This window comes from Salminus brasiliensis, chromosome 14 (genome assembly GCF_030463535.1).
Source record: "Salminus brasiliensis chromosome 14, fSalBra1.hap2, whole genome shotgun sequence".
Taxonomy (NCBI): domain Eukaryota; kingdom Metazoa; phylum Chordata; class Actinopteri; order Characiformes; family Bryconidae; genus Salminus; species Salminus brasiliensis.
The window spans coordinates 13,560,053-13,690,532 of NC_132891.1; the positions used below are offsets into that span (position 1 = coordinate 13,560,053).

General features: G+C 40.2%; 1 protein-coding gene across 1 annotated transcript; it reads right to left on the reverse strand.

Moving 5' to 3' along the window:
- Positions 1-45,735: 45,735 nt before the first annotated feature.
- cntn3a.2 (contactin 3a, tandem duplicate 2) lies at positions 45,736-120,633 on the reverse strand. Its single transcript, XM_072696038.1, has 23 exons — positions 120,159-120,633; positions 107,370-107,508; positions 101,808-101,943; positions 95,782-95,957; positions 92,124-92,216; positions 91,166-91,369; positions 89,605-89,707; positions 88,693-88,877; positions 81,868-82,004; positions 79,904-80,033; positions 75,501-75,651; positions 73,516-73,643; positions 68,073-68,242; positions 65,048-65,165; positions 63,440-63,598; positions 62,934-63,083; positions 62,421-62,491; positions 61,880-62,108; positions 60,522-60,631; positions 59,905-60,091; positions 57,546-57,658; positions 56,582-56,747; positions 45,736-48,678 (listed from the first exon to the last, which is right to left on the reverse strand). Exons 2-23 carry the CDS (start codon positions 107,422-107,424, stop codon positions 48,581-48,583), a joined length of 3,069 nt encoding a protein of 1,022 aa, XP_072552139.1. The 5' UTR covers positions 107,425-107,508; positions 120,159-120,633; the 3' UTR covers positions 45,736-48,580.
- Between the last annotated feature and the right edge of the window lie 9,847 nt (positions 120,634-130,480).

A 130,480-nucleotide genomic window follows, 5' to 3' on the forward strand; every position in this document is an offset into this window, starting at 1 on the left:
CCCGGCACTCTAACCGCTGAGCCACCACTGCCCCACCACTGTATCACTACTGTACACAATTATGCAGGTTTTGTGTTTAGGCAGTGTGTTAATTCTGCTAAATAACAAACTAGGTATTTGGTACTATAGCAATGCTTTGGAAAAACAGTAAACAACAAAGTGAAAATCCAATCTTAGGATTCAGACCAGAAATGCAATTTTAAACCCATTTTGAACCAAACCTCAGGTAAATAAACCATTACTGGCCGGCACTGTTCACACCTGGCATTATCATGAATCCTGGGTGATCAGATCATACGTGGCCAGCATAAAATACAGATGTAAATGTGATACAATCCCCGGCTGCAAAGCACCGCCCACATCAACCACACTGCCCCAGCTGAAAATTATATAATAATAACTGCATGACCACGCTGTCTCATGGCTGGAAAAGGAAAGCAGGTGCCTGATCTCGATTAATGAAGTATTAATGTACCCCTCTTCCAAAAAATGTGTGAACGGTTTTGTGTTTTGACAGTCATTTATGATCTGATCAACTCAGACACATGTAAATGCCAGATGTGAACAGTGAGTGAGTTCTGTACTTTTGGAGCTTGCAGCTTTTTGGACTTTAGCAGCCACACAGGAGCAGTTGTTCTGCTGCTTGCCTTGAGTGCTATGTCACTGGAATCATACTAAACACTCTCAAGTAACATTTTTCATTCACCAAAAATAATAGGCTTGACTGCAAGAACAGTACTCAACCTTACCAGTAATTTAGTATATCAATTTTGTTTACACATGAGCCCTCCCGGACGTTCTGCAGTGATTGTAGTAGTTCTCATGCAAGTGCATTGCCATATCAATCTTACCAGGCTTGAGTCTAACTCATGATTACACTTAATTCTTTTCAGATGTCAAAGGGGCTTCTGTTTAAATTCGATTAGTGAAAACAGGATTCCAGGTTGGTTCTCTTTTTCTCTGTTTTGGCTTAATAAAAACAATCTGGCCCAATTCCAGTTGAATAGGCAAATACATCCGATTTTCTGCCTTTGTGAACACAGCGTTGGAGTTCTGTGAACTCTGGGTTAAATGAGGGTTTAGGGGGTTGATGCCAGGTCAGACTCTGGCAAGATACGTAATGACACACACAAGCTGAGCAGCCTGACATGGACCATGATAGGCCTGTGAGTATTATGCAACCCATCATACGCTTCAGGAGGCTTGTTAAAATGCACAGATTTGCACACATGGCTCGAACTGACTCCACATAAAGGCTGGATGATGCTTTATAAACACAGCAAGGCCTAAATTCTGTTTATGTAGGACCAAAAAGCTCAAAAGTCTAGTTAAGTATAACAGTATAAAAGTGTAAAAAAGACAATGGCTCAAACCTAAAGACAAAAATAGAAGAAAGCAACATCTTTAAATGAGCCATATTGGGGATGTGGACTGAAGGCATGTGTTTCTCTAAAAGAAATAGTAACAATATTCACCAGAATGTTACAGATGAAACACTCTTTTTAATATTTTAAGCAAGATAAGTGTATTATTTCTGTGTTGTACAATTTTAAAGGGGAAAACACCATTCAGCTTTGGAGATTTGAGCAGTCAGGCAATTGATTAGCTTGTTAAGGACACAACTCCTTCACAAACATTGTTAGGAAAGGTCAGGTGATACCAGTTTCAAAGCTTTATATAAATACTCTTCGTCTTAGGCCTTAGACTCTGGGGTGCTGGTATGCTGTTCTACTGTGCAGGAACGCCTGCACAAATATCAATGAATTAGGTCAAATAAGTCATGAAATAAGTCATGAATTAGTCATCAGAAGAGAATCTTTCCTGCGTTCTCACCACTGAATTCAGCGCCAGGAACAGCTAAACAAGCCTGATGCATTTGGAAACATGTCCTGTGGACTGATGAAGTTAGAGAAAACTTTTTGGTTGCAATGAGTAACAGTGTGTTTGGAGAAACAAGGGTGCAGAATTTCATTAAAAGGACATTTCTCCAGCTGTTAAGCACAGGGGTGAATCGAATGGGCTACAGCCAGTGACACAGGAAACATTTTGGTGGTGGAGGGATAAATGGATATCTAGAATACCAGCAAATTATGGAAGCAAACACCACACTGTCTGTAAAATAAATTGCAGATGAGAAAGGAAGCTTCAACAGAAAGACTATGATCCTAAACACACCTCAAAATCAAAAATGGACTTGGTCTTGGTCTTTATAGTCACTGACTATAAAAGTCAAAGTTAAAGTAAAGAGAAGTCTTCAAAATGTTAAGACATCTGTCCATTTGAACTTTAATGCCTTTTGAAAATCAGGTCATCTTTTACTCGCTTAGCTATTCACAATAGTGTATTTTGACCCAGAGTGCTGAAACTTCTTCATGCCTCTGTATGTGCTGAGTGAAGTGCTCAAGCTAGTTCAAGCAGCTAGCAGCCTTGTCGACTCTACATGCATTGCAGTTGTCATGGGAAAAATAGCTGCAGACAGTGGATAAAAGGGCCATGTCTGGCAGATCAGCATGAAAAGCACAACGACCTAAGCTGGCTATAGCCAACACATCCGATCATTCCAAATATTGTGCTGGCCAACATTTGATGGCTCCAAATGTTGCTTTGGCTTTACAACTAGAAGTAGCAAAAGGCAATTCTGGACATAATCTCAAACAGTGAATATTTCCCCAGTGAAACCATTGAGAATATGAAAGATAAAAATGACACACTTATGGAGTGTCCTTATTGTAGCTAAGAAGATCATGCCTGCTTGTGCTTGGGTTTCTTAAGTCAAAGATGCATCATAGCAATTCACAAATTCACAATTTTCAGTAGTTCAGTACGCAGTTTAGTTTAGTACATAGTACAATACTCTCAGTAATACAGTTCCCTCAGTCTTGGTTTTAGATCAAAGCTGCTGTTATTGCGAATGAGTTGAACCACCTAAATACTGCTTAAGCTGCTTGAAAAGTAACGTAAAAACGGTTTAATTTGGGGTAACAGACACAATGTCAACAGATATGTGACGTGTCAAAGCAGCTAGCAGGTAATTGGCTTAACCAAGCAACCTGGTTTGTCAGCAACTATCTGTCCTACACTGATGACTATCTAACAGACTTGGTGCTATGCTGCAAGAAAAGACCAGGCTTTCCCTCAGAGGTAGACCTATTGTCTTCAAAGTATACAGAGGATATTTTGCTAAATACTTTTATAAGCAGATAACAGCTATGCTACAAATAAAAATGGAAACATTGATCAAAACAAGTTTAATAGTTCCAGTTTTATTTCATCGCTTCAAAGAAGTGCTGGGATTCTGTTCTGTGGAGCGCTGAAACAAAACAGAAATTTTTCGGGGCGATGAATCAGCAGTATGTCTGGAAGAGGAAGAATGTAGCATACGCAGAAAAGAACACCCTGCCTACATTGAAGCATGGTCGTGACTTGGCTCTGCCACTGGAAACCTGCAGAGTGTGGAGGGCAAGATGGATTCAATCAAGTATCAGTAAACCCTAGGAGAAAACATCATGCATCTGAAGCTTGGGCGTCATTGGGCTGTCCAACTGGACAGTGATCCCAAGCATACCTCAAAGTCCAAGACTTGGTTTCAGGAAAAGTGCTGGAATATTCTGGATTGGCCATCACAGTGGCCTGACTTGAACCCCATGGAAAATCTTTGGTGGAATTTGAAGAAGGTAGTTGATGCAGAAGCTGGTGCCTGGCTATTCATCACATCAGCAGGTTCCTACAGCAAAAAGGGTGCTCTACTAAATACAACAGACGCTTGTCATGAAGGGGTTTGAATAATTATGAGACTGTTTGTTCGTTGATTGGTTTATTGCAAACAGATTTTGCTAATAAGCTAATTTGCAAGGAAGGTTGAATAATTTCAATTGCAACTGTACATTGACATCTCTCATTGTTATCATTAGGCACTTTCGTAATGAATATGTAATAAAAATTGTGAATGATCATTAATACAGCATCATAGGACAACATGGATCTTATCAACCTATAAAGAAAACCTTCACCTTCATAGGTGGCCTCATACATTTGTTAAAGGAAGCAGTAGAACTCTATTCATCTCCAGCTAATATGTTTTCAGCTATATTCAGAAATTTCTTTAGTATGTTTTTTTTGCTTTACAATGCTTTAAGAAATCAGCACTGTACTACCAGCGTGTGTGCAAGAACAGCCAAGGGCCCTTAACCTTCAGTATTATGGGTAAAATACCCATATTCAGCAGCACAGAGATGAATAGCACATATAAAGCTGAACCTAAGCCATTCTCAGGAAGGAATGCAGAGGCACTATGTGGCTGCCACTTATCAGGCCAAGATTTACAGTATGTGAGCACGAACCTGTTCCTGCTCAGACATGGGAATCTTTATCTTGTTTCTTTTTCTCCTCTGCACAAAACATGCATTGAAGAGCACAGAGTCAGATGGTAGATTTGCTGTCGTTAGTTGGCTGAAATGAAGAGTGCACTACACTGCTTGAGACTGGAAGGCAGGGTGACAGAGTCTTCCATCACAGCTGGGCTTTTTTCCAGGGGGGCTGGAAAAGGTGATAATTAAACAGTCAATGAGGTGTAGGTTTGGCTACATAACCTCCATGAAGTTGAGAAGGCACCCACTGAAGTAAACTGTGCTATTCGAGATTCAAGGTGACGACAACTGCCTATATTGTTGGGAATGGATGGCAATCCTAAGGGCCTACAGCACTGCAGAGTCAAAGCACTTGCCCCAACTTACCAGAGGTTGAGAGTTCAGAGGTTCTAATGACTTTATTAAGAAAAGCATCTATGAAATGTAGCTTTACAATGAATTGGCAGTGATTAGTTGGAATGTGGTATTATTAAATACTCACGTTGGTATAGTAAGAAAGAGATTGGTAGACACAGATATGTATTTTATATATATGTATACACACAGTATTTTTATTACTATATTACTAGTATTACTACTAGTATTACTATATATATATATATATATATATATATATATATATATATATATATATATTAGTGGACACAGATGTGTATATACATACAGTAAATACGTATCTGTGTCCACCAATCTCTTATTAACTATACCAATGTGAGTCTTTAATAATACCACATTCCAACTAATCACTGCCAATTTATTGTAAAGCTACATTTCATAGATGCTTTTCTTTTCAACTCCTTGAATTTTCAAGTTTCTTATATCCTAAAGACCGATATTGTGCTTCTTTGCTGAGGGTGGAGGCATTTATTATGGTTTATGTAACAAAACCACACAAAACAGTTTTACATGATCTCGATATCTTCTAAAATTAAGCAAATTGTTTCTGTTACTGATTTTTCAAGACTGATATATAGTAAATGGGAATGGCAAATCCATAGTAATTATTGCTCATATTCATGTTTTTCTTTTGTTTTTTCTTTTTGCAGCTTGCCTGACGGAATCGATTCACAGAAAACAGAGATCCATCTCTGATGTGACTTAATTTGAGTGATCAAATTGTAATCTGATTACAATGCGTCCTGGGGGTGTTTACGCCTGGCTTTTCATGCGGAAGAGTAATCCGAATGTGATACGCTCACTAAATGTTAGATGTTAATACCAGGTGTAAATAGACTCTAAATTCTATGTGACAATGCTTTTTTGCAGGAAATGATGTCATTATATAAAGTGTTTTTTCATCGCAATGTATTACTTTGAGGAAAACGAGCTACTGGGTGATGGTTTTTATTTTATTATTTGTACATTGTGGAAACCATCATCAGACACATGGAAAATTGCATTACTTGGGATTTGATTATTTTGCAGCTTATTCTGGACTGTATGGACTGGGGACTAATCAGTATGTCTGGGAACTTTTACAATGTTTGAAATCAGTTTTCCTTTTAATGGGGCTTTAAGTAAAAATAACCTAATTACAACCTCATCAAAATAATTTGTGGTTAATTTCATTGTCTGTTATAATTAACAGTGACAGCACAAGTAGAAACAGGAATGTAGCTCTCAGTCTATCCTTCTCAGTAAACAACTGTGTAGCAACTAGTAATTCTCCTCCAAGTGTATTAGTTGACCTATTGTATTCCTCCAAGTGTATCAAGACACTTGGCATCGTGCTGCAATGGCTGCTGGCTCAAAAAGACATGTTCCAAAGGCACCATGTGCGACCTCTTCCCTCTCAGTCTGGTAGCAGGCTACTGTTTTGCAATGCTGGACGGAAAATGCAAGCACTTGGAATCAGAGACAGCAATGTTTGGCAAAAGCTTTTGGGATTGCGTAGATTTCATTTTTTGAACTGCATTGTTGCATAGTCTGAATAATACTTCACTCTAAACAGACACTTAAGCAAGCACAAACAAAGAAGGCCTGCATCCAGAAGTATGCCCAGATCTTGGGTTTATCACAACAAGCTGCAAGGCACCCAGTTCAGCTTTGTATTTCCAAGTCTAAAACAGCCCTACACAGCGTAAACAGCCCACACATTAAAAAGAGAGGGCAGCTTCACATTGCCTGTCAGGACTCATTGAGGGCATCTTACTGATAAGAAACAGCTGCACAGAGCATATGTACCAGGCCATGGCGAGTGCTGATGTAGAATCAGCTCCTACCCTTCCAGAAAAAAACCTAATCACAAGAAGACGAAAGGGCCAAAACTGATTGTGAACCAGCACTCGGACGCTTCACAAGAGCCACATTTGTGAAAGGCACAAAAATAAAGAAGAACTGAATGTGTTATAAGATGTTGCAGGCACTATATGAATATGCTAAATCTAGAAGGGAAAACAAGCACCAACTTTTCTTTTCTTTTTGCTACAATAGTACTATCCGAAGTCTGAGGTTTATGGTATTACACATTGCCACACAGTGATAGACAGTGGCAAATTATTCACAATATTACACTGAAATCCCATGTCTGTAAAGTTCAAAACTGACAACATATTTCACTGGAAAACAAAATTTACAAAAAAACTACATTTTGGATCTGTTTGTATATTTAACACAAAACATACACATAAGCCTCAATAACCAAAAATAAAAATGTTACCTGTAATTATTAGTGTCCTTCTTTAACTTTATTACTTCTTCCATTTGTGCTAGAAGACATGCTTTAATTTTTTTCTGTAAAAAAGTTTTTTTCCACACCTCCACAGTTCAGCCTTTCCTGCTTCTCACTGTCCAGGTGATCCCGAACACATTCAATGAAGATGACGTCTAGACTCATGCATTGTTCTGATAACGCCAGCAGATTCTTTTTTTGATTCTTCAATGTTTTTCCCTTTTCTCTCTCAGTAGGGCTTCTTGATCACCTCCCTCTACTTTTAGACCAATTGCACTGTCCCTTTTTTATTAATAACAGACTAATAACAATACTATCCAAACTACATAGAAAATACTTGCAAAAAAAACCCTATTATGATTAGTCCAAGATGACATGTCAGTCACTGGAACATTTATTTTTGACCAGGTAGAAGAAATATGAATAAAAACATATTAACACAAGCAAGTACTGCACGTTTATTTTCACATCATTTTACTTTAAAACAACACTATGTAGCATAGTAGCATTTTACTTTAATTTAACAGCTTCAAAAACACTGTGATGCTCCACTGACTTGCAGTAGAGAGAGTAACTTTGGAGAAGTGGACAGGATGACTATAATTTTACTGTACCACTTATTGCACTTTTAGCGATGGTTCTGTAGCTCTCAGCTTGTCCAGAAAACATGTCCTTTAGTGGTGGCTCAAAGTGTGAATTACACTTCCCGACTGTAGGGGGAGCCTAGGAGCAAGAAAGGCCAATTTTTCATAGTGCTGCTATGAAAAAAAAAAAAAGATGCATGTAGCCCCCCAAAGTTGATATAAAATACTGTATGAACTGGCCAATGAACAGTTTTGACCCACAGTGCCATACAAGCACCACGCTTGTTCCTACTTAGAAGTGATTTGGAAACTAGAGAGGACAATGTTTGGGGACTGTGCAGTTCATGCTGTGGGTACGGGACTACAGATCCCTTCAGAGATCAATCAAACCGACAACAGATTACAATTACGAGTTTTATTTGATTTTTGATGAATTTGTACCATAAAAATCCCTTGTTAAAAACGACATAATGCTTAAGAAAAATGACAATTGAATTAATAATTCAACTAATAATTGATTTACTTGTCTCTTTCAAGAGGACTATGCTTCCTTGGTCTCCCCTGCAATTCAAACTCTAACAATCATGATGCATGTAGCACCAAAGGTTATTTTTAACTAGCTACTTCACAATGGCCCAGAATGATTGGGATCACGTCTGAGGTTTGTTTTTCTTACTTTGTTGTGTCTTCGTCATTTATTTTGTTGTGTTTGGCTGCGTACATGGCTAGATGAAGCACAGTTTGGGTGGCTTCGCTCCTGTGACAGAGCCTGTGTGCTCTAGGGCACGTCTGAGATGTCAAGACAAGAGATGTGTTAACATGGCAGCCTGAATAAAAAAACAGTACGTTCCAAACGGGAGCATCACATCTGATTTTCACACTAGAAATATGAATACTGAGTCTGAACTGCATTGGTGTAAATGACAGCAAATAGAACCCATTAAAGTTGAGGGACGTAATACAGATTAAAAGGTGGGAAGGATCCTTTCCACAGTCAATGGTTCCTACATATGACCCCTGGCGAGGAAGTGATAAAAAGCCACAACAGCCGTCATAAGCTGGCTCAAACGGTGATGTATCTGGATGAGTCCTTTTGTATCACGGTATAATTAATACAGTGAACAAGACAGAGAGGAAAGCCAGAGCCAAACGCACAGGGAGAGGTTTAGCCACAGGCTAGTGTTTCATAACCTCTGCGATCTGAAAAAGGAAACAGCTGTTGAGGTACAGCGATCGAGGCCTGAAGATTCACATGCTGCTCATAAAACCTTCAACTGCAGCTACCGCGAGTCAAACATATCAGTGTCTTCAAAAGACCATGATTCACTCTGAACTAGTGGTTATCTCCGCCTGTAACTGGAGAGGAGAGAGTGTGTATGCGGGGAGAAAAGGAAAGTGACAGAAAGGAGAGAATGTGCAGAAATGAACTCTCACTATCTCCTCCTTGTCCCTTTCATACTTCCTCTCCGGTTATCTTAACGCCTTCTCCTTATCCAGCACATTGCTTGATTTAGGGCTTAGAGAGTGGCTCAGTACAATTAGTTCCCTAAAGGCCCATTAGAGTGAGCAAATCATGCCAGGGATTTCGACAACTCCCCAAGCACTCCCTAAATTAACGGGCTTAAATTGGAGGCGGTGGTATTTCCGTCTCTCCACTCAGCCTCTTTTAGACTATTTTTGGTGATGCAGCAATTCTGTCGCCTCAGTTATTGTGGTGTCTTTTTGAAGAACAACATAGAACTGACCTTTGAAAGCTCTTACACACAGTTTGTCAGTGATGTCCAACATAATGTGAACATCAGGCCTCATAGGACCTGTTTTTGCAGATGTTCTGATCACTTTGTTGTTTATTCACTTGATATCATAGTATCACTGCGAAACATGAGCAAACTTCCAATTCCCATGAAAACTATGCTAATTAGCTCTCCCCATGGTGCCATCTCTTGGTAATTGCAATGACAGTTCTGAAAACCTACTCTGGGTGGTGCTGTTTTGCTACAAATGAGGCCAGCTGTAATCGTGAAGTTCCACCTTATTGGGGATCTAACTGAGAGAAAAAGATTTGTCTGGGTGAGAAAGGGAAAGCTTGATGCGTTTCAGGAAACCAATCTGAAAGCCTTCTTGCTGAACTGTTCCCCAGTTTGTAGAAATGTATTTGGTTCAGTGATTGCCTAACCAAAGGTGACAGAATGTTGCTCATATCCAACGGACCGAATATGTTGCAAAAAAAGTGCAAAAATCAAACAGGATTGGATATGAATGTCATGCATCCCACTCAAGTTGCATACGATCTTTAAAAGATGCTCTTAAATAGTTTCTTCCAGTCCTGGTAGACACAAGACATGTAAAGCTTTGAACTTCTGCTAACACAATGTCATTTGCCAGCTCAATTCACTTGAAGAAGAGCACTAATTCTGCCATTTCTGCCAATTCTGTTATGGCAGCTGACAGACCTGTGTTGGCTCGTGCTGAGGAAAGAAGGAAGGTCATCCCACCCACCCTGATAGAGTGAGGACAGTTTTGCTCTCTTGGACGCTCAGCCATGGTTCCAGAGATGAAGCTCACGCCTCTCATTTTTGGCACCTTTATTTTTATGAGAGATGTTGGATTCCAGCCACTGTAAAATACTCCAGTGTCCAGTCTGATTGAGGCCCCGTCCACACTGCCTGACCATGTTTCTGACTGTTTATCTGCATGGATCTCATCATCGTTCTCATGTTTTTGTCTTTTATGGCTTGATGCCACATTTGCCATATTCTCTTGATTCACTCTTTTATTCACTGTACTGTTTTACTGTTGTTTTTATATCTGTTTTGCTTTTATTATGCTATCCTCTGTCGACCAGAGGAGGATGGGTTCCCCTTTTGAGTCTTGGTTCCTCTCAAGGTTTCTTCCTCTTGATCCGAGTGAGTTTTTTCTTGCCACTGTTTCCACTAGCTTGCTTAAAAGAGGCTCGGACCTGGGTCTCTGTTAAGCTGCTTCGTTGTGAAAGACGCTATATAAATACGCATGCCTGTTTGCTATATAGTGAACTACAAAAGTCATTAAACTATGTCTACATGCACATATCACTAGATTTCAGATTTCCACACAGGACTAAATGTAAATACTATTACAAATAATTAACGCTCTATTTAGATTTGGATTCTGTAATTTTAGGACTTGTATAGTGCACTACATAGGGAGCAGTGTATAATTTGGGATTAAACCTGTTTTCTTCCTTCTCTGTGGTGTTCTGATGTCTCTCTTTATGAGGTATTATCATGCATGCTCATACAAGTGCTTTCGTCTCTGTATGAAGTGAAAATATTTTTAAAAAACGGAGGGAGGCAAATCTTCATTTTTTAAAATATCTGGATACGTGTGGACGAGGGCTGGTTCCTAACGAGAGCTTACTCCCTGTCCCATTTAAATCTCACGTAGCCGTGTCACAAAGCATTGACTCAACATATACAGTGGCCTAAAGAGACTTTAAATGCCATGTCAAATGCACTGTGTTCCCTCATTACACAGATGCCTACTCCGTCCAAAGAGTCTGAAGTCCCAACTGCATGGCAGACAGCTAGTCTTGCATCTCATCTCTCATCCTTGCCTCATCGTCTTGGTCGCGCCCTCTGAGCCTGCCCACGACTTCAGGACATGACGGCTGACATTTGTCTGCAGATGTCTCTCTTCATGAGTAATAAATCATAAAGTTGGGGGCCGCTTCATCGCTTAAGTCAGAGCAAATTTCAGAACGGTATTGATTTTCGGCTGCGTCAAAGAACTGTCGTGCTCTTAGCTATGAAAGGCAGGCCTGAAGTGTCAGCATAAGCAGAAAGGCTTCATGGAGACACCATTTCAAAATGAGGCCTTCTGAACCTAGGCCCATCATGGCATATTACTTTCTGAGGAGGGTGATTTGATTTCTTACTGAAAATGGTTAAACGACAATTTCTACAGATTTTTTCATATGTAATCATTCATATGTAAACAAGGTAACAAAGTGCTTTGATAGGATCCAGACCTCTACAAGCTTCCAGTTTAGCCTAAAACATGTCTTTAAAAATACCTTGCATATTATAAAACCACATCATCCTCATTGAAAATATTTTTTCTATCACCAAAATAGAATCGCCATTCAAACTGTTGTGTAATCCAGGACTAGGGTTAATCCCTGTCCAGGAAATCAGCCCTTAGACATTGTGATCCCTGGTTTCTGTCACGACCACTGTTTAGGAATCTGATTGAGTAAGTTTCTCTACAATACAACATTTCACACACATATATATATATATATATATATATATATATAGGGGCAGTGGTGGCTCAGCGGTTAGAGCGCTAACCCTAACACGTGTAAGTGTATGTTCATTACCAGATGGGTTAAATGCGGAGGATGCATTTCGCTGTACAGTGTACACTGTTCAGTGACAAATACGTGCACCTTTACCTTTATATATATATAGAGAGAGAGAGAGTTGACACATATACAATGTATATATCCATTCACAGAGTGTTAAAAAACTAAAATAAAATGCAATTAAAACACATTATACATAAAAAATGAACACACTCAATAAACATGCATCTACCCACTCACTCCTCTGACAACCAAACTCAGCTGGGTATTTTAGACAAACTACACAAGCTTGCCAACGTGCCTTATTTAAAGAGCCAAAAATACAACAATGTTTAATATGCATAAACCTCTTGTAATTGGGTTGATTAATCAGCTCAGGATCAAATTGAGCTTGATTAGAAAGAACTAATCTCCTAATAAACACTTGATTACAAATAAAAAACAAACAAAAAATAATCCAGCGGATCGGAACTGGAGAGGGGGGAGCCTAAACAAAGCAGCAATAATCACAGATCAGATCAGAGAGATATTTAGGAGCTACATGTTTATTTTCAGACCTTTTGTACCTAATATGCCGCCTATTACTTGTACCCTGCTTTCTGACAAGGTGGATGCATACATGAAATTTTCATTTACAAGCATGTCATGAGGGAGCTTTTTGTAGAGTCTGAGACACCACTAGAACAACGTGACACAAGTGCCGTGGTACTAAAGACAGGACCAGGAGGACCAGGAGTGCCAACTAGAACCTCCTGTTCTAAAGTATTGTTTGTTAAAGTAAGTTGTTAAAGTTTGAAGAATCCTAGTAGGCCTAACTTTATAGGTGATGGAGAAATGTCCTGAACTAAGTATCTTTAATGCTTTTGTTTTGCACTGTTTTCTAATTTAATACAGTATTTTCCATTACAATGTCTATTGTAAGCATAACAATTTGAATGAATAGTACAATACTTAAAAGGATTGGATTGGATTTTTTTTAGCATTTGATTTGTCAAATTTATTTTGGTCAAAGGTTTAATCGGTCAATGTCAAAAGCATTGCTTTAATTTAAATATTTACCCAGAACAAAAAAGTCTAAATTCCAAACATTTGTTTCCAGGTGAAAAAAAGTCTGGGCTTCACTTTTTTGGACCCCACAATGCAATGTAATGAGGTTTTATTTCAGGTGATTTTTCAGGACTATGTCTGTTAGACCATTCTTTATGAAATGATCAAACAATTCGAATTAGAAACACTGCTTACAGCTATTCCACCAGACTACAACAAAATTCCACCTCCGCATTGAATCCAACTGTGGCAGTGAACACTCACACATACACTCACTCGCACACTCACTAATGAAAAGGGGCAGTGAGTACACACACCCAGAGCAGTGGACAGATGACAAATAGTGTTTATTGTTTGTATGACAATATCTGTTATACATTAATGGTTACAATATACATTACCTGAACGTCATCCACCACCCACCAGAGAGAGAAAATACTCCCTTGTACTTTAAGTGATTCATATTTTTTTTGGGTAAGATTTCACCTTAAAAGCGCAATTAATATTCATACTTATTTTCTCTTGTTTATTCTCTTTCTAGTTAGGATCCTGAACATTTTTGTTTAAAATCAAATTGTATCAGTCTATCAATAATTATTCATAATACAATGCAGATTCGCAAGTCTGAGTCTCAGTGTGATTAAAATGATTGTATAGAAATCACTTGCTTTCTAACATTTGAAGTGTATTCTATACTTTAAAGTAAATATTTTCTTTATATACTTTAGTATGTTTAAATTTACATATATGTTTAACCTTTTCAGTTTCCCTACATTCTCAGCCTGGTCTCAAGAGGAATTTGTACATATGTGACTAAAAGATTATTTCAAGATTCAAGATCTTGGGATGAACTTCAGTTGTACTTATACAAATTTTATGACATCTTATTGCAATTCTTTCATTTTTAATTAAGTATGATGCAGTACCCATGTTTCTACAGTCCAGTTTATCTGTACCTTTGTACACCCCTTACTACCACACTGGAATGAGTCTTCAACTTTGTCAAATTTGGGGGATCCTGGGTGGTGCAACTGTCTAAGTGTAGGCCCTACATCAATGTTTCTGTTGTCCATTCAATCAGCTCCACAGACCAGTTTGTGTTGGACATCCTCTCATCCCTTATCAGTGGTCACAGGACGGTGCTGGCTAGATATTTCTGGTTGGTGAGCTATTCTCAGTCCAGCATGAAGTCATGCTGAAGTTGGATTTATTACCAGCACAACATACACTCACACGTGCCACCACCATGTCAGTGTAACTGCAGTGCTGAGAATGACCCACCACCCAAATAATACCTGCTCAGTGGTGGTCCTGTGGGGTCCTGACCACTGAATAACAGGGTGAAAGAGGGCTAAAAGAGTATGCAGAGATGTAGAACTGATAAAATGGACAGGTGTGAATGTTACGGCTGATCGGTGCAATCCAATCTCCAGCAATGCCACAGTCATCCAAAGCTGAGATTCCAGTAAAGCGTAGCTGGCCTTGCTTTCCTTGTGGTGGTAGAACAATGCTACCCGTCAGCAAGCTGACATCAGAGCTCAGAGGTCTAGTTAGCAATCTCCTAAAGGTGTATTGAGTGCATTGTCTGAAGACGGTGCATCAAGAGCAGTTCGAAGTGATGTGTTGGTGCTTCATATGTCTCTGTGAAAGGTGCTAGGAACCACTTGAATCCACACTCGCTGAATTGGAAACCATTGCTGCAGAACTCGGTGGTGACTGTAATCAAAGCTAAAAGCTGAAAAAGGTGACATTTCTGTTAACAGATCGACTAAAATTCCAAAAGAAGATGTATAAGGGTGTAAATTAGACACCTTGACAAAGCCACACGGTTTGAACTCGTGAAGTGAAGGTATGAAGGCAGACATCCTTTACGAAAATTGCAGAACAAGAGCTGGAGCATGTCAGACAAAATCATACTTTCAGTATTGCTCAAAACATTCAGTAATGGACTCATTTTCCATAATCCTGAATGTCATGCACACCAGCCAAACGCTCTCTACTGATTATAACTCTATTATGAGGTGAAATTGACATTCTCTAGGGCTAGGGTGTGAATTCTTTTGCAAAATCTTTCCTTGTCTTTGAAAGTCAGAATTTAAAACTACAACAATTGGGCAATATTAATGCCACAGAAGCCTTCAGTGGCTTCTGAGCCAAATGGAAAATATGAAACAGGCCCAGATCATTTGAAACGAATGTTTACACCCATCGACTCGGTGCATATCATCTCTTTTACGTTTCTTACAAAGTCTCTGTCCTTCCTTTCTCCTTCACATAAAACCTTCATTTCCGCCCCAGAGCCTGCAGCACAATCAATTATTCACTCCCCATCACTGCCTTGTTGTCCAAAACTGATCATCACTATTACAGCATGTGCCGAAAAAAATCTCATTATACAGGCTCTTTCATCAGTAGGAACATCATTGTGTCAATCCTGCAGCTGCCTGGTCCGTAGGCCGCAGGAAATTTGACACATAGACACGTTATTTTTTATTTTTTTTATTTATTTTTTTTATCTCTGAACCTGTTTCTCCTCCCGTTACGAATGACAATGTGAGGGAAAATAGACGCTCTAATAAGGCAAAAGAGGTGCTGCCGCTTCGGTAAAACTTTGTTGAAGTACTGTAGAACTTTTTTATGCTGTGATGTTCCTAAGAACCGAGTTGCCAGTCTAGTAGTAGGAATGTAATATGAACCAATGCTGAGAACAACAGCCGTCCAACAGCAGTCCAACAACCGTCCAACAACCCATTGCTGTGCATCTATGTTAATATATATATATATATAAAATATGTGGCTGCCTCGACCACAGATAATGCTAATGCAACACTGGATAATGCTGATCTCAAAAAGGTCCACACACTCTTCATTGAGATTAAACTGAATAGATCTTTATTAAGATCATGACACTCTTGTGGTGTGAAGGACTGCACTCCAAACACACTGCATTTCGAAATCTGTGCATAACACATCACATACCACATTACTCGCAGCAGCTCTTTACTCTAATGTGATGAGCTTGTTGGAGAAACTTCCGTGTGAATGAGGCGTGAATCTGGTGTGAATTTGGACGCGATTTGTCTGGTTGTGGCCCATCTGTTTGCCTGCACGACATTCACCATTCTCATTTGACCCCTCTGATCCACAAGCTGTTTTTGTCCACCAAAAGACTTTTGGAAAAACACAGGAGGATGGCAGTTTAGGAGATTCTTAAACTACATTCCTAGGCAGGACAGTCAGTCATTCTTCCCATTCCAGTGTTCAACTGAGTACTAGCTGATACACACATGACTTATGACTTGTCAAAATGTAAAATGCACCTAATAAACTGATAACTCCAAATCAAGTGTATTAAGCCCTTTGAACTACTATGCATTTAATGGAGGATTGTACAAAATTGCAGAGAACTGTTGGGCAAAAAGCAGGTAGAGAGTTTGGAAATGCAATAGCACTTTCAATTTACTACAGTTTCTCTGCCTCTTAAAACCATAAATCGACAGTAAATTGTCTCAAAGTGTGTCACTGAGAGACTTTCTTTAACAAACAGCTACACAGAGACACAGCCTCATAGATGTGCCAAAATAATCCTTGCCAGCAGAATGACACTAGTTTAGCTCTCAGAACTTCTCCCTTACCTTTCTCCAGACCCCCCCCTAGGTATAAACACCAGGACTTTTCCATACTGAGCATTGCAAATTCAAATCTCGATCCATGTCGCTTTGTCACCAGTGGCCGAAGTCTGAGAGAGCACAATTGGCCATGCTCTCTCCAGTTGGGTAAGATGGCACTCCTTTCCTCCAAGCGCGTTGGCTGTCCGGCAATGCCGCATCTGTGGCAGTTTGAAAAAGAGGAGGTGGCATGACCCTCTTAGTGTGGGGAGCATTGCTAGTCTTAGGGTGAGTTACAAACAGGTGGGTTAATTGGCAATAGTATGAAAATGGGAAAAAATTCTAATAATAAAAAATATATTATTAATTAAATATTCCTAACACCTGTGCAGCTGTCAGTAGGTGCAAACATCAGATAACAACACGTCACCCCTCTTGCTTCTGAAAAAATCCAGTTTCCAAGTTTGACAATAGACTGACCACCCCAAAGTCCAGACCTCAACCTCACTAAATGTGTTTGGCATTACTTGTATGGTGAAAGGCAAATAAATTCTGTCTGAACTTTAGAGACCTTCGTTTTCTGAACTTGCATTGTGATGAAAAGAGCATTTCTTAAATGGAGTGTATGTGTTGTCATTGGATTTTTATATAACGTCAATTCGCAGCACGTTTTGTCTTTTTTACAGATGTGTTTTGTGATTTTATTCTTTTATTTGGCAAAATTTCCCTTTTTCACCCAATTTGGTACTGCCAATTAACCCACCTGTTCATAGCACCACCTAGCATTAGCAATGCCCCTCTGATACAGGAAAAGCCAGCCACTGTCTCTTTTTAAACATGCTCTGAGGAAGGCGCCGGGTGCCCAGCTCTGTTGCTAATAGACACCTGTGCTGGTCAACATTGCTTAAGAGTGATGAAGGGAGAGAGCGCCATCTACACACCTGGAGAGAGCTCTCTTGGACTGCAACACGTTGTTAATTTGCAGTGCTTCAGGCTTTTGCAGACCATTCTTGCAGACACATTTTAAATGGAACTGTAAACTCAGATTCTCTATTCTCATCTCTACCAGGCTGAGGCTACTTCTGTGGCCGTGCTTAAAGAGCATGCTTCTGTGTAAACATGGCACCTTAACTGCGGAGTTGGCTGCCGAAGATCGGACGAGCTTCTCTTGAATTAGAAGAGCAGCACTTCAAGGGCCGTCACTCTGGCGCTTATTAGAGAGGATGTGATCTGACAGGACGTGTCAAAAAACGGGTACTGGACACAAATAAAAGCTGAATGCGCTGCCTCAGCAGCTCTGGTGGTCTCGCTTCTTCTCAGACAGAACAGAGGGCTGGGTCTGAGGAAAGAGTCTACAGAGGATTAAAGGCCCTACATACATCTTCGGGGCAACGGGAAAATAAAAACCAGCAGCCATACACAACTCGCCCATTAACCACAACACGAGGATAAATGGAGTAATTAAGAAAACAGAGATACACTGGAGGCCTGGAGGCTGCCATGAGGAGCTCTGCCTGAAGGCTTTTGTTGGATTTTGGGCAGCCCAAACGGCCTGATGTTGGTTTGAAGTTCCAAATGGATGGTGAGTCAGATTTCTGAGACAGCGAAGACTCCAGTTGCACCATGCGCCCACACACTTGTTAAAAGTCTGTTCAGTTTGGAGGTCTCTGAAGACTATTATTAATTTTTTTTTTTTTTTTTGTTATCAGGAAGATTTTTTTTCTTGAAGAACTTTCTTGACATGTTGTAAGCTTTAACTGGCTGTTTCTGCAACTACCGGAACTGCAAATGAAACTTTTTATGAAAAAAATGTCTCAGTTTTTTTGAGTACAAATGAAAAATAGAATATGCCATATAGCAAAGTCTGTAACATTAGCTTTGGAAGACAACTTAATATTTCGAATTTGAGTGTACATTTTAATATACATTTTTAAACTTTATATTAGATCATTATGTCTGTGTCACAGTAAGGACAGAAATGTGGTACATTTACATTTACATTTATGGCATTTAGCAGACGCTCTTATCCAGGGCGACTTACAAAGGTTGGTCAGTGTAGTGTTAGGAGTCTTGCCCAAGGACTCTTATTCCCAGACCGGGAATCAAACATGGTGTGGTAGCTCAGTGGCAGGTAGTGGTGTTATCTGTTGCGCCACACCAACCACAGACCTATGCTCCGTTCAATGGCAGCTAATGTACTGTTAATAATTTGCACCTAACTAGCAGAGTAGTTAGTGTGCTACTGAAAGAACAATAAGTAGCACTGTTCTATTGCAAGTTAAATGTACATAGATGACAGAAGATAATAATGTGCACAAACAACCATTAACAGCAGCTGCAGGTAAAAATAAAGAACCATGTACCACGCAGTACTGAGTATGTTAAAAGGCTAAAAGGGTCATCTGTTATATAAAGTGACTTCGTGATGTTGTCCATAGCAGTGATATATAGAGTATTAATAATAAAGTGACCGAGTGCAGTGGTGTTGGTGAAAGGTTCACAGCTTATTCAGAAACCTGAACCTGGAAACTTAGGTGTAGCTTACTGATGTCGATGTATCACGCAGCAGCATTAGATTCCATGTAGCAATATTTTTTGAAAACCCCATTTATTTCTGTCAAATAAGGGCATAATGAGGACTTTAGTGATCTATTGCTGCATTCACACGCTATCAGATTTATGGTAAATACCCGAGTTCCCGACTTGGCAAGTGGCATATGCGTAATTTCTAGAGGGAAATTCAGAGATAATTTTGATACTGGAGTTCTCAAGTTGAGGTGATCTTTCCATTTTTATGCCAAATATGGGCATAACAAAATGCCGTTGTCTACAAAAGGATGACGCGACTTCAGTGATCTATATAGCAAAAACATTACATAAACAGCTTATCAACAGAAGTGTGTATTTATATTATTACATTTCAGATTTCTTTTTTCTAGTTTTGTCCCCTTTTTAGTCATTTCCGATTCCCATCAACTTGCTAAATCTTCTCCATCATACAATGCTACCATCCCTGGAAAGGTGAAGGCTAGCAAATGCTCCCTCTCATCGTTTTGACTCATCTATGAACTGCTAACTGTTTGTTTTGTTACATCAGCTAACGGATGTCTGGGCTAGCTAGCATTGCATGATCGATTGATAGGTCAGGGAAGAGTCATTCTACTCACCAAGTGAGGCCAACTGTGGTCTGAGGGAACCCTGGTCATGGATAGGGATGGCTTGGGAGGGGGCAAACAAGACTGCAGTTACTATAGCAATAATCCTAAATCACTACAGTTCCCACGGTACCATGCAAATCCAACAGCTTGCGCACGGCAAGCGCTTGTGAAATTACCGTATTTACTATAATAGCATGTACTGTGTATTCTCTGTGCAACTGGGTGCACAGAACCGTGACCCCCCACTGTGCTGGTTCAGTACGAATGCATATACTGTAACACCCCTAGAACCAACGCTTAGACAGCTGCACCACTCAGGAGCCCCTTAATATGTTTACAATGCAGTTTAAAGAGAAAAAAATAAAAAGTACATTTTAAAAATGTAATACATTTACAGTTCATTTATTTCTTTTGATGCATTTGTAGATTAAATATATTTTCTGTGCTTCATGCCACAAAAAAAATTATATCCAGGAACGGAAACACCCGACTACAGTGAAACCAGAATCGGGTAAACACATAAATCATCTTTTAATAACACCTCTTGCATTAAAATTTGGAGCCCTTGCCTTACATTTATGTACACAACGCTCCATGCTACAGCTAGAAGCCTATTTCAAGAACCCAACAAACCTCTTATAGGCTAATTGCCATGTTAGGACAGTGTTAAGAATCTACTAAGGAGGCAAAAAGACTATCATTTTAAACAGTTACATTCAGACGTCTTTAACTTTGTCAAAGTCTTCAAGTGTTCAAGTGTTTCCAGGCATGTAGCTCATTAAAAGGCAGCTCTGTCTCAAAGCCTCATCACAGCGACCAACCAGTGGCTGAACCTTTGCTGACCTGATGTTTGCTCACCTAACTGCAATAATTTCCACCTTTCAAAGATGCAAGTCAACACAGAAGCATTTCAACAGCATTCCCGAAGCAACAAATAAGGTGGGGTGGTGGGGCTTTTGGAAATGTCTCCCCCGCTGGTGTCCTACTGCTCTCTCTGAAGTGGCTGCCATCTCTGATCGCACAAATTAGCTGCGGCGGCTAAGAACGTGGAACAAACGCTCCACATGTGGTAGACAGGAAGTGATAACGTGATAAAGCGCTGGCGGAACATGGCTGCACTCCTCAGATTTAATCCAGCAGTTGACGAACAGTTGAGAGATTCACACCTCAGAAAGAAAGACAGAGAGTGAGCGAGCGCAAGAGAAAGAGAGCTAGCGCAGGCTAAAAATAGCCTCAGCGCCGTGTCGTAGCCAAACACAGGCTCAGGTGTTGATTTATTAATTTCTTTTTTAATTCAAACATCTGTTCCCTTAATCTCCATCACCAGAGCCCGAGATGAACAGCGAACAACAATCAATAACAATTCGACATGAATAAGAACCAGTTGGCTCAAGAAATCCATGAAAACTAAAAACATGCATCAATGCGCGCTTGTTGATTGCCTGCTATCAGTGGTGTAATTAGGGTCTTATGGGGTCCTGTGTGGACAAATGGTAGCCCCTACACACATTTAATTAAATCACTAATTAATAAGTCATTAAACGTAACGAATGACAATGTAATTTGCTTGTCTCCTCACTATTGTAATGTGTCATTTACGTTGATGCCCTCAAGGAATGCTATTCCACTCACTTGCATCTAATGTTAACCTAAAGTTTTTACTGGGGAACATGGTTGTATTTTTGGATGACAGTATTTATACTATATATTTTAAACACCACAGGCCAAATAAGAAGACTACACAGATTCCATACAATCTTGCTGTGTGGCATATGTACATATTTCAATAAAATACATATTGTGAGTGGAATAATTTTGATCATTCAAGACCAATAAGAAGCCATTTGAAAATAGTTACCATGACTAAGACTCGTTATCGATGATTAAAATGAAAGAAAAAGGGATTAAAATGGAGAAAAATAAACCCTAGTCTGAGATTGCCTTGTGATTGCCCTTGAGCCCTTTCCTATGTCCACAATAATTACGACACTGCTGCTGCTTCTACAAAGTGCTCAGACCAGCCCTAGCATTAGACTGCTTTGACTGTGCCCTTGTGCGCCCTTTTTATGCACTTTAGATGGAGGATGGGGGTTAGCACGGACACTCCAGCAGCCCCATATGCAGCTGGGTGACATGCACTGTGCTGCACTGTGTTGTACTGTGATCCCGTAATTGGTAGGTACCCACCACTCCTGACCAGGAGAACCGCACAAGCCACCCATTTTGGAGATGCTCTGATCACAGTGGTCTGGCCATAACAATGTCGGGCCTTGTCGAATATGCTCACGCCTGCCCATTTCTCCACCATTCCCACGTGTCCGTTATGCAAACTAGCTGTTCGCCTGGCATATAATATATCCAAACCTTGACATGTGCTGTTGTCCCTGCATCTCTGACTGGTTTGTGATTTGACTCATAGGTGTATGTGGGTGTGATTTACTTGGAAATGGATGCCATTCCACAAGAAGAAAGGCCAATACCGTACCAGTGCTTCTAGGGATCCTGGCTATATTGTGTTCCGTGGATGTCATGGCTAGCAGCTTGGTAAAACGGTGTGTTCCTAGCAGCGGGGAAGAGTTAGCGTGCAGCAAGATAACAAGTTCTAACAGTGTGATAAAGCACTGTCTTAACCTTCAAGATGAGACGAGATACATTCATTAGTGGGCGACCTGCGAAGTCCCTTTGTGTGAGCGCGTACCCATGGGCTGCACAGTCTGAATGGCACTCATAGTCTTCTGACAGGTTTTTTGAGCCTGGTCTGTCTTGAGCGCTACAAGCAGTGATGCATGTGAAATTTCATGGCTCACATAAATGACAGAAAGATCAATTTCTCGCCGCCTGCTATGACACGGGCTGGCACCGAAGGAATAATTCAATAATATTATTATGGGACGAGATAGTCACCACATTTAGTAGATGTTTGTTATTTGTCAAGTGTGCCGATTATTCTGAGCACAGGGGGAACAATGAATTTACGTTATGTGAGTTATGTGTTTTGTTCAGTAGCTGAATCAACCCTGTCTCTGAAAGTCTATATAATCTGGATTGGGTGGCAATAGATGTGAGCGTCTGCGTGATTTACAACTTCCACTGCCGCGTTTTCCTCCCCTCAATAAGTCAATAACATTGACTGATGCCACAAAAGATATATCTGATAGTCAGTATCTTGTCTTGAAATAAGGTGGCTGTATATCTTTATCTATTCCTGGTGGCAATTCGGCCTATTCTGGCTCAAAAGATATATTTGGATATTGCTTTTTATGTATCACAGGGATGACAGGGACAGCCCCCCCCCCAAATCATATTATTATTTTAGGGGAAAACACAGTAGTGAGTTATTTGTATTGCTTTCAGATTTGTGTCTGGTCTTTAAAACCCCTCTGACTGCAAACGTGATGTATGGACATCTATGACACGGAGGCTGCAGACTTACGTTTTAAGGCTGGATTCATCAGAAAAGGTCTCCTCATGAAACGAGCTCAGCACAGATGAAAAAAGCACCAATAATCGTATATGCTTTCAAGATGCATCTTCGCAACACAGACGTAATAAATTGCAGCACACAAGGGAAATTCTGAAATCTAAGTAAAACCCTGGCAAAGGAGATTTTTTTTTCCAATCAAGAGTTGAGAAGACGAAGCGCGCGGAGCAGACTTTTTAATATGTCTCTGCATTGATTGGAAAGATAAAGAGCGGCTCTTCATTATGAACACAGGCCCTGAGGGTCTGTGCACTGTTAACTTCAGACAGAGAGAGATATGGATTTCCGCAGCCCGTTCCTGGGCAGGTCACACAGCTCAGATATTTTTCAGGTTTAATGTGTTCAAGGACCTCCGTTAATGACGTGCCCCAATCCCCAACTAATTCATTTCCCTATCTTGCAGCACACCACACCGGGGAGCAGCTCACTCCCAAATAGAAATGCATTAACTGACGTCTCCATGACGGAGCGCTGAAGCTGATAAGGTAGAAAACACTGACAACAAAGCTGATACACACTCAGATCGGGGCTGCTTTGGAACGGAAACAATTTGCAGCAAGTTTTTCCTGAAAACATGACTTTTTTACATCACTTCAGGTCAGTGCTGCAATGTCGGAGCCCAAGCACCGCAAGGGTTTTCGTGCTTATTTTTAATGAGAAAAAGCAAAATTGAAGGGTGACTGAGTGGTGCAAGCACGTAAAGCAAGTAATGTTTGGGGGATTGCAAGTTTGATCCCCAGCAAAGCCACTGCCATCCATGGCTGGGAGTCCAAGCGAGCATAATTGGCCTCACTTTCTCTGGGTGGAAAGGACGGCCCACCATAATGCTAGCCAAAGCCAGTGCTGGCTGACATAGCAGAATTGGCAGTTGGCATTCTCCTCTAAGCTCTAATAGCATTGCGTTAGTGGTGGGGACAGGGGGGGTGGGCTTCACATGTCAGTGGAAGCATGTGCTAGCCTTCACCAGCCTATCATAGTTGCACTGTGTAATGGTGGGAGACCTAGCTGGCGAGTGAGAACTGACCATGACTAAATTGGAAGGAACATCTAAAGCAAAAAAAGAGCAAAGGACGACCAGCTGACAGAGTAAAAAGACGTCTAAGGAAGCCAGCTTGTTCTATGACTGCTTGTTTATCCAACTCACATAACGCAACATTAGCTTCTCGCAATCGCTCCAAGTCTGGAGGTTGTGGAGCGGAGCTTCGATATTTATTGGGGTTTGTTATTGGGAGAAGGTCCACATATGGTGCTTTGTGGTGTGTGGGACGTCGTATATGCTGCTGGAGGCTAACAGGCAGTGAGCTGTCACAACAGCTGTCAGAAAACAGAATCATGAAGACTTCCCCCGGTGCTTAAAGAGCATGGAATACAGGCCCCACTTGTTTCTGATTGAGGCCGGGCATGCATTGATTGCATCGACCCCCCTGGTTTCCACAGCACAGGATTAAGTGAAGCCCAGCATCTTCGAGAGCTGCCTGATGAAAAAATGGGAGGATTTCGACCCCCTCCACATCCTGTTTTGCTGTTTTACTGTGCTAGTCATTACTGCATTAGCAGCAAAGAGGGAGCAGCTATGAATGCATGTCATCCTTTTTTGATGACTTTCGGACCGAAGATTCTCTGCCAAGCGCTGAGCAGGAAGGTTTACAAGACCTCCGATTTATTTCTGCTTTTAGCGTTGCTCACTCTGTATTCATCAAATCATCATTGGCCAGAGACCAGAACCCCACACTGGAAAAAAATTACTACTTTAAAAGAAATGCTCTCTGCACTATATTGATGGCTATTATAGGGAATAGAATGTGGGATCCAAGTAAACACGTTTGCTCGTATCGTAGTGATGCTGGGTATCAATCCCCTGCAATTAACTAATTGATGTCATTATATTACATTATTTAGTTCATTAAAAAATACCCGGTGGTGTGAAATAAAACATTAGGAGCAGTGTTTAGGATTATCTGATTATAGTGGCACCTGTCAGAGAGTAGGATTAGACAGTTCTAGAAGTGGTTGAAGTTGTGTGTTATGTAGAAGTAGTGTGTTGTATGCGGGAATTAGCAATGGCTCGACACCTGGGTCAGAACATCTCCAAAACAGAAGGTGAAGGGTCTAACGCTGAACCAGTGACAAGATCATGGGCACCCAAAGCTCGTTGATGCAATCCTTGGAGGTCCCACCTTGCAACTTAAAGGAACTGAAGAATCTATTTCTAATGACTCGATTCCAGACACCACAGAATACCCTTAGAGGTCTTGTTGGCCCATGCCTTGATGGGCCATAGCTGTTTTGGTGGCACCTACAAGGAGGGCCTGCACAATATTAAGCAGATGGTAAAATTGTTAGGGCTGTGAGTATATTATTGATTTAGCAAGATTCTTTATTATTCTTCAGAATTTTGGTCTGTCACATTCATCCTATCATAAGCAGCATGTTCCTTTATGTAATGCAAGGTGAGTCCTATGTATGAGTAAATGCACCCTTCGGTGCAATTTTCATAACATTATTGGTATTGGTTAAGCTCATATTTAGGTCTTTTTTTTTAAGTCTGAGGTTCTCTCTTCCTGTTTCTATTAAACATTGTGAATCTTGCCAAGAACCTTGACCCTGACATCATAGTATGGAATTAGGTGGTAAAAGGGTTAGCTGTAGTGTAAAAAGGGTCATATTTAGGAAGGAAGAGAGCTCAAAGGCGAGGTAGAGGCTCTGTACTGCACTCCACATACTTGGACACCCTACTAAGTCAGTAATTAGCTACACAGCTTGCAAACACTTTTTGTAGGCAGCTGGGAATTTCCACCCTTCTCCATGTAGACTGTGTCTAGTTCTACCACAAACTTGGGCAGTCTTTAAGATCTACTTACACATTTTCAATGATGTTCAAATCAGAGCAATGCGAGCGCCATTCCACAAAACTTCAGATTGAATTTCTTGAAGTAGTTCATGCTGAATATTGAGATATGTTTCAAGAACTTTCCTGTTGTAGAAATCTTCATTTTCTCAGCTTCAGTTTCCTGACACGCTGGGTCACGTTTGAATTCAGGCTTAGCTGTTATTCTGTGGAATCTATTCTTCCATCTACCCGTGCAGTATTACCAGATGATACCTGTCTGAAGGGGAGGGAAAACATGCTGTGATAATACTGGTTAATTTTCACTTGTTCTTGGCTACATAGCCAAATGTCAAAAGCTTTGTAGAAGCAGGCAAAAGTCACCGCATTTTGACCAAAGACATAAACAACACACAGAAAACCAGAATTATGCATGTCATGACCCAATGTACGGTGTATGTTTATTAATATTAACCAAGTTCAAGAAAAGTGTTAGTTCAGATTGACTTCAAAGAGTCTTCAGCATGTACGTTTAGCTTTGATCTTCTCATATTCCCATAGAAACATCTGTGAACTTGACACCAATATTTCTTTTATTTTAACAACTGTTGTAAAGAAGTAACTGAGGAAGAATTTTAAATGTGTTACTAAATTGTGGATCCAATTAGAGCAAGCCATGCTAAAGTGCAGCCTCATTTAATGTTAACTAGTTTTGTATTGTTTGGTCAAAACCCTAATATAGCTGATTATAATTTCATAATAATACATATATTATCACATATTTTGTGACAGATGTTGCTCATACATTTAACTCATTTAAGGTAAAAAGAGCATCATATTTTGGTTATTATGACCATAACAAATATTCAGATGAAGCATATTGTGACTACTTTGCGTCAAAGTTTAGCAAGAACATTTGTTTTGAAACCATTTTTTTATAGTGGCATATATAACATTGTGTTGCTCATGAAAATTGACTGACATGATTGTATTAGTAAATAAAGGACAAAGGTTCAAAATTGCACTTTTAAAAGTTTGAAGTTCAAATTCAAAGCCATATTACAAAATTGATGTTTAAACACATTAAAGAACAACAGTAACAACTAGAAAACAGCATTTCCTGAAGTAAAGGTGGAATGATGTGCAGCTTAATGGTTCCCACTTCCAGGCAGTGGTAATAGCTATGGAGTTGATCGACATTAGCTATAGTGTCCCAGGTGGTTGCTAAGGTGTGTCAGGTGGTTGCTTAGGTGTTGCTAAGTAGTTACTGTGATACTCCATGTGTTTGGTTAAGTGTTACGGGTGTATTTGCATAATCTGCTCCACACAAAAGGCTGCACTTCGTTTATTTCTATGGGAAGAAAAACTCTGTAATCATCCCGAATTCCACTCACAATTGATCAAAATTAATTTTGTGTGTTTAGATGATGCCTGGTGTGGACAAAGTCTTGGAAGCTTGATTTAGCTAAATTTGATTAAATAAACTACATTTTACATAGAGAAATCTGTCACATTTGACCAGAACACAATGGGATAGTTATAATATAAAAAAAACCCTGAATTTGGCACACAATATATTTTTGGGTTTCTGAGAGGAATCTGGTTTAGATAATCAGGAACCACCCAAAAACCACATGGTGTAGGCCTGGCCTTAACAGGAAGCTGCTGGGACACCAGTGTCACTATCTACATTTACGGGAGGCATCATGGATGGAGAGGCTGTTGTCCAAGAAAGATTCAAAATTTACAGCATAACCCCAAAGCATCAGCTAGTAAAACTGAAACCTGGACACGATGGGGTGTTCTAACAGGAAACTGTGGTAGCTGTGGAATGAGGAAAGCAAGCCAACATTTAGCTTTTAGAATGACCTTCCAAAAATCCCAACAGTAAAAAAAAAACTCAACCCCATTGAAAGCACATGGACTGTGCTTAAAAACTGAATCTGTACCAGAAAGCCAAAAATTGTAATTAAATTTTTGTTTAATTAAAGTTTTTAAAACTTGTACCAATTCTGCCAAAAAAGAATTGTAGCAGAAGCTTCTTGACGATGACCAAAAGCATCTGGTGAAAGTGTAACTTGGTAAGGATATTTAACCAAATAATAGGTGTGTGAAATAGAACTATATATATATATATATTATAACTGAACAATATATATATAACAAAATATATACACAACTAAATATATAACATATAATATAACTAATATAACTTAATAATTATATAACTATAATATATATAACTAAAGAAAGAAGAAACTCTTATTTTACATTGACTTCCTTTCAAAGTTCAGAACATTTTTGCTTTCTATATTTTGGAGATGTTTTTTTCGGATAAATAATAGGTGTGCGAAATATAACTATATATATATATATATATATATATATACATACAACTAAATATATACACAACTAAACATATAACATATAATATAACTAAATAATTATATAACTAAAACTATAATATAACTAAAACATGCACTAAATTCTTTTTTTATTAGGATGTATGTTGTCACATCGAAGATCAGCATTTTGCTACTTTCCAATAATTTTTTTTCCATTTTTTCAGTTTTCATTTTTTTCAATGGTTTGAACCCATAGCTGCTCTGTATACTGTGAATAATTCTGGATGAATGGACCAAAAGAAAATCTCTAAATGACTTAGAACTCTTATTTTACATTGACCTTCTTTTAAAGTCAATGTAAAATATATTTTGGAGATGTTTTTTCGGAGAAAGGTTGAATTTTTTATTATTATTATTTATTCACAGATATATCAGAAACACGCTGTCACGCACTGTCATCTGAAATTGTACATAAATCAGATTTCGGTTTCATTGTGGTTTTATTGGCTGTTCTACATTGTGGTCTAAAATCACATTTGCCACATTTGATACAACCTCTTCACTAATACTGTTCATTTCCATGCTGATTTACATTTACATTTAAGCCATTAAGCACACACTCTTATCCAGAGCGACTTACAAAAGGGCTTTACTCTTTACTCAGAAAATACCTTTAGCTAATTTGTATAGATTAGGATACCTCCAAAAGATACCTCTAAGCTTATATACTACTAAACACAAAAGCCAGTAAGGAGACCACAACACTCGACACTACACTTCGTCCAAGTACTCTTGGAAGAGATGGGTCTTCATTCTGTGTTTGAAGACAACGAGCGACTCTGCCCCTCGGACACCCAGGGGAATATGGTTCTTTATGCATTTAACATGCTATTTATATTGAATAAATTATATTTTGCATTAGTGCATAGACTAAAGGGATATCTGTAATAGTCTACTACAGTTAACCCTGCTTATGGGGTGAGTTTGCACTCCTGCCACTTTCGGTTCAATGGTGCATAAAGAATGTAAATGTGCTGGAAACTATGCTTTTCTTTTCATAGCAGAGATGTGCAAGCTTGCTGTAGAAGTAATTTAATCAAAAACAAAATATATTAGGTTGTGGGTACATGTGCCCCTCCGCAGCGAGTATCGTTTTAGACCTAGCTTGTGCTGCAGAGTCAGACTATATTCAACATCTGAAAAGTCTCTTTACTCTTTAGGAAACATTCCTGCACAGTTATGCACAGTGTTTGACTGAGAATAGCTTAAAAAAAATAGGAGACCTAAAAACCAAACTTACATAGCAATATAGGCAAAGGGCTCATGCATTTTTAATATGGCTATTATACCCCTGCACATCACATATGCATCTAAGCCATTCTCTGCCTCTGGCCCCCCAACCCGGAGATCACACAGTCTCGGTTCTGCTCCACATGCTGAAAAACAAGGTGAAACTTTAGGCCTGCGGCGTCATTAACAACACATCTACGACATATCCAATTAACACGCAGCACATGCTTAGGTGTCTAATGCATCTCTTTAAAAGACACGACTGGCTCCGGTGCTCTGATAAGCCACAGTACGGTAAACAGGTCCTCTGCTAAAAAAGTAAAAAAATAAATAAAAATGGGCACGGCGGGTTCATTTGAACTGTTCCTTATATTTAACCTTCGAAAATTCCTGCCGCACATAGCAACTGTTGCTATGCAAAGCTGCAAAGCTGCAAAGCTTTTAGCAACACCAAAGGAAAAAAAAGGGAAAGAGAGAAGCCTATAGGAGCACATTTTATTCCTCTTTGCTGATGATTTATATTCAACTCATGCATGCTTGACCTTGCTTAGAGAACCACTACACAAAAACAAATATTTGACACTTTCCCCCTCCTCTTCAAACCATATCTGACATTAAAAGTGTGCATTTGTATTTGGCTCTCAGCATCTTCTCCATTCTGAGTAGGACAGCGGAGATAAAGATTGCACTTGGCTTGTGTGTTTATTCAAAGATCCCGGGTGATATGATTATTAAACCCCAACCGAAAGGCATGATATATAGTAGAAGAGAAACAGCAGGGTGAAAAGAAAAGATCACTGCGAAGCGCGGCCCAGTGTGCAGCGTTTCAGCTAGGATTTTGCCTCTGACTCATTTCGCGCTTGCAAGTCTTGAATATAGAGAAAAATGTTTTCTAATGGCCCTGTGCGCTTTGAGACTAACCCACTATTTTACACAATGATACTTCAATATGTCATAAGACTTCTGAGTGCAATAGCTGCAGTGCAATTTCACTTGAGGAAGGAGGAGGTTCAAGCTGATAAAAAGGTAATAACGATGTTCTTGAAGCAAATTCCTAAAAGATTCAGAGAAATGAAGCCTTCATCAAATGCCAAATCTGGCATAAATGTATCATGTCTGTCATTGTTCCTTCTTGGATTTATTTTCTATATTTCCTACAGATGCGGTTTAACTCCTTAAACCCTGTACATAGGCCCACACTGCAGTTTTTCACCCTCGTAACTGCAATGCTCTCATAATTAAAATCAATTTCATAGACCCTAAAATAGAACCCTGTGGGACTCCACAAAGTATACTGAACCAAATAATTAATAGTGGTTTCTGCACTAAGATGAATAACAGAATTGGGTCATTTCAAATGATGGCAATTACAATTAGAAATAAATGATTAAAAATAGAATTTACCACATTGGACACTGACCTCTTTATTTTAGATTCATCTGGTTTAACTAAGCAGAATCATATTGAATACATTGTGTTTCGCATTATTTCAAAAAGACCCATTAGTTTCATAGACCCTAAAACAGAACCATGTGGGAGTCCACAGAATGTGCTGAACCCCAAAACATCATAGTAGTTTCTGCATTACAATTAATAACAGAATTGGGTAATTGGCCTTCTGAATATTTGATAGAAATTGGGTACAATTGGAAAAACCATTATGACAAAAATAGAATTTGCCACATATGACACAACCTCTTCACTAATTATATATCTTTTGATGTTGATTTTTAAGCATTTAACTTGCCCATCTGTTCAAACTCAACAGTATAAAATTTATTAAATTGTATTTAAATCAGTGCAAAAAGACCCAGTACTTTCATTACTTAGACCCTAAAATAGAATTAATTAATATCAGTTTCTGCATTATGATTAATAACAGAATGATAAAACTAAGGTTCAAGAGGTTAAAAACTGATACTTGGTACTTATTACAATTGGATGATCTTAAATAAAAGATGGACTGCAATATTAAACTTGCAAAGATCACCAGGTGTTCTGAGGACCACAAGATAAGTGTCTGGCTAAGAAACAATGAGTTTCTAACAGCGGGGAACAGTCAGTGTGCTGCCAGATAACAAGCTCTATCAGTGTGATAAAGCACCATCTTAGCCTTCAAGATGAGACAAGATACATTCATTAATGACCGACCTGCAAAATCCCTTTGTGTCACTTTTCTCTTAGATCCAAATCAGACTTTATTGAATTCCACTTCAGAATTGAAGTGCCACCTCTGCCAGTGTGGCTGGGGTAGCTGATGCTGGTCACTTTATTAGAAACACCCACCTTCCACTTCCATTCACTGGCAACTTCATTTGAAACACCTACCTTATAGGTCACTATAAGGGTGTACAATTACACACTGTATCCTGTGTGCCCCTGCTGTTATGCACAATTTGTCATTGGCAAGATATAATTTGGGTAGTGGGCCATTCTCAACACAGCAGGGATACTGACATGGTAGTGGTATGGTAGTTGGTAAGGTTTTTTCCCCCCCCACACTTCAGGGTCACAGCGAGGTTAAGAGCGATCCACTGTTCAAAAGCAAGAGCAGTTCTGCGGTCAGAAACTGGACTAGAGGATGGCAAACACAAATCACGCAGGCTACTGTCTCTACCAACAAGCTTGTTTTACAAGGCAGATGTTTCTAGTAAAGTGTCCAGTATTGTGCAATAGTCTTAGGCTAAGTTGTTTATCTCAGCTGTAACAAACAATCCATTGTGCTTCTAGCTGAACCATTTCCAGAACTCTCTTCAAGGTAAAGCCTAGTATATACGTAGCCTAGTATATAATATATAACACCTAGCTTATCTCATCTGACCCTTATTAAAGTAAATGAGGTGTGCTGCTGGGGGTCTTGAACTGACCCATATCCGTAGTGACTGGAGTTCCCAGAAAGGAAAAGTCTATTCTGACTACTTTTATATGTATGTATATTCATTCTATAGTTATTTGGAGCCAGTTTCTCATACAGTAGATTAAACCAAGTCTTGGATGAAGCCTTGTCTCCATTGAGAGGAAAATGTAGGCCAGAACTAGGCTTAATCCACACCAGAGAAACCAATCAATAGTGTTTGACAGGCAAAAACACACTTACTGCTGAAAATACAAACAACAATTTTCTTGATTGCATTCTGTAACTGGGCATTCTGGGGAAAGGGATTGCTTTATTTCTCTTTTTAGATTTAAAGCAATATTCTATTTTTCTCCTACAGTCAGGAAGTGTAAATTGTGCTTTGAGCCACCCCTAAAGGACACACTTTTATGGATAAGCTAAGTAAAGTAATATTACCAGATTTACACAGATATGATTCGCATTATGCAGCATTACACAGTCATCTTGCCCCCTTCCTGAAAGTTACATATGACAGTTAGCAGCAGGCCAAGCCTGGTGTAGCAACGCCAGCCACAGTATTCTCCCTATTACAATGACTCCATCCCAATGACTTTGAAGCTGTTTTCTTAGAGTGAAAATGCTACATAGTGCTGTTTTATTTAGAAACTGTTCTAACATTCTAAAGTTTAGTTAATATTTCTAAGTAATATCAGCTAGAAATATCATCACACTTTGCAGAGGGACAAGGAGGTGAGGCTGGTGTAAATGCAAGTAACCATGACTTTTATTTAATCAAAACAAGCATGGAGGTGCAAGAAGGGTGAGAAGAATCCACTGAACATAAGCAGTATGCCAGCCTGTAAATAGTTAAGGTATGTTACATAAGCAATACTTACACATACATACAATCTAACAACCACACAAAAGAAAAGAGAAAGGGGAAGCAAGACAAAGTGACAATACATAACTGGAGAGAATGAGAAACCCAGGACAGGATTACAGAGGGATGAGGTTAGAAATAAGGAACAGTATTGCAGGACCAAGGCTGAGACTCAGGACCCATCCTCACATTCTTAGATATTTTTGAAGATTTTTCTCTCTGTTGAGAACACAAAAGCAGGCCTAACATCTCACAGAGTTTCATTCTTCTTGAGGAAGCAGCGTAATGACCAAAAGCGACCTAAATACAGTGCGAAGTTGAAGCACATTTTCTACAGACAAATGGTGTGTTGTTCAAGCAGCAGATCTCACACACAGAATCAGAGCCTGATTTGTGCCAGGAAAAGCTTAAACTTGGGGAAAATAATCTACTTTTACTTTTTTTTTAATTGCCATGGTGACACCCCAAACACTTCTGATATTTTGTTTATTCAAATTTGAGCTTAGTACCACCTGTCACAGTGTAATGAAAAAGAAAACTGGGCAACCACCATGCACGGGTTAACATTGTGATGTCAGCATTTTTAAAAAGCTGTGCTTTCCCCATCCACACAAAAACACTAAAAACAGAGTTCTCAAAACTTCCGCCATGAACATGGATGGCTACATCCCAATTGTCTAATACTTGTCTAATAGACACTAATACTTTAAATACTCTTAAAAGTGCACATTTGGCGGGTTAGCATACAAAATACTGTAGTACCCTGTTTTGTACTAAGAAGAAGTGATAAAGCGTTGTTATGGCAGCATAGGTCCTGCTGTCCCGCTGCATCCATTTTTTCCTGACGAGAGCAGCTCCCCCTTTTACATTTCGCATTGCATTGTGGGATACCGGTGTCCATTGTAACCACACTCAAAAAACGACCGGAGTATGCAGTGCATCGTGGATGGTGAAGTAAATACAAACAGAAAGGGAAGAAGAAAGAGAACATGACTACGTAACCAAGGAAAGGGAAGCCTGGCACACATTTGCCATTTATTTAAGTGTTTTTTCAGAAAAAAAAATATATTACTAATATATTAAAAATGAAACTTTGTATTATAGTAAATGATAGTATAAGGGCTGCAAAAAAAAAAAAAAAAAAAAAAGTCATAAACAAAAAAGGAACAGCATTTGAAATAGAAATTATCCAATGAGCTTATGTAGAAGCCTTAAATCCTAAGCTTAGCCAATTATCACTTTCTCAACCAACATTTTCTCACATTGATGTGAGCGTGCAATCAGGAGATATTGTTCCCAGTTGGCCCTCAGTCTTTAAATATCCTCTCTATTAGAAGCCTGGACGCTCAGATCGAAAGGTGAGCTGCACACACTGCTGCACAGACGGCATGGATGGATAGAAACCTGAGCGAATGACAGGAGAACGCAGTTAACCCCCATCGCACATTAAGGTGACAAACCAGCTCTGGAATGTGAAAATCTCAATCTCCATTCAAATCCCATTTTGTAGTGCCTGGATAGGTCCTATAAGATCCTATAAAAGAGCAGAATATCTCCCCTCATTGGACAGGAAGAGAGGCAGAGAACAGACGGAGGAGGGAGGTGGGGGGAGGAGAAAAGAAGGTGTAATTCTTCTCGACACCTTCGCTCATTTTCACCTTGTTGAGAGCCTGTGTTTGTAGTTCACACCAGCTAATGAGGCAAGTCCTCCAACTTTTTACATATAGACTTGTAAAGGTAATAATAATAATAGTAATAACAGTGATAATAAAAAGCGCAGTCTAGGAGAGAGTATCTGTAGAGGGAACACTCTGATTCTTCTCATTCTATCACATTCGGCTTTGACAGATGTATCATAGTGGCAGGTGGCCATCTCTCAAGGGGACGGGCACGAGCGGCGCGTACGAACTACCAGCCGTTTTCATAGATTCAGATTGGATATTGGCTGCACTAAGTGAGCCGGGGCGGCTTGTGAATGACAAAAGTCTGCTTTGACCTCGGAGAACGAGAACCGTTATAAAGGTACAGAGATATGATTATTTTCCAGCCAGACCATTTATTTGAAGCCTTCAGCAGAGGCCGTGCTGACTGAAAATGGGGCCGTTCTCCACTGAGGACGACCAAATTGACTCTCCTCTATTTTTCTTCCTTCTTTTCTTCTTTTCTTTGCTCTGGAAATTCAGAAAGGGAACTGTAATGAAAGCAAAAAAGCTTCATAATGAAGCAGAAGGGGGAAACCCCCCCCCCAAAAAACCCCAAAACAAAACAAGGAGGAAAGCCCTTGAGGTCGAACACACGTCGGTGTATACACCCACAGGCACACACCTACGTCTTCTCTAATACATAACACACACATAATTAGACCCAACCCCCCACCACACACATACACTTTTTTCTGTGATCTCAGCAGCCCTCGTTAGAGCTGATCACTGCACACTGCATCCTGATGTAGACAGAAGAACACAGCGACCATCAGGCGTTCGTCAGAGATAACGTGGAAGAAGAAGAAGGCGAAGAAAAGGCTGCATGAGGTAAAATATGCATGGCAGCGTTCATATTAAAGTTCAGGGCCATGTAGTTCAGGGCTTGGGAGACAGTTTTAATTGACAAATTCCATCTAATCGGCTCGCGCAGACGGCTTCCTTCTTTTCCTTTAAATCACCTCCACCTGTGCCAAGAGGTTGTAAAAAACTCAGAGAAGATATTGATCTACAAGATTTACTTAAATGCCAGCCGGCTCTAGCAGTCGCTGTCATTGTTTAATTTAAAGGGGCTCTTCAATAGACCCTCCAGGCAGTGTCTTTTTTATTTTTTCCTTCATCGAGCTCTTTTTTTTTTAATTAACCGGATGAAAAGCTCAGAAAAATACCCCTTTTTCAATATTCCTACTGCGAATGATGTGTCATATCTAGCATGAACTCCTACTAAGGCCTTAAAGAGCGAGTAAACTCCAAATATTGCTTTTTCTCAACTAACATTTGTACGTAAGTACGCCTTGTGGCATTTTGTGAAAACAAGGAATTTGTCCAACAATAGTCATTATATGTTGATAAACTACACTTCTGCTGTTTCCACCTTGACCGATGACGATATAGAGATGAATAATACATAGAAATGGGCGGTAACCTTCCAAATGTTGACATACAGAGAAAATGGTCTCTCATTGGTGCCGTTCTACCCTCCTTGCTCCTCCTTAAGTACGCCTCTTACAAGCACGCTTGTTATCGATCCCCTAATGTGCATTTGTCAAATGTGCTGAGAGGGCGGGAAACCTGCTGATTTGGAAGGTGGACATAGTCTTTAAGGGGGAATTCCACAGATTTCATCAAACCATTACAATGGTAAGATGTAAACAAAGCAGTGCAGTGAAAGTTACAGCATTAATAATCCACACGTGTAGCACGAGTGGCCAGTTGCAGCTGTTCACAGTATTGAACTGGGACCTGTAACTGTAGATCTCTCATTTCATTATTTCCAGCTACAGTCTGTGAGTCTGTTCAGAACTGAAGTTCATCAGGTCTGAAGCATCATTTACCAGCAAAACACACAGCGGATGCTGACGATGCCAGTAATACAGACAAAGTTAACACTGGAACAGCAACCCCTTAGCAAAACCATAGCAACCACCAAGCAACAATATAGCAACCATCTAGGAACCACTTAGCAGCACCATAGCACCCAACTGGGATACCAAAGCAACCACCTAGAAAACTGTTTCTTAACCCTGGTCCTGTGTTAAAGCAGGGAAACCACTTTCATGCACAGGGCAGGGTACCTCCAGGACCAGGGTTCAGAAATACTGACCTAGAATACCATTGTAACCAGTTATCAACATCATAGCAACCACCTGGGAAACAATAGCAACCACTTAGCAAAACTATTGCAACCACATAGGAACCACTTAGCAATCACCTGGGATACCACTTAAGCTGCACAGCCATTCAGTGCTTCCTCCAGGAAATGCTCTTTTCCTATTCTTCTTGAGAGCCTCTGTTGTAGAAAGAATCCACAAGCTGTATGAATGAGAAAGATGGGCTACAATCATGAAAAGTAGTTTTAAAAGCACAGTGTGGCGATGTGATACACTGCTGTGCCAAAACATTGTTTTGTTGGAAGTGGCGTTCATCCTAAAGTTTAACCATCATAACATATTCAGCAACCATTCTGAAAACATAACACAAGTTTTGTAGTTATGAAAGTGAGTAACTGATGTGCGAGCCCACACAGAGGGCAGGGTTGATAAATAACAAAACTCAGCAGTAACCACATTACACCACGCAAAATGCAGCACAGCAATGAAAGTGCTATTCTTATAGATGTCCCTGGTAAAAGCCAATCACAATGGACATGTTAATGAGCTAATGCTCACTGCCTGTTCAGAGGTCAGATCTTTGCTGTTAAATCTGATGATGCGTTTATGAGTCTGGCTCATGGTCTCTTGCAGCTTAAAAGGGTTAAAAGGTAGCTAATGTCGTGGTGCCAGAGAACATAGGACACCTTCAAAGGTCTTGTGGGGTCAGCTGAACACGATTTAACCTGTTTTGTCCTCACTTAGGGGCCCTGCAACAGATTAAGCAGGTGGTCCTAAAGTTTTAGCTGTGTGTATAATGTATGCTTACTAACACAACACCACGGCAACACAAAGGATCCACCAGCAACCACTTAGCAACATCATATATTCCACCTAGGATACCATAGCAAGCACTTAGCAAACCCATAGCAACCACCTAGCACCATATCAATCACCTAGGATACCCTAGCACTCACCTGGGATACCACAGCAACCACCTACAGTCCCTGGTGTTTACTCAAAATGGCTTAATAAAGAAAAAATGTCCAAAGAGTTGCAGTTCTGCTGATGGAAGTGTCTTGTTGATAAGAGAGGGTAATGGAGAATTGCTAAACTTGGTTTTAGAAATTTAGATACATTTACAGAGAATTGCTCACAGTGGTGGTGACATCATCGAAAGCTGTTGCATAAAATGGTTAGGAAGTGTGTAACGCAACAACAACTTAGCAAAACCATAGCAACCATCTAGCAACCACTTAGCAGCACTACAAGTATAGCAACCACCTGGAAAACCACATCAACCACTTATCACCATCATAGCAACCACACAGGAACCACTTAGCAACACCATATAAACCATCTGGGATATCATAGCAACCACTTAGCAACAACATAGCAACCACCTTGAAACCACTTAGCAACCACCTAGCAACACCAAAGCAACACCATATCAATCACCTAGGATGCCCAAGCAAAGCACAGAAATATGCCTTGTTGATTAGAGAGGGTAATGGAGAATGGCCAAACTTAGATTTGGATTTGCTCGCAGTGAAAGCTATTCCATAAAATAGTTAGGAAATGTGTAACGCAACATCAACTTAAGAAAACCATAGCAATCACCTAGCAACACCAAAGCCAACATCATATAAATTACCTGGGATACCATAGCAACCACCTAGAGTTTCTAGAGTTTCCTCACAATGGTTTAATAAAGATCAAATGTCCAAAGAAGTGCAGTGGTGCAGACAGAGATTTGACTTCTTGATTACAGAGGGTAGGGGAGAATTGCCAAACTTAGATTTAAACATATAGATAAGTTTACAGAGAATTGCTCACAGAGGTGGTGACATCACACAAAGCTATTTTATAAAATGGTTAGGCAGCCTCAGACAGTGTTTTACTGCAGTCATGAGAGGTCTTGGCTTTAAACATATATATGTGTGTGTGTGTAAACATATATGTATGAATTACATAGAAACCAGAAGACACTGCTGTTTTTAAATAGTAAAAATGACTATATATGTGTTGCAGACATCCCAACCCCTGCTTCCTATTAGTGTAACTGTAAAACTCACTTCAGAGTCTGTATGTTTCTCTAGAATGATCCACACAGTGGAGATCCTCTTTAAACAGCAAGCTTAAGAACAGATTGGCTGAAATGGCCAAGCATGTTTTTGGCTGACACAGTTGCTCACCACGGCTGATGTCCGTGTTTGTTTGTTTGTTTGTTTTTTGTCCTCCCATGATGCCCACGTCGGTCCGGACCATGCCGCGACAAATTTATGAGCTTGCCATGGACGGTTCATCATACACATACAGAGCACAGAGAGTAGAGAATTTATCACCCAGCCAGCCAGGCCACAGCAGAGAGAGCAATTCTGAAGCTAACAGTTCGCTAGACGCACCATGAATCACAGACATGGTCAATCTCAATCTTACGACATGAGCAAGAAAAAAAAGACTAAACAAAAATGTAGCTCACCCAGAAATACATAAACTGGCCTTTTGTAGCTCTACAGTCTGGACACTGATGAAGTGTTCTACTGGAGTACAGCACCTGGGTAACTCTGGAGCTTCTGGGTTCATCTTCACACAGGGCAAACTTTTTAGATCTGCTGTGTCTGCAAAAAACTTGTTTGCTTTGAACCCAACCTGCAGTCCAAAAGTCTGAGACCATATAATTAATCTGCTATTTTTATGAAAACTTTTAAATGAATCTATTGAAAATAAATGAAATATTCCACATTTTTTTTAAAACAAGTGTCTCATAAATTAAAATACCAATATTTATCTATCTATATTGCAATATATATAAAGATATATGGTACATAGTATACATAATTTAAACACAGCCCAATCCTGCTTCTGTATACTGGTGTAGTATGCAGTATACAGGAAATACTGGTACAGTATACACCATGCAGAAAACACTACACTATACATTATAGTATACATTATAAACTATCACAGTATATAGTACATATTATAAACTAGTACAGTATACAGTCTATATTGCACACTGATGCAGTATACAGTGCAGACCAGTGCAGTATACTGTATACAGTACACACTGGTGCAATATACAGTATACATTACACACCGGTGCAGTATACAGTATACATTATAAACTAGTGCAGAACCCAGTATATATTATAAACAAGTGCAGTGTACAGTATATATTGCACACTGATGCAGTATATAGTATATATTATAAACTAATGCAATATACAGTATACAGTACACACTGGTACAAAGTGAAGATAGCTAGCTGTCATCTAGTCTAAAAAGTTGTCTACTTATCCAGCTATTTAATGCAGTGCAGTTTTAAGCTAACGGTAGTCAGCCAGACAGTGTAAATTAGATTTTGCTAGAGTCTGTGGCCTCATTTACACCTGTTCGTTTCACGTGACCAGTATTTAAATAGTTTTCTGATAAGATTTTATCCATTTGCATTTACAAATAGTCAAATACATCTCTGGTTAGTTGTAGTAGGAGGGTTTTTTGTTGTTTTGGTTGTTGCGCCGTAACATGTGGCACAGATGCGTCATAGACCACCTAGAAGAAGAATGATCAGTGATCAGATTTGTATCTGGTGTAAATGAGTCCTGGGTGTGTTTACTCTCATTTTAGCAAAACTCATTTTAGAAAAGGCATTTTCATGCCTTGTTTAGATTTAATCCAGATACTCGAGATGCGTGAAGTGACCAGGGCTAAACAGGGTCTAAGTCAACAACAAATAGCACCTGAAATTTATTTAACAGCCCTTTCTCTCACACCTCTACATAGGGTCAGGTGCTTATGAGTTCTTTGCCAGCACAATAAACCCATACTCAAGTAACTGAGTATTCTACTACTGCTACGCAACGCTTCTTGAACTGTAATAAAAACATCAAGCACCGATCAGCTGTGTGTTTGGTGATACCTGGTGTTTTTAACCCTCTTTACACCTGGTCACTTTATGTGTACTGAGTATCAGGATTATGGATAAGGCACATAAACCACACCCAGGATGCATTTAAACCAGATACAATACAATCTAATCACTCAAACCTCTTCAAGAGGTGGTCTGAGACACATTTGAGCCACATGTGATAAAAGCATAGACGCATTTGTTATGGTTGCATTCAACAACCAAAACCCCTCTCAGTACAATTGGAACACCTCCCCGTGTGAAATTGTGAATTTCTTAGGAGCTAAGGGGGGAGGCTGAATGGATAAACAACTGAGTGCGGTGTACTGAGCAGATTTGCACATTCTGTCCCACACAGCGATCAGATTTCAGTCTGACAAACCCAAGACGCATTTGACTCCCAGGTTAAAATACATGTGGCTAGAATCTTATCAGGATACAATCAAGAAACCAATAACTTGAAGTGACCAGGTGTAAAGAGGATCTTCGATGCAGTCTTTGTTCACAATAAAATAAGCCCTCGCCTGTATAACGTTATGATATAAGAGATAGCAATATCAGTAACTTAGGTGAAAGTTTGTTTAAGGTTTTGTTAATAAACCTTATTTGCTTATTTGGGGGTTGAGTAATTTCAATTGCCACTGTATGTGTTCAACAGTGGCCATGTAGTCAGAAACTGATCAGCAATGAATATAACAGAGGGAGACTGATGAGGTACAGTGTTTACAGCTGAGAGCCATGTCAGTAATATAGCATTTACGAAATAAGTGTGCATGGACACACCACAAACTTGTATTTACCAGTGGGAAACATAGCTTGGTTTGATGAGCCTGACTTTTAGAGTCTGGGTTGTGTCAATCAAAACTGCTGATAACTGAATTATATCGGTTGTATGTTTTTTAGCAGAAACACAAACACTGTAGTCTATTATTTCAATGCTCTCTCCCACACGTGGGAAGACCAGATGTGCTGGTACTTCATACTGGATAAAAATACTTTGCTCTTTGTTTGTGTGTTTTGTTGGCAGTAATTATAAATATACCTGCTCTCCGTTAGCAACAGATGGAAACACCAAAAAAAAAAAAAAAGACATTTTTCTGAGGGTGTTTGAGTTGTTTAAGATCTAAATCTCTTAAACATGAATCACGTTGTACTTACGAGCTCCAAAGTCCTAAGTACGGACCTTCAAGATGGACATGAAGGCAGCACAAGCCTGTTTAAGTTCATATATTGCACTTCATAAAATGACACTAGTTTTTAAACAAAAATAAGAATTGAATTAGTAAGAATTAATTTTAGAATTAAAGAATTAATAAAGAATGAATAAGTCCAACAGGGATGAACAGATCAACAGCTGTTGGGCCTCAACCCATTCCTTGAATGTACAAGGAATACTGTTCAACATACATTAAACCCTAAATGTGCACATAATAAATAATCTAGATCCATGTCTTTTATAGTGAGATTGTGCTACAGGAGGCTACAGGAACCACGCTTGATCGAGATTAAACAAGTTGGCTAAGCTTGTCAGAATGATAGCATAATAAAGACCCTTTTCACTTCATTGTTTATTGGGTATGCTGGGTGGGTGTCTGGCCCTGGAAGAGTATTCACTTTGTGAGAATTCTGCCCCAGGTAAAAAACGTTTGATGGCCTCTGACCTATAAGGTAGGTGTAGCTCATAAAGTGGCCGGTGAGTAGAAGCACAGGCTAGGCGTATGTAATAAAGTGGATAGTGAGGCTGGATGGAAAGAAACCCTGGGAGCAGGGATAGTATATCTGAAATGTTTAAAGAGTAAAGTGAAACTCCTTATCCTTAATCAGTTTTGCTTTTCATGTCATATTGGTACAATTATACGCTGCTTGTAGATCAGTCTGAGATGTTTTACACCAGGCTCCTCAAAACTGAAAACCCAGAGGGCCACAGTGCTGCATAATTTAGGGTTTTCCCCTCTCTGAAATACAGGACTGATCTTAATGCAATCTTAATTGTGCAGTAGGTTACATCAGGTGCTCTAGGTTAGGGAAAACTCTAAACGCTGTATGATCTATGGATCTAAGAGCTGTTTTTTATGTTCTGTGCTTGAAAGGTTGAGCTATAAAACACATTAAAAGCCATTTTCATCAATGATGAAATCATCGTAAGGTTTTGGGCGTAGTCTTCACACACACACACACACACACACACACACACACACACACACACACAGGTCAGCTATAGCTTTACAACCACCTGGCTAATATGCTCCACTTGGCTGCCAAAACAACTTCGATTCAGAGGCATGGACTCTACAAGACATCTGAAGGTGTCCTGTGGCACCAAGATGTCAGCAGCAGATCCTTAAAAAAAGTCCTTTATCGTGAGATGGAGCTGCTGTGGACTTCTTGTTCCATTCTATAGATCAGGGGTGGGCAGTTCCGGAGCAGTTTTGCCCTTTTTCTGGTTAAGCACACCTGAGTCTGCTTACCTGTTAATTGCCAGGTTTTGTAGATCTTTCTGTATACTATGTACCAAATCAGTAGATTGAGGCCTGGAACATTTAAAGGCCCACTATCACCTTAAACACTGCCATGTTCCTCATGTCATTCCTGGACAATATGGGTTGGGAAGCAGAGCCTGTTGAAAGAGGCCACTGCCGCTGGGGAATAATATTGCTGTCTACTCGGAATGCCTGGACCCAGAGTTTCCCTGTAGACCGCTGCCCAAAGCATCACACCCCCTCCACCCACCAGCTTGTCTTCCTCCCACAGTGCATCCTGGTGCAGTCACATCACCGGGTAAAAGTTGCACACGCACCCAGTCTGCATCATTGTGTAAAAGAGAACCAGGGGTTCTTCTTCTATTACTACAAGGTCCAGTTCCAACACTCGCATGCCCAGGCAGCCCCACAGCATACACAGCAGGGCATTGCTGTTTATTCCTTCTGTAGCCTTCATTAGATATTTCTGTGACTTCTGTGCTACAGTAGGTTTTCTGTCGGTTCTGTCATGCAGGATTGCATTTATTGCCCATCCTCGGCCCACTCTCAACAGGTTCTCACCACGGACTGGGTGCATCCCCCTTGCTCCTAACCCAGTCATGTACCCTCAACAATTTTCCAGTGTCAAAGTCTCTCTGGTCTTCATGCCTGACCATTTTTCCTGTATTTAACATGTTGACTATGACAACCTACAGTTCAGTGACTATTTAGTATATCTCAGACCTTTACATGTGTAATTGTCATGAGATAATCATTGTTATGTACTTCTTCTGTGAGTCGGGCATGCCTAGACTACGCAGAAACCTGGGCTCAACCATCCACCAATGTCAACATAGTCGAATCTCCTCTGCTTGTAGTGTAACCAGCAAGATAATAGTTTTTTTTTTTTTTTTTTTTTTTGATGAAGGGCGGGACTTTATCCATAAACAGATCGGCTCTTTTTGTTAAAAACACCATGGTGAGTGTTACAAGAACTCCTATTTATATTTCAACCAGAGGCTCGTCTCCTCATTTATAACGTCTCTGAAAAGACCCGGGGTCTAGGCACGCCACTGCTGTGGTCATGATGCTCTGGCTCGTCAGTGAATTTCAGTCCTGCATCGTGACTGCTTCTGCTTTTATTGGAGGAAAAAAATGTTTCATTTTTCTCAATATTTTTATTACAGTTTATGTGCAATAACCCATAAGCCAAATTGTTGGACATAGATATGCTATCCACGGTTTTCATATGGTCCTAAAAAAAGTACTGCCTGGGGTCATATCCAAAGCTTATCTTTAGACATATTCAGTTTGAAAAGGAAGCCAGTCTACTGGGAATAGAGTGTTATTGACAATCACTCCCTGAAACACCCAAACAAATTTTATATTCATGTAAATCTAAACAGAAACTCCACCCTTGGCAGGATTAGAGATAACATCATCATCTACTCTCCGGCAGAAAATGCACAGTGCCAAGGTGCAAACGTAAACTCGTTTGTGCCAGCTTCAATAAGATATTTTAAATGGCTCTCTTTAGGGAAGTGTCAGGAATAGTATCTGTGCCCTGCAATACGTTTGGTCCATTTATCATGAATGGACCATTTCCATACAATGCAAAGAATAACAGGCAGAATCAGAGATACAAGGTTTTTGAATGACAGCGATGATATGTTGGAATATGTTGTCTATGCTGTATATGTGCCCAAGAACAATCTGGAGGACAATAAAGAATCTCCTCTTATCTGTAAACATGTACTATGTGATTAAGACCACATTTTATACCCTACACATTTAACCCATCCAATCCAGTAAACACACACACACACACACACACTCACACTAGTGATTAGGGCAGTGAGCACATACACTCCGTGTGCAGTCACCTCAGCACCCAGGGAGAACAAATCCTTCACTCCCCTTGCTTTCCTCTTCCTGTCAGTCCAGAGGATTGAAGCGACTACCTTTTGGTCCCAAGCCTGCTTCTCTAACCTTTAGGCCATGTCTGCCTGACACTGTAATTCAGCCAGACGTTTTCCAGGCTGTATTATAGAGGTATGTACAAAGACAAACACGTGAAACAATTAGAAACATGCTTTACTGTACAGGATGAAAGATTTGCTTTTCAATATGAAAACAGCTTTTTGATCAAACATCTCATCTCACAGAGATTAAAAACATTGCAGTAGTACAGCAGTATCAGAGTCAGTCAAATGTTTAGACGTATGAGGAAAGGTGCAACTATTTGACTGTAACGGACAAAAACGCACATGCTAACGTCATTTTAAAGGCAAAAAAATAAAAATAAAACAAAAATAAAACAATGGACAAAAGCATTTTAAAATTTAGAACATTCTTAAATGTCTTAATGAATGTGGTCTTGATAGTCATTTTTGCAATCTTTTAAAAATGACCTGTTTTTTTTTACTACAAACATTTGACCTTTGAAATAGCAATGGGTCTGTGAACCATACCAGACTGATATAGTCATTAAATCTCCAAAACAAGAATGAACAGAACAACACAACAGTACTTTTACAACACAAAAGAGCCATAATCCCCTCCCCGCGACTGCAGGTTTCCCATTTCCCCTACTCTAACAGACTGTTCAGTGTGTGAAAAGCTTGATCATTAGTTGGTTAATGATTACCATCAGTTGTGTCAGAGCAGGAAAAAAATAAAGATATGGGAAACACTGGTCTGATTTCAGTCCAACTGAATGTGGTCTTTAGCTCAACACTGGATTAGACTGTATTCAGTACTGGTGACTGTGCTGTGTTTGTGTGTGTCAAACACCCCAACCCATGTAATTGTACATCACAAATACAGGTCTTTTGGACTGGAAGTGCATCCAGGTACAAGATGATCTACTAAAAAAAAACAACAACAAACAAATAAAAGAAAGAAAACATCCACTAGTAAACTCAGAACTGCTAGCACAGAACAGCAGTCACTTATAATGTCAACAGGCATGATCAGAAGCAGAATCCAAACCACGCAGCTGTTCTAAATTCCAGATATGACTGTTTCTGACAGCCTTGACGGGAAACGTTGTGACATCTACATTGTACGGCAAAGTCGGTAAAAACAGCGTGTTTCTTTTCCGCTTAGGTAAAAAAAGGTTAAAGAAGAGGGCACATTCACCTGCTTTCCTTTTGTACTGATTTTCATTGGACTTTGAAATTGGAAAATCAAGGCCGAAAATGGCTGCGGCACCTTTGCGTGACCTGGAACCTTAGCAAGCGCTAAAATATTCGTTTTCTAACAAAGGCGCTGAAGAAAAGGCCATCTCTTCCCATGGTCTCGTCGAGAGGACACCTGGCATGGCAGTGGGTTGAGAGGAATAAAAAAAAAAAAAACATGGGAAAGGGTGGATGGAAAAAAAAAGCCCAAATATCTCTTTCATCAGCTCTGTCTGGACTTTTCTGATATAGCTGGGTATGCTGCTCATCTCACATCCATCTTTCCTCCACGGCCCCGATAACCATTATTCCGTCGCCCTGTTCAGTCAAAAGCTCCCGGTGGGGTGTGCTGTAATATATTAGGATGTTTTAATGGCCTCGGAATCGCGGCACGGATCAGACACCGCATTTATCACAAGATAACAGAAGAGACCTCTCGGTTTATGCGCTTCCAGGTCATCTGCTCTTTGTGTTCCGCCAGCTAAATGTTAGGCTGGATGCGTGTAATCTTTATCTCCTATTATGATGAAAGAGCTGGCGGGGTTGCAGTTTTTAAACCACAGGGATGGAACCCTCTGTTATTATGTCTACGGTTTAAACCTCAGCGGCAGTCTGGCCCTGAGACAGTCGTTTCTGAGCAAGTAAGCAGGATTTCCTTCCTCCGAAAACCTCCCAATTCCACCGGCCAAGGTGAGCAGGGTGTCTCCAGCGCAGAGGAGGTGAAAGTTTCAGAGGTAAAAATGCTCACTGATGTTCACAAACAAATGGACTTTCTCCAGAGACTTGCACAACAAGGCAAGTGCTCTTGGAAAACTAGCTTAGCAGTGAGTCGTCCCTCGTGAAGGACACCTTCTGAACAGTTTCCTCTCAGGAAGACTGAAAAACGGTAGACTAAAACTGTTCTATAACTATTTATATATATAAAAAAACCTTATTTTCAGCCCATAATGTTGCTTCAATGCGATCAAAAGAAGGGACACCCTATAAGCTAATAACAAACTGTCAGCCAGTGTAACAATGTTACACTTACATGTGTTGATGAAACCCAATGACATAGTTCACAATGCATAACCATAACCCTCACAGCTGCTAACCCAGCTGCATAATTCACACCACTGTTGCCTCTACAGATTCTCTCCGATATCAATGAAAGGCTCTGGCCAATTTGAATACTAAAGGCTTCATAATGAAAGATAAATCAAATCGATATGTAGCTACTGTATCGAAGGCACAGCGACAAATCATCTTCCATTAATGAGTACGCTGAGGCTGCCGAACATCAATGATATGTAATAATACTCTACAAAAACACTGAATAACATCAAGATTTCATATCAAAAAGGAATAAAAAGCAGACGTTTGGACAAACGGTAGCTTAGCAACAAGAAGAGAGAAGCACATAAGAAGGACATCTACTACTTTGGCATGTACATGGAAGTAAGGCATTTTCGTTCTCCTCAAGGGTCACGGGGACCTGTGGGGAAAAGTAGTGCACACAAAGTCATGACATCCCCCGTACAATATGAAAAAGGACAACCCGAACCTGTGCTGTCTCTTTGTCCCTTGCTGTGAGACAATGATACACTGTACATAACATGCACACAAAATCCAATTACTCGGAGCTTGTCGTCCTCCTGTCAGCATCGTCCAACACACTTCTCGACTGGATGGTTGGGAACAACAATCTTGCGTCAAAGAAATAAAAACCAAAAAAACGTCCCGATGCACGTCTTCCCGCGGTGTTAAAGGAAGGAAGAGCACAGACGATGAGACAAAGAGAAGCGCAGCCAGTCCTACTGAACGCTTTCACAAAGACGGCCTCATGGCGGTTAACGCGATGATAAAAAGCACGGAGAGTGGAATGGAGGCTGGTCGCCACGCTCTTGACCCACGTACGCTCATACCTGCAACACAGTGAAGGATCATGACAGCATCAGTTCTTCCAAAACCAACACAAATGCACTTCACATGGATGCCGCGAGCATTTAACACCTGATAGACACGCCACATTTTAGGCAAATCCTTGGATCTTGCTTATCTTGACAACAGAAGATGACTTTTAAGCAGCAAAGCCCTTTGCAGACATGCACAGTGAATGAGTGTTTACCAGTAATCAGAAAGGACGTAAAGTGTGAACACAAACCAGAGTCAAAAGCCTGGTAGAGGCAATTTACCTGCCAGAGAACTAGAACATTTCCTAGGATGTTACCTGGAGGCTCATGTATGAAAATAAGCTAATATGCTACCAGGAAACAGTGCTTTCTAGATAGCAGCTGGGAAGCTGATGCTTCTGTGGTGATTGTATTTAATGGTTGAGTTTCTAATAGTTTAGCTGTTTATAGTTTGGGTGGGTATTTTGCACATGATTCTAGACAGAAATACAGGGCTAGTTGGTGCTAAGAACATGCAGTGGTATACTCTAAGTACCTGATCAACCAAACACATGACTGATTTGTAACCTTCTTCTCTCTCTTTCACAGTCTGCTGTATCAAACTTTGTTTGATCGTTTACTTATTAATAAAGCTTGAGCTGTTATCCTAATAATAGACATGCATTTTTTTACAATACATGATGTTGTTTATTTATTTTGCATTCTATGCTGTACCTTAAAAAAAACAAAAAAAAAAAACATGTAATAAAACACTGTTTATCTAGTTTTTTGACTGGCACTTGGGAAATATAACAATTATTATTCTGATACATCATGATATAAACATCCAATATACAGTTGCAATCAAAATATGCGTGATATAAAATAAATAAGGATTATTGGTAAAACTTAAAAACTTTCAGCTTATCAACTAATCAAACCAGACCAATTTAAACATCTTAACACAACTAATTTAACAAGCAGTTTCTCCAAATTCAACACAAAATACCATACCACTTACGTTTTTTTACACATACTTTTACTACTGTAGTCTCAGAATCATTTAACTCCCTGAACAGAATCCCTCAAAAGATCACACATTTGCAAATCAGGTGGCAAATCAAGGGCTAAATTAGTTGAATCAGGTGTTCCTGGGATAAAACACATCAACTGGACTGGCTATGGGTTTGCTGACTGTGATGTTTCATTGCATGTTAGAAATATGGCCAAGGCAGTTGTCCTTGCAGAAGAGATACAGTTGGAAGCAGAGTTAGCAAGTTCTGAGTTAAGGGAACACTGGCTATATTACCTGGACATGTCAGAAAGAGCCACAGGTGGCCAAATGTCCTCGAGTGACTGCAAAAGACTTGCAACAAGATTTGGTGGCAGCAGGCACTGAGGTTTCGGTTTGCACAGTAAGATGCATACTAAAAGCTGAAGGTCTCGCTGCCAGAACTGTAAGATGTACTTCTCTACTGACCCACCAAGTCCATCAAGGCTTGGCTTCAGAAGAAGTCCTGGGAGATTCAGGAGTGGCCATCACAGTCGCCTGACTTGAATCTCATAGAAAATCTTTGGTGGGATTTGAAGAAGGCGGTTGCTGCAGCAAACCCAAGAATATTAGAGAACTGGAGGCCATTCCTCGGGAACGCTGCCAGAAGTTGGTGTCTTACTATGAGTCATGCTCACAGCAGGTCATAAGAGCAAAAAGGAAGCTCTACTAAGAACTAAGTACTAAAGACGAAGATAAAGATAAATTCTAGGAGTGCAGTCGTCATTAAATATGACATTTTGTGTTGATTTTGTTGAAAGCACTTGTCACATTAGTTGTGTTGAGTCTTATTTGATGTACTATTTGCCATATTGCTCACCTTTATAAACTCTAGAAGGTAATATGATGCAGATGGTGGGTGGTGTGACACATGTTGTGAAAATGGTGCTTATAGAATAAAATATATAAAAATAATAAATATAATATTTGTCAGGAATGGCTTAGATATTTACAACCTACAGTATAACCTTGCTACCTACTGACAGGGCCATGCTGAAGCAGCTGTTTAAAAGTAAAGCCTTTCTAGATGCTGACACAAAGAAGTTCATACCATAGCAACCAGAGCAAAGTCTTGCATAGCAAAGTTAACAACTTATGGTGGCTTAAAAACGAGGAAAAAAGAAAAGTCTAGCTTTCAACCTATTATGACCAGATGGGCAGAGTTAATTAGCTGGGTGATATTATAAAAAAGAAAGAATAAAGGTGTCAAGAAGAAACAAGTACAAAAGCAAGCACGACCATGATAAAAGGTACAGAAACTTTTCCACACAACAAGGTTCTCTGCTCAAATTGAGAATAAAGAAAAGACACAACAGTGCCAAAAAAAAAACCCACAACATAATGTGAGAAATGTGGAGTCGGGGCTTGGGATTTTGTGTTGTAGCGATAGTTTTCTACACTAATTAAATACCAAAAACAAAAAGGGAAGCAACAAATCATTTTTTCTGGAATGCAACAATGCTAGACAGTGATGGAATACCTTGCCAAGACAACCTAGCAGTTGGTCACAGGGAAAAAGTGAACTGTTTTGGAATGGTCAAGAAAATCTCTCATTAAAAATTAAAACAAGCAACTATTGCTGAAGTCAGGAGCCATCTCAAAACAAACTGCTAAACGTTGCTGTGGCAAATGCTTGGCAAAGCAAGGTGGTAATAAGACTGCTGTCAGAAGGACGCTCTCTCAGTGCAGTTACTGTGTCCAGTTGGCTAAACACTTCTACAGTATGCTAATTCACTCTAAAATTCGCCCCTCTAAAACAGGAGCTCATCTTTATATACATTCATTTAATAAATATACAGTTATAATACAGCATATATTATAATATACAGTGAAAATGCATTGTGTCTTATAAGGCTTGCCATATATACTGAACAAGAAAGTGGAAACACAATGAAAAGGGATTCATTTTTTGGGGTTTGATCAGGGAAGCTTCAGTCACAACGCTCACTTAACTGACTAGTGTTTCAATAACAGGGACTAGTGACATATGCATTCAGATCTGTGAGAAATACATCAGTAAACAAATAGGAAATTGTGGAAAGTGTCATTATTCATTCATTAGCCTTCATTAGTGCAAAATGTGAGGAAAAACAGAAGAACAGCTGTTCCTCAGGTGACTGAAACTCTCAGCAAGCACAGTCCGTCCCCAACTACATAGGGAGGGATATTCTAGCAGGGCTGCGGTGCATAAACCCTTCATTATAAAGACAGATGCACATTTAAGAGTCCGGCGAAAAACACAAGCACTGCTCAAAGATGTGGATAACAGTGATCTGCTCAGATCAGTCATCCTTCTTCTCCACAAGTGGGCGAGTGCATGTGCAGCAACATCACGAGAACAGTGCAGGTCTGAATGCTTCATCCCTACAGGTTGGGGGTGTAGTGGCTGTTATAGACCACTCTGTAGTTCTATTAGGAACATCTGGATTTCTGAATGGCAGAAATGAGCTGCTATCGTGTCAAACATGTTCCAAATGCCATACATTTTGTCTTGTGTACATTTGTACTCCTCTGAATTACAATATTGTTAACAAGTCGAAATGTGAATGTTGCTACATGTGAGCTTACACTACTGCCCAATGAACTGACATCAAAAGGCAACCTCACCAAAATACCTCAAACACGCAAGCAAAGCTTTGTCAAATGAGGTAAGCTGCATTTGGTAGTAGTAAAGCACAGTTTGAGTAGCTGATGTTGAAATATCACTGTCACGCATAAACCTGATGTCTCCAAAATGGCAACTTTACAGGAAAAGAAAAACAAAAAACCTTCTTAAGTTTCAGTGGAAGTAAATTTTAGGCATTTTTATTGGTCTATTTATCATGAATTGACAAAGCATAAAAAACTGCATCACAGAGTTTTTCTGTGATGCAATTTAATAGTTGACTTTAATGTGCCATCATTTCAATGCACAGGAGTGTCAGCCTGCACTGGTCATGGGACAGCACTAATCTCCACAGAGCTATGGCCGAGAAGGAAACCAATTTGACATGCATGCCTTCGAGAGAAGGGCCACTGCAAATCAATACAAAGTTACTGTAGCGGATGACCTTGGTCCTACGATTCAACATTTCTATCCTACAGGGAGTGGTCTCTTCCAGGATGACAATGTCCCCATCCACAGGGCATGAGGGGTCACTGAACAATTATAAAACAGAGTATTGAGTAGAGTATAAAAATTCTGTATAACCATGTAACCATGTAAGCTATGGTCATACGCACAATATATGGTTGGTGCTGAGAGTATAACTAAAAAAAATAGTTGTAAAAAAAAAAGGTACAAATAAAGATAGAAATAAAAGAAACCTAACAACCAAAGTATGACTAATTATTTTTTTGCATTGTTGATCTTTTGATTTCCCAATACAAATGTGTGATATTTCTCACATAGACCTTTAACTGCAGGATGTAGACGTATCCATGAAAGAAGAACAGCGTAGATCTGCTCATATCAGCTTAACTGCTTCTAGTTGAAATACAGTGTTACATCCACTAGCCTTACATCCACTCCAGCACAGCTCGACAGCCAGGAGCAGAGTTCAACTTTAAGTTAGCTTAAAATGCTAACCACCCCACCTCACCCTCAACTCCCCAACTCCCAATCCCAAAAGTACTGGAGGGAGCACCATTATTCCAGAGAATACAGTTCCTTTAACTCACAGCTCAATGCTCGGGGGGTTATATCCCTTTAGCCCATGCCTGGCATTAGGCATGGTGCCAATGGGTTCATGATAATCTACAAAGATAAAGTAAGACAGTGGTTTGTGCTACTGCTTTGCAGCATGGTTTTATAAGTCGTGGCATGTCTCCCACCCTCCCACACCTACTTGTACCCCCCACCCCTACCGGTACCTCCCACCACAAATCCACAGATCTCCTACTCAAAATACCTTCCCACGATTATAGATAAGGTGTCCCCAGTCCCCAGATCTTGAACCAACTGGAGCATTTGGGCTGATTTGTTAGCACTATCCACCACTCTCATGAAAACACTAATTGAGGAAATATATATAAATATATTACTTGCAGAATCTATACCTAGATGCATTGAAGCTTGCTGTGGCCCAATATCATACTTTATGTTGATTTCTGTCTCTAATTTATCACTCATGTGTATTTATTTAAAGTCTAACTCTTTTTTATGCATCTGCCAGCTAACCTGCCAAGCGAAATGCTTTTAGTACTGTCCAACTCCAAAACACTTTCTTGGACCTTGAACTGCTAAATGACAAAAACACAAGTATATATACACACACTGTATATTCACCTAGTTCCGCATTACCAACACGGAAGGCTTTTATAGTAATTGCTTAAGTAGAAGATAAATTTAGAGTGTCTCAGCAAAGAGCTAGCTATGAATCAATGAATTTATGAAAACATATGGTGCATAAAAGCTATGTGAATCCAACTTAACGGGATAAAAAACTGAGATGCAAAATGACATTAGTCAAGTTTTACAAGTAAGAACATTTCCATCAATTTTGGGCAATACATTAACAAATCTGGGCAATACATTTACAAACAGTGATGGCTTTTATAACCATCACTGCCAACTCTTTAATAGGGTTCACTGTTTCTCCTTCTCACACAGGAAATGAGAGCACTGCTGTCTTTTTAATTTCCCAAAAGCAATTGTACAATATTTACCCCCATACCTTACCTCGCTGCTTGTGAGATCTCATTAACACTACAGCTTTCATTACCGCATGTTCCTTTCCAGAAATGAGATTGGAATTCAGGAAATGTTCTCTTTAAGTCTGTGCCTTTTGGTTGCTGAAATTGTGTGTCACAGATTTGCTTAATCAGTACAGAGCAAAAAGTTACTGAGGTTTAACTTGTTTTAATCCTTGTTTTAATCAAGTATCAATTCTTAAGATGACCAAAACTTGATTAGCTGTTCCTCTTTACGTGAATCTCTGATCACATACATATAACTTTGAAGTACCTGAGGACACTTCCAATCTAAAAATCAGATAAATGTAGACAATTATTGATACCACAGTTTTCACACAATATAACATTCTCCTTCATGTGAGGTGTCCTTGAAAGCCTTGAGGTTCTAGCTTCTGCAGCCTACATTAGAATAATTAGCTATAAATAGCCTCAACCAACAGTGATAAACAAAAGCAACATGTTATTAGACCAGCTACAAAGAAGTACACTGTTGAAAGCAGAAGATCATTGAGGTTCTTCAGTTTGAAATTGTGAAGGAACTTTTTAAGTTACTTTGAGGAACCTTCAAGAAAATATTTTTACAAGAAAAAGGTTCCTTGAAGGTTCCCCAAAGCAAAGTTCCACAAAAAGGTTCGTCCACAGTTTCAAATTGAAGAACCTCTATCCAAAGTTCCTTAAGGATCTTATTCTTTTAACAGTGTGAGGATGTTGTGATACCAGACATTTGGTAGAATTTTGGGACCTGTACCACTGAAAGTTTACGATTCTCTGTGATTATATAAATAGTTTATCATCTATTTATACTGTACTATGACTTTTGGACTATTAATAACATCTTATTTCAAAGATACTCAACATGCTTTTGATGCATGAATATCTTTTTAATAAGCTCATTCATCACAGTCATGCAGTCATAGCTTGGCTTACACAGCTATAGAAAACCTTATTTTTAAATGTTCTAAGTTTTTTCTTCTAAATATTGTCATGCCAACCAACAGCAACGAGTAATCATTGCTGACTATTTATATTATATACAAACCTAATTACAACTATTTTTATTAGAAATGTAATCAGTTTGCTGTTGCAACTCTACAGTTAAACACAAGTCCTTTTGCTTAACTGAAAACTCAACAAAATCAGCCATAATACACATCCACAGTATAGGTCCCCCAATGAAAGGAATAAAAAATACAACAGTAAGGTCTAACTGTTTAAATCAGTTCTTCAATATGCAGCTTAACGTCGAAAAATAACCTAAAATGTTTCTGGGAGCGCTCGCTCCCATCTGAGCAGCATCTCAAATACTCCATAGCGTCTGAAACCCCCTTTTAACACTGCTGATAATATTCTTTGCCAACAGCACTGAAAAAAAAACCCCACAGATTTACTTTTTCATGAAAAGTGGACGTGGCAGTCTAAGAGGATGAAAAATGTGAATAATCCACCGTGCAGAGTCGTTCTCCCCTGCAGTTTCGTCTGCCTGTACTGCTATATTCAGGAGGGAGCTGAGATGAACAGGCAGAGATAGATGGCGAGAGCTAAGGATAGTTAATAAAGATCACACTGCTTAGCCCAGTGGAGGATACAAGGTGTACACTGCAGGCTCTGAGGAGAACATCTCAAATCGGTGAGCGCTCATTTAGAGCGCTGCATTACGTGCTGAGGGCCGCAGTTTTTCTGAGAATGGATTTGCTGGAATTTCGCACCTGCTCTTATTACTCAGGGGACAAGGAAAATCCCATTATGAGGTTAATCTGACTTTGTTTACTTTAGATGTAGCTGGTATTTATGTTTAATATTTCTTTTGGTGCCATGCATCTTTTATATTATACGCTACAGTGCAGCTGGAGAAAAAGTATAGGTGAATGTTTGCTCTTCTGAAGCATGGGCATGTTTTAAAAGATTTAAGTAACTCATAAAGGGAACAGCAGATTAGGTGTGTACTTCAGATACAGGAGATGAAAAAAACACATGCTACTTTATGGTCAGGGAGGAATTACACATGTTAACACTGCATTTCTATCCTGCTTTTTTCATCAAACTTTGTGGAAGATTTAATATAGCACTTAATTGAAATATTTTACACTGCATTCCCCTACACACATGGAGCCAGCCCTTCAAGTGCTATACAGAAGAGTTAGTCATGACTGGTGATAATCTCAGCTCATTCTAGATTAGAAAAGAGTATATTAATGAATTAGGTGATCTTACTTAGTTTATGAATGTTGATGGGCTCAGTGGGGATGCCTTCTCCACCATCACTCAGAGCACAGATCTGGATGATATAATCATCATCAGCAGGCAGGATAATCTCCACTGATGTCAGGTTAGTGGTCACGGTGTTTATCTCTCTGTGTCTGTTTCTCCTGTAAGACACCTGGACAGTGGGACAGCAGGAATGGAGGAGGTTAGCATTCTGATTGTGTTCTCTCACAGGAAGCAGTATTCCAGTGATTCAAGCATGGATAATAATTCTGAACTAGCGTATTCTAGGAGCTGTTGGGCAGAACTGTGCTAATAAAGATTTAAAATAATGACTATACTGTATAATGCAATTCTAAAATTACAACCGTTATTCTTCCAGGGCTAATGAGTAAGGCTGTTTTAAAAAGTCCTGTCTAAATTTAGAACAGATGAGCAACAGAGTAAAAAAAAATATTTTCTGGTATCCATGCATGATCAGGCAGGAAGCTGTGGAACTAGTTCGATCGCTGGAAGAATGAATTATTCAGATTTACAGCTTAATTTTAAAGAACCCACAGAACTACTCTGCAAAAATGTACTTTACATAAATGTTTACTGAATATGGATCTCAGCAAGTGCCCACAGGTTCCTATTAGAAGTGAGTTCTGAGTCTCTGTTTGTCCTCTGAGCAGAGGGAAACACAGAGAAATGAATGTCTATCGTCATCAACCATACACTAGACTTGTGGCAGACATTAGATTAAAAAACACTGGAGTATTTATGTAATCAGCCAATCAGATCTGTTGCTCTTTAATTACAACTATGATTTGGAGATGTAGATTTTTTAAACAAGTATGACATATACTCAGGAATGTCACAGAACAGAAAGGAGTCCAAGTCTAAAGGTGTACATGCTATACATACAACCCACTCCTTAAATAATCCCTGTCCTTGAGCTTGATTATGTTGTACAGACAATCCATGAACTTACCTGATACCCGGTGACCTCAGACTCCATCTCCATGGTGACGACTGGGTCCCAGTGGACAGTCAGCTTTGAGCCAATGAGGTTCCACTCCACATTCAGAGGTGGCTGTCCTGGTGCTGAGGGAGGAAGACCAAACAAATCTTCCATATATGGCTATGGACAATACCAAGGACAGTGGAAAACACCCTATCCATGTCTCAAGCCCTACTCATACAATATTATGGGCTGATAATATCCAGTAATTAACCCTTTTACCTTGTAGCTGATAGTGATACCAAAAACCAAAATCATTTACTAATTATTGAGATAAGGTGACACCTGTAAAGGAGTGGGAAACATTAGGCAGCAAGTGAACAGTCAGTTCTTGAAGGTGATGAGGTGTTAAAAGCAGGCAACCATAAGAATCTGGGCCACTTTGAGAAGAGCCAAATTGTGATGGCTAGACGACTGGGTCAGAGCATCTCTAAAACTTTAGGCAGGTCTTGTGGGGTGTTAACAGTATGCAGTGAGCAGAATCTACCAAAAGTGGTTCATGCAGGGACAACCAGTAAATCAGCAACAGGGTCTTAGGCACCCCATCTCACTGCTGCAATCCATGGAGGCCTCACCTCACAACTTACAGCAACCAAAGAAACCCGCTGCTAACGTCTTGGTGCCAGATACCAAAGGACCCGTTCAGGTCTTGTGGAGTCCATGCTTTGATGGGTCAGAGCTGTTTTAAGCAGCATGAGGGGGACATACACAATATGGGCAAGTGGTTTTAATGTTATGGCTGATCATCATTTGTCTGTCAGTGCACAAGCATACACAGAATGGCAATTGTAGTTTAATAGGTTTTTATAGTTTTTCTGTACATCAGACCTATAATAACAAGTAATTATTCACCAAAATGGTGGTTTGAGCCATACCAGAATTTGGACTGATTTGACTAACTGTAAAACCTCAATATTGACACCAAACCGATAGCTTAGGCAACAAATGAACAGCCTGACGTGACAGATAAAATCATTTGCTTCTCAAGCATTTTTATTAACGGCATAATATTTAACAATTTCCTAAAATATGACACCAGAACAGTGTGTTTCTCATGAATTTTCATGGGTTTCAACATTATGAATAAAACCTCTTTTCAGTATTCAGTACTCGTTGTTTTCCTTTTGTAGTGTATCACGGGACTGCGTTCGATCGTGACAAGTGCCAATGCTATGAAACACAGATTTTATGCTTTCCAGGGCTGTGAAGTGACAATTTTAGTATATTATATTATAGTATATTTAGTATATTATATTTAGTATATTATACTAAATATAAAGAACATTATACTTTAACAAAATACAAGTGCCCTATCATGAGAGTGTTACCATGGACTTGTTGTTAAGGACCCCACTAAGGGAGGAATGTGGCTTGCTAATGTAGCTGGCATAAACCAAAACCAAAACAATGAAAACATATTTCAGTGTTACCTTAAGCGGCTAATTTGCATATATTCACATTAACCCTCTGGAGTACTGTTTTAAGGGCATTTTCATATTAGATAATGCCCACAAGTTTTCAAACTGTTCAGAGCCATTTCAGTTCTCTCTATAATGAGACCTCATGTGACCTAGAGCACTGTAGGAAAAGATATTCTGACCTTAAACCTAAAAAATTTAAGTCAGATTTGAGAATTTTTTGATAATTCTTGTGAAAACATACCTTTACTCATGCGTCCGAATTGTTTTGGTGCTTAAAATCAGTTTATGAGTCTTAGGTTCTGAAGTAGTGGAATGTATTAGTAAAATTAAACAATTAAATTAAATAATTAGCGAGAGGTAGAAAACAAGTTTCTGAGTGTTAATAGGTCAGTTTCACACAAAACTATAGATGGATACACAAATCCACCAATTACAGATGAGAGGCAGAAGACACACGAATGCACCGGTTAGACATGGCGAGAGGCAGAGATGAGTATGTCGACCTGTCTTTATAGCCTCGTAACTCCAGATGTAAGTCATGTACAATGGAAAATGTGGGCTCTACAGATTCAGAAAATATGTGAATCGTATCTCTGCACTTGATTATTGCAAAGATATTTCTAGAAATGTTGAAAAACATTGAATTGCGCCATGCAGACTCCCGAGGGTTACTATGTCCTATTATCCACAGGGTATAGAAATGAGAAGACAGGTTCTCATCAGCATCCAACACTGCGCTGAATTATTTAGTGTCAATAACTTAGAAATGTTATCTCATTTGGTCATCGTAGGCAATCCCAGTTTTTCAGTGAATCCAGCACCCCCAGCAACCTTAATCTGATCATTTAAACAGGCAGACAAAACACAGTTACAGACTCATTTGCTTAATGTCTTTGATTTCTACTTACGAGATTTTCTGGTGGTGACGTTAATAGTGGGGGTACGTGGCCCAGTGCCTGCCGTGTTGAAAGCGCTCACTGTTAAGAAATACTGAGTGTATCCCTTCAGGCCGTTGATGTTCACTGTGTACTGATTCGCAGACACACGCACCTTCCCCATGGTCTCCGGCTTCGTATCATCCTCCCAGTACACCACCTGTATACAGACAGCGAAGCAGAGAGTGCAATCTGACTCAAAAAGCCTGTAGGAATATCCCTGCAGTGCCAATCAATGTGCTGTCCCAAGAACCTTCAGTGTAATAAGCAGCTTTTTTATTGCACTTGGAGCGAAGTGAATGGATAGTATCTGTAGTATGATCTTCATGGCTTTTACACAGCTACAGTTGTTTCCATTGCTTTGCGGAAAGCATTCCATGCGTACCTTAAAACATGAGCAACCTCATTCTTATTTGTGTTTCCATGTGCAGAGAGTGAGAAAGAAAGAGAGAGAGAGAGAGAGAGAGAGTGAGAGAGAAAGAGAGAGAGAACAGGTGCAATGTGGGAGATGACAGGCACTGGCGGTACCCATGGTGCATTTCAAAACAGGAGGCCGAGTCATTTCCATTTAGTAGTGTAGACAGACGCACCTCGTAGCCCAAAACTCTTTCAGGAGAGTCAGTGAGTGTCTGCCAGCTCACTTCAAATTCAGAGGCAGAAATACTCTGAGCCCACACGCCCCCCGGCACTCCACTGGGCTCTGAGAGCAGAGGGAAGAAAAGAGAAGCAGAGGAGAGGAGAGGTGGAGAGAGTTAAAGAGAAAGGAAAGGGAGGGAAAAATAGCAGAAAGGTTGGGGAAAAAAAGAAGAGAAGACCAGAAAATAACAATCAGTGACGCAGACAGTGATTCTTACAAAAACACAATACCTTGCTGACAAGCTGGAGTGGGACCGATATAAAATCGTTTCACCCAAAACTATAAATGACTGTCCTTTAGCTTAATACGAGAGCTGATTGGCACAAAGGAATATTATCAGTACAGGAATTCAATTAATGCCGCAGCTTGGTGACAGGCCAATGTCTGCCTGTCACTTCTCACCAGAATTACTGCTATCGAACTGACTATTAACAAAATCTATCTTAAGCCACTGCACTCTCCTCAATTACTCAAGCACCTTTGCGTTAAATGCTTCATGCCTTACCTGCTCAACACATAGAAACCACCTTCTTCTAGAAATACTGACGGTAAAATGTTAATGGTAACCAGCATACCATTTGGGGGCAGCTGTGGAATTAAGGTTAGAGAAGAAGGTTTGCAGCCGGAAGGTTTTTGGTTTGATCCCAAAGACTTGCATCTACAGGTGAGGTGCCACTGAGCAAGGCACTTACACTCTTAAAAACAAAGATGCTTCAAAAGGTTCCAGGTTTGCTTGCTCTCCCTTTTAATAGATCTCAGGATGTGGCAAAACTTGCTACTAGGGTGGGCTTGTTTTTATCCCACTGGTTTTCAGAATGTGACACTACCAGCTCCCACATCGCCCCCCATCCTGTGACTCTCTTATATGCAGATGAATGAATGAACTATTTTGGCCATGTACTAGATAGACACAGAACAGAAATTTGACACTTTAGACACGTCATAATTAGATCATAATTTTAAGACTCAACATTTTGAAATACAGCGGTATAGTGTATTACTGTTATACCACCTACCTGCTTAAAACAGATGCAATTCATGCATAATTATTATCTTATGTTGTAGTTTTCCAAGGAAACCAGGCCAACAATAATGAAAAAATCAAAAGTGAACAATACACGGAAATAAAGATGCAGCTCAATCATGCAAATATGTTTCTATTTTTTCCCATTCAAATAAAGCATAGCTGGGATAAAAGTGTTCATCAAACAACTCCACAAGCAAAGCTGATTCTACCCGACTGCCAGCTTTAGTATCAGCCCACCCCCACTCCTCCTAAGTCTGTGTGAATAATGCAGCTCACGCACTCACCCTCCTCTGCAGAAAACACTGTGGTAACAGGGCTGAAGGGCCCCTGGCCTTTCGCATTATAGGCGCCCACTTTCACGTTAAATGGAGAGAAGGGCGGGATGCTCTCGTTCCGGTAGACGTAGCGACCCGGCGCCGAAGTCACAGCATGGGTCCACGTGAGCTCTCCCAGTGGGCGTAGGGCGATGATGTAGCCGAAGCCGTCTCCGTTCTGCAGTTCCTCGGGCACGGGCTGGGAGGGAAACACAAAACTATAGTGATATTAAAACGCATACACACCCGGTTCAGCGTCCGGTTCGCACCCTGCGCCAATCTAGAGCTCATTACGGCTTGCGGAGAAAACGCAGTTCCCCCGGGAACCCGAATGAACCTGTTTGTAATAAGAAGCCGCCGCAGAAATGAATGGCATTATAGGACCCAAGAGCCCAGCTGGAGAATGGGTTTGGTTTTGACTGGGGTAATAAACACTCCCATTCAATTCCATTCAATTAAGCAAAACCATTACCTCACACAGAGGGCGCAGTAATATAGACAGATGACTTACCTCCCATGTTATTACCAACTCCGATTTGGAGCCTCCCCCACCTCCTACATTAGCCGGCGCTGTATCGGGAACTGCATTTGAGAAAACAGAGGGAAGAGGGAGGGGGGGAGCTCTATTGAGTTCAACAGACTTGTAGATGCGCAACCTGCCCGTCTTTGCTGCGTGCATTACTTGTCCTAGTCTGACTTTCCTTCCTTTATTTTAGGCCTCATTATCAACTTCAAAAACAAAGCTCTGGTCCCATAGCAACTGCTTTAAAAAGCCTTGTTTTAAAGGCTTTTGTTAGCAGCCTCTGAATAAACTGATGCCAGTAAAGTTCACCAACAGCCAACATCTCCATGATAATGCACCAGCTCTTTACTCTGTAACCCAAGAAAACACAACAGCATCATGCAAATGTCGAATGTGCAGCAAAGCACATCAATACACCAAGGAACAACTGCAGAACTCGTAGACAGCTTACACCTTCGGGTTACTGCCACATACTCTTGGAACTAGAAGGTCAGTACTCACCAGCATCCTCAGTTCGGGTCTTGAGAGAGGCTGGGCTTGGCTCCCCTACGCCAACGCTGTTTCTGGCCAGCACACGGAACTCATACTCCACCCACGCGTTCAGGTCCACCACCGTGGCTGTCAACGTGTTCCCGTCAATCACCTCAGGGACTGAGAACAAACACACAAGACTTGGATTAGTCATACAAACCAGGATTACCCACCCCTGCAAAGGCAATGGCAGGCTCATATTCCTAAAGCTGGTGTTTACGGTAAGCCTGAGATGTCAAGCAATACACAATCTCTCTCTATTAATCGAATAACATTTTTTACAGGAATTTAAAAAGAACACAAGCTGGCAAACTCCAGATGAAGTCATTATGCGTTACCACTAAGAGGTCCTTATATCCACTCAATGCAAGCATAAGCCGTTTTTTAAAAGCAGATGAAACCGTCTGCGGCAATTTTCTGCCCCTTGCTGAATTGGCGCTTCGCTTGAGTAGCTGCGGCTAATCCTGCATTGTTACCCGTGTTCACCGCCTGCCAGCCCACGGTGAAAGCTGTCTTGGTCTGGATGATGTAGCTGATGATGGGGCTGCCGTTGTCCTGGCCTGGCCTCCAGGAGAGCTGCGCTGTGCTGTCCGTGATTTCCTCCACAGTTACGCCATCTGGAGCTCCGGGGGGACCTGACTCAATCCGACAATTAGCAAAGTTAGCTTCTTTCACGTCTGATCTTGCCAAACCCCGGGAGCGGGAGCATTTGCCCTATCATGGCCCTGTGGCTCTGAGAAACAACGCCAGTCTCACAGGCTATTATAACATCTTAAGCTGCTTTATGCGAGGGGAGGCTGTATCCCCTACAGAATGATAGTAAAGCTGACTTTTCTCAGGGTAGTTTGTTTGGGCCTGCTTCCAAAATAGCTAAAAGCTTCCTTTGCCTTACTCTCCGTCTCTTTCCAAAATAAATAAATAAATAGATGAATATAAAGCACCAGTTAAGCCATGTCTCAGTATTTGACGCCCTTAAACGCTTTAGTTTGTAAACATGCTAATAAATAAACCAGCAGGCCTATTTCATAATGTTTTAAAGTCACAGACTCTTCAGGTAGGCTCTGAAGAAGGCTTTACAAGCCTTCTCTAAACTACAGTCAGATATGTTTAGCATGCCCAGCTAATCTTAATTGAAAGCTATTGATCCTCTAAAACTCATTAGTGCTCTCTGATAAACAGCTTTGATATGTTACTCTAATTAACTCATACTAATGGAACATAAAATCATGGATCAATTCATTATTCAATTATTTTCCCTCAGAGCACAAGGACAAACATGCAGACCTGATCTCAAAGAAGTGAACATGGCCAATTATGCTTTCTCTCAAGATCTCCCATTCTCCACAGCGTAAGATGGACATTGTGCGCTGGTGGTAATGGATTTTTACGAAAGGGGATTACACAGCCATTAAAATAAAGTGCTAAGTGATGAGTTTGCACATTAACACATTACAGCATTAAAGTACTATTGGAAACAGCATCACACATTATTACTGGCATCTCAAAAACACAGTTCAACGCTTACACAATGAACTTTTGTCTGCTTTATCTCGATTCAGATGAATTTACTGACACCATTTTGCAAGAATGGGTTGTCTACTTAACACAGATCAATCCTCAACATCTTTTATCTTAGAAACAAACTTTAAACCAGTTTCCCAGACCCAGATTCAGTCTCAACTAAAATTTGCTAGGAATTAGTAATCAGAGCCGGTACAGTTACAGGTTCAAATCCCAGGACTGCACCAAGAGCAAGGCACCTGACCCCAAACTGCCCTAGACAGTGCTGCTGCAATGTGCTGACTGGGCATAGTTAGGCAGAACAATGACCATTTTTCTTTGTAAGTGGATCAATAAAGTATAATGTAACTGGAGTTCAGAATTAGGTCTGCCACATCCACAAAACCAGCCCTCTATGATACGTTTGGTACGGTTAGTTTCTCTTCTGAGATCCAGGTCAAGCTCTAGCACATCATACACAGATAATGGAACGTATTCTACTCTTTTTTTTTTTTACATAAAAAATGACATAAATTATAGACTTGTTTACGAATCATCCCACTGAATAAACAAAGTTTCTTTACCTTTTACAATCAAAATGGCAGCCACAGACAGACTCTCCACATCAGTGTCGACGACGCAGACATATTTCCCGGCATGCTTCAGCTGAATGTTTCGTATCATTAAATCTCCAGCTGCACTCTGCACATACACACACACACACATTGCCACCTGCTGAACCCCACAGATTTGGAACACACTCCATATCTGTTACCTCCATATGTGTAATCTAACACAGTACATTTAATGAGTAGACCTAGCAAAAACATTCGAAGACAGACATTTTGCAGAACATGTGCACACGTTTGGCTTTACAATAAAGTCTGACCACCACAAATAGCTGTAAATTCCCACAAGGGTTTGCAGGGAGAATGTAGTTGAGCCTCATGGCTAATGGATGTGTTTTGCCAAAGTCTGTTTACTACACTGTTTGAAACGTCCGTCCTGGATAAACATTCCCCGTGGCCATTTCTGCAGCTTCTTAACATTGGCATAGGCTCCAGCTAATGAACCTAGTGGCTAATGGGCTCTAATTAGAACTTAATCACATTAAAGAGGGCCTGTGATTGGATTCGGTTTGCGATACGCAACAGCGCATGGGATGAATACTAAATCAACGTGGTGCAATTAAACGCACTTGTTAATCTAATAATGACCAAAGAATGCGCTGCTTATGGAGCAGGGCTAACATTAAAAAGCCCTGCAATTAAAACACGAGCCATGTACATACACCTGACGATCATATGTGATTAGAGTCCTTAATCATTAAATCATTAATGAATGTGGCACTTGACATTAGCCTTTGCTGCTAGGTGTCTTGTGTACTGCTAGGCACAACAGCAATATCTTTAGTTGTTATTACTGTAAAACGTACAGTAATTGTAGACTACATGCAATGACTCTTAAATAAGTAGAGACACAGCGCTCTCCGGTAAGGGTGCAACAGTACATGTATTCGTACCAAATTGTCACAGTACGGACATCACGGTTGAGTGCGCGCAGTGAATACACAGTGCGCAGTAAGAGGTAAGACGAAGCATCCCCGCAGTGAATGAAGACTGACAAACGTAATGCGGAAGCACATTTCACGAGGATCTGCATGGTATTGTGGGAATTGAGTAAAGACTGTGGTCTTGTTTACTCTCCCCCTCCCCCTCTGTCTATCTGTGTTTTTTTGTTGTTTGTACTGAACTCAATCCAAACCGTAGTGACTTCTGTGTACAACTGTGACTTTTGTGTACTCTTATACCTCTATTCTCCAGAATTATTAGGACCTGTTATCTCCAAAATGGCAACTTTACAGGAAGAGGAAAAATTTACATGGATGTCAATGCAAAAAGATTTCATTTGGAGCATTTGTACTAGTTCATTTGAAACACTGTGAAGGACAACTGCTAATTCATGTCCAAAAATTAAGATACAGGGTTTTTGTGTCAGCGACGATATTGTCAAAGGTTACTAATTCACAGTTGCACCGTTGTTGCATTCCCTAACATTGTGAACACATTAACATAAACTGTAAGCTCTAAAGGGAGTCAACAGATCTTTACAAATTCAATTGAACCGTTGTCTAAAGCATTTAGCGACTAACATTAAGAGTCGAGTCTTTAGTGGATACAAAAAGACTTTATAGAGTCGAATGGCAGAGAATGAGACCAGGTCCAGCGAACAAGGAGTTAATGTGCATTTTTCTGTCCTAAGTAAGTTAGCCAGCAGATTTGGTTTCATTATGCAAATGAAGTCATCTAAGCTGTGAACTTCAGAGTGATAATCCCACTAGACGAGTGACATTACGGAATTTATGAAAAACGGAATCTCATTACAGATAAGAATCACTGTTAAAGCTTAGATTTGGCAGTGACGTGTGTGTGTGTGTGTGTGTGTGTGAGTATGTGAGTATCTGCCTAAAGGTTGAAAGATTTATCCCATTTAGTTCTGTTTGATCAGTAAATTTAATTATGCAATCGAGCAAAAAATGCTGTATTTATCATTCCCAGCCTGTTATGATTTATATCCACATTTACTTTCACAATGCATCAGGAAGCACATAATTCAACCCCTATCTAATTTCTGTATTTCATCGTTATGTAAATCGGATTTAAAACTGAGGCACTCTTTCACAGGCTCGGGAACATGACATAAATGAATCTGTTTTAAGACCAATCAAAGTAATCGCGCAGATCCAATATTGATGGGACATGTCCGTTACGAACCACTAGGGCATTTTTCCCCTCTCTTTCCTGACACTAATTAATCTTTTCAGTAAAGCGTCATTACATCATCGAAACATTTCAGATTTATCCAGTGCAGACTTCGCAGGTCAGTAAGCCTCTGTGGGCTGAGAATCCTGACGCAGATTCATACAAGGGCAAAGCACAGAGGATCTTTCAAGGTACGCTTTGTGGGCTAATTATTTTCTGATGGAAATAACACAGAACAGAAGCACCACAGGGCTGTGCAAACGAGCCAAGGCAGCAAAGGCATCGGCCAAAAGCTCGAAACAGAGAACAATCAGTGGAGACGTGCCAGTCCTTTTAGTTTAAACCAGAGATCCATCAGTAAGCAACAGATGATGGTTAAGCACTGATATAAGGTACAGTTTTCTTAAACTGAGAAACTTTGATAAAACAAGAAATAAGGCTTTCTGAGCTAACCTGGTTAGGGCATTTTCTTATTTTCCTAATAAAAAATAACTCCTAAGCTAGTGGTTCCCAACCCTGGTCTTGGAGGACCTCCCTGCCCTGTACATTTTAGTGTTTACCCTGCTCCCAACACAGCGTATTTAGCTAATCAGCTAATTTACAAGCCCTTCCTGAGCCCTTTCTTTAAAATGAGCAGAGCAGGTGGTCTTCCATGACCACGGTTTGCAACCACAATTAGAACTGTCAGTATTTACCGGTTATTAGTTTAAGCCACTCTTAGTTTGACCTCCGTCTGTGATCTTACAATGTGGTTAATGTTATAAGAAAACCTCAGTGAGTGCTTCTGTGTCAGGAACACATAATATCACAAAGAGCATAAGGTGATTCAGCCAAAGTCTTGTCTTACCCCACCAACATGCTCATAGTGTGGGTCCAGTTTGTTGAGGAGCTGGCCGTTGAATGCCCAGGAGAAGGACACATCCAGAGCTGGATCGCATGCGATCTGGCAAGGCAGCACAATGCTCTCCCCAACTATGATCTCCATGTCCACCGGGCCCTGGGTGATCCGTGTGGGATCTGCACAAAACATCACACATAAAAGCTCTTTGAAGAAATAAGCTGGGGAACAGTGATATACAAGTTTCCCCTTCCCCTAAACTCGATCCGCCATGACATGCTTGATGTCTGAAGTTCACTTCATTAGGTTTGTAATGATGCTAAAAGGCTAATGTAGCTAACACATAATGGACCTTAGCACTGCAAAAGCTATATGCCCTAAATCATCACACACCTCAAACTGCATTACCTCATTGCACCTTAGGCTCATTATACAGTTGTTAAACTTAACCCGTTTTCATTAATAATATATTATTATAATTGTTATTATACAGTGGCATGCAAACAGTTTGGGCACCCCTCGCCAAAATAGCTGTTACTGTGAATAGCAAGGCAAGTAGAAGATGAGCTGCTTTTCAAAAAAACTCAACATTTAGGATGACATGATATTTAATATTTTAAACATTACTTTTTCATTTCCATCTTTTTCCGTTTCAAAATAACATGAAAGGAAAGGGGCCTGAAGCAAAAGTTTGGGCGCTCTGCCTAGCCAGTTCTTAGTAACACCCCCACGGGTAAGTATCACAGCTTGTAAATGCTTTCTGTAGCCAGCTAGCTAGTCTTTCAGTTCCTGTCTGAAGGATTTTCGCCCATTCTTCCTCGCAAAAGGCTTCTGGGTTTGTTGGCTTCTTGGGCCGCCTTGCAGACACTGATCTTTTGAGGTCTATTCACAGATTTTCTATCATATTTAGGTAGAGGAACTGCGAGACCCATGGTAAAATCTTCAGCTTGCTTCACTTGAGGGTGTCAATTGTGTACTGTGAGTCGTGAATCATTATCCTGCTGTAGAAGTCATCCTCTTTTCATCTTCACCTTGTATTTTTTACAGACTATGTGATGTTAGCTTCCAGAATTTGCAGGTATTTCATTGAATGCATTCTTCCCTCCACAGGGAAATGTTCTCCGTGCCAATTACAGGCTGCAATAGTAGGGGAAAGCATAATCGATCCCTCGTGCTTAACACTTGTAGAAACATTCTCTTCATGGCTTCCTTTTACTCATTGCATTACTTCATCAGTTCATAAGACTTAAAAAAAATTAGGATTAGATTGTCCTTTTGATGATGGAAACTTTTGATGTTTTGAGTTTCCTGCTGAGGCAGGAAAGCTTTTCTTCTGTTGACTCTTCTGTGAATGTCCTGTTTGTGCAGCGCAGAAGAACAGTGCACCAGCACTCCAGAGTCAGCTAGAACATCTCTTGCAGTTCAATGGGAATTCTGATTTGCCTTTCTAGCAATGCTATAAGCAGTTTTCTTTAACCTTTTACTTGGTCTTTCAGACCTCAACTTGGCCTCCACTATTACTGTTAACTGCTAGTGTTATGTAGCTGCTTATAGGAGCCAATACTTGGCTTGGTTTTAGGAGTAGTTATAAAGCTACAAGCTAAGCTAATTAAACTTGATACCTTGGTAAAGGTTATCTTAGATAACTCCTGTAGATCAGTCCATCTTCTACTCACATATATTCACATTAATAGACATTTTATACACAGATGCCCCAAACTCTTGCACATTACTAATTATTCTGCAACCACTAGTAAACTTTCAAACCGTGAGTAGTTTTTATGTAGAGTTTAAGTAATCCCTAGCTTCTTTCATTTATTTGCTTATTTAGTCATATGCAATCCCTGGGCAGGCTGATGTTCTGAGTAAAAAGTAACATATTGGTTAACTCTACATATGGATAAAGAACACCAAATAACCAAAACATTAAAACCGCCTGCCTAATATCATGAGGGTCCCCCTTGTGCTGCCAAACCCATTTGACCTGTTAAGGTATAAACTCCACAGGACCTCTGAGGGTGTCCTGCAGTATCTTGCTCAATGTTGCTAGAAGTAGATCCTTTAAGTCCTAGCCAGACGCGCTAGCCTTCATTCCCCACATGCATCAGTGAGCCCTCCTCTCATGACCCTGTCGCCGGTTTACCAGTTGTCCTTCCTTAGACCACTTTTGTTCGGGTCTAACTACGGGGACACCCCACAAGACCTGTTGCTTTAGAGATGCTCTGAGCCAGTCGTCTAGCCAACACAACTTGAAGTCTTTACTTTCATTTATAGAAGAAATAGTGTTACACCGTGTGAGGCAGGTCTGATGCCTTGGCACAGACATTAAATTTGTGTTTTCCTCTTGTTTGTCAAATATTCAAATATATGCAAATTTGAAATACATAATTTTTTCCAGAAGATAACATAACTGCAGTAAACAGCATTTTTCAAAGACAGTGTTATGTGTCCTAATTCCATAAGTGGGCGCTAATAAATATTAAGCAGCACCAAAATTCACGGTGTTATCAATTTGTTCTTCTCAGCCTGGAGGCGTGATACAATTCTTTTAAAAGGCACATAGCTTTATTTCTGCATATTTTTGAGAGACACATTTACACACACCCTCCCGAGTCAGTGATATCACATTCCAGGCCAATGGAACTGCAGATGGCTGTGTGTAATGACAGCGTGTAGGCGTCAAGCCATATAAAAGCCTGTAACTAGTGCAGGTGGCTGAAGTCTATAGCTCTGCTTAGCCAAACTAGCAAACATGCTTGTCTAAACAAACTATGCAATGCAAATGTTTTGAAACACAAACGCCAGTATGGAGACCACAACACTCGACTCTACACTTCACCCAAGTACTCTAGGAAGAGGTGGGTCTTTAGACTGCGTTTGAAGACAGCGAGTCTGCTGCTGTTTGGACACCCAGGGGAAGTTCGTTCCACCGCTTCAGTGCCAGGACAGAAAGATGTGAAGTCTGAATGCTTGTCTTCTTGTGGATCTTAAAGGATGGTGGGTTAAGCCGAGCTCAAAGGGCTCTTGGTACTGATCGGGTTTTGTCCACTGTCATCGCGTACGGAGGGGCTGGTCCATTCTTGGTCCATATATATACATGTGTGTGTGTGAACTGATTCACTTCCCCCAATATCAAGCAAATCGCCAACTTCTACATCTTTTTACTGACTGCTCACAGATGTTCTGCTGTATGTATGCTGCTGGCGCTGGCTGATGACAACAGCAGTAAGTGCATGCCTATAAGCAAAAAGACTGAAATCCGATCTGACCGTTCACACTCGTCACGTTCACACTAATAGGATATGTGTCTGATATAGAACCACATGTGAAGAAAAAGACTCAAATCTGATTTAAAAACATCAGCTTTGACATTTCCACACAGCCCTGAAATCAGATCTGTGTCACATTAAGCCAAAAAAAATCTGAATCAGATTTGAGTCACTTCAGCCTGGTAATGTGAACGTAGCCTTTAGGTAAAGGGGAAATTGTGGATTTTTTTTTTTTTTTTTTTTTTTTTTTTGCTCAAATATTTCTTAAAGGCCTAATTCAAGAACGTGATTCAGACACAGAGCCATTAATATTCAACCCAGCGTACAGGATAATATAACAGCTTTTGTGCTGTTCTGTTCTGTTGCCAAAAATATGTGCTTGCTTCCACCTATACAGAGCTGACTTCAACATTCTAGTTATTATCTCCAGTTATTATGGTTTTTGACTTGTATTGACAAGTGGCTGTGCGGAGGAAATAGGTGTGCACCTTTTAATTATTTCTTTTTTTTTTTTTACAAATAAAAGCTGACACTTATTACGATACATCCAGTTAGACTCATTTCTGCATAGTTGGGGGGAAAGAAATGAACTCCTGCAATGCAATTTATTTTTAATCTGAACTGTACATACACTGCACCGCAACCACAGCGCTCTGAACCCACGCACAGAATTAAACCTTGACTGTAATCCTGGGTAATTGCGAGGCCATAAGTGAAGCGTGAAAATGAGTAATTACAACAACACACCGAAAAAAGGGCCCCTGCATCCTATCCCTGTTGAGAAGAGCTGACAAACTGAACTTGGCAGCTGGAGCAGTGCATTGTTTTAAAACTCTGCATAAGGCTGCGTTGTGTGGAAAGTCGGAAATACGACTAGAGAGCTTTCCTCTCCAAATACATGCACTGGAAAAAAAACACAAGATCTTGCAACACCTTTTGCGGTTTCTCTCCAGGGGGCGAGCGCTTGTCTGAATCTATGTTGTGCTGGCAATCCGAGGCCGCGCAGAGGTCAAGTAGCTGCACTGACCGTATCGTGATGCATAATTCACACCACTTTGCAACTTTCCTGAGAGTGAAAACTTCTCAATAGTTTTAAAACCACCTTAGAAAAGTCTCCAGCCTCAAGGTTGTCTGCGTACCCTTCATCTTTGAGCTTCTGTAGCAAATATATCAACCTGAAGCCTGAATTCTGTTTGTAGTTTAGTCCATCTTTATAGATAACAGTATGTCATACAGGGACAGAAACCACACAAACAAGTCTGTTTGAGACTTACTTTGTGGTTTTAATGCAGGAATAGTTAGGAGAAAAATCAAGTAAACATGATTTATCACTGACCCCAGATGCAGTCAATCAGCCAACACACGTTTGGCATCTGAAGTTTGCTTCTTTTGTTGAGGTGCTAGCGTAATACACACTGTACTTAGTTATCAATCTTGTGTCCATTAATACCAGCCCAAAAGCATCTCTCAACCTGGTCAAATTGCATAAACATGTCGTTGCTGTCCAAAAAAAAACATGTTTTTCCAACATGGTGACTTTACAGAAAAAGGAATGGAGATTCATGTAAAATAAAGAGAGAACATCTGTATTGGTCTATTCATTCATTAACACAGTGTACAGAGCAGCTACAGGGTTCAAATGATGGAGAAAACTAAAAACGGACAAAATTGAAGATAAATGTTTTTAATTGGACAGCAATTAAGCAGGCTGTTTTTGATACTGTGCCTTTACAGATGTCCTCAAAGAAAAGAAAATTTGAACAATTTCCATAATGGGCACCCTTTAATATATCATACAGCCTTTCTTATTCTCCATAATGTCTTTAAAATGTGACAACACTTAGCTAACTCTGACAGACTGAAAAAACTCAAAACACCTAATTAACTCTGACCTAGTTAACTGTGACAACGAAAATCTACCTAGATAACTGACGATCTGAAAACACCTAGATAACTGACAACCTGAAAACACCTATGTAACCAATAACATCTCTTTAACTTTAAAAATCCAAAAACACCTGGTTAACTCTGATAATTAGAAAATATCTAGTTAACTTTAAAAATCTAGTGAACTAAAAAAACCTTTATGTACAATTCCATGTTTGTGTGAACTCTGTAAACTCTTCTACAGTTCATGAAATCCGCAGAGCCCTTGCACTGAACTGTGCATCAGTCACGTTTACCTGTGACCAGCAGTCTTCCAGTGGTGCTCGCTGTCCCAAACTGGTTTCTGGCCAAGCAGGTGTAGATGCCCCCATCCGTCTTGGTCACATTTATGACTCGTAGTGTTCCATCAGGGAGAAGACTTACTCTGCAAGAGAGAAGCAAGGCGTCATGCAAAATCAAATCTGCATCTCACCTACATCCCAATAACGGAGTGCGATTTGGATTACAGAGAAGTTTCATCTTAGTTTTTTCGGACCGTGGAAAAAAGGGTCCGCGTAAGTGTGTTTCAGTGGAACGGGCCATAAATCATCTCTTGCGGTGGCGCAGTGCTCGCAGCTGGCTGGCGTGTCTCTGTGGCGGTGGTGCGATACGTGTTTATGACTCACAGTAAACATTCCTTCAAATGCAGAGGCTGATGAGGCCTGTAATGGAGCGCCGCATTTCCAGCCGCATCATCCTCCTATTACTCAAAGGGCCTTCTGGACTGCGGTGCCATCATAACACTCTCACCAGGCACTCTCAGCTGCAAATTCTGTAACATCTACCTAACGTCTCAGCTAAGTGGTGCCAAATGTATCAAGAAAAACTGTTCCATTTAACAGCGCTTTTTTAACATGTACTGATCTGTGATCCCACTTTTTTTACAGTCAGAATGATGTGGTAATAACTGGGGGCGAAACAACACATGGAGATCATGTGAAAGAGTACACTGTGGTCTTCTGCTCAAACATTCAACATCACACAACACACTCTCAAGTCAACCCACACCAGACCCTTCAACATCACACAACACACTTTCAACTCAACCCACACCAGACCCTTCAACATCACACAGCACACTCTCAACTCAACCCACACCAGACCCTTCAACATCACACAACACACTCTCAAGTCAACCCACACCAGACCCTTCAACATCACACAGCACACTCTCAACTCAACTCACACCAGACCCTTCAACATCACACAACACACTTTCAACTCAACCCACACCAGACCCTTCAACATCACACAGCACACTCTCAAGTCAACCCACACCAGACCCTTCAACATCACACAACACACTCTCAACTCAACCCACACCAGACCCTTCAACATCACACAACACACTCTCAACTCAACTCACACCAGCTCAGACCTCCAGCCTCATTAGCAGATTACACAAAACCACAGAGACAGCAATAGAGACAAGTATTGCGAGTCATGAGCTGAGTGTATCACAATACCTCTGTGAATAACTTACAAGTCCTTTGTTTTTCCTTTTTCCCAAGTTCCAAGTTCCCTTGTTACAATACAAAACTGTACTTCCAGGAACATGTTGGTAGTTCTACTGCTTTCACACAGACAGCTCTGTGAAATGAGATTTCTAACGCTATAAACTCTATACTGGAATGTTATTATACTGTTAGCTCCACTTTTACCCGCCTCTTCCCCAATGCGCTTACAGTTAAATTGGACTGGGGATGTCTCACTGAGTGCTCTCCAAACAAATGCGCTGTGGCATAATGCAAATCCCTTTGTTCTATCCGCAATTTCCTCGACAGAATAATCCCCAAACTACTTAATCCAACTTCATTAGAAAACTTGAAAAAAAAAAACACACACACCCGACCAAACAGTGGAGCTAAAGGCTCTGTTGTGCCTGCTCAAGTGGCCTCCTACCACGAATCATTTCATACCTCACAGACTTGGCCCAAAATGCAGCGCTACCCCCCACTAGGTCGATCTAATACGCTCCTTCATAATTCATGAGTGTTATGGTCAGTGGGCCACCACAACTGCTGGTTGCTCTGTCCCTTTTGATAGCGGTTGAAATGCAGTGAGCCCACAGTGATGTCTAACAGTGAGAGGGAAGAACAGGATGTGAAATAGAAAGAGAGGGGATGAGCCACGAGAGGTACAAGCATCTTACGTGTGTGTGTGTGTGTTTGTGTGTAAAATGAGACACAACAGGAGAACTGCATCTGAGAAAAACAGAGAAGGGAGAGGTAAACATCCGTACCTCTCGCTGCTCTGCAGCAGCTCATTGCCTTTCCTCCAGGTGCTGATGGCAGCGGGATAAGCCTGGGGTTTGCACGCCATGCTCACTGTGCTGCCCGTCTTAGCTTTAAGCAGCCCTCGCAGTGGGTTCCTGGAAAAGTCTGGTGGTGAAGCTGTGGGGGGAGAAATAGAGGGGTTCATGAAATAGTGAGGGAAAGCAGCAGTGGTCAATCATACTACATCTATGAGGTCAGCTTGCTAGCCTCCAGATGCTGGGCTGAACGACACCATGTTGCCTCACAGTGGACATAAACACAGATATGTGTGGGTCAATTTAACAGGTGTGAATGCACCACCAAGGGCCATTTGTGGCCACTCAGCAGTCATTTTACAGCTTTGCGGTACATGGTTATGGATGTCCTAGTCTCAGCCATAGACATGTAAAACAAACCATCTGATGTCTACTGGGATTTAAAAAAAAAAAAGCATCAACTTTTAGTGAAAGGTTTACATGAGAATATTCGTGGCAGACATATTTAGTGCATGTTTAGATCCCACTGTTCTGACTGTATAAAAACTATACTTTACACCCTTTACACTATGTCAGATTTTCCAAAATTAAAAATAAATAAATAAATAAATAAACAAACTTAACATATGGACCGATACATATTTTATGTATCTGTACTTGTACTGAACCATCACAGTATTGATGTTGTATACAGAATGCACGGTATGCTGTAAATTATCGAGAAAGCATCCACACAGTAGAAGTTTTCATAAGCGTTTAAGTTCCACCCAAAAACCTTAACTCGTAAGCCGTCACCAAGTAAAATTAGGATTTGCATGGTATTATGGGAATTGTAGTGGATTTAGTATTGCAATGGTAACTGTAGTCTTGTTGTCTCACCAATCCCCTTCTCTCTGTATTTAGTGTTGTACCACCCTTGTACCAAACATCTAGACCTAGCATCATGATAGCTGTGGCTATTGCTATTCAATGCATAGTGTTCTTTAGTAAGGCTCAGCTACAATGGCTATAACATATATTGACTACTACTAGCTTATATCTTATGTTAAGGAGTAAATGGTTTGAGATATGCCAAACTGAAGATATAACACATACAACTTAGTCTTGCAAAGAAATTTGCGATATGATATTGCGCAGTGTTGTATTGAGCTAACGTTAGCATCCAATTCTGTTTAACCTGGGCAACCTAGGTGTAGTTTGAAGTAAAGGTCTAAATGCCACTTTAATGTTTTTTTCTTAGCTTTCAGACCGATAGCCTTATAGGATACTGCCACCAGGGGAATAACTGGCACTACATACTCTATTCAATGAGAGGAAATAGCCAAAGATGGGTTTCGCTTAGTTTTTATTACAGCAATTTGATCCTGAACAAAGGTCTACCAAGCGGTTACAATGCCTGTTAAAGGGTTAAAATAGCTGTTAGCCTGGCATCTCTCAGCCCTACCCAAATGGAACTGTTTTCACAAACGTTTTAATCGCCAGATGCTCAATATTAAATGACCCAGGGCAAACTCAATTCAAACAAGACACTCCTAGCATTGGATAGTTTCAGTCCCAGCACTAAAGGACATCCCACTGCCTCACAGCAGACATAACCACTGCCTTACACAGGTCAATATAATGGGTGTGAATGTGCTACTGAGTGAACATTAGTCTGCAGTCTCAGAGTCCTCGGGAATACTTTGTTGTTTGCTGGCCGGCCACTGTGTTGGGGGACAGCATTGCCATTACCTAATTAGCCCATGGGGGTCGGCTGGCCCCTGCGTAAACATTCGTGAGCTACTGCTTCGGTTGCAGTATTCAACACTGCAATCGCTTCTGGCCTTATAAAACTGTGGTGTTTCAACACCCCTCCCCCGGCTCATTTTTTCTCGTCTCCCTTTCCCTCCCTCTTCCTCTCTTGTTCTTTCTGGGCTGATGACAGAAGGACGAACGTGGCCTGTGTCACTGTTTGCTCTCAGCTTTTTTTCCTCCAGCGAGCGCATCTGCTGCCATGCCATCAGAGACACCATCTCTCTCTCTTCTCTCTCCAGACGATCAATACTGGATTAACATGACTGACTCGCAGCTCTCTGCTACCCCTGCTCTTAATGTGGCAAAATCAATGTGCAGATAGGAAATTCAGAAAACAGAAGAGGACTTTTGGAGACTGCTCTCCATTTATTTGTTTTATTTTAGTTAAGATCAGAGGGCAAGGACTCTTTCTGCAAGGCAAGTGAGTGGCCATGTACACTGAAAGCAGTAATACATTGACCTTACTTCATTTAAATGCGCATCTGAATAATTAAATATATCATATACACAATTCTGTTTTTATTTATTTCATTTGATGAATTATTATTACTAGTAGTATTTTTGTGTGTGAAAATTATCCACGTTTGAATCAGAATTCAATACATGTTTAACATCTTTTTTTTTATTGTTGATTATATGCAAAACTGAGCAATTTAAACAGTATACTAATCCTGGGTAGAATTTTGTTGTAGCATGGAAATAGTTCTTTGACAATCTTGTCCATGTTGTCCATCTTGACTGCATTACACAGTTCCTGCTTTATTCCCCTCAGGAACACTGCAAACCTCACATTCCACCACATCCCAAAGGTGTGCTATTGGATTCAGATCTGCTGACAGTAAAAAAACAATAAAGAACTCTGAACTTATCGTCATGTTTAAACCAGTTTAAGACAACTTATGTTTTGTGACATAATCTTTCTGGATGTAGCAAATAGAAGATGGAGATTTGTCCGTATTGGTGAGCCTGTGCGCACTGCAGCCTCAGCTTTCTGTTTGTGACTGACAGAAGTGCACCCCGACACGGCCTTCCTTTGTTGTTGTCTGCTCACCACAACCGTACAAAGTGGTTATCAAGAAGTCATTTCCATCTCCAGAGCTGCTGCTCACTGGATCTTTTTCTTTATTGCACCGTTCACTTTATACTTTAAAGGCCGTTGTGCTAAAAAATACCAGGAGATCAGCAGTTCTAAAAATACTCCAATCAGCTCGTCTGGCACAAACAAACATGTCACACTGAAAATCACTGAAATCACATTTTCCTTACACTGATGGTTGATGTGAACATTACTTTAAGCTGCATCTGCATTATTCTATGCACTGCTGCCAAACGACTGGCTGATTAGAAAATGCACTTGCATGAACAAGTGGGTGTACAGGTCATCCTAGTAAATAGCATGGTCAATGTACCCTAAAAGAAGATTTTACAGTTTATTACATTTATTATTGCGCTTTTTAAAAGGCAATTATGAAAATGATAAACCTATAAAATGGGTGTGATGGGTCTATCATTTAGTCAATTTTTGGGGGGGTGATTTGGTATATAAAAGATTACTTGGGGTGCGGCTTGGAGTGTGGGTAGAGGGCTCAAAATGCTGGAATGCTGGCACCTAGTTGTATTTTGATTTTTTTTTCTATGCCTTACCTTTTATCTGTGTAAAATGCTGAAATTATTCACGCTTTAATGAGTTTGCTGATGTTTGACAGTGTTGTGTTTCTACCGGAGTGCTACTAACTGTGCCAACTATGAGAACTTTTACTCTACTACTCTACTGCTGCTCAGGACAATTCATTTACAAAACACAAATAAAAGCATCTGACCACACACCTTACTCTTTTTTCTTTTGTTCCCAATTTGTTTACAAGACGGTTTACAGATTTCGCCACAACAGAGGTGTGTTGTGTTAGCCTGGAAATAAGCATTTGCCTGTTTTGTTAGCATCAAAGTAAAATGGATTCTGGCATTTTATAGCAGCTCTCTAAATGAACTGCACACATTTTTGTTGATAACAGACATTTAAGCAATGCATTATTTACTTTTGGAGTGTAGATGTTGACACATTCAATAAAGATATGAACTCAAAGCTTGTCTCTAAATATTAGTGGAGCCTGTTACCTTGGCTAAATGCCCAACTAGTGAGAACAGAATATAGTCCAATTCACCCACAGAGAGCCTCATAACTTTAGTGGAAAAAGAGTCTGTGGAATCCAACAGCAGATTTACCAGAAATATGGCAATACATTATGTGCTACTCTGTCCTGTTCATTCCAGATCATATTGAATTGAGTTATGAATGTTTTTACATGTTTCTTTAAAGTGAAACACACCCAAAATGTCCCAAAATACCAGCTTGTTTAATTGGTCTACATATTCTTTCAAATAAGCAAGAAAGACCTTTCAAAACATTACAGTTGCATTAGAACATGCTGGTAATAAAAATGCTCTGCAGCTTTCCATAACAATAGTCATATCTACTTAAGTGAACAGAGTGCAGCAAAACCACATGTTCTTTACACACAAAGCAGCAGGGACTGTAAAGAAAATGTGAGCTAGAGAAGACGAGCTGAACAGCAGGAGAGGAGGCTTTGAAGATGTCTTACCCAGCACTACCAGCTCTGCGCTAAAATAAATGATGCCATGCTTGTTCTCAGCCACACACTGATACATGCCAGCATCGGACAGGTTGACCGAGGCTATGGTAAGAGCGCCGTTCTCTATCTGAATCCTGTCCTGCAAAAGACAGACAGACAGACAGAAAAAAGAGGACACCTTCAAGGTATGCAGTGGTTGTGAGTAGCTCTATATACACACATCTGGAAAAAGTACTGGGACACATACTAATTCAATGTCCCCCTTTTGTTGGAGTAACTGCCTCTACTGTCCAGGAAAGGCTTTCTACTACAGTCTGGAGCATTGCTGTGAATATGTCACTGCATTCAGCCATAAGAGCATTAGTGAGGTCAGGATGTGGGATGATCACCACCCCACCTCATTCCTAACCCCCCAACTCATGCCAAAAAAAATGAGATGGAGCAGAACACAGTTCTACTGCTCCACAGCTCAATGCCTTAGAGGACTTTAGCCCACACGTGGCATTAGGCATGGTGCCAATAGGTTCATGTTTATCTGCTCCAGAGAGTCCTACTCTATTGAAGTTCTATTCCATATGTCTGTATAGGAGCTAGACACGTTGTGTGTGTGCATCTGTACACCTGTGTCAGCAATGGGTGAAACTTAATTGGGTGCAAGTAGCTGATTGCATTCATTCCACACACATTTGGACATATAGTGTATGAATAACAGTCTTTGTGGATTGTCAGGCAAAACTACACTCACCATAGACAATTTAACAATTATAAGTAATATCATAGTAAGACTGAAAAGAAAGGTGTGTTTACTGTATTAAGTAAGGACATTCTTGGCGTGAATAAAAAACAGGACTATGTTTGCTTTATCCAGGGATGACCCGATCTATTGTATCGGGGTTGGGACGATCCAAGTATATTTTATTGGTTTGAGTATCGGCTATATTAATCCGGATCCAGTTCAGTTCCAGGTCTTTGTTTTAAACATAGTGTTCAGAGCCACATCTTTAAAGTGCCGGTAGTGGACATTATTGCTCAGCCATCAGCAGTGCGGACGTTCTCAGAAGGTAAAACAAACAAACAAAAAAAACCTAAAAATATGCTAAAAATAAAAATGCTACTAAAAATAAAGGAATTTTATTTTACAGTATTAATCAGCAACACATCTTATCTAAACTGTGCGGCTCTATTATTTATACAAACACATAGATCAGATCGGATCAGTACTGGCTGATACTCATAAAAGACTCAGATCGGATCGGGACGAAAAATAACAACCTTTTCAAGGGATCCCTAGTTTGAACATTTCACTCGTAACTGACGCTCAGATCCTCAGTCAGGCATATGACTCATAATTAAACCAATCAGTCTGAAAAAAAAAACAGACCTCAAATAAGGGTTGTTTTTATTCCTCTGACTGTGAAAGATGCAGATGTTAGGTGTCTCTATTTTCATACAACATTAGGGGTAGATAATACATTCTATCAAGGATAGCCTGAATGTGAGAAACAGATGTGGATTTATAAGCTGGTGAAAGTCAAACAGTGTAGGTAACAAAGCATTTGTATCCCTGCCAAATTTCTAGCCAATCAAGGAACACAATGAACATCCGTGTGTATTGTTTGGTACTTCAGCACTTCAGCAATTGCAGCCTGAAATCAGCCAAATCAAATGAAAAAAATACAATGTCTAAAAAAAAAATAACACACAAACAAACACTGACTTAAGAAAACATACTAGATATGAAAACAGCTTTTGACACATTATGCTGGGCTATGGTGTGCATGTGAACGCAGTTATTCTTCATTTATTCTGACATGTATAAACCAGTCTTCTCTGTTTACAGTACAGTACATGACTCTCAAACATCAGAATAAACTGTAACTAAACTGCAGCTGTTGTTAATTTACACTATTGTTTCAAAACAACAAAATCCCCAAGTTCATCACATGGCCCCCAGCTTAATGGTGTTTCTTTACCTCTGTGGTGAGTAGCTCTCCGTTCCTGAGCCAACTGTACGAGGGTTTGGGCTTTCCATTGGCTTTACATTCCCAAAACAGCCTCTCCTCGATCGACAAGGCACTGTCCTTCATGGTCTGCACCCACTGAGGTTTGGCTGGGACCCAAATGAACATAGTTATTATGATGATATTGATTCTCAAAAACACAGCATGGATTTTTATGTATTAATTTACTTTGGTGTCAGAAAGTGGTTCATTTTGTGTTGTGTGTAACCCCTTAAACAGGCTATTAGCTAAGTGTTATTACAAGCTTCTTTTACCAAAGGATAGCCCCACCAGTTAGTACAGAAGTCCCTGTAGTTAGTGAATAATACACCTTAGTGTATAATAAGCCTTGCTGCGTTAAGTGGTTAAACCCTGACTGCTAAATAGCAGTGTTGCACTCTGTCTTCAGATCCCACAGTTCTTAATCGATACATTTGTTTTTATACTATTACAATTTTCAAAACGTAAAAAACAAACGCCATATATTCCAAAAAATATGCAATATATTGCCTTGATTACAATATCTCAACATATTATTACATATTGTATATACATATATACAACATTGCAACATACTGAATCGTACCCCTGTACCATGACACGTCAGGTTTTGGTGAATGTAAGAGAAAGAAATGATAAACTTATAAACCTTGCATTCTGCCCTCCAGCTCTGTCTAACCCCCACCTCAAAAAGGTATACAGAATGGCCCAAAGGGGAGGTGTTCATCAGTGGGGGGTTGCAACATTGTGGGCACTTTGGATTGGCTAATGTGTAAGAGATAACTGGTCAATGAGGTCAGAAAGTCAGATTCTCGGGGTAAGAACTCAAATAGAGGATCCCTGGGTGTGAGATTGCACTGGGCTCCTTAGAAGCACCCAGGCTATCTCTCCATTGTTCTCTTCCTCTCTTTCTCAATATCTCTCTTCCTCTTTTTTGCTATACTCCTTTTATACTCTACAGATAGTATTGTTCATAGGTGTTATTCATATATAGTATTTGCCTCTTGTATCTATGCTATAGCTTCATGACTTTCTTAATTGTCTAACTGTATGATGTAAATCAGGTTACTGTGTACTATTAATAAATCCATCTGTGTGACTTTAAACCAACAGGACGTTTAGCATATAGGTTTGCATAGTTTTTTTTCTAACCTGTAGTTAAGAGCATAATGCTGCTTTCACTTTTAATAATGTTCTTTAGGTATTCAGGTTTGAAGCTGAAGTTAAAATAATAACTTTAATAAAAACCCTACATCAATACATACAATATCCCTAATATTTTGTATATCATTTTTTTTTACTGTGTATTAGCATATTGACAAATCACAGTTCCAGTTTACTTTCATGGATGTTTTTCAACAGATTTTTTGACATAACTGTATTACCAAACATGTTTTAACATATTACAAACACAATATATAGCAAAACTATTCCAATATATGTCCATATTGTCCAGCTCCAGCATTCATGCTCAGGCTGCCAGCTCTGTGTTCTGGCTAAAACTCATTTACTGTGCTTATTAGCTAGAGGAGAGCTGTGAAATGTATTGTACACAGAAAAGTGACAAGTCCCAAGCAATTATGCCTAATAGATTCCTCCATGCAAATGTTCACTGCAGCAATTGGTAGTCTTTTCTGAATGCGGTGCTATTGCCAAACACCTCCGGCGATATCAGCAGCTACCCCCCCTTCCTGAATCTATTGTATCACATATCTTGAAACTGCTGCTAATCCAAACAGTAATGTTCTAGGAGGCACACAAGATGATTTGCCATGATCAATATCCAGTCAGCTAAACAAAAGGTCTTGAGCTGCAATCTCAGGGCTTCATTGTGTGTGCATGTTTTTGTGGCAACTAAGCACTTAAATGATTGATCGGTTTAGGCCACTGATAGATCTGTCAAGGCAATTGAACTGCTTTTAACCTGGATTCCAAGGCCTTGTGCAGAAGCCACATATACAATTACTGAAAAAAGGGCAAAATCTGGTCTTAAACCTATTTCTCATATTTGTGGAGATCATTTTCCTTTAAAGCAATGCTCTGGATATATCAATAATCATATTTACTACTTGCAACCTGAAAATAAGCAAACCTGTCAAGTGGAGGCTCCATGCCATATTGATTCCTCACAGGAGCCTACAGTCAGTATTGATCTTTTAAGGAAAGCTACAACAAGTATGGGCGAGTAATAGCTGCTACTAGTTTTATGTCTGGGGACACATGAGTGATGTGCCAGGATAAATAATAGAGAGCTCAAGGGCCCATCTTGGGTTCCACATCTCAAAGACAATACTGCTGACCTGTGAAGGCCATTTAAGTGGCAGTAGTGGACGGCATTCAAAATGGAAAAAAGAAAAAGAAAAAAAGGGTAAGTGGTCAATATCTATGGCTTGGTCAATACCCATATCTCTAAGGACATCCTCTAGCCTTAGAGATGGGTAATGAATTGAAGGGCAATACGGTGACCACATGAAGCCTAGCGACCAAATTCCCTCCCTCCCTACTAGAAAAGGTCAGGGCCAATCGGTAAGGGGATCACTGCTGCTGGCACAGTTAATGGGCTATGCATCTAAATGCTCAAATGATGACATGCTAAGATGTGGAAGAGGTGAAAAGGTAATGGCACCGCTTGGTGTCTTGGAGAAAGCACACACTAGGGTTGAACGATTTGGTGAAATGATCTAATTGCAGGCATATTATTATGCACTTATTCTTACGTGAAAATATCTGAAGTTATAAGTTTTAGGTTTAAACATTACCAACAATGAATAACAAGATATGTAATGCAAGATAAATGATCACATAAGCCGAGAAGTAACATTAATAATAACGTGCCTTTGCAAGCTTTCGAACGCCTGTGTCACAGAAGTTTGCCTGGACGCCACGTTAGGAAATTGCGACTAAGGGGGCTTGTGACCGGACCTCTTAGACATGCACTAATGCAAACATTATATAGATGTCTGTGATGCTTCTTCAAATGTTGATATAGAGGATTGTGGTGTTGCCTCGTGAGGTTAGCACCAATGCTCGACAGGTGTTCCACAGTACCTATTTTTGATGCATGTCAGTTTTCCTCAACCAAAATACTCCTCCACACACACAATGTGCTGTTTTCCTTTGGTAGCAACTCGTCCACTGGACCCTGCGACTTCTCAGTAAGGAAAGTAGCTATTGGCTGTCTTAAAACCCGCTACATTGCTAAATGACATCATCGTCTAGTCTGCATAATTGTTCATTTGCTTGTATTTGAAGCTGTAGAATAAGGAATAGCTTTATGGGAGTAAAAAACACTCTAATATGTTAGAGCTACAAATGAATTCTGAATAAATTAACTTCTTCTGGTGATTCTTTTTTTCCCCCTTTGAAATAAGCCATCACTTCTCAAAATAACTTCATGACTTTAATGCTTTGTCTAGACCCACATTACATAAATCATTTTTACGTAAATTACATAAATCAATTTTGTCCTGTGTTGTTAAATGTATCAAATTTAATCAAAAGACTTAGTTCAACCTCCCTCCTTTATCTGGGCTTGAGATCGGCAACGTGGCCTTAAAAGAGACACACTGGCAGAGTTACTTCGTTTTCTTCTTTTTTAGTTTTGAGGTGAGTGAGTGACTGAGACTGTGAAAGTTAAGTGCAGTGGTTTATTTTCGAGTCACCAGTCAACAGTTGTAATATTTTTGTCAACTCCCTGATAATAAAGCTTAAAATCACATAATTCATATCTATCACATATTAATTGTTACTTTTCAAATCTATTAAGGTGGTATATTATAAAAAAACTTATGGACCTGACTATATATCACAATCTGGTCCAAAATTACGAATAGATCTTATAGATCCACAAACCATTCCTAGCAAGCTGACATACATTGACAGCAGCAGATCTGCCCTTCATAAACTCAATTCCATTAGCAACACCTACGCTTTCCCATACAGCCTCACATCAGCAAAACTATACTACTTCTTATTTTCCTTCGCTTGTGACCTCAAGCCCAGAGCGGTAGTAGCCTTTGGCCTGCTTTGACACAGAGCTGGCATACAGCAGCATCCAGGAAAGCTTGCTTCTCTATGTCAGTGCTGAGCAGAGACTGCATTCAGGAGCAGGGCCTTTTCCCATGCAAGGCTGCTTTGGCATATGTTCTGCTAACCTTTCCAATAAGTCGCACGAAAGCCCGTAGGAAAACTTTAAAAAAGCCGGATTCTGCCCCGTGCCTGAACGCAACTGGAGGAGTGCTGTGAATTACAAATCTTTGGACCAACATGTGAACAATAGCAACCCCGAGCCCTCTGGTGTAGCCAATCACAAAACAGCAAATCATAACTGAAGGAGCTCCAGACCCTGGCTCCAATGATTATTCTGGAATCGGCCCCGTTTGGAATGGATTTTGGCAGCAGCCTTGGAACATGCACTTCATCTCCTGAAACCGGGCTACATTAATGCAGAATTTGGACTGTAATCAAGGAAAATAACTGACAGTGATTAAACTGACATGTCAGAGACACTAGACAAATGCTTGAAGCTAAGAATAAAAAAGCCCTTGTACTGGAGGAGGTATACTGATATTGATTAACAGCGACAAGGAAAGGGGAAGCAAAGTGTTAATCATCTGAGGGATATATTGTCACCATTGGTACATAGCTATGAAGAATATCAGTTAAGAGAACTGTAGTTCTTGGAATTATTCTCAGAACACAGACGTACAATATGCTACCAGCAAATATCTCACTATTAGGTTCCCACTCACCCTGTCTATTATGTAACCTGACAACACAGCATACTGTTTGGCTACTGTAACCAACTGTATAGACCAAACAGTGTGGGACTCACTCTGAAATAGTTGGCTGGTAATAAGATCCTGTAGATGATGAGGCAAGGCGCGGTACAGTACACTGTCTGAATCAGCCCCCCAGCCAGAACACAGTGCTTACTACACCCGAGCCTGTATCACATTATGATAAATTATGTTTTTATGATCCTTGATGCATACCACGACAGATACAATGCACCTGTAAAACAGTACTGTCCTGTTTGATGTATGCTATCAAAAATATGCTGAGAGCAAGAACGCTTCACAAACTCCACATCACTACACTACATTAAGCTGAGCCAATTACATCCGGCAGTGTCCGGGATCTCCAGACATCAGGGCAATCTCTTAGACAGTTATGCCACCTGGAAGCCTTTTCTAAGCCTCTCTTTAATGGAATATGCAGTTGGTCAGTATCCACAATATACTCAGAAAGAGAGCAGCACAATGTGTCTCAAGGATCTCAATTAAATTATCAGAGGTTAAGAGACAGTTTATGAAATCAACTTACGTCATCACATGATCACATTCACAACAGCTGCGATCAAAGGGTCAAAGAGCCACTGGTTCCAACAGCAACCTGATTTCATTTTCACTTCAGAAAGTTTTTGTTTAGTGGTTTGGAAAGTGTTTAATATCCACCAATATCCACCTTGGAGACTAAATACGGAACACAGTAGCCAACAGCCTTTTTTCCCCCCAATGTGAGGCAACATCTGCCTGGAACAACACAGAGATGTGAATCTGGACAGGACTAAAATTATCAGACGAGTTCAGTGGTCATTGCCTGTAATTTAGAGGACACAGGAGAAAAAACCCAGGACCCCATGTAAATTAATCCCATCCGAATAGGTCTAAAGATGCTACCCTCTGTCAAAAAGTATCCAGTGTTTTTTTTTAAGTTGCATTGGAGTATTTCTTTATAGAGTTGACAATATATTTCTGTATAGAGTAACAGCGTCTACTCTTCGAGTAGATGTTCAGTTGGAACATTGTGATTGTGACTGTATTATATTAATATTGTTATATTCCCAGAACATTGTTTCCACTGTCCGGGTTCCTTAATTAGGTCAATTAGGGTTTTTAAATCAGCAGCAGCGGTTTCCGGTCAGTTCCTGTAGAGACCTACCCACCTCTGCATTCTGCCAGAAGAGCTTTAGTCAGATACAGATGTTGGAAGATCAGCTCAGAATCACAAACACCACTCATAATTATCCCACAGGGGCTTCATACACCTCTACCCTACTCTCAGCATTGGACATGGGGATCTTAGGCTCATGTGCAGCTGCTCCAGAGTGTCCCATTCTATTGTATTCTACACTATTGAGATGCAGCAGATTTGAGCACAGACATCACCGCACATCCTCATCAGGAACTCTACAAGTGTCCTCATTTTTACAGTGCATACTAAAACGAAAGGAAAAAGTGAGGTTTTCGCATCGTGATGCTAATCAGTTCAGAAGTAATTAATTTGACTCTCCGCAAAGAAACTGCTTCTATTCACCACCTTATTTTGAATTCCTAAATAAGCTAAATGGTGTTTCCATCAACATTTAACACCACTGACACTTGTTAATGCACACAACACTGTGCTGCCAACACCAATTATATGAAGCTTGTTTTTTTTCTATTTTTTTCCCCTTTTGTTCTGAGCCATGTGGTCATGGAAACCATATGAGAGTCAAGACAGAGTGGAAAAGCGCTGAAAAGAAAATAATTGACTGAAAAAGCTCCCATGAAATGGCACAAACTGGCAGGGTTTCGTTCTATAAAATACTGGCAGGAATTAGACATGACAGAGTGACAATACATAGTTATCTTGCTTTGGAGTCCAAAGCTCAATATACCAACAAACGGACGACTGGCTCTGCAAGTCAATGTGAATGTGTTTGGGGAAAAATCTCAGTGAACCAATTAATGTTACATAGAGGAAAAAAAGAAACAAAGACACACAGACAAAGACATATGCAAACCGCAAACATACCATGGAAGGAAAGTCTTCCTTTCACTGTGTTCTTGCCCATCTTGTTCTCTGCCACACACTCATAGCCCCCTGCATCCTCTTGCTGAAAACTGGGAATCTCCAGAACAACATTGGAGTTTTTCATCTTCACTTTGCTGGGAAACGGAACTCCATTAGCCCTTCTCCATGTTATCTCAGGAACTGGACTGAAACAGTGGAAGAACGTGAGAAATGTGATGTATGCTTCTAACAAGGCAATGGTAATTAGGAATGCTAATACAGCTATGCTGTTAACATAGTAACTGACCCTTTGTCTACTGAAAAACAACAATTTCTGCTTTTAATCTACTCTTCTCTGGGGTTTGCAGTAGTGAAAAACCATGTATAGGTCATCCACTAATGGGATCAAGAGAATCAGTCGAATTGCTTATGAGAAAAATAAATAAATAAATAAATAAACACACAAAAAAGCCACTGTTATTTATCAATATCTGAGAATTAGTTTTTTTAAAGCAGTATGAGGAGAATTTACAGGCTCAGCTGGCTCTACTCATTTATTCATCTGACATTTTTTTTAACACAGCACAGCATCCTTATTCACTGAAGGAAATTAAGAAAACGTGTCTAGCTCATCCACTAATGGGATCAAGTGAGCCAGCAGAATTGCTCAGGGCGAAAATAATATATAAATCCATAAATAAATAATAAAAAATGGTTGCCGTTATATGATGATCCCTAAACAGACTTTGACAAGCATGATTTAAAAGGTGGTGAGAGGAAGCAACAAAAGCGAGTCTGCCCTAAAAAGTCAGGATCCCCATAAAATTTTTTTTATATAATTATATAAATAAATAAATACATAAATAAATAAAAAAAAAAGAGGAAGAAGGAACCGGCGACCATTGATTGAAAAAGCTGTGGAACTCTACTTACTTCCCCAGAGCAAAACACTCCAGCGTCACGACGGATCCTTTGGCAGCTGGAACCGTGTCAGGGAAATGAACTTCTATTTTGGGCTCGTATTCACCCATTGCTCCTATTGGCATGTGAAAGTGGAAAGGAAAAAAAACACTTTGTTTATCCATTTATTATTCATATTCATCTCCAGACATGTGCATAGCAATGAGCACAAACTTTAAAACCTCGTGCGCATACGCTTTGTGGGACAGAAGTGCTATCTTCAACCTGAGCTCTTGAGAATGAGATATAACAAAGGCCACAAATAATTCACGCCAATCTGGAGGCTGATGCAGTGTGGTGAGGCGTGGCGTTTGTGGCTGCTTTTGCACTGTTGGTGAATATTTCATTCAGCCATTGGCAAGGTTTGTTTTATGAGAAAGCAACAGCAAAACGGCGGAGAAATTTCCTAGAGAGCAATCTGGGAGGCTTACCAGGAAACTACAGGCCTGACTGCTACAAAGAGTACTGCAGCTGTAAGATAAAGGGTGAAGGAACCTGTATGGGACAGGACTATACCACTAACACAAGTAACACAAGTTTCAGACACTGATATTTACAGGAAGAGTATGTGTTCATCTTGAGAGTCTTGGTTCTTCTCATGCTCTGCTACCACTTCCCTACTGGTATTAGAGATCTAAGCCTGCATTTCTGTCAATCTGCTTTTACTCCATAAATCCAAACAGAACTAGCTCCAACTAGCTCTCTACTCTTGTTCGAGTTAATGACCTGTCCAGCCTAGATAGAGGACTTACCGTTGGAGGCTTATTGTAGGGGGTCTACTGTTACTACCTACCCTGGACCAGTTGCCTAACCTCAGTTCCTGGAATCTGCTACATTTCAAACCTTCTGTCTACACCTCTGTGTCAGTCTGACCTACCAACACTTGAAAATATGATGACTAATTAAGCAGAAACCCATTACTAAATGCACAGACTCAATGATTACATAAATAATAATGGGTTTATGTGGTGCTAAGGTGACTTAATACCATTTATTAGTCATTTATAAGTGGGTTTGACCAGAAGAGGATGTAGTGCTGAGAATGACCCACCACCCAAATACTACCTGCTCTGTGGTGGTCCTGTGGGGTGCTGATCATTGAAGAAAAGAGTGAAAAGAAGCTAAAAGCTATGTGGAAAACAGATGGACTACAGACTGTAATTATAGAACTACAGCATGCTCCTATATGGTAGGTGGAGCTGATATAATTGGACATAATGTAACTGAATCAGAGCTCATTCCAAACCAGGGATGCTTATAATATTCTGAATTGATTGTGTAGATATGTTTAAATTCCAGAAAGAGAGTCTAGCTGTATATGAGGCGATGCGTGTGTGGTTTTTCCAAATGATGTTTACAACGGAAAATTCATTAAATATGGCAATGCTATGAGAACTGCTTCGAGGCATCTTTAATGATCCTCAAACAATCCATATAGCATCAATTTATGGTGGTTAACACCGACTGGCGCAGATGCCACATAACCCAACGTAGAACTCTTTCCCATTAGATTATGATCATGAACCCTCCTTACCGTCTGTTCTGAGCACCAGGGGGGTGGGAAAGCTGAGCACTTTGCCTTTTGTGATGCGGTTCACCACCACACAGGTGTAGTTCCCCACATCTGATGGCTCCACTTTTGCAATGTAAAGGTTCCCAGTCTCCTGAGAGACAAAACGTCTGCTGTCTTGCTGGACAAAGTATGGGTACTCATTGAACACCCAGGCGAAGGACAGGTCTACAAAAGAAAGGAGCGGCAACAAGCAAAACAATATGTTGTGTTTATGTTTTACTTGCCTGTAGTGTATATTTACATCACACACTCTTAAACGTAGGTGCTACAAGGAGTTGCCATGGAAGAACCATTTTTGGCTCAATGAAGAACATTTTCTGTTGTAGAGAGGTGAACCATTTAAAGGCTTAAAAAAGGAGATATAAAGGTTCTTTACCAGTTCAAGTTCTATTTTACGTAACAGTTATTAAAGGAAACAGAAACGTTTACTTTGTGGCATTGTTTAAAGAATCCTCTGTAGCACCTTCACTTTTAAGAGTGTCCAGTACTGTAAACCTGGGCTGTCATTTACTTTTAGGTCCATACATACAGCCTTAACATAACTCACATATACATAAATACACTGACAAATGTTTATGTAGACAACTGAAGGCAGTCTAGACATAAATGCCTTTATTGGACTTGTGCGCAAGTAATGTATATGGCATTAATATTTTATTTAAGGACTTTAATATAAAGTGTAAACCCAATCTATTATTCACAAATCCCTAGAGCATAAAAAAAGCAATTCATATCGAGACGTGAACTGTGAAAATGGTGTGTTTCAGTCTAAACATTGCACTAAATGCTAATTTATCAAAGGTCTAGCTCTGCAGAAGTTACAATTAAGTTGAGCCTTGAATAATTTATGAATAAAACATTTTGAACGACTGAAAGAACAGTCTGAATAGTCTGAACAGACCATGTTCCCTGGACTCACCTCCTGCATACGTAGGCGTACCACATAGTAAAACGACTCCTTGGCCTTCGCGCACTGACACAGCACTTCTTGTCTGAGTTTTGAAATTCAAGTCTGTGATGTACAGGTGGAAAAAATCTTTGTGAGTATACATACATACATACATACATACATATATACACACATACACAGACACTCTATGGACAAGTATTGGGACATCTACACATTACATCTAAACAGGTTTTTATAAAATCCCTTTGCAGCTCTAACAGCAGGTTTGGTATAGTGTGCTCTTTGGAACCACTACAAATGTTTTAAAGGCAGATTGCATGGCTAGTCGCTTGATTTTATACACATGGCAATAGGACTGAAAGATGTGTGCCAAGACTTTTGTCCATATAGTGTATTTTATATTAGTCACAAATACTGATTATCTTCATCTACAGTGGCATCTGTCAAATGGTGGAATATATTAGGCAGCATGTGAACAGTCAATTCTTGAAGTTGATGTGTTGAACACAGTAAAAAATGATCAAGCAGATGATCAAGGACCAAATTATAATGGGTGGTAATGAGGACTGGGTCAGAGCATCTCCAAAACCTCAGGCAGGTCTTGTGGGGTGTTAACAGTATGCAGTGGTCAATACCTACCAAAAGTGGTTCAAGAAAGGACAAGCGGTGAACCAGCGACAGGATCATAGGCACCTATGGCTCACTGCCATATGACTCACCTATTTAATATTAGGCAGGTGGTATTAATGCTATGGCTGATATATATATATATATATATATATATATATATATATATATATATATATATATATATATATATATATATATAGAATATAAAGGACTGGAAGGACAGCAAGGGCTGAAATTCATTAACTGAACGATGAATATAAAACATTTAGTCCTAGCCTGCTCTGTAAGAAAGTGCACATTTCTGATTAAATTGCTGATTCTAATTAAAAAGCTGATAACAAGCCTGGGCAATAAAATATTATCAGCAATTATCTAAAATGGAACCCCCATGATAACAATCATTTGTTCAGGAAGGTCATTTCCTAATGGCGTTTCAGCAATTCATATTCCATCTAGGCACTCAATAGTACAAGAGGTGAAGCTTGTAACAATGACAGCGTTAACATTTTTATGGTGGGGAAAAAATGGATACTCGTTTGTAGCCAATCAGGCTGTTTGCATGCCGGTTGTTTACTGTTCTGGCAGTGCTGCCTTAACAATCATGCATCAGAAACTGAAACAGTAAAAGCCACAGTCATAGGACAAAGAAATTATTGATGAAATTGAGTCAGACAAAGTGGATCTGCAGCGAAAAGGAAAAGAGGGAGTTTGTGGCAAGATTTGTTGAGCAACTGCAACCATATTACATCGCTAGCTTACAAAGCGGTTTTCTCCGTTTAGAAAAGATGCCTTGTGTAATGTTTTGGGAATTGTGAGCAGAAGTTGCTTTTTTAAGCTTTCGGGAGACGTGGCCAATATGGGCAGAATGGACAAAAATAAAGTGCAGAAGGCTATCACAGGAAAATCCCTGATCAGCAAACACCAAACGTCCAGGCAAAGGTCATATTTTGAAGTACAAGAACAAGAAACAACAAAAACCTGTTAAGAGGCTCTGTAATATTAAAACGTTCTGGCAAGACTGCAAACGACATAAGACGGATACATATGTGTGATTAATCTGTCCTTGTACTGGAAACAGGTGGAGGTGAGCTGGGAGAAGCAACAGAGCTGATTTCTGGCACAACCTATCAGCTTTAGTTTCACTAGTTCATCTAACCTGCTTCCTTCAGCATACAGCAGTCTCTACAACACTGCTGAAACACAGCAAGTCCGCCGGTCACCACTTTATAAAAACTGAAACGGCTAGAATAATAATAATAATAATACGACAGGATAAAATATTAAACGTGTCTCAAGTTCAAGTGATCCCAATTATCAATTACATTTGGTTCACTGATTGATTAAGCCACTAATGGGGCATTTTCACACATTGGTGCTGGATAATCGTTTTCCTTCAATAAATGAAATATCACTGAAACGCTGTATTTTATGTTTACTCAGGCTGTTTATGATCTGAAACCATTAAGTGCGACAAATATGCAGAAATAATAGAAATCAGGAGAGGGCCAATTATGTTCTTGTGGCACTATATTGTGAATATTTTCTATACTTAAACAACACTGACCAATTGAATATTTAATTAAAAAGAGGTTTAAAAGGGGCTCCCAAGTGGTTTAGCGGTCTAATGTTTTGCCTTGTTGCCAGGGGACTGAAAGTTCGGATCTTGACCATGAATCCTGTTTAATTGGAAGCGGTGATGTGCAGTATGTGAAACGTTGCAATAAAAAATATTACTGCTCTTTGAGTCATCACTTTGTTCTCATAGTTCTGCTGTTTGGCTGGTGTCTACTTAATTAATCAAACAATATGCGTTGGAAAAATGCTTTCAGTTACCCTGGTACAGCTGTGAAAATAAGTTGACATACACTGATCATGGACATAAATGGCTTGGCAACATTGGGCTTTTTGACATTTCTCTGAATGGTTCTTCTTCTGTGGATGAACAACACACATCTTTAGGAGAAAAGGCTTCTGAAATTACAACAGGATCACATTTATACATACATGGTCAAAACTATTTGGCTAAAGGCCCCTGAGTAAGAATTCTGGTCGGATATTTGATTACCCTTACTGGCATAATTGATGGAATTCAATTAAATTTGGTTTTAAGCACAGTCTACATCTTATAGCTAGGGTTGATGACAAAACTTTGGGAAAACCCTTCCAAAAGCTTTGCTGTATGTTTGGGGTCACAGTCCTGTTGGAACACCCAACTCTGTCCAAGTTTCCACTGTGTAGCTGATGGTTTAGGGCAGTGTTTCTCAACCCTGGTCCTGGAGGCACCTTGTCCTGCACATTTTAGTGGATTCCCTGCTTTAACCCACCCCATCAACTCTGAAAGGGCTTATTAATGGGCTGATTACTTGAATAAGGTGTGTTTGGAGCGCTAAGCACTAAAAATGTACAGGGCAGGGTGCCTCCAGAACCAGGGTTAAAATTCACAGATTCAGACTTCCAGGCAAATAAATTTCACCTGAAAACATTTGCGTCCAGCTCTGTCTAAGCCAACATGGAGGAAGCACTGATTGTTGAGGTTTCAAAACAGGGGAAATTAATTTTTTTTCGTGCAAAATACAAAAACAACACAAGGATAATGATCTTTTTTCAGGGGTTTTCAGTAGAATATGAGCTGGTCTGTTAACTGCTGATCCTCCTCTTAATTTTTTCCATTCAGTTATGCAATGTACAAGTTTCACAGGTAACAAAACAGAGCATGATGCTACCACCACTATGCTTAACAATTGTTACAGTGTTTTTGGGATTGAATGCCTCATCTGTTTAACACCACTGATGAGTGCTGTTAAACAAACCCTTTTATTGTACACTCCTACTGTGCCAAAAACAGGTCATAAAGTAATCGAAAAACTTCAACAGCAACTGGATGTGTTTGCTATGTTGCCACCTCTAGTCCACGGTTAGTTACAAACGTCTTTCTCTGATCTTTAACAGGACAATGTTCAGGGCAACCAATCCTAACAGCGGTTAGCTCTCACCAGGCCAGGAGAATGCTGTGGCGTATATACAGTGGGTGACTCACATGCGAACTGGAGGCTGGCTCTCCTGCTGAGGATGGCTCCCAGAGGGTTGAAGGCAGTGCACTGGTAGATTCCTGCGTCCTGGGCCCGATCCAGACTCCTAATGACCAGGTTTCCCCCAGACAGCCGACGGCGAGGGTCGGCCCGAAGATCAATCAGTGTGCCGTTCAGCGACCACCTGAAGAGACACAAATAATCACACACTGCACAATCCTCAGCGGGCATCCACAGACTTGAGCCTAGAGCTGATTTAGAAATGACTTTGGTTGTGGCAGTCCACAAATAAAACACACTACAGATATTTGAGTATGCTGTCACAGGTAATGGAGCTTTCACTCACAGAAAGGGAACATTTAGTCATGGTTATTGTTGTTATTTGGCAATAACATATGGTGACCCCTGTGCTATATCCTTTACATAATTACATAATTGCATGCCTACCTAATGTACCACATATTGGCAGGTTTGAGGCTGCACTTCTGTTGTTTCCACTTATTTTGATAACAAAACATGGTAAAAAAAATGTGGTAAGAGCAGAGGACAATCTAACGCAAGGTAAAATAGAACAAGCGAGTCAGAGAGCAGGGTCAGGGCTGTGATGCTACTGGAGCATAGAGGGTTAAGAGCCTTGATCAAGGGCCCAGCAGTGGCAGCTTAGTAGACCTGGGCAGCAAACCCACAACCCTGTGATCAAAAACCCAGCACTCAACCACTGAGTGATCACTGCTCACATAATAGTTGTTATCATCTGCTAGAACTGCATCTTTTAAGGGTTAAATTCCTTCAAAATCATGCTATCCAGCCTGACAGCTGTGGTATCAGGTGTTTGTGAGAGTCGGTTCTGCAGAGTCGGTTTTCTGTGCTGATTTAGGTCACTGGCTTTTAAACTGTGGGGTTGGTATTTTGCAGCTCTTTTCAGTTCATTCCCTTTATTGGCCTTTAATTACAACTAGAGAGGGTCATCAATCCTGCTTGCTCACACTTCAGCTGCCTCAGTCACCAGAGCCCTGGATCATGGCCCACCAGAGGTCATGCCAGCTAGCGTGCCATTCAGAAGCTAAGCTAGTCCAGGAGGAATGCAGTCAAAGCGCAAGGGAGATCGTTTATGAAGCCTGGTCCTTGCCAGTCTTTTACTTTGACAGGGTATCAGTATTACTCCCATGCCTTAGGTTGTGTGCAGGAACTGGTGCAGAAAGAAGAGGAATCTGGCACCACATGCTAATTTCACGAAAGCATGAAAATAGCGCCCCGAGAAGGGGGTGGGGGTGTCTTATGAAGGCACCGAATCCTACAACGCCTGGAGGATTATGTGACACCCAAATCCCCATGACGACAGTATTACCCACACCTCCTGGTGTGTTTATCAGGTCGATGTGTGAGGTGTTTTGCACATTCGCTATCAAAAATTCTCAGCTCTCAGATAAGGCAGGACATTGGCTGGATAGCTGCCGCCCACATGTCAGAATTCACACATTTATTCCTAAGCACTACTCGCTTTTTCTCGACAGCTGTCTCTGGCGGTGCCACAGGTTAACGGTGCCATTCGTCGGCGGGATGCGATTTTGCATGTAACCCTTGTCCTACAGGCCGCTGTGTGTTTTCCTTTGTGTATTTTTATTCCTCGCCCCTGGAATGTAATGCCTGGGCCCTTTCACAATCGTTATCTGTATGAGCAGATGTACAGAGTGCAAACACGAAGCGGATCAGGGGGTAAGACCCTGCTTTTAACATCTCCGCATTAGAAGCAATCACGCCCGCATTCTGGCCAAATCACCAACTGCTTCTAATGCGGCCCCCCCTTTCTATGCGACATGCAAATGGCAGCGGCAAGCGGCATCAATAGGCTGGTTTCAGTTCTGCGATCACGGTTAAAAATAGCCGCCGAGACAGAACCAGGCCTGATGAAGGCCACTTGACACGCGGCCACAAATAGGTGCCACATCCGAACGGAGCAAGGGAGCGAGAGTGGCAGAGTGAGGCTCACAGGGAGTGGAGGAGGTGTGAAGTGAGGTTACATCCACCTCAGGGCTTTTCTGGAAAGCACTGGTGTCTCGTGTGTCACCCTGGCTGAACTCTAGTCAACCCTGCTGTTCATATCAATTTAGTATGGAAGGGGAAAGAAAGGCTTGGCTGATGATGAGACTGGCGCTCTGGGCTCTGGAGCTGCAGGCTCATCTGCTCAATCTCCTCACTTTCGCTCCCTCTCTCTGCACTCATCTTCTGGAGCTCAGACGCCCCGCACCTGTAGACTCGCCCTGGAGGGAAAGCCATGGCAGCCGACGAGTGATCCGGCCAAGAAAGAAATCTCTCCCAAACACATACGCACACGCCAGCATGAGCCAGCCACTCTCAGCTGGCTAGTAAAGCTTGGCTTCTGCTAACAGACACACACACAGGCATGAACACACACACTCACAAATAGCAATCAAAGCGGGAGATACATTACAGAGCTGTCTGTTTTAAAAGCCGAAGCAAGGTTTGACACTTTGCTGCGCAGTCTAGCAGAAATAAACTGCAGCTTAGTCTTCAGTATGGGGCTGCATTAGCGGCTAACACCTAGGAAGAAAGCTAATTCATCACGCAAGACCCAACAGGGCAGTCGATGGCAAATGGTTTGATTCTGACACGCATTCTTAAATGATCGTTCCCTAATTCACAGGATTCTTCCTCATGAGCATAAGAGACATTTCCGTCTCCAATCATGGAAGTTTACTGAAGGCTCTCTGTGGATTAAATCAGATCTTCTCGGCAGTTTGCTCTTGATTCATCACGCCTCAACTCAGCATGGGGATTTGACAGAGTTGTCCAATGTTTATGCTTTGATGTTTATCCATCAAAAAAATATTCTGGCAGAAAAGAAGAAGGGCTGCTGAGCCATGAACGCGATATGGTCAAAGAGCAGGCGGCATCATTTTAGTTTAGGTTTGACTGACAACATGACTGCCTTGATTCCTCTGAACATCTGCTGGAACTCATCTGGAATGTGTGAGAACTGCTCCACTACAGCTCTACACAGAGATGGCATAATGGTACAGATGGGTATGGGTATTGGGCTGATATAAGCGATAACACTGGTGGGATATCAGAGGGGTAAAGAGAAGATCCAAGCCAGATAAACCAAACCTGTAAAACTTTACATTATACGTCCAAATGTTTTTGGACACTCCTTGAAATTAATGCTTTCAGCATTGCACTAATGCATGTACACACACAGCTTGTCTGGTACATGTAGAGAGGCATTGACAATAGAATAGGACTCTCCAGAGTAGATAAACATGAACCTATTGGCACCACGCCTAATGCCAGGCGTGGGCTAGAAAGGTATAAAGGCCCCCGTCATTGAGCTGTAGGGCAGTGCAACTGTGTTCTCTGGAATGATAGTCGGTGCTCCATTCAATACTTTTGGGATGAGCTGGGTAGTTGAGGATGAGGTAACCTCACTAACACTTTTGTAGCTGAATGCAATCAAATCATCACAGCAATGATCCATAATCTAGTAGAATGCCTTCAGCAAAAAAAAGGATCTCTTTTTTAATGCACTGGAAGAATTTCGGAAGAAACAATGACGGCGCAGGTGTCCCAATACTTTTGTCCATATAGCGTGTATTGGTCCTAGTAATTGCAACTCCAATTCCAAATAATATGTTAACTTATTTTTATGTTGAAAACCAACGAACACATGAAGTTCAATCAAATCAGCGCAAACGTTTGCATTTGACTTCGTATTAGCAATTCAAATTAGCTGGCAAGTCACAGTAGGTTAGTCACAAAGCTACATCGTCAGTGCTTCTAGATCACTGAACAACCGTTCATTCCAAATAGAGCATAATTAGTCAAGGGTTATTGGATTTAGGGCAGTGCCGTGTGTGAAATGTTGAATGCAAATCATTTGTACTCCTAGTTTTTCATACAATTTTTCTTAGATGTGCCACCACTGGGTTTTTATGTCCTAACTGTTTAAACATCAGGAAAAAATACGCATCACACATCGTAAAATTGCGAATTTATTGTGATATTATATTAATGCCATATCGCCCACCCATACGTCTCTGAGCAATTTCTTATTTAGGTTTCGCAAAAGCCTTGGTGACTTCACTGCAACAAAGGCCAATACTGAGATAAAGATTAAAATAGTCAATATATTGTGTTAAACCTTTATCTACCTTTGGGTTTTATAACCCTCATGACCTTACTGGGGTAATTTATTCCGTGGGCTGACAACTCAGATTCTCTGCACTGTGCGCCAGCCAAGGATGAGAGAAAAAAGGGCTCGGACCCATTTGCACATCAAGAAAGATGCCTGGGCGAAGGCTGCGGTATTGGGAATGCATAAAGCCAATGCACGGCCAGGAGAGAGGGAAAGGTACAGAACGTACAGCAAAGCCAAACACCCACTGTTCATCTATAAGTGGAGGAAAGACATGGGCTTTCGACACAGAAGGGGGAACAACAGTAAGCCAGGGAAGTGATTAAAGATTCATTTCCTTAAGACCGGCCTCTCCAATCATCCTCTCCCAAGACAATGAACGACATGCTGCTGTAGCTGACTGACTGCGCTAAGATTAGGTGTCTATATAGCTACATAAGGGAGAGCTTATTTATGTGCCTGGATAAAAGTATGTGGACACAAGGGGATCAAAAAATTGTAGTTCAGGGCTAATTCATTTCAAAACAGCCTGCAAATGTCCATATGACTGATTCTAGTTGCTTACAAAACCAAATTTCTTTGGGTCAATTTGGTCTACATAAGCACATGCAAAACACCAGCATCTTTCCAATGCATCCTAAGTCATATTATTTACTCATTATTGGTCCAAACTAACCAAATTAGGTAACTAGTTACCACCGTTACCACCATTAATCATCATTTCTCTCATTACTCTTACCATATCACTACTATGATTATACTATTCGTTATACTAGATTATGATGAGTATGATTATTATCGAATGCTATTATGTGTTAGCTGTGACGTTTATCAATAATTTTGAAATATTTCTGATCAGAGGAGGATGGGTCCCCCTTTTGAGTCTTGGCTCCTCACAAGGTTTCTTCCTCCAGCTCTGAGGGAGGTTTTCCTTGCCACTGTCTCCTTTCACTCCTTGCTCACTGTCATGTCTTGTTGATCTCTTGGCCTCTTATTGTTTACTGATTCTTTAAAGCTGCTTTGTGACAATGGCAGTTGTAAAAAGCACTATAGAAATAAATTAGATTTTATGTGATTAAATTAAATAATGTATGCAGCAACTCTAACACAAAAAATATCTGCTAACCCAAATGAAATGAAAAACATGATGAAAAACATGGCCTAGTCACATTTAACCCTTTATCCAAACCACCCTAAGTAGCTGCCATTTTTGCTGTTAAATCTACTCCTCTGCATGAATATCATGCCCCACTGATGTTGAATTCCTTTGCATTGTAATGAACGTGATCTAAAATGCGAATGATTGTCACACCCACCCATACATAACCTGTTTAATAAAACATTTTTAGTAAAGATTTTAACACTCAGGATCTGGCGTGGTGAGCATCCAATGATGCAGAGCACTGACGGGGTCCATGTTTAATTGATGTAGTTGTTTTAATTCATTCATTAAGTGTGACTGCCCCAGCTGCTGCAACTGGAGGTAAACATTGCAGTTTGTTGGGGATAGATCCTGTAGGTGCAGCCTTGAGACACCAAATCCATAATTCATTAGACACCAATAGAAAGCGGTAACTGACCACAGCACAGATAATGCTGATCTTAACGGAGGCTATTTGTCAGCCTGGGCTTTATATCCAACACACCAAAGCCAACTCTATTTCTTCAGGCACACAATTAGAGCATATAAAAGCAGTAGCAGGCAGATATCAAGTGTACCGTCTAGAACTGCAGCAGTGGATCTATCAAGCCTCTAGTTTCTTGTGATTCAACATAAACCATTATGAGCTAAGAAACATGTCACAGCATAGCTGATCTCTGGTTCAGAGGGTACACAGAGGTCAAGAGAGGTGAGCAGAAAGTGGAAGACCAGTACAGTACCTGTACTGAGGAGCAGGAAGACCCTTAGCATCACAGGTGAGTGTGGCCTCTTCTTCAGGTAAACCCACCGGCACCATCAAATCGCTGGGCTCCATCCGCCACTTAGGCCCAAGGAACGATTTGTAATCCAAACATTCTACGAGAAAAAAAGGAATCTTGTCATTACTGCTTAAACAAGACATGTTTAACAGTGCTTCCCACACATGGGCTCTACTTTAGGGTGAAGGTATTTCAGTATTTGCCCCCTCCTGAGTTCCTGTGTTCCTGAGTGAACACTAAATAAGGTTTTTATTAATGAGCATTTACTGAGGGAAAAGGTTGTCATACACTAAACGGTCCTTAGTAACTGCCTCCTTAGTTTTTCATTCAGCCAACTAACTGTAGTTTGTAACTGGGTTCAGTAAAACTGGGCACACATTAGTACTTATTGGCTATTGGATTACTACCAGCCCAGTTTTAACAGTATTTAACCATTTAAAACCTAAAATGCTCAACAACTTTTACTGAACAATGTACAGTATTTACTGAATAATCAGTGGGTTATAAATTATGGTCATATGGTATATATATATATATATATATATATATATATATATATATATAACTCAGTAGGTTATATGTTACTTTCATATTGGTCACTGAACAATTTATGGTATTTACTGAATAATTATATATATATATATATATATATATATATATATATATATATATATATATATATATATATATATATATACAGGTCTTAAAATGAAAACTCATATTACTTTATGTAGTACTGTATTGATTTTCAAAAACACAGTATTGATTTTTAATTAATAGTTTACATGCACTAGATAGCACCATTAACCCACTGGTGTTGTACACCATTAAAAGTGTAAGATCATTGAGAAACCTTTAAAAGTGCTTTGAGGAACCTTCAAAGAACATTTGTCCTATAAAAACCTGTTCTTAAAGGTTCCTTAAAGCACCTTAAGAGGTTCCTCCACAGTTTCAAACTAAAGAATAATAATAATAAATATATAATATATAATAATATATTTTTTACAATTTATTATTTCTTATTAATTTATTTAATAATATATTAATAATTATTATTTAATAATATATGCAACATGTCGTCTTGCTTTCAGTATCTCAATATATCACAATGCCCCCTGTATTCATGACCCCTGTATCATGATGCGGATCACATCACCAGGTTCTTGCTTATACACAGCTCTATTATCAATGTTTAATAGAGCACTGTACTGTGGCGCCTTCTATGAACTGAAATTCATTCATTACTTTGTGTGAAAGTGTGGGCGTGAATGAAATGAGTATTTCTTGCTAACTGTGGTTAAAGCATGTATGATGGTTGTTAGCTCTGTATTTTCTGTGTAAGTAAGTTTCGCTTTCACAGATGGAGTTTAGTTTTTGGTTGAAGTGAGTTAGTTTGCAGCCTACTGTGATTAACACATGTTTGTACAGCTGCTTCATGTTGCAGTGATGGTAAATGATTAGTGGATAATGTTACTCTGCTACATGGTGTCTATGGTACACGATTTGAAAAATGTACTTGTTTACTCTGAATGAACCAGCCCCAAACTGTAAATACATCCCATCATCAGAGTAAACCATACCTACAGTTTTTAGAAGCTACCTTAACATTACGTGTTTATCGGATGTATTTATGGGTTAAAATTCCTATATAGTTTATTCCACACATTATATACATTTATTACAGTTTAAACAGTTAGAAACACTGACCAAAAACATCTGTTTCATATATACATTTTCTAAGATATGACAAAAGTTTAAACACAAGTTTTTCCCTTTCTTCTATTTTTTTTGTTTACCGTTTTCCACATTTAAGAACTGCATCAATTTAAAAGTAACAAAATAACATTAATGGAATTAGACACTGACACTAAAAAGTATTCAGGACATCAAAACTATCCTCTGTTTTATTTTTACCTAACTTCAAAGCACCCCCACATAGCCTTGATGCCGTTTCACACACTCTTGGCATTCTCTCAAGCAGCTTCATGAGGAGCCACCTGGGAGCCCCACATATGCTGAGAACTTACACCACTGAAAATCACTTTTTCAAATGAGTTCATACACAGATGTGCAAATTCACACACACACAGCTTGTCTAGCCCCTATAGAGAATAGGACTCCTATATGAATCTACTGCATATACATATATTACTGGGACACAATAGTAAATAGATTATGGAGTGAGGATCTGATTGCATTCACTGACAGGAGTGTTAATGAAGTCAGGATGTTGGATGCTTACCACCCCACCTCATCCCAAACGTATTGGATGGAGCACCAACAATCAGTTCAGAGAATGCACCTCCACTGCTCCATAGCTCAATGCTGGGGGGCTTTATTACCCCTCTAGCCCACGTTTGGCACTAGCCATGGTGCCAACAGGTTCATGTTTATCTCCTCCAGAGAGTCATATTCTATTGGGAGTACATCTCTCTACAGGGACTAGAGAAGCTGTGTGTGTGAACCCCAGACAAGGGTTCAACCAAAAGTAACTGAATGGATTCATTAGAAGTGGAGTCCACAAACATTTGGACATCTCAACATTTCAAGCCAGGGTAAGCTTAGGGTAAGGAGATGGAAAAGAATTGTATAATATATAGCTGGAATGACGGAAAAGCAGGTATTGGATAAACTAAAACCTATCCGAGCATGTTTTCAGATAGCTTATAAAGTTTAATGTGGTCAATCTAGGGTCTTTGATTTGTTTCCCACATTCTTTGCACGTTGCCACTCTTTTGTATATCCCACGATTCTGTACTCCCTGTGTCTGAAGGCTAGCACGTGTGCTGATCCAGCCGAAGACATGCTACGCTGCTTTGTTTACATTTGATGCCACTCACCAATATCCTACGTTTATTGTTTGTGTGTTATTTAGAATGGTTCTGAGTCCAGAGTCATTAGGGATGAGTTACGTCAAGTTAAGTCAAGTTTGTTCATAAAAGTATGAAAGTATGAAAGTATGAAAAGTATGAAATTGTCCACTGGCTTCTACACAGAGCATTTGAAAGACACACAGAGCTTGATAAGAATGGAAAGTGTGCTGTGTATCAGTTTCGACTGGTACATATAGTCCAGATGCAGTGAGCTTCCTCAAGACGCTGTTCTGCCTAAGCGTTTCATTCTTGCCTTGTTATTGAGTGAACTGACAGGATTTTCCAAAAAAAAAAAAAAAAAACCTGCTTAAAAACCAGAGGTAAAGGCACGAATGCACCAAATGAATCATAGTTCTAAAAATTTGCATTTGCTCTGCACACTGTGACTTTTAAAACAGTAGAGCTGTCTCACTGATTTTCCACTCCTGGCTGCACTCGGTGATGCTTTGTGTTGATTTAAGGAATGACAGATCTACAGGAACGTCACAATACTGCATTATCTTACACGGATACAGTTTCAGAAAAAAAAATCCATTCCTGCATCTTGAGGGAGTCAGACTATTAAAGTGTGACATGCTATTTCTATTTCCTAAGAGAGTGTATTGGGGAGTCCCAATCCTTCCGCCAAACAATGCTATTCATTTTCAAAATGACTGCACAGCTTAATTGCATCTACAGGCAAGACAAAAATAACTCCCGATCTTGTTAGCTCTGGTGTGTTTTCAGTTATGACTGCCAATCTGCAGAGTTTTCTATCAAATGGACTTATTCCTTGCAACATACTGCGAGCTCTCTTGCTGTACACCATTTGAACAGAAGATGATACCTTAAGACTGGACACCCAAATAATGCTTTAACAGGACCGACTATAAGTGTTTTGTGCCTGCGGCGCTACCTTCAGGTCTTGTGTAAAAGAAGTCTGCCCTGAGTTGAGCTCAGACTCATGCACTGTTGCATCATAGCACAAAACCCCACCAAGTCAGCCAAATCTAGACAAGCGCCTAGGAATTTCTCTTAAACACACTCAATTTCTCTTAAAAAAAAAAAAAACTCAGTGTACTTAATAAGGTTTTAAAGATGCAATTTCTAATATCTGTCAAATTTAACTGGGAAAATACACATTTGAAGAAAGACCATGTCCATTTACATATTTAAAGCAACACTATGCAGCATTTTTACCTTAAAATAACAGCTTCAAAATTACTGACCTGTAATAGGGAGAACAGCATCGCTATCCTCTATCCTTGCTACTCTGGGCCTGCACAGTGTAACTTTGGTGAAACGGGCAGGATAATGCATGTGAGAACTGCATAACTCTGTGTAACCCGAGTCATATTTGTGTGAAATTCTCTACCGTGCATCAGTATCAGTGCACATGTTTCTTTACACTTTCAGTGATAGTTCTGAATCTCTCAGCTTGTCCAGAAATGGATGTGTAAAGTGTAAATGTTCTGTAGGGGTGACACAAAGCACAGACTACACTCCCTGACTGTAGGGGGAGCCATAAATGTAAATTCTTGCATAATGCTACTGCTGCAGGCAATTCTAGAATGATTCACCCCAGTTAGTCATACACAACAGCTCCAAGCACATGAAAGAAAATGTAATTACTGACCAAGCCTAAAACAAAACAATGGACTTTGCTGTTAATTAGATGTTTTAATGTATAGTAATACTTTCAAACATCAGATAGCTCTTTAGCAGCTCAGCCACTCGAGTAAAGCAATATGTTTATTTTTAACACTAATCGGCAGAGACTTTCTCACCTTCGCTCTACAGTCTGCTCGAGATGGCTGACTCTGACAAGCCAGCTCTCCAAATGTGGGTGCTCTGTCGTGCAGTAAGCCAATAATCATGTAATGCTAGCACACATACTGCATAAGCAGGTTTGTCTGTTTGGCTAAGCAGTGCTACAGAGACTTCCCTTTGCCTCGACTCGACTATCGTTCACACAGCTGTTTCGCTGTCTCTGCAGGTTTTACAGTCTTTACTGCAGTTGTTATTTTCTTAAAATAATAAAAGTAATTCAAACATGAGGGGAACATTTGATTTATATATAAATATACAAATGGCATAATACTGCAACAGCCTATATGCTGCCATGGGTACTTCTGTGTTCACTATGACCCTGTTTACACCTGGTCACTTCCTACGTCTTAAGTACCAGGATTATATATGGATAAGGCCAAGCCACACTGAAATGCAAGTGTAAACACACTCAGGATGCATTTAAACCAGATGCAAAACCGATGACTCGAACCTCTTCAGGAGGTGGTCTGAGACGCATTTGAGCCACATGTTAGGAGTGTCAACACATTCGTCTCTCCAAGACACATTTCACAACCAAAACCCCTCCCAGTACAACCGAAACTCCTCCCAGTACGTCACTGGGCACGTGATCCATGTCTATAAGGAAGATAATCTTGGAGGACGACCGGATGGAGAATTGCGAATTCCGAGACAGCAACCACCTTTAGCCCAGCACAAGAAGAGGCTGAAGCAATTGACCAGATGTAAAGGGGGGACTACTTGTTCCCTCTGCCTAACTGTCTATCGTTACACTTTTATGCTGAATTTTGATAATAGTCATAGTCATAGTTGGAAATTCAGTGCAGATGCAGCACAGGAGAAAATTACCAATTCATTTTACCTGTAAGATACTCCATGATTGATAGCAGCAAAAACTGTTTCCATAGTAACCTCATCTTCAGCTGCCAGAGGCGAACGAGACTTCCAGCATCCAGTAGGTCGTAAATGAACAGATGCTTGCGGAGAAAAAAAAGCTCGACCTGCAAGACCAAGATTTTAAGAAACATTAGTTATAATATAATGGCAGCTACAAACAATGGCTTTTATTTTGGTATGTTTCCCTTAATGTTAAGTATATGTAATAACAGAAAACGGAAAAAGGCCTGTTATGTATGACTGAATGAAGTCCTGAAGTATTCTGAAACACTGCAATAACAGGTAAGGTAATGGGAAACCTGTTACATAACTCTTGTCATTTCTAATGGCTTTCCAATGTAACAACGAGAGAGAAACATAGAAGCGCAAGAGATGTTCACTGAAAAAAGATCAAATTCCTTATTCCCTCATAAGCAAGCTCTACCAGCTGATAACAGATTTGATACAGTTGATTGACAGTGGACAACTGCCAGAAAACCATAACTTCACAGATGTAACAGTAGTGTTTAAGAAGTTAACCTGAAATGTGTGCTGTTGAAAATAGAGGAAAAAAAGAGGAACCAGTTTATTCAAGCGAATCATATTTCTGACACCTCCTAATAATGATTTTAGCAAGACGGTATTCAATCACATGAGAAAAAAATGACATCATCACCAAGTTAACCTTCCACATATTACACACAGTTTAGCATTAACGGAAATGAAACTATAAGATTCAGACGATGGCAGCAAACGAGCAGGACATGACGAAACAGAGCTGGTCTATCCTACAATATTCTGAAGAGAAGAGCTTCATAGGTCACCATACAGTCCCGAATCACCTCCTCATCAATTAGGAAACAGGTGGAGAACTGGCAAGGCCTGTATCAGCGTCCCATAGCCTATTAGATGCATCAGAGACCACACACATTAAGAAGGCGACGGTTCAGTGAGCCCGCGCTTTCCATCTTTTGATTTTATTAAGAGACGGCAGGGCCCTTTTAAAGCCAGTGGGCTTGATTTGGAAAAAAATGTGGATGGCGTTTAATCAATTAGTTTATCCTGCAAGGAAGACATATAGAATGGATTTAGGAAAGCCGATAGAATAGGGGTGGCTAGACAGTGGAGAGAGAGAGAGAGAGAGAGAGAGAGAGAGAGAGAGAGAGAGAGAGAGAGAGAGAGAGAGAGATGATGGAATTGAAAAGCGAGGGAACTGGGAGGTTCTAGAATCTCATAATTAGGCCTGCCACTATCAATTATATTAATAATCGAGCAATCTACAGACTGTTTTGATGATTAATCGGGTAATCAAAGCATTTAGGAAGGCCAGACAGAACCGACCTACAAACAACAATGCAAAAAACAATGCACTGCTCATCACCATAGTTAAACAACAAAGCCTTGCAGGAAGCACCATTAACAAAGTATAGATATATAACAATAATATGTAATAGATAATATAGGGATGAAATGCATATACATGTAAATGTGACAATCAGGTTGTGTTCAGAGATGGAAGGATCTTATATATATCTATCGGGTGATTTTCCACAAGAGAGACTTGTAGAAGACCCAGTACTCAGAAAATACTCAGTACTCATGCAAATTGTTTTCTCAGAGATGGTAAATTGTCATTAATGTCTATTACAAAAAAAGTAATGCTGTAATTTGTATATAGTTGCAGTCATGCAAAAACCTTGCATCTTCATTCTGGATGAAAAAAATTAATTTTGATTTTAAAGTTTTTGAAACAATCTGAACCTGGCTGTTTATCTTTACACTGTATCAAATTTCATGATGAATCGACCAATAGAAATGCTCCAAAATGACTTCAGTACATACAGCCCCCACACAGCAACTAAGGGCGTTTCACACTAGCTATTTTTTCCAGATCTGGGAACACTGGCTCTGAGAGTTTGGTACATTTGAACCAGTGTGAAAGCTGCTATCGAGATTGGGAGCGGTCCAGAGATCCCTGGTCCCCAAACAAGCCTAGAATTGGTCTTGGGTGCAGACTCCTGTATTCGGGTGTGTGAAAACAGCTTAAGCCATGATTACAGTTTGTTTTTTTCCCCATGATGCCACAAAATCTAACACATTTACATGCATCTGTCTATTTAGCCTACAGCAGTTTAGCACCGCCCACTGACAGTGAAGTTAAAAGGAGTGTTTCAGCCCGGACTGATTTTTGAAAAGCACAACGCAGGGAAGCCAATCATCTCATTTACATACGTCTATCTTAAAGGCACACCCCTAGTTTTAATACCAGTTCGCCCTCATTCACATGAACTCGCCATGTCCCCTCTGGGGAATCCCAGACATCAGCTTGAGGGCTGTTCCATTACTTTATTAGCTCAATTGAAGTTGATTATATGAGTTTGAAGGGGTGAGGGATCGAGTGAACATAAGTGTCGACTAGCAGTGGAACAAGTGCAGAAATGCCTGTTCCACTTGAAATCTACTCTCCTCATTCTTCCCTCCTCCTCTTCTGCCCAGAGTAGCCACTTGTGTAACGTAGTTATGACACACGTCCGAGGGGTAAGCTGAATTAGGCGACAGGATATTAAAACAGTATTAAAATATCATGTACAGATAAAGATCATGAACCCACACAAATGCTTTAAGTGTACCACAAGGGGAAAATACAGCAGAGGAAAAATGCAAGGTATGAGCTTTAACCTAGAACTAGTCCTTCTTGTGCAGTCATGCCAAAAAATTGGGACACCCCATTAAAATTACATTAAGTCATGTTTAAACATGTTCAAAAAGACAAAAGATTGTCATGGTGTGTGCTAATTTGTTCATGAGTGTAATTCATACTGGACCTACCAGATCTCATAAGGGATCTAGTCCATCATTTTTCTTCAACATTACAAAAGCGTATTCCACACACACACACACATACACACACACACACACATACACACAGCTCTAATGTGCATAATCTGCAGGCCAGTTCAGGCTTAGGAGGGTACGTCTTGAAGGGAAATTATCGTCAACTTGTGTAATTGCAGGAATAGTGGCTCTCAGGAAGGATTTGCTTAGCCTTTTAAGTTTTAGGATGCTTTAAGCAAGAGCAAGTCTGTAAAAAATGGATTTACATGCTTGGAGTCTTCTCTAAAACAAGCCTCTATGTCATGTTTCTTCTAAAGCAGTCAAGCTCACAGCTACCGGGAGACTGGAGACTCACATGGCAATGTCAGCAAAATGCCCTCTCTTTTGGTAGAGGACATGACATGCAATTAGGCATTCTGCAGCTAGTGGACTAACACGCTCAAGCTCATGCTGATCAATCTGCCTAAAGCCCTTACAAAGTAACACCTTGTACATGCAATACAACACTAAAAGTCCCAAACAGGACATCATTCCAACACTTTCTGCAAACAGGAACAGAATGAAACCAAGGAAAATGACATGACTAAAAACCAAGAATGGCTCCTTAAATGGCAGTTAAATGCAATGACTCCACAATGCACTCTTTTTCACTACTTGTAGCTTCAACACTATTTGTTTCCAAGGCCAATAATGCAAAAAGTTAAAAAGTTACATACAGGTGAACCTTGGCCTTTCCATTTTGCCACAAAAAAAACCCTGCAGAAAAGTGACGTTTGGAATTGCGTCCCATGGTTTGAATGGAAGTCCAAATAGTCTAAATGTGTTATTTTTAATTAAATTTAAGGTTGAATAGTATTATTATCAACATTCTGTACAGCTTGTCCAACCTCATCACAGTAGCTTTGGAAGAATGCATCTGTGGCTGGAGCATAGATAAATCATTTGGGGTTTAGATATCCAAACTACCAAAAAACATTTAACCTATATCTGGGGAAAGCAGTATTAGGCCTGAAGTCAGGATTGTCCAATAGGGGACATAGAGGTTGGTTATTTTTAGCAAACTGTGTGTGAGAGATCTTCCTTTGAAAACTCCTGTTTTTGCACTTATTTTCCACTGACGGTTCCTTCCTTATCTTCTATCTTCTATCTAATCTCCTCAAAAATATCTTATTGCACAAACTTGAAAATAAAGTCCTCATTAACCTGCCATTAAAGAAATAAAGGGCAGTCTCTAGTTCTACGTAACATCTACTTCACATATTTTGAATACAGCATGCCACTTCATCCGCTGTAGATGCCAGAACTACACTGCAATGCTTTCATGGGGAGCTACTCTGGGGAATATAATCATAACCTTTTCATCTTGCACATTGATGCTGTTCTGACTGTAAGGAAAGTGCTTGACATTAAAGAAAAAAAAACCTTAAATAAACAATACAGTGCTTTTGTACGCATGTATAAAGAAATCTTGCACTACTTTGCCCTAGTAGGACGAAGAAGTCAAGCTGTCATAAAACACAGCTCTGAAATACTGCGTTGACCTTAAATTGCAAGGTCCCTTTTTAAAATTCTCCTGAACCGCTACAGGCTGAACAATTACGGATCCTGGTTCTGCTGAATTTCAGCCTATGGATGAGAAATGAATCTGGTCATCGTCTAGATCTTCAGTCAAATATTCCTAACTAATCCCTTCATTATACAGCATTATTGATCTAACACGGTTTCGTTCTGTATAATTCACAAGCTTTATCCAGGCCGGCGCTTATATAGAGGCACATCTTTGCGTGGTGGTCAGACTGAGTGATTTTCTCAATTACTAAATTGTCTAGTGCAATTTGGTGAGGACAGATGTTATGTTTGTATTCATTTATTTCATTATTGCACTTGGTGGATGACACATGAAATGAAACTAGAAAAAAATCCCCATAAATATCTATTACGTCCATTTAATGCAGCAACAAATGGTGCTCGAGGGCCATTTCACAACATATCAACCTGTGTCAACTGCCAGTGCCAAGTAGACAATTGCCACATGCATTCAGCAGCAACGCTAGACAAAGCTGACCCCATCTATAACAGAGGGCCTCGTTCAAAGAGCTATATGCCGATGACCGCTGCGTGACTATGAATAATTGTTATGGCGGGCGTAACAGAATAAATCCCAGGTAGTGATGAGTGAGTGTTTCAGCCCTGCTATGACACAAAGCCATTAATAACAGCCTATCAGCCTCTCTCTCTCATACCAAAGAGCGGCCTCTGTGGATGCTGGAGCACACCACCGAAATAGCAAATGAAAGAGGCAGCAGCGGGGGAAGAATACACAAAGCCGAGAGATCCGCGCTAATCACCCCTTTGCTCTCTTCCTCGCTCCTCGCCCGCAGGCATTTTACATCAAAACAGATGACAATTGGATCCAATAGTGACACATTGGTTTAGGCCCAAACACATGGAAGACGGCTTATTCGCCAGCACTCCTGACAGGTGCAGTGCCTACAAGCACCAGCATGTCAAATGCTAAAGGTGTGAAAACAATCAGACGAAGGTTTTGTCCACTCGTCAGAATCAGTCCACTGAAATGAATCTGTTCCAATAAGAGAGCTGAAATTTTAAAGTAGAATAAAAAACCAATGATCTCATTTTCTCTTTTCTCTTTTCACAGTGATTAAGTATCACATTGACCCCCAATACGTTAATCACACAACTATTTGAACCATGCAAAATGGAAAATGCATGCAGAAAAAAAAAGAGAAGCCACTTGCGGACGGCAAATTTGATTTTCAACAGCTTCAATGTGTATCGTCTGCTGCTGACTGAACAAAAACAAAAACGCTGCACTATAATGGCTTGCAAATTCAATATGACAAAGAGCAGAGTGACACTGTAATCTGCCCACTGGAATCCCTCGCATTTCATATTCCACTGACAAGAAACACAAATAGGTGCGTCAAACAGATGGAATATGTTTTTCAAATCAAGATTCTTCAAAAAAGTCACTGCTTTGATCCATTTATTCATTCTGAGCAGTACAGCAGACATGTGGCCTTGCTTCAGGAACAACAATACACTTCACTCCAGGCCCATTTAGCATCCTTTCACCAACAAACCCATCTGGCACCTGGAATGCTAGCCCAAGTTAGCTTTCCCAACCAAACAAACAGGACGCTGGGCTTGGAGTGTGTGCAGCAGCCGTGCCATCATTGGACCAAAGCTTACAGTTCTTACGCTGTTTGCATATAGTAGACTATATGCTACTGTTAGTGTAGCCTACTCTTGTTATTATGGTGGGCTACACGCAATTTTCATTTGGATCCCCAGGGAAACACACTGCATTTGTGGGAAAAAAGCAGCTGGTTTTATCTTTTAGCAACCACAGCAACAGACTTCTGCCTGACGCTGCTTTAGAACGTTCTGAAGCCAGACAAGATATCAGGACTGATGTGTGACATGGATAACGGGGAAAAAGCACAGATTTTTAAAGCACATACGCTTTCCTATTGTGAATCTTTTTACCATGGAAGGCAAGGTTAGTGACATTTTAAATGACCCATCTGATGACCATGGTAATGCATGAAAACTATCAGCAAATTCTGATAGTACTGTTAATCAAGGTCAATAGTGACTTTCGAAACAACTTAGCCAAAACTGATCATAAATTTATTCAAAATAATTGTAAAGTCCTTTAAAGGTAATATAGAACATTTTTATTCAGAACATTAATTATCAGTTATCTGATGTCTATATAGGTAAAATAGGGTTTAGCTATTTACAACCCTATGTTTTTTGCTCTAGAATGATACAGATCTTTCCTTTTATGGTGGGCTCATGAATAATTTGATACGCTCTTTTTGATTGGCCTGTTTACAGGGAGGCACTGCAAGATTCCCACAGAATCAACATGTCTACAGATATCCATTATGATTATCGGACAGTACTGTAATCATAGTGCTGCTCTCCTGTAGGCGAGCTGAATGGCCTCATCTGGAATGCTGCCAGTCTAGTGTTAGCTTTTAGCGTAGTATGGATACACACTTGCTCGCCCCTTTTGACTTCCTTCCCCGGTTACTGAGATCAGGGAAATCAGCTTTTTTTTAAATTATATCTAGCAGATTCTGACGGTGCTGGGTCGGGCTTGATCCCAATCGACTGGATCGGATCAGGAAATCTCTAGTAAATACAATTTACCATTTTACCATACATTTTGTGGCACATTTCAATATTTTTAATGCTGCTTTTAAGTGGTCTTTCTTTAATTTGTTTAATTATGTGGTATGTTTCCCACCACATGAACACGCTTCGAAGTCTGGACGCCGTGTAAGTAATCAAATAGGCTAATAATGTACAAACGCAATAGATGGTAACAGTAAAGTATCTGCCTTCAGACTTAGCTCCAACCACAATCCACCACATCTGGTCTATCTAATTGCTGGGGTAATTATTTGGGTTGGAAGTGAAACCTGCGGGAGGTAGACATCCAGGGGGAGGACTGGTAGCCACTGAGTTACTTCATGGCATGCTACAAAAGATCAAGGTGTGTGGAAATACCATTTTAGTTGAATGTAGTCACAAAGCTTCTGGCCGCCCAGCGCATTACACAGATGGAGAACGTCAAAACTCTTCTCACACTAAGGATTTTATGGTTGTCACAAGTTCATCTGAACTAAGCGATCAAGCCACTAGGCTAAGCACTACATGGTAATTACAAGGGATCCCTTCGTTAAACATGCTCCCTTAAGCCAAAGACACTCATTAGGATGGAAAAAAAGGAAACGGTTTCAATTCTACACCATCAGTCAAGTAATAAGTCCCCTCAAGATTCCACTCCCATGGCCTGTAACCGACATCGTTCAACAGCTTTGTTGCTTGTGTGCCATTTGAATCTTGCATATTGAAGTGAAACGATTTCATGTCATTTTGGTATTTGGATAGTCTATGAATATATTAGCATATTCAAATAGACACCCCTTGAACATGCAGGACTACAGATGAGACAACAGAAAACGTATATTAATATTCCATAAGGCAAATACTTCACATCCGTATTTACTAGACAAGCCCAAAACCTTGATGAGAATTCAATTACACGTGTGCAAAAAAAACAAAAAAAAACAAACAAACCACAGCATCCTTTCCACAACGGAATAAACTGTTACAAAAAATATGCATGATGCTACTATATCATGTATGCTCAGGTCCATAAGTATTAGGACAGTGACAGACCTTGAGCTTCATCTCAGGATTTTTACAAAGGCATGTATTCTTAACCATTTAGGAACTGCAGCCATTTTTCCCTTTGTTTTACAGGCTCAAAAGTAATTGGCTGACAATTGGCTGATAAGCAATTTCATGATCAGATGTGACCTCTCCCTCATCATTTCCTGACAAATTATAAGGATAAAAAGACTGGAGTTGATTCCAAGTGCTGAATTTGTATTTGGTAGGTTTTCAGGGAAACTCTCAACATAAAGATGTAGATGCATGTGAAGGAGGCCATCCTTTAGCTAAAAAACAAAACAAACCATTTCAAGTGACAGCAGAAATGTTAGGGGTGCCCAAAACATTACTTTGGTCCATTCTTAAAAAGAATGAATGTACTAGCAAGCTCAGCAGCATCAAAAGGCCTAGCAAACCATGCAAGACAACTGCAATAGATAATCGCAGAAATCGTTCATTAGTAAAGAAAACCCCCTATGCAGAACAAAGAGGCGATGATGCAAGTGAAGGAGGCCATCATTAGGCTTGAAGGGCAAAATAATAAATATGGAAGACCGCAGAAACAACTATAGTAGTCTTCTATAGTTATAGTGTCTGTGATCTTCCAGGTCTTTTGGTGTTGCCTAATGCTTGGCTTTCTTCACTTGCATCATCGCCTCTCTGGTCTGCATAGGGGGTTTTCTTGACCAATGAAAGAATTCAATACTTTGTGAAGAAAAAACGATTCTAATCAACATCTAGTCAATTTGAGAACACTCTTTGAGGAGGCGAGCAGATGATTGTCAAAAGTCAATCAGGAGACACCTTCATGAATTTAAACCCAGAGGGTTTTACTTAAAGATGCAAACCAATCGTAACATACAAGAACAAAAAGGCCATATTACACTCCAAGAAACCTCCACAGTTTTGAAAAAAAGATTCTTTAGACAGATGAAACCAAGATTAACTTGAGTATGGAGAAGAAAATGAAGGGTTCATGATCTGAAGCATACCACATCATCTGTCAAATGCGATGTGGGCACTGTTATGACATGGGTAAGTAGTGCTGCCAATGGAACTGGGTCACTGGTGTTTACTGGTGATGATACCCTGCTACTTCTGTCAGCACTGGTAATGTCTCTGGATCTCAGGCTTCAGGTAATGAGTGAATGCATTAGTTTGGACAATTACTTCTGAGCCTGTGAAAATAGTAAATGCAAAATATTTCATAAACATCATGAACTAAAGTTTAAAGTCACTTCAATCACATCTTGACTGTTTCTTTTCAATTCCAAAACAAAAATTCTGTCTGAACCTAACTGTGCATTCTTCCAGCTTAACCCACTTTCTGCAAAGGACAGTGATCTATCATAAATATAATTTAATAATACTTCACATGTCCGGAGCTGCCCCCTGCTGTCTGCTCACTGCTGGTGCAAATCCATTTGTGGTTGGGTGCCAATACCTGCCTACCCTCTGGTCCAGGCTCTCCTGCTTTGAAAGCTCACCATTTTTTTTCATGATCCCCCCTTTGTTTTGTCTGTCATTTCTATCCTGTTCCTACTGTTCTGCACCAGGTTACCTGACCTGGCTATCCACTTCAATGCGGTCATACTCTGGATCCTCACATTGCCTCATTGCATTCATGCCTAACTGCATAGCTGTGTTTAACCTGCATGGACTTTCCCATTAACTCTGAGCATTAGTCACACTCACATTCTCATAACTCACAAAACATTTTTTTATAGCTTTCTCACTATTTTCAAGTATTTTTGTCTGTTATTTGTTGTGGAATCCTTTGTCGACCAGAGAAGGATGGGTTCAGCTTTTGAGTCTTGGGTTTTCTCAAAGTTCATTCCTATCGTTCTGAGTTACTTTTTCCTTGCCACTGTCGTTCCTGGCTTGCTATAAAGAGGGTTGATACCCGGATTTTGCAAAGCTGCTTTGTGACAACTGTCTTTGTGAAAAGTGCTATATACATACACCTGAATTAAACTGAATAGGCACCAAATATGGGGCCAATGTGTTGGGCTCCCCCTCCAAAATTAAAGGGGGGGGGGATTAACTTCCTGGAGAAAAGTAATGCTTGTGAAACTGCTGGAACAGTCTGCAAAGTTAAACTGTTTGTGAAATTGTATGAAACAGAATTTTACGGCTAGCAGAAACACTGCACTGCAAGTTGTGCAAGCATCATGCACATCTTTCACTTGCTGTGTTTTCCCCTGCAGGGTTGGCAGATTTATAATTTTCCAGCCAAAGGAAACATGCTTTCTAAGTTACTTTCTAAATGTACCATGAAACCAAAAAGAAATGATACTTTGATTTCAGACAGTAAAGAATAAAAACGAATGGTCTTCTGAGTGCATGCTGATTCTGGTGTTGAATAACTGGCAACCCAAGGACAGATAAATGCAGTGACAGAAAGAGCAGAATAGAAGTTTTAAAGGCATGTTGTTGATAGACAGCTTAATATCACATACTGACTATCTCAAAATAAAAATCTTACTACTGAAAAACTAACTATATTTTGAGTCTGAAGACAGCAAGCAACTCTGCCATTCAGACATCCAGTGGAAGTTCGTTCCACCACTTCGGTGCCAAGACAGTAATAAGCCAAGCCATTCTTCGTGTTTTCGTGACCATTGCCATCGCGTACGGAGGGTCTGGTCCATTCTTGGCTTTGTAGGACAGCATCAGGGTTTTGAATCTGATGCAGTCAGCTACAGGAAGCCAGTGGAGAGAATAGTAGACGGGTTACATGGCTGAACGTAGAAACACTGAAAACAACTCGTGCCGCCGCATTCTGGATTAGTTGCAGGGGCCTGATGGTGAGACCAGCCAGAAGGGAGTTGCAGTAACCAAGTCCTAAAGTGACAAGGGTCTGCAAAATGATATGGTTTGTGAAATTGTACGAAACCGCTGGAAAACAGAATGTTACGGCAACCAGAAACACTGCACTGTCACCAAGTTATAAAGTGACAAGAGACTGAATGAGCACCTGGGTGGTCTCTCTAGAGAGGAAGGGTCGAATTCTCCGGATGTTGAAAAGGAGAAATCTCATGGAGGAACAATAACTGGTCCTCCATGACTACACCAAGGTGACCAGTGAGTTCTCAAAGTAAATGTATGATAAACCTATCACACACTGAGCTGAACTAAATCTAACTGACCAGGACCAATGATATGCTGTATATGAAGTTGCATTAATGAATTATGCATTAATGATTAATGAATGTTAAATGGTTATGTTAATATGGATTTTAAGTCCCTTTGGAGCATTTCTATGGGTCAATTCATCATTTATGTTTTAGCATTTTGTGGTGTAACGTAATGTCTCATAATAATATATAATTCTATATTAATATATAATTATTATGAAATTACTAACTAAGCTAGCTTATTAGAATATTACTAGAATATTACTGAATAACGTATAACAAGAACTACTTCATCACAGACGGCATGCAACCCCGTTAACATCCAGTTGTTCTCTGGATTCCTTTGGTTGGAAGCCAAAATACTGCTAAACTGGTGCATTGGCACCCTCCATCTGAAGAAGTCCAAGCCCAATTCACTCTTCACATGTTCATAAGTTGATTTAACCAAAGGAATAGTTAAACAAAAGCCAAGCAATAAATACGATGAATATGACATAAACAGTGATAATCTGCCAAAACATTAGGACATTAGGACAGGATGGAAATTATTCCAATACACAACCTAATCCGAGCGATAAGAAAATTCTGTACGTCTGTAGCAACTCCGAGACCGTTGCACAAATTACTGGTAGGTATAACATCTATGGACAGGCATCCAAGTCTTGGCCACTTGACTACATCCCAAATGTGGCCAAGGTCGAACCGAGACACACTTCTTGACTTTTTGTTGACTTTAACATGAGCTTCCCATAGGTAACAAATTCTTCAGATGAATAATTCAGACGTGAAATCAGAAACCATCCGTAAACATTAAATATTCAGCAGCATATTACAAGCAGCATTTCTGGAGGAAGTGGTCAGGCCCCTCTTGGCCAGCTGGAGAAAATATGATCTGGGAAGAATTGCGAAGAGAGAGTCAGCATCAGCATCAGCATCAGCATCAAATACAGGGAGAAGTTCCTCTGGCTCCTCTTTAGAGAGCCAGCACTGAGGTGTTCCACCCCACCCCCCTCAAGTTTGGCTTAAATAGAGGGGGGGGGGTCATACCTGTGTGTTTGTGCAGCATCTGCGCAGTAGGGCTACCTGAACTTCTCTGCAGTGGTGCCAATGCCAAGCTGTGCTGAGAGAGAGAAAAAAAAGACCTGCAACTCTCCACCTCCACCTCCATCCACATTGACTCAAATCACTGCACCTCGGGGCCCCTCATTAACACAAGCCTTGCAACCCGTCCATGTCGACACAGCACATTATAGGCAGTACTACTCACGCATCCACGCACAAAACAGGTGAGCCTAAAATCGCCTAAAGCCTTGTTAGGAGCGGTGCTTGTGAATGAAGTCCTTGGTGTGAAAGACGAGGCTGAAGTTCGCATCTTTTTCCAATTCTCCGTTCCACCTTAAATGGTGCAGCAGTTGTGCAGGCGCCCGTGCACGGGCGCCTGCACAACTGCTGCACCATTTAAGGTGGAACGGAGAATTGGAGAAGGTTGCTGGCGAATAACAAGCCAACTTCAGCTTCGTGTGTGAGAGGACGAATATTCGCCTTAAAGCTAACATTTGAGGAGAGGAAATGAGGAGAAAATTGCACTTCACCTAACTAACGCTGTCTCTTCGTCTCTCTTCCACCGTCCGAATTCAGTCTTCAGTCTGTGCTCCACAGGCGAGAGAGGACGCTGAGTGAGGCTGACATGGTAGTCACTGGTGTATAGTCACAAGCATCTCCCCGAGGCTCCTGAGAGTGAGGGAGCCTGGAAAACGACAGCGAGGAGGGCAACAAGAATGTCTGAGGCAAGTAGCTATAGATGTGAAGTCTCCCTGTCTTCCCTGTCCTCTGGGCTCCTCTCCGCCTCTAAATGCTCCACAGCTCCAATGTCGAAGGCAGGTAGCGGGTACCCCAATACGGAGGCTGCGGTCACCGCTGAGGCAAACGGACACAACCTCCCCCCCCCTCCTCCTGTGTCACCGAGCTGTCGTCGCTGGAGTCTTGGCCATAGAGACAGAAAGAGACGTTGTGTGCGCCTGGATTTACATTCTGGGGGTCGAGTCAACCTGGAGACGAGCAAGAGGGGGAAAGACTGGAGAGAGAGAGAGAGAGAGAGAGAGAGAGAGAGAGAGAGAGAGAGAGATGGAGAGGAGAAACGACGAGCAACGGCGCCACCAGCTGACCAGAAGGCTGAAGAAGGTGGGCTGCCTCCTAAGTCATCATATGAAGTTCAGACTTACGAGATTGGAGGTTGTAGGTACGACGTGCCTGGAGTCCAAATGCTGGGACACAAACTGGACTAAAGCCAGAGGTAGGGGGACCATATTTTGAGAGGACACTGGGGACACACAGGCGTCCTTCGTGGTTAGGATGCTGTGGCTGTGTGCTGGGGGGGCTTTAAGTAAGTCTAAGTTGTAGGATCGTGGCAGTGTGTGTGTGTGTGTGTATATATATATAGGGTAGGGGTTGTTATATATTTTAGAAATCATACAACTGTGTTAATCACCACCAAAATGAATAAATAGCTCTACTAATGTACTGTTAATGATGGTGGGCCTTTTCTGAAATAGGACTGCTACTCAGGATATGGTAGATTTTTAGGTTTGAGACACAGCCTCAGATTTTGTCAAATTGGTGGCCTGTCAATAACAGGAATGTCAGTGCCATTAGACTCACACATTTAGGTCTAATCTCATACCACATGTTTTATCTTTCCCCCCCAGGTCCCAAATGGTGACCTTAAGCCCTGTGGTCCGCACTCAGGTGACGTCCGCAAAATACATCTTTGAGGGAGCCAAGTTTAAAACAATTATTGTCATTAATAATGGGTATTTTAGAACACGTATCTCTGCTGAATTGTTCAAGAAATGTTTTTAACTCACACTATATATTGAAAATTGAATATTTTCAATGCGGAACATTTTCTTCTCTGCCTTGATGCTCACAGTTCGGAAAGAATCCATGTGCTTGGATTGGTCACAGCTGCTGATAAAAGGGAATTTTTATAGCAGCCCTCGCTGAAGGGCTTAGTAAGGGCGAATAGTGAATGCTTGAGAACACCCTTTAGATTGACAGAATGAGAAATGGGACACCCTACAGCCTCATGGTCCTCGCAGGCATGCACACATGGGGAGTATATGACTTTTTGTTTTTGTTTCCCTACAAAACATCTTCTGGATAAATTTGACGCAAATACTAACGTTTCCTACAGCTGCCGCTCTGGATTTCACTGATAAACACGCACTAGACAACCTTAGCCAGCCGTTTAGATGGAGTTAAGAAGAGTGTGACAGTTAGGTAGTCGGTAACAGCCGGTCCACATCCACTCTTTGAAGTTGCTACAAAAGGTACAAACAAACACTTTGGGTTCCATAAAGATCTATGTTTGTAAAAGAGACTTGAGAGCATGAAGGACCTTTTCAAAGCTTTATGGAATTGTTACTTAATGTAAAGGTTCTTCACACTCACAGATCTCTATATGGACCCAAAAGTTGTTCTTCTATGACTTTGCTTAAAGAACCTGTTGTAGCACTTTTATTTTTGTAAGTGTGAATAAGTTCAGTATTTTAGTAATACTGTGGGGTAAAGAGCTTTCTCTTACAAAGTTCCCCAACTTTCCTGTTAGTGTTTGAGACTCTTCTCTTCTTATAAGCTTCTGGTTAATCCTTCATTACAATCTACTGTTTTTGTCGCCGTTGCTCAGAACTACTCTCATTGACAGGTTTTTAATCATTATTGTTGTAGTCTTTCTAAACTACTTTCTTTACAGGTCCTACACCAGGCTATATATATTCCAAAATCTCTTCTCCCATATCTCCTTTCTTCTCTCTCTCCCATGTCCTGGGCTGCTCCCAGCTGTCTGCTTGATACTGGTGCAAGTTCAATTATGTTTGGGTGCTGCTGCCTGCCTACCCCCTGGTCCAGGTTCTCTTGCTGTGTTAACTCGCTGATATTTGTCACAATCCTCCAAACCCCTTTGTTTTCCTTCCTTTCAGTTTTCTTTCTACATCTTTTCCATGTATTGAGATGCCCTGTTCCCATTGTTCTGTCCTGGTACTGCTCGACCCAGCTTTCCACCACCCTGCTGCCCTCTGTGATTCTATCATGCTTTGGATCCTCACATTCACTTGTTTTTCTTTGCCACTATCACCTTTGGCTTGCTCAAAAGAGGCTTGGACCAGATCTCTGTAAAGATCCTTTGTGACAACTTTCATTGAGAATAAATTGTAATCGAATTGAATTAATACTAATACTGACACAATAAACATAAAAGCCCAATCCCAATAGCAAGCCTGGACTGGACCAATCTGGATTTCACTTCAAGAACGTAATAATAGTTGGCAGCCCTGCAACAATAATAGTCTATATTAGAAACTCAATGTCTAATGCTCAGGTTGTGTCATCACACCAAAAATATTTGTTTGATGAGCCCCAACTTTCCTAACTGGGGGTCTGTCAAAAAAAGTGATGATTGTTTTTTATACTGGGTGTATTTTAATTTTTTATAGCAGCAACTTGTGCAACTGATTTATATATTTTTTTAATTTTTGCTGTTATCCACATTCAAAACATGTACATGCTACTGATGCTTCGTACTGGATAAAAAACATTGCTCACCTAATTCTCATACTCCTGTCTTTGTTTTATTGCTGTAATATCAAATATACTTTGTCTCCTATGCCTACAGAACAACAGAGGTAAACAAAGTAAAACCATCTTTCCCAGGGTGTTTCTGTTGTTTCCAACCAAAACCACTTGAACATGAATCATGTCCTTATGAGTTCCAAAGGAGCACATGAAGGCAGTATAAGCTGGATTTCTGTATGCCAGAAATGAATTGGATTTTCGAATATCCCCTCTGTTGTGCCCTGTGCTAAACAAAAAGGTCTCAAACTCGATAGATTTTTCTTGTGTACATATTTTCTCCTAAAGCCACTGGATCCTCTAAACCACAAGGTCATTAATGAGTCGATGAATTTGCAACCTAACACTGCTAACACGCACTGAACTGACATCTGAGGTTGTTTGTAAATTTGTTGTTGTGGTGGCGTTCATGTGCACTTGTCTCATGAATGTGAATGATGCCGTTACTGTGAGCTCATCTCGTTTCCGGCATAGCTTAAGGCAGTACATTTTACACAAAACTCACACACAACATCAAAACAGTCATTAAGTATTTTAGTAGTAATTACTAAGTATAGTGTGCTTTTTTCATATATATATATATATATATATATATATATATTATAGTCCACTTGCATAAAAAAGTCAGAAAAATACTAAATATAAGTATATAAATTTATATAAGTTATATAAATATAACTAAATATAACTATACTTAACAGAACTGTAGTTCAAAAATAATCAAAAGGTACAAAAAGGAGACTCCTAACAACCGTGTAAGATCTAGTAGACCACCAACTAAACAATCTAAGAAAAAGGAGCAGAAGAACGTCTGCAAATTACATCCTTCCCACCTCTCCCGCAACTCACAGGATTCTCCTGCATACTGATAGCAGCTCCTTCACACCCAAAAATTACATGCAAAATCCGGAAATCGGAATTCTATAAATCGGAAACAAGTGAGTGAGACAGATTGAGTGAGTAAGTGAGTGAGTGACAGGCGTAGCGAAAGAGAGAGAGTGACAGAGAGCATCCTGAGAGCAACCTGGTCTTTCTTTTTGCTCAGTAGACCAGATCAGTGTTATCTGATTTATAGTCGACCACTCTCATTCGTTGTCCATCAGTTCAGTTTAGTGTCCTGCAGCTCTGCGACAGAGTGTTCACAATGTTAAATAACGCACTACCCCTGCATAGGGGGTCAAAATAATGAGAGTATTGCTGCTCTGTTCATGACAGTGACTGTTCTATTGACCATGAGCGGTAAATGACTGTAAATGACAAGCTGTCATTCTTTTATTAGCATGGCTAATGTTATATACTTACTAGCTAGCTGTGCTGCTCCATTGATGTCTTTCATAATGAGTGTGATTAACTCCATGTAATCTTTCTTATAGTTATAATAGAATACACATAACATTTCACAAATGTAATAATTGAAGTACATATGTTAATGACAACCTTTCAACACAATTGCTATCTTTACGTTCACTAGTTTTTGACAGAAATCATGTACATTCTGTGTGTGCTGGACCTCTGGTGTTCTGATAACAATAAATTGACTAGCCCCCGAGTCCAGTCCTCAACATCATTGTGTGTGTAAAATTTCGCTCACTGTTACATCTAAGTTTTGAAGGTGTTGAAAAATCTCATGCAGATTTCTTTGTAAAAATGAGAGCAAGTCTCTTGAAAAGAATGGAAGCTGTAATGGAGACAAAGGGTGGACATACTAAACACAGAAAGCCTTGGCATGATATTGAGGTGTTGAGTCTTCTTCTGTGTAAGGTTCTGTGTACTGTGTTTTCTGCTATTTCATAAAGACCATATGAAAGGTGATCTCTGCCACAGTACTGCATATGCACTTAAATGCTGTCTTCAGGAGGATTTCTTATGCTTAAACTCTGTGAAATGCACTTTAGGTCTAGCTTTAGTAGACCTCATCTGCTGTGCCTTTTTTTCCTCAACATTCTATAGGCAAATGTGCTCAGACTCCATATAATGCATGAGGTTTTTTTATAATGATAATTTTTCAGGTTTTCTCTGAATCTACACACTAACTCAACTCATCGGGTGATTACTAAGCCTTTCATGAGCGAAGTCAGCTGTATAGCAGCAGGGAGACTACAGAAATTGGCTGTATATGAGGTCTCCATAAATGGGATTGAGAACCACAGCTGCAAACCCAGTAGTGTGTTTTTTATCCCTTTGCATAGCCTCCAGTGTGCATGCTGTAATATTGCAGTAATATAATATTTAATCCGTAATCTGCTTATTTACATGTATTACAAAATAAAGGATTTACTTTGGAAAATCCATCATTATCTAATGCTTTTTTTCCTAGACATTCCCAATATCGCTCCTGTATAACTGTTGTTCACAATAAATCTCCTAACCGAAATGGAAGATTAGACCTTTACAAAGGTCGAACTCCAGTCCTCCTGGGTGTTGAGATCGGGTCAATTCCAGAGGCAGAGCCCGGTGAAATAAGCTCTCTTTATTAAAGCCGGCGTATTCTTCCCCTCCGCCATTAAACCCACATTAATCATGCTCACTCCGGCCCAGGATACTTTAACACAACCCAGCCATCATTAATAACGCTCCATCCAGCCCTGCGTTGACATTTCCTTTAATTATCTCTGTAATTTATTCATGTACTGTATTGGTGGAGCTTGTTGTGGGAAGCCGCCTGCAAGGAACATTTTTACTCGGGCTCCTTGAAGACGTGGGATTAACTGTGTTAATGGTGAGGCTGCGAGGCACGGCTGCTGTTGGTGTGCGTTAAGCTCGAAAAGCCATTAGGCCTGGCATTCTAATACACTAACTGGAAAGGCGGTGAATTCGTTAGTGAGTCATCCGTACAGAACTACTTGAGGAAATTAAGCACATTTATACGCTTGTGAAGAGACTCCCGGTGATTCAAGTCACAGTGATGCTTTCTGTTAAATCCTTAATGCACCTGTATTAACAGTTGTGCTTGTTTGTGTCTGCTGTAAGAGGTATGTGAGAGGAATCTGTCACATGACACTAATTTAATGTGTAAATGCATTGTTTTCTCGAAGAGTAGGCAGGAGTTGCTGAACAGCTTATCCACAAATGCATTCTGCCTCTATCGTTCTCTATTGTTACAAATCATTACATTTGTGGCCAGATTTAACATATAAAAACAATCTCAATTAACTAACTGGAGGGGACACAGTCCTCCCTACCCCTCAAAAAGACAAATACCCAGTGTTGAACAGACACTTCTTAACTGCTTTCTCTCACTGGGTTCCTGTAGCTGCCTGCACAGATTTAATACCCTGACACTGGCCTACAAAGCCAAAAATGGACCAGCCCCTCCCAGCCTGATGGAACTGGTCAAAGCTAGAGCTGTATCAAGAGCCATTTGTGCTACCATTCTTCAAGACTCATGGAAGACCAGCATCTAGACTTTTCTCTGTCCTGGCAGCAAGGTGGAGGAAAGAACATGTTTTAGTGTCTGAACAGCTGAACACCTGTGAACGTTCTGTCAAAATTTCAGATGTTAGTGAATAGCTTATCCACATCCAAGTTGAACAGGCCACATTTAAAGCAGCAGTGTGTAGCATTTGTTCCTTAAAATAATAACAGCTAGAAAAGCATTGTGATGCTCTACTTACCTGTAAGAAGGAGAATAGGGTCTCGCTTATTGCCTCTCCGGGCTCGGCATTCTGCTAACTGCACTATATAACTTTGGTGAAGTTGGCAAGACAGCACTTGCGAGAACTCCATAATGCTGAGTCATATTCATGTAAAATCCTGTAATATTAGTCTACAGCATCAGTCTACATTCTTCTTTTATTTCCTGAGACAGTTCTGTCTTCCAGCTTGTACATAGAAATGCATGTGTAAAAAGTTTGAATGATGGGTTGCTCAAGAAGGTAATTCCTCTTTCTGACTGTCCAAGAGCAAGAAATACTAATTTATGCATAATATTTTGTAAATTATTTTATTAGAAGAAAGTATAGCTTGTCTTAAGCTTCTATGCTCTATTGTTCACAGAATTTAACATGTAAAAACTGTCACAACACACTGATTTACTGGAGGGGACACCTAACCTAAAGAATATGCCTATAGTTTAAAATCTACAGAGCAGATCTCCAGTGTTAAACAGACACTTCATAGCTGCTTTCTCTTCACTGGGTTCCTCTGGAGCGACCAGGTCTACAAAGCCAAAAATGGAGTCTCAAAGCCCGATCTGTACCAAAAGCCCTTGGTACAGATCCCTCAGCTTGACCCACTATTCTTCAAGACTCATCAAAGACCAACATTAATATTTTTCTCTGTCCTGGCACCAAGGTGGTGGAACGAATATGCCCTAGTTATCTGAATGGCTGAACAGCCAAGTCGCTCACTGTCTTTTAACACAGACTAAAGGCCTTCTCTCTCAAGATCACTTAATTCAACACTAATCTTACACTTATTAAAGCCTGTGATTGTACCTCACCCTTTCGCAAAGAAGTTCTGGCTAGCTGTTATGGTCTACCCAGAGTGAGCTCTTTTAGCATAAGCGCTGCTGCAGTTTTGAAGCATTCTGTAACTTGGGGCATAACAGTAAACTGAGTTTTAGGGATGCACTGTATGTTGTGGGAAGTCTAACCAGTGGGTGAATTTAATTCATCAGTAGAATCAAAGCTGTTGTATCATGTTGAAGCTGAAAAATCGAATTCCATGGGTGGGACCATACTTGCAAAACGGTCTTACTTTGATTTTGTTAACATTCAGGCATAGTGTAGTGTGTAGCTGTTGAGTAATCTGCACCTTGTGTATCTAGCTATTCATACTGACTCTTGTATCTGGCAGTATCTAAGTAGCTTAGAGGTTTCTTTGCATTGTGGCCTATTCACACTAGCTAGTGATATTTTCAGAGGGGACAGCTAAGTACTTATGTAAGAGTGTCTGCTAAATGCTAGGAATGTAACTCTGTTGAAATCAGTCCTATAGTGTTGATTTAAGTGTAGCTGGACTCAGATATCCACTGTAGGAGTGAACTCAATAGTAGGGATTTTGCTGAAAAGGATGGTTTTAAAGATCATTTAGATCTGATCTTCAACAGCTCTATTTAAATACACCTGTCAGAAGTGTAAAAGATCATACACCTACATACTTTTGACAGAACATGCATGCCAAATACAAAGCATGTATTAAATGCACTGCTTTTTCTACTGTAATCCTCTCTATGCACATGCTGAGTGTTTTGGCCATGACACAGACAACCATGTCTGTTGTATAATGAAGGAATTTAGTTTAAAGATAGCTTTTGAGATTTGTTAATCTCAAAAACCCACTCCATATTTGCACATAGAAAATTCTGAGTGTCAAGCGAAGTTCACTCTGGTTCAAGAAACTTAGTGGAAAACAATTTATGACAGAAATCTGCAATTACAGGGCTTTTGTGTACCAACCGTCATAACGACTAGAAAAAACAAGCTCTATCTATGTGTAATTACTTTCTATTGCCTTTAGCTTAAGTTTATTTAAGCATCGTCTGGGGGTGAGATCTCTGTGGAGGCATGATCAGGTCTTGGCAGGGCTGTCAAACCATCTGGAGGAGAAGCTAGGACGATAAAAATAAATGCAGATAAGGGCTTGGCCTTCATCCAGATTGGCAGGGATCAATTGAAACCTTCACATGGCAAATAAAACTTAGTCAACATCAGTAGGGGAATGGGAATATGAAGTACCATCAGGTCCATAAGTATTTGGACAGTGACATGATTTTTTGACTGAAGTGTGTAGATTCTCAGCATTAATTCAAGGAGCTTTACAAAAAATTTTGCATTTACTGTTTAGAAATGACCTTTTACCACAGCCACTTTCAGTTGCTGTTTTGTTTGTGGGATTTTAATACTTTCAGTTTGTCTTACGTAAGCAAAAACCTGCTCAATTGGGTTGAGGTCAGATGACTATTTCTTTACCTTTACCTTTACCTTTCATCATACTCTGAAGCACAATGCAATTAGATGTGCAGCATCTAGATATAGATAAGCAGAGACTATAACTCTATACACTTCAGAATTCATCCTGTTACCTCTATCAACAGTCATATCAACAATAATCACCAATCAAAATCATTTTTTCTTCACAAAGTAAATAATTCTGTATTCATCTACTTTATTTGTTTCCAGTTTTTTTGGTTTTGCTGAGCTCACAAGTACATTTTTTTTTTTAAAGAATGGGCCAAATTCTTGCTTTGACCACTCCCAATATTTGTGCTATCACTCTGACAGGCTTATTTGAACTCCTTTACTCGCTCCATCACCTCTTTGGTCTCCATAGAAAGTTAACAAATTCAAATTCAACACTTAGAATCAGTTCCATACATTTTATCTCATAGAACAATGAGGTAACAGCAAAATACATTTAGTCCTCATCACAAAGCAATCATTAAACAATGCCTCAGTATTAATAACTAATATCATATAGTAACTTTCTAAGTCTACTATCATCAGTTTACTATCATCTTCACTGGGGAAAATTCAGAAAAGCGTTGAGAATTGATCCAGTTTTCTGGATAAATTGATTATCTACCACCAGTCTCATAAAAACAGTAGATAAATGGAGGCAGCTGCAATGAGCATGCCGTTTTAAAGACAACAGGGGTTCTTGGTGGCAGATGGATGGCTTCTAGAATATTCTAGAAAATATTTAGTAGATTTTTTCATGAGATTTACATGTAAAAACTGACAAACAAGCAATGGTAGATAATGGTAGATAAAACAGGTAGATAAGTACATCCAGACAGATGATACTGGTGGTGGGGTCAACCACTAAAAGAAAACCAGAAGAGCTTCTTCCATGGCATTCCTCCAAAAACCCTCAGTATACTTCAACCATGTTTGTGAGAATCATGCAGTCCTACCCTTCCCCCCAAGGCCCAATGTGTGACTATGTTGTCCCACAGATGTTCCCATAAGTTCACAGTGCTGCTCAAAATATCATCATAAAATAATCTTGGTGCTGCTTTGTGCTTTTGGAAATGCAAGACCATGTCAGTTTTCCCAAGCATACCGCCCACAGGAAAAGAAGGACAGGAATGCGTTTCTATGGGAAAATAACTGGCATTGGGCCTGCAAAATGAGTTGTCACCCTCAGCGTCATCGCAAGACATTGAGAGGCACAGGGAGAATCACTGTTGCTTATGCAAGTGGTGGAGTATGGCAGTGACAAATGAACTCTCCTCAATGTGTGCTTCTTTTGCGTCACTGCGAAGGCAAGCCGAGGCTGCTTTGACGATGCTTCCTTTAAAAATAAGCTCAAAGGACCAACTGTATGATCCATGAGATATGTGTTT

Excerpts from the sequence above, each read along its gene's own strand:
- cntn3a.2 (XM_072696038.1), bottom strand. The coding sequence starts at position 107,424 with ATGAGGTTACTATGGAAACAGTTTTTGCTGCTATCAATCATGGAGTAT. Across the intron at positions 101,944-107,369 it reads AATCATGGAGTATCTTACAG|AATGTTTGGATTACAAATCG; the intron begins GTAAAATGAATT and ends TTTTTCTCGTAG. Across the intron at positions 65,166-68,072 it reads ACTATGAGCATGTTGGTGGG|AGTGCAGCTGGAGATTTAAT; the intron begins GTAAGACAAGAC and ends GTGTATGTGCAG.